The sequence below is a fragment of the Rhamphochromis longiceps genome, linkage group LG9, assembly GCF_057381845.1.
Source record: "Rhamphochromis longiceps isolate RC_006_pf linkage group LG9, R_longiceps_female_GT1.1, whole genome shotgun sequence".
NCBI lineage: Eukaryota > Metazoa > Chordata > Actinopteri > Cichliformes > Cichlidae > Rhamphochromis > Rhamphochromis longiceps.
Window position 1 is genome coordinate 37,023,727 of NC_140565.1, and position 144,179 is coordinate 37,167,905.

Here is a 144,179-nt window from a genome sequence, read left to right on the forward strand (position 1 = left end):
ATAACAAGTAAGACTGGTTTCTGAGTTTTACAGCTGGGGTCGACAAGGCTATGTATCAGGCTTACAAAGAATTAAAAGTCTGTCTGGGTCTTTGGTTGATTGATAACCAAAGACCACTGAGTCCACAGATGTCAAGCTCAGAAGGAGAGAGTTCCAGAGTCTGGGGGCAACTGTGGCAAAAACTCTGGGTCCCAATACAGGATCTTGTGGTACACCATAGCTCTCACGTCTGTGTAAACAAAGTCTTGTAAAAAGGTGAGTGAACTGAGTTTTCTTTTGGATCCTTACCTCGCATGTGTAATGTTCAAACTCTTATTTTGAAATTACCTGAGTACACAGGTACGCCGGCTGTATGTGCGTGTGCTAGCTTAGCAGTTGACAGTTACGTGGATGCGCTGATCCTTATGTACTGAATAAAGTAATCTGTATGACAACTCCGAGGCGATTTCTCCATAAGTATTGAAGCCAAAACAGCATGAACCTCGGGACTCGGGACCTTCACAGAAGGTCCTGAGTCTCTATTTCTGATCGTAGATCATTTTTAAGCAATGAGATGAAGTAATGCTGGGAATTTGTTTGCCTGAAGCTCATCTAATCAGTGTGTCATGAATCTGTCCTCTCACAAACTAACTGCAGATTGTTAAAGTTAACCTAACTTGTGAGTTAAAAGTGTCGCCAATAAACTGCCTTCTTGTGAGTAAATGCTTCGAGCGGCTGGTCTTGAAGAACATCACGAACAGTCTCCCAACAGACCCTTCAGTTCACATACAGAACCAACCGATCTACAGAGGATGCTATCTCCACCATAGTCCACGTTATGCTGCCACACCTGGAGAGGAAAAACACCTATGTCAGAAGTCTTTTCATCAACTTTAGCTCAGCTTTTAACACGATCATTGGTTGAAAAGCTGATGCTATTAGGTGTGGAACCGGCAACCTGCAACTGGGTTTTCAGCTTCTTGACAAAGCGGCAACAGACAGTCAAGGTGGGCAGCCAAACATTAAAGACTGTCTTAGAGAGCACAGGCTCTCCTCAGGGGTGTGTCCTGAGCCCGCTGCTGTTCAGCCTGCTTACACATGACTGTACGGCCACATTCAGCACTAACCACATTGTGAAGTTTGCCAACGACACAACTGTGATTGGTCTCATCACTGACAACGACGAGTCTGCCTATAGAATGGACGTGGCGCAGCTTGGAGTGGGGTGCAGATCCCACAATCTCATCATCAACGTGGACAAAATAAAAGAGATGGTGATCGATTTCAGGAAGGCTGGCAGAGATCACCACCAAGACCTCACCATAGATGATGCTGCTGTGAAGAGGGTCAGCAGTGTTACGTTCCTGGGTGTACACCTTGCTGATGACCTGTCCTTCTCCATTAACACCACAGCAGTTATCAAAAAAGCACAAAAGCGTCTCCACTCCCTCAGGAGACTTAGAAAAACAGGACTCTCCACACTTCACCTCACAAATTTCTACAGAGGCACCATTGAAAACATCCTGACACAAAGTTTTACAGCATGGTTTGGCAGCTGCAAGTCCTACAAGAAGTGTCAACTTAATAGGATTGTTAAGACTGCCAGGAGGATTGCTGGTGCCCCTCTCTCATCACTGGAGGAGATCTACAAACAGCACTGCATACGCAGAGCTATCTCCATCATCAGAGACCCCCACCACCCCTCTCATGACCTGTTCTCACTCCTGCCGTCTTACAGGTGGTACAGGAGCATCAGCTGCAGAACCTCCAGGATGCTGGTTCTTTGTGAGACTGATAAATGGACTGTGCCCCCTCTCCACCTACACAGCCATTCACACAGCTACACTGTATAATCAACAAGCGGACTTTGTTGCCCCTATCTAGACACACACACACACACACACACACACACACACACACACACACACACACACACACACACACACACACACACACACACACATACAATACACTCCACACTACCTAATTTAACCATCCCCTTCCGTGACAGGACTGCTGCTATCTACCCGAATGAATGTGACATGAGTTCGTTTTAGAACTTAAATTTTATGCTATTTATTTATCCATAACTATTGTTGCAATTCATTACTGCCTCTTTTACTGCTCTTTTTAAACCTTTTCTGTTTAAACTTATTCTTTTTAAACTGTATTGCTTTTTGCACTGTAGAGGCTGGTGAGAAACAGTATTTTGTTTCAGGTGGGGTAACACTATACAAAAGCCAAAGACTTCTTGAGTCTAAAGTGTGAGAGTAAAAGCACTGTGTCGCTGTGGTGGCAGCTGTAGCAACCTGTTTAAAATAGAAACTGCTGCACGCACAACGTCTGAACACAAACTGATAAGATGCTATGCTTCTTAGAATTCGAGCATCAGGGCTGTCAGAGATGCAGATGCTGATTATGGAAACCGCATAATAACCAACACATGCGAACATGTTTCCGCTTCACTGGCTCTGCAGCCTCAGCTCTGCTCCTCAGGCCTAAAACTTTCTGTATTTATTTGCTCCTATTAGCTCTCCACAGTCTGGACTCTCTGCTCAGTTCAGCTTTTCTTTTTTTTTTTAGATTAGATGATGTAGGTTTAATTTAACAGTTACATGTAGTAACTGTTAGTAACACATATGTGAGAATGCTGTTTGTGGACTTCAGCCCTGCCTTCAATACAGTCCAACCCCACAAAATGATTACAAAACTAAGCAGTATAGGACTCAGCAGCTCACTGTGCACCTGGATACCGGACTTCCTGAGAGAACCTCAGGATGGGAGAGCACACCTCCTCCACCCTCTTTCTGAACATAGGCGTCCCACAGGGAACAAGGCGATCTGAGCGCTCCACCCTCTGCATTGATGGAGAGGAGGTAGAAAGCTTTAAGTTTCTCAGAGTCGCAACCTCGGCCGACCTTACCTGGTCCACAAACATTTCCCACCAGGTAGGAAAAGCATAAGAGAGGATGTACTTCCTCAGGAAGCTGCTTCAATTACTCCCAGAGACTGCTAATGAACTTCTACCGCTCCACCATCGAGAGCCTTCTGACCTACTGCTGCTACTCTGGTTCAACTGCTGCACTGTGGAGGAGAAGAGGAAACTGCAGTAGGTGGTGAGGGCAGCAGAGCGGTTATTGGCACCTCACTAGCCCCCCTCAGAGACATTTATACTGGCAGACTTCTGCAGAAAGCCAGCATCATCATCAAGGACCCCTCCAACCTGGACACTCACTTTCCCCCTCCCCTCTGGTAAACACTACAGGTCCATCAGGTCAAAGACAAACAGACTCAACAGAAGCTTCTACCTACAGGCTGTCAAACACGCCCCACCTCCACCCTGACTAAAGGTTAACTGTGCTGCTAACACTCATGGGCACTATACTTATCTACAAACAGTTTTCATTACAGTATTTATTTATAAACAGTACTCATTACAATATAATACAAGTAGCGTTCCTGCCTGTTACTCAGTGTGCAATACCACCAATCACACCTTATACTGCACTGATCCTACTCCTTACACTGTTCCTGTGGATATATTTATATATTTTCTTTCTGTATATAACGTGTGCATTACCTCTTAAACTTCTTTTTATCTTTATTGATCTCATTCTCCTTTCCGAAGAATGTTGAATGTAAAAATCTACAGCTACTAACAGAGACATACCAAACTGTGTTTCATTGTTCTGGTAACAGTGACAATAAAGATCTATCTTATCTTATTTGATATGATTTTTAAGTGTTTTCTAGTGTTAAGGAGTGTGTCAGGGTGCTGGGTCTGAGTTTATAGTCTTTTTGCGATTTCTTTGTGTTTGGAATGTTTTAGTTTTCTGTTAGTTTTAAGTTATTCTTTGCTTTGGCTGTACGTTTAGTTATATTTGCTCCCATGTTGTCTGATCCAGGTGTCTCGTGTCCCCTTCCTGTTTACATGTCTCCCCTGTCTGTCACATGTGTCCATGTATGTTTCTTCAGTCCGTCACGTCTCATTCCCTCTCTTTCGTGACCCCTGTGATTAAGTTTCCCTCTCTCTCACCCCCTCTCTCTGTCTCTTGTGTCAAACTCGCACATCCCAGTTTACGTCGCTCCATGTTTCCTGTTTTATTTTGAAGGTCTTGTGTTCCATGTTCAGTGTGTTTAGTTTTGCTTCCCCTGTGGCGTCATGTTCATCTGCATCAGCCCATGTGTTTCCACTTCCCCTGATCAGCTCCTGTCTGTCTGTGAGTTTTCATTCATTCTTTGTCAGGTCATCCGTCATGTTCACGCCATGTTTCAAGGGTGTCACGCTTCCAGGTATTGTGTTGTTGCCAGGTTTCCATGTTTAGGATTTTCATGCTTACTTTCCAGTTTCCCCATTTTAGGTTTATGTTTGGTGTCATTTACCTAGGGCACATTTCCGTTTTTCATGGTTTGTCTGCCAGCGCAGGCCGTGACAAAGGGAACAGAAGGTCCAACAGAAACAGCAAGCATCCTTTAATTACAGATTAAATCAGACGGAGCGAGGGAAAATGAGTAATGGATGCTGGGGATCCAGAACAGGAAATATACACACCAGCAATAACAAGTAACAATGAAAATCAACCAAACTGGTATAAAAACAGAAAAAAGTGGTTAACTTTCCTTTCTTATTTCAACAAGGCAGCTGGATGGCTGGTCAGAACAAATTATAGCATTTATAATAAATGCTATAAATGAATGAATTCATGTTATATGGCACTTTCACATTTTAGATAGCCAGGCTCATCTTGTAACAGTAATTCTGTATCAAAAACATTTTCAACTCTTGAAGTTAAACCCTGTCACAGACTGAGCAAAGACTCATTCTGATTCTCCTAGTTGGTGTCTGACCTTCTTTCCTGTTCATCTTTGCTGATTTGGTGAAGGCTTATTAGGATAACCTCATGTTTAAAGAGCTTTCTGAATGTGTGTGTGTTCCTTTTCTTTCCCTTCTGGCTTAGAGGGAACGTTTTCTGCCCAGTGTTGTAGGGTCCTGATTACTCCACGTCTGTGTGGTGGTGGGAGTCACAGAGGTACTGGTCTGTGTGTGTGAGCTTCCTGTCACAAGGCTGCCATGAGAGATGGTCCCAAATGCAGATACCACATAGAGACAATGATCAGATTCACAGGTTTTATTTAGTCACAGGCTGAGTACTGTGATCTTAACAAGAATAACGTGGGAAGCACAGGGATTAGGGAAACGCTGGAGGCAGGTTACTGGTGAGGGGAAAAAACTACACTGGGCTCAGAACATAGATTCACTGGGGCAACTGCTCTGCAGAGAGATTAGTGGACAGGAAAGGGAACTGAACCTAGGATGGTGGAATATGGGCTGAGTTACAGTTACAGGTTCGAGGTGGGTGAGAGCTGGAAGAATAAGCAGCCGACTGGTGAGCAATGGTCAGTGTTTTTTCAACCTGAGGTGGTGGGACTCCTGAACAGGCGGCGGGCAGGGGGGACAGGCCGGTGGGACAATGGATATTCAGATTCCTTTGGTGAGATGGCGAGGCGAGGACACAGTGGTGAAGAACCCAGCACGAGACTGTAAACTGCTGGTGAGTTGAACGATGAGAAAAAGCATAGGTAGCTGACGAACTGGTGAAAGAGAGATGGCCAAACCGGGCATAAATGTAGCCTTGTTGATTACTGCCAATGACAGACAGGGGAGTGGAAGTGGCCAGGGCTCTGTCATGTTGTGCTGCATGGCAGGAGATTGGAACCAAATACAGGACACAGAGGGATGAACGTAAAACGTCATCAGAAGGAAACTTGGCCAAAACAAAACCTCGAACATGGAACAAGAAAACCCAACTGGACTCAAGAAACTAAAAACTGAGAAACACGAACCAGGAAAACACACCAGGAACTATGAACTAGAATTTTGCCAGGAACACGAAGGGAGAAAACGCAGCACGGAGAGGGTACAACACGACATAAAGCAAGGAAAACACAGGGCTTAAATACACACTGGAGTAATCAGGGAATGGGAGACAGGAGGGAAACAAAGCTGGGAATAATTAGGCATAACAAGACAAGGGGACACAAAACTAGACACACTGACATAACACATGAGACTATCAAAGTAAAACAGGAAATACGACACACACACACATACTTCACACAGGCTAAACACTACGACATAACAGACTCAGTAAAAGAGGCAACACAGAGACAAGGGTCACTAGGCATGAGACATGGGACCAGGACAGGAACAGAGACTGAACACAGGCTAAGAAAAATACAAAGGGAGGAAAAATGAAGATCACTAGGCAACAACAAAACCAGGAATAGCACTTCCTTCCACTTCCTGCATGTAAAGGTTGGCTACAATAGGTAAAATGCAAACTACACAATGGAAGGCCCCAACCAGGTGATGGAGTCAAAGTGAGGACCTGTAAGGCAACCGTCCGAATCACTGCACCGCCATCCTGCATCTTGACAAAACAATGAAACGAGGGGGGGACCCTTCAGGGCGACAATGATCCCCAACACACAGCCAAGGAAACTCGTAGTTCGTTTCCAAGAAAGAAAATAAAGCTGCTAGAGTCAGCCAGTCACCTGAATCCTTATGAAACCCTAAAGGTCAGAGGTCATAGATGGGGTCCACAGAACCTTCAGGGTTTGAAGAAGGGACCAAAATCCCACCTGAGCACTGCATGAGACTCATTTCTCCATACAGGAGGCGTCTTGAAGCTGTCATCACCAACACAGGTTTTTTTACGAAGTATTAAAAACATTAGTAAGTAAGTAAGTAAAGTTTATTTATTAAGCGCTTTTCATAGACAGGTAGTCACAAAGCGCTGCACACAAAGATTAAAATAAACAGTACGATAAATAGCAAAATGCACAATATACACAATATAGAAGTTAAATGTAAATTAAAAATGTAAAAAGCGTTGGTCAACCGAAGGCTTGTTTAAACAGTAAAGTTTTTAACTGCTTTTTAGAGGATTCAACAGAGTCAACCAAACGTAGTTGTAGAGGTAGACTGGTCCACAGCCTTGGTGCCACAGACTGAAAGGCTCCGCCCCCTTTCATCTTCAGTCGCGTTCGGGGAAAAACCAACAAACTCTGAGTCTGTGAGCGGAGACAACGAGCAGCAGAGTATTTTGTGAGAAGCTTGGATAAATAATCTGGGGCCATTTAGTGCTCTATATGTTAAAACAATAATTTTAAAATGAATTCTAAACTCTATTGGGAGCCAATGTAAAGAACATAAAATAGGAGTGATGTGAGCTCGCTTGCTAGAGCGAGTTAGTCTGGCTGCTGCGTTTTGTATAGCTTGGAGGTGAGAGAGAGATGATTTATCCAAGCTGGTAAACAGGGAATTACAATAATCTAAACGTGATGACACAAATGCATGGACAATTTTTTCCAGTTCAGCTGAGGAGACCATATGTCGCAGTTTAGATATTTTCCTTAAATGATAGAAACATGAACGAGACAGAGATTTTACGTGTGAGTCAAGGCCCAAAGATGAGTCAAATATATAAAAAAAAAAAAACCACCCAGCACGCCCCTGCGGGCGGTTTATCCTTCAAGCTCGGGTCCTCTACCAGAGGCCTGGGAGCTTGAGGGTCCTGCGCAGTATCTTAGCTGTTCCCAGGACTGCGCTCTTCTGGACAGAGATCTCCGATGTTATTCCCGGGATCTGCTGGAGCCACTCGCCTAGCTTGGGAGTCACCGCACCTAGTGCTCCGATTACCACGGGGACCACCGTTACCTTCACCTTCCACATCCTCTCGAGCTCTTCTCTGAGCCCTTGGTATTTCTCCAGCTTCTCGTGTTCCTTCTTCCTGATATTGCTGTCATTCGGAACCGCTACATCGATCACTACGGCCGTCTGCTTCTGTTTGTCTACCACCACTATGGTTGGTTAGCCACCACCATTTTGTCCATCTGTATCTGGAAGTCCCACAGGATCTTAGCTCGGTCATTCTCCACCACCCTTGGGGGCATCTCCCATTTTGACCTCGGGACTTCCAGGTTATACTCGGCACAGATGTCCCTGTACATCTTTACACAGCCTATATATATATATATATATATATATATATATATATATATATATATATATATATATATATATATATATATATAGAGAGAGAGAGAGAGAGAGAGAGAGAGAGAGAGAGAGAGAGAGAGAGAGAGAGAGAGAGATCAGGAGGAGCTATGATCATGGTCTCTGTCTTGTTCATGTTTAAAACAAGGTAATTGCTAGAAAGCCAATCAGAAACCTGGGTTAAGAACTGGTCTAGGGTGGACAGCCTATCCAGCTGATGAGGAGAAAAATAAGTAAATGACCCGGGACAACAAGGGGCATCTTCATAAGGGGAGATCTTCTCGAGAGCAGTGATGTTTTGGGGCTGTCGCCGAGCAACACGGACTTTCAACTCCCGCCACAGATTTTCTATGGGGTTGAGGTCTGGAGACTGGCTAGGCCACTCCAGGACTTTCAAATGCTTCTTACGGAGCCACTCCTTTGTTGCCCGGGCGATGTGTTTTGGATCATTGTCATGTTGGAAGACCCAGCCTCGTTTCATCTTCAAAGTTCTCACTGATGGAAGGAGGTTTTGGCTCAAAATCTCACGATACATGGCCCCACGGGGCGATCATGGCTCAAGAGTTGGGAGTTCGCCTTGTAATCGGAAGGTTGCCGGTTCGAGCCCCGGCTCGGACAGTCTCGGTCGTTGTGTCCTTGGGCAAGACACTTCACCCGTTGCCTACTGGTGGTGGTCAGAGGGCCCGGTGGCGCCAGTGTCTGGCAGCCTCGCCTCTGTCAGTGCGCCCCAGGGTGGCTGTGGCTACAATGTAGCTTGCCATCACCAGTGTGTGAATGTGTTTGTGACTGGGTGGATGACTGGATATGTAAAGCGCTTTGGGGTCCTTAGGGACTAGTAAAAGCGCTATATAAATACAGGCCATTTACAGGCCATTACCATTCATTCTGTCCTTAACACGGATCAGTCGTCCTGTCCCCTTGGCAGAAAAACAGCCCCATAGCATGATGTTTCCACCCCCATGCTTCACAGTAGGTATGGTGTTCTTGGGATGCAACTCAGTATTCTTCTTCCTCCAAACACGACGAGTTGAGTTTATACCAAAAAGTTCTACTTTGGTTTCATCTGACCACATGACATTCTCCCAATCCTCTGCTGTATCATCCATGTGCTCTCTGGCAAACTTCAGACGGGCCTGGACATGCACTGGCTTCAGCAGCGGAACACGTCTGGCACTGCGGGATTTGATTCCCTGCCGTTGTAGTGTGTTACTGATGGTGACCTTTGTTACTTTGGTCCCAGCTCTCTGCAGGTCATTCACCAGGTCCCCCCGTGTAGTTCTGGGATCTTTGCTCACCGTTCTCATGATCATTTTGACCCCACGGGATGAGATCTTGCGTGGAGCCCCAGATCGAGGGAGATTATCAGTGGGTCTTGTATGTCTTCCATTTTCTGATGATTGCTCCCACAGTTGATTTTTTCACACCAAGCTGCTTGCCTATTGTAGAGTCACTCTTCCCAGTCTGGTGCAGGTCTACAATACTTTTCCTGGTGTCCTTCGAAAGCTCTTTGGTCTTGGCCATGGCGGAGTTTGGAGTCTGACTGTTTGAGGCTGTGGACAGGTGTCTTTTATACAGATGATGAGTTCAAACAGGTGCCATTCATACAGGTAACGAGTGGGGGACAGAAAAGCTTCTTACAGAAGACGTTACAGGTCTGTGAGAGCCAGAGATTTTCCTTGTTTGAGGTGACCAAATACTTATTTTCCACCCTAATTTACGAATAAATTCTTTACAAATCCTACCATGTGAATTCATGGATTTTCTTTTTCACATTCTGTCTCTCACAGTTGAAGTGTACCTCTGGTGCAAATTACTGACCTCTGTCATCATTTTAAGTGGGGGAACTTGCACAATCGGTGGCTGACTAAATACTTTTTTGCCCCACTGTATACCCAGACGATTTGACGTTCTTTTTGCAATCTTGATATTTAACTCTGGAATCACCACTGCTACACTAGTTGCTTCAGTCTTAGGATCTTTTGACCCACCTGTATACAACCGTAAAAAGTCACTGTATTTGCTCTCCAATCTGTTATAAATTTTTTGACAAGTATCTGTGGTCAATTTCCTCTCCTTAGTATATGTTAATGATCTGTCTACTTTAATGCATTTCAATGTCCATATGGGTCGTAAAGGCCACAACACTGTCTGACTGAAGTCTTTGTCATACACTTTAAAAGCTCTCGCTCTATCATCCCCAATCCTTTTTGTTTTTTTTTTGCCTGTCCCATTTCGTTCTTTAGCCATCAGAATTGTTGTCTGAAGACCAACAACGATACCCAATGGATTTATTTTGCCAAATGGATCATCGTGGCATTGCCGTATTGGTCTATTTGATCGACCTTTGTTTTTATTTTTTATTTTATTTTATTTTCAGTTGTTACAGACGGGACAGACATGAGTGAGGGATAGGAAAGGGAGAAAGAAAGAGGAAGGAAAAGAAAAACAGAAGGGGAGAGGGACAGTGAGAAAGGGGGAAAAAAATAAAATAAAATAAAATAAATCTTCTCGATCACCTGTTTAGCGCGAAAGAATAGAAAACAAGCAAAAAAAAAACAAAGTAACATACTAAACAACACCATCGCATTAATCTAGCTAAGTGTAAACAGCAGTAAATACTAAATATTCAATGTTGTTGTGCAGCACGCAGGACAGACATCGCACAATGTGCTTTGAAGTAGCAGCCAAGAAAGGTGTAATTTAAGTCTACGAGCAGTGAACACGCGTGTGCACACCTGTGTGGATCAGCGCGCTTGTATTCAAATGGTTTCCACATGTAATGGTCTGCAAGAGGATGTAGAGAGCCATAGCCCCGTCCCCCAGGACATGAAGCAGGCATGGAGGAGATCCAGGCCCCAGAGTGCGAGAGCCCAAGGAGGACCACCGGAGGGGCATCCGTGCCACCTTCATGGGAAGGGCTGAGGATCCCCAGACGAGGCGTCACCCAGTAGACACCGAGCAGAAGCTAGAGGGGGCTGCACTGGCGTGCCCGCCGGCTCTGCCGGCAGCCAGCTGTGCCAGAGTGAACCAAGCCGCAGGCCCAGAGGCCGGAGGCCTGAGGGCCCCCCACACCCCGGAGGAGGCCTGACCGAGCAACAGGCGCCAGGCCCCGCCAAGTAGCCACCGGGAGTGAGCTGGTACATACCTGAGCACCCAGCCCCGGACACCAAGAACCACCAATGCACCGACCCCTGAGGGCATCAGTCACCGGCAGGGAGTGTGGTGAGGGGAGATAGGCCTCCACACTTTGGAGAGCCTGGCAGTTCCCAGAGAGGTGGAGTGTAAGACCCGACCTGACATATAGACGCAGACAAACAGGCACACACAGACACAAACATGCATTCCCACCCTCATGCACACATATACAAACACTCAGCACTCACCCAACGTAAGGATTGACATAAATGGACATGTACACACAATCACACTCCCCAAACATACTCTATACCCCGGGTCCAGGTACCCTCGCCCCCAGAGGGGGAAACAGCACCCAGACCCAAGAGATGTTACCCTTCCGATACATGGCCCCATTCATTCTGTCCTTAACACGGATCAGTCGTCCTGTCCCCTTGGCAGAAAAACAGCCCCATAGCATGATGTTTCCACCCCCATGCTTCACAGTAGGTATGGTGTTCTTGGGATGCAACTCAGTATTCTTCTTCCTCCAAACACGACGAGTTGAGTTTATACCACAAAGTTCTACTTTGGTTTCATCTGACCACATGACATTCTCCCAATCCTCTGCTGTATCATCCATGTGCTCTCTGGCAAACTTCAGACGGGCCTGGACATGCACTGGCTTCAGCAGCGGAACACGTCTGGCACTGCGGGATTTGATTCCCTGCCGTTGTAGTGTGTTACTGATGGTGACCTTTGTTACTTTGGCCCCAGCTCTCTGCAGGTCATTCACCAGGTCCCCCCGTGTGGTTCTGGGATCTTTGCTCACCGTTCTCATGATCATTTTGACCCCACGGGATGAGATCTTGCGTGGAGCCCCAGATCGAGGGAGATTATCAGTGGTCTTGTATGTCTTCCATTTTCTGATGATTGCTCCCACAGTTGATTTTTTCACACCAAGCTGCTTGCCTATTGTAGATTCACTCTTCCCAGTCTGGTGCAGGTCTACAATACTTTTCCTGGTGTCCTTCGAAAGCTCTTTGGTCTTGGCCATGGCGGAGTTTGGAGTCTGACTGTTTGAGGCTGTGGACAGGTGTCTTTTATACAGATGAGTTCAAACAGGTGCCATTCATACAGGTAACGAGTGGGGGACAGAAAAGCTTCTTACAGAAGACGTTACAGGTCTGTGAGAGCCAGAGATTTTCCTTGTTTGAGGTGACCAAATACTTATTTTCCACCCTAATTTACGAATAAATTCTTTACAAATCCTACCATGTGAATTCATGGATTTTTTTTTCACATTCTGTCTCTCACAGTTGAAGTGTACCTCTGGTGCAAATTACTGACCTGTGTCATCATTTTAGGTGGGGGAACTTGCACAATCGGTGGCTGACTAAATACTTTTTTGCCCCACTGTATCCCCTCTTGAAGATTCTTGACAAGATGGTCAACATTCATCTCCCTCACCCATAATGCTCCATCGTCAGCAAAAAGTGATTTACCACAACTATCAGACACACCTTTAAAAATGTCATTGATCATAAGTGAGAAAACCGTTGGGCTAACCACACTTCCCTGAGGAGTTCCATTTTCATTTTCCATTTTCTGTTCCACACGGCTCAGAAACATGTGACCCTATTTTAACTTGAATTGTTCTGTCACATAAAAAGTCCAATACCCAATTAAACATACTTCCTCCTATCCCCGCTTCATGTAACTTAATCAGTAGACCCTCTCTCCAAAGCATATCATATGCCTTTTTTAGATCAAAGAAGACAGCAACTACCACCTCTTTATTAACTTGCGCTTTCCTGATATCATCTTCCAAACATAAGACAGGATCCATCATCCCTCTTCCTCTATGAAAACCACTCTGATAGAGTGCTAATATATTTCTTGACTCTAAAAATTGTACCAATCTCTCATTCACCATCCTTTCCATTGGTTTACACATATTGGAAGTCAGAGCAATGGGCCTATAATTTCCAGGATCACTGTGGTCTTTCCCTGGTTTCTTTATTGGTATAATTAGCGCTTCTTTCTATCGATGTGGGAGATGCCCTACTTTCCAGACCTTATTAAACAACATTAGCAATTTAGTCAACGCTTCATCACTTATATGTTTCAACATAACATAACATAGTCAAAGGAGCTTGTAAAGAAAAGCGTCTGGACTTCTTTAAGTTGCTTGAAGACGTTTCACCTCTCATCCGAGAAGCTTCTTCAGTTCTAAGGTCAAATGGTGGAGAGTCCCAGATATAAACCTAGTGGGAGTTTCCCCCCACAGAGGGACAAAAGGACCCCCTGATGATCCTCTAATCGCCTGAGCCAAGGCGTGAAACTGGGTGTGGGTCCCAATCAGCCAGAGTTTCGGGTGAGTTCATTGTGAAACCTGGCCCCACCTTATCATGCGAATTCCTGAGATCAGATGGCCCAGGATCTGAGTGGGCGCTAAAGCGTCTGGGAAGGGAACTCAAAACTGTATTATAGATGGCAGAGAGTTGGTGTCGTAAACCCCCGCCTCTGTTCAAAGATGGTCGCTCACAGTGGACATAGATGGCTTCTTTCACTCCTCTTTCAAACCATCTGTCCTCTCTGTCCAAAATGTGAACATTGGCATCCTCGAAAGAGTGTCCTTTATCCTTAAGATGCAGATGGACAGCTGAGTCTTGTCCTGTGGAGGTGGTTCTTCTTCACTCACTATGTATTAACAGACCTCTCTGCATTGAATCATATCTGTTATTAATCTCTGTCTCTCTTTCACAGCATGTCTTTTATCCTGTCTTGCTTCTCTCACCCCAACCGGTCGCAGCAGATGGCCGCCCCTCCCTGAGCCTGGTTCTGCCGGAGGTTTCTTCCTGTTAAAAAGGAGTTTTTCCTTCCCACTGTTGCCAAAGTGCTTGCTCATAAGGGGTCATATGATTGTTGGGTTTTTCTCTGTATCTATGAAGCGCCTTGAGGCGACTTATGTTGTGATTTGGCGCTATATAAATAAAATTGAATTGAATTGAATTATGTTGTGCCATGCACTTGTGAAGTGGCTGTTTGGTCTCCAATGTAGAGGTCTGAGCATTCCTCGCTGCACTGTACAGCATACACCACATTGTTAAGTCTGTGTTTTGGCGTTTTGTCTTTCGGGTGAACCAGTTTTGTGTCTGAGCGTGTTGCTGGGTCTGAAATGCACCGGGATGTCATGCTTGGAGAAAACTCTCCTGAGTTTTTCTGATACACCGGCTACATAGGGGATGACAATGTTGTTGCGTCTGTCTTTCTTATCCTCCCTCGCTGGTGTCTGGTCTTCTTTTCTGTGCCTCTTTGCTGACTTTAAGAACGCCCATTTAGGATAGCCGCACGTTTTGAGTGCTTCCTTTACACACCCGATCAGATTTGCACACTGTTAGACCTCTGCCTCACCACTACATATTTCAAATACAACAAAGACTTTTACAGACAAAAACATGGCTGTGCCATGGGCTCCCCCGTGTCACCTATTGTAGCCAACCTATACATGGAGGAAGTGGAAAGGAAGGCTCTTGGCTCTCAACATCGAGAATGGCAACCTCAACATCGAAGTTTACTGGAAGCCCACACACACGGACCAGTACCTCCTCTTTGACTCCCATCACCCTCTGGAACACAAACTTGGAGTAATCAGGACCCTACACCACCGGGCAGAACATGTTCCCTCTAAGCCTGAAGGAAAAAAGAAGGAACACACACATGTAAAGGAAGCACTCAAAACGTGCGGCTATCCTAAATGGGCGTTCTTAAAGTCAGCAAAGAGGCACAGAAAAGAAGACCAGACACCAGCGAGGGAGGATAAGAAAGACAGACGCAACAACATTGTCATCCCCTATGTAGCCGGTGTATCAGAAAAACTAAGGAGAGTTTTCTCCAAGCATGACATCCCGGTACATTTCAGACCCAGCAACACGCTCAGACACAAACTGGTTCACCCGAAAGACAAAACGCCAAAACACAGACTTAACAATGTGGTGTATGCTGTACAGTGCAGCGAGGAATGCTCAGACCTCTACATTGGAGAGACCAAACAACCACTTCACAAGCGCATGGCACAACACAGAAGAGCCACCTCCACAGGACAAGACTCAGCAGTCCATCTGCATCTTAAGGATAAAGGTCACTCTTTGAGGATGCCAATGTTCACATTTTGGACAGAGAGGACAGATGGTTTGAAAGAGGAGTGAAAGAAGCCATCTATGTCCACTGTGAGCGACCATCTTTGAACAGAGGCGGGGCTTACGACACCAACTCTCTGCCATCTATAATCCAGTTTTGAGATCCCTTCCCAGACGCCTTAATGCCCACTCACATCCTGGGCCATCTGACCTCAGGAATTCGCATGATAAGGTGGGGCCAGCTTTCACAATGAACTCACCCGAAACTCTGGCTGATTGGGACCCACACCCAGTTTCACACCTTGGCTCAGGCGATTAGAGGATCATCAGGGGGTCCTTTTGTCCCTCTGTGGGGGTTTACTCCCACTAGGTTTATATCTGAGACTCTCCACCATTTGACCTTAGAACTGAAGAAGCTTCTCGGATGAGAGGTGAAACGTCTTCAAGCAACTTAAAGAAGTCCAGACACTTTTCTTTACAAGCTCGTTTGACTACGATGACCTGGATGACTGAGAACCTTCACAGACATATAAATGGTAAATGGTAAATGGCCTGTATTTATATAGCGCTTTACTAGTCCCTAAGAACCCCAAAGCGCTTTACATATCCAGTCATCCACCCATTCACACACACATTCACACACTGGTGATGGCAAGCTACATTGTAGCCACAGCCACCCTGGGGCGCACTGACAGAGGCGAGGCTGCTGGACACTGGCGCCACCGGGCCCTCTGACCACCACCAGTAGGCAACGGGTGAAGTGTCTTGCCCATAGACACAACGACCGAGACTGTTCAAGCCGGGGCTCGAACCGGCAACCTTCCGATTACAAGGCGAACGTACAACATAACATATCTCATCCTTCCCTGGAGCACTATTACTGGTCCTGCCCAGAGCTCTTTTCAGTTCTCCAATAGATAAGGGACAACTCATTACATCTGCAGTACTGTCCTTCCTCCCTAAAGCTTCAAGATTTCTTTCTTTAGTCCTCTCTCTTCCTCGTTTACTTTCATCTGACAAATTTCTCCCACTATGTATATCCACAAAAGTACTTGCCAATAAATCTGCTTTTCCCCATCAGTTACAGCTGCTCGATTATTCTTATCAAGAACTGGATAACTCTCCAAGTCTCTTCTTTCTCCCTGATCATCCCCCACACTTCCCCTTTTTGAGTATTACTACCAATTGTATTACATAAATCTCTCCAGTATGTTCTCTTTGTTCTTCTGATTGTACTCCTGACTTTTGCCTGCGCTTTTTTGTAGTCAATTAAGTGTTGAAAATTATGAGACCATTTAACCAACTTAAATGCTCTAATTTTTTTCTCTAACTACTAACTGACATTCGTCATTCCACCATGGGACTGCTCTCCTCATACCTTTCCCTGTTGTCTTTGGAATAGCCTCATCAGCAGAGCTTAGAATACTTTGACTGATTTCTTGAGTCATACTTTCAACACTCACATTATCTTGAACTTGTAAAAACTTCCCCTCACAAACCCTACTAAGCTTCCCCCATTCCGCCTTCCCAAACACCCACTTCCCTCCTAATGTTTCAGGTACCTGTATTTGACCAACCATTATTTCACTCACAACCAGATAATGATCACTACCAAATGACTTACCAGAGCTAATATCAAACCGTGTCGTCTTCCCAGTATTCAAACATACCAGATTTTCATTGTCAAGAAATTCCTCTAACACTTCCCCATTGTAGTCTGTTTTCTCACTCCCCCATAACAAATGGTGTGCATTAAAATCCCCACACCAGATAATATTTCCTTTCATGTCCATTTCCCCCAGTTTATTCAACTCTAACTTTTTTACAAGGATTATAAAAATTAACAACCATGATCACCTTCCCTCCTATCCAAACCTTAATCACTACATACTCCAAATCCCCTTCCCTCTCACCTATCTTCAATGGAATACCTTCCTTAATCAACGCAAGGCACCCACCACCATTTCCTTCTTCCCTATCATATCTAACAGCAACATATCCATAAACTCTAAAATCCAAAAAAGCTTCAACCATGTTTCCTGAATACAAATTATGTCAGGTTTTTCTGTCTGCTCGTATAGAAACTGTTTAAAATCTTGACCATTTGACAAGAGACTCCTGGCATTCCACTGTAAGATTAATATGGTTATAAGAACTAACCACCACATTATCCCTCTTGACTCGCCTGACTGCTTGTTCCACCTCTTATGTCCTCCCACCTGATATTCTTCATGTCTAAACTATGACATGCTGCCTTCACAATAATCTGGATTCTCTCCGTCTTGGACTTCACATCTGAGGTTGCATTTATTACTCCCGCAATGAATGTCACCATCTTCTTCTTCTCTTCTTCTATTTTCCTTTCAACTATTTCCATAACCTTCACCATTACTTTTTTCTCCTCTACCCGGTGTTTCCCAATCTGTCTGTCTTGCTCCACCATTTTACACGCCTCTGCATATGTCACTCTCTGCAGTACTCTTGTTTTTTGAATAACTGTCTGCTGCCTCAACACTTCACATCCCCAAAAAACAACACTGTGCTCCCCTCCACAATTACAGCACTTAGGTTTTACTCCCACACCACACTTCCCATACTCATGATCCTCAGAACATTGAACATCTTCTCTTCCCTTTACACACTTTGGCAATATGTCCAAATTCTTGGCACCTGAAACACCTCATTGGTTTAGGCACAAACTCCCTCACACTGAATCTTATTAATCCAAAGAAGATCTCTTGTGGTATCTCTTTTGTGTCAAATTCCACCACCACAGTTTCTGTTTCTACTCTCTCTGGACCTCTTGTCATTCTCCTTGCTCCTTTAACTTCTCCAGTTCTTAGTTTTAAATTCTCCACCAGTTCTTTCATATTTACATTTAACGGCAGCCCACAATAACTCCTTTAGTTCCACTAGTGCTCCTTTCCCCTACTCTTGCAGTATTCGTCACTTTGACTTTGCACACCCCCACAAGTTTCCTTGCTTTTTCCACCTGTACCTCTGTGTTACAACCCACCAGTAAATTTCCATCTCTGAGTATCTTAGCATACTTGATTTCCCCAACTTGTGCCTTAAGTGCTCTTGTTAGCTCAAGTGGATCTAGTTTCTTTACACCCTCTTCCTCACACCTGACAATTACATTCATACTCGAACTCGTTCCCTCTTCATTACCTTCACTATCAGTCCCTCCCGTTCCGTCCCCTTTCCAACCTTTTCCCACTCATTCTCTTCACCCTGACCGCCAATCTCTTCATCTTCACTACCATCCATACTATTCCACTCACTCCTTCTGCCCTCCATCAGTGCCAACCCTGGTCTATGAGAAGAAGTCTGCAGGAGACCGTTACCGGACCTGTACAGGCCTTCGGCCGACTCGCCTACTTACCTCACTCACACACCAAACCACCAACCAAACACACCTTATACAAAAATCCACACTAACTATAACAGCAACGCTGCACAATTCCACTCTCACAAACCGGAGCCTGACTCTAGCTCGTAACCCGTTGCCCTCCAAACTTGTCACTTTTCATTGTTACACATCATTTAATTCATAGACATGGTTTGATGTCTTTGCACGCATGCTTGGATGGGTTGTTACCAACGTCTGGTGAGCATTTCACATCAGTAGCACCTTATACTTTTACCTCATCAGTGGTCTTTTCCCCTAAACCTGTGGAGCCCAAACAGAACGAGACTGTACCTTTGTACCAGCAGAACAGTCATATGCAGTACCAAATGCTGCAGTCTTTCCTCGGGAAACTGAAATATATTTACTTTAAAAATTGGTGACGTATTAAAGATTTATTTTACACACTGTGTTTATTTTAATGAATTCTATTCTATTTGTTATTTTCATGGAAAAGGTGGACCTCTTCTGGCTCCCTCCCTGAGCTTTTCCTGGTTTCTGTGTTGTAGGCTCCTCTAAGCATCATCGCTGTTTCAAGCCTGCAGTTTCAGATGATTCGGATTCATTAACCTACACACAGCGCTAAGAACAAAACTGATTATGTGTATAATTCTGTGTGCACTTTAGTTTGCACAGTCTGAGAGCGTTTGGTGTTGGTGAATAAAGGCCTCTGAAAGTGTCAGGAAATATGTGCCTTCCTGTGACTGCAGAGAGGAGGGGCTACACTGCACATAAGAGGTAGCTTTGAAAAGCTTTAGGACTTCCAGATCAGACTCCACTTCACAGCTGACAGAGCAGGAACAGAAAAACAAGGTGAGTGTTGGTCCACATTCTTCGACCTGGTGATATACTTCATGTTCTAACAGTATTTGTATTGAATAGACCTGTTTGTTCAGACTGATAGTAGAGTAAAATATTCAGATAGAACAAATGCCTGACAGATATGTATGGGAGCAGTGGTGACACAGGGGTGAAAGAGTCCTGTGACCACCCACTGTGGCAGCACACGTAACACTTACTGCTGGTCTTTATGCCACAGCTCACGGTGTAAGGCACATATATGCTTGCAAACTTCCATATTTTAAAGCTTGGTGCAAGGGGAAAAAAATCATGAATATAGAAAATTAATTGACAGTAAATTAGTAATATTACTGAAGAAAAGCACCACAATAAGTCTGCAGCTCCTGCAGGACGCCCAGGGAGCCTCCTCTTCCCTTTATTTTGTTCCTTTTTGTGTGGAATGTGATTATATCCTCTTAAAGTGCATAAGTTCAGGGCAGAAGTTTAAAAAGCAATTCCTACAATTGTTGAAGTGCCACAATAGTCCAATCAGTTACTGCCAGCATTCCTCCAACGTAAATGTGATAAGAATAAAGGAGGAAATAAAAGGCATTAAAGAAGGACACATGCAGATCTAAGACAGCACAGCTTCTGTCGTGAATGACAGTAACGATGGGGAGAAAGAGACTGACACTTTTAAATGTGATCAATTAGAACAACCAAAACACGTTTTATGTGGTAACATATATTTGAAGTCTTTGCTTCCATTTCTCATCAATTTAACCTCTTTGGAAACCCAAACATGTACAGTGAGGGAGTTTCAGACCCAGGTTTTAGTCAGGGGTGGGACTGAACTCACATGTACGCCTCAATCATTCACTTTACTGCAGTCTCACATTCACTAGCTGGGACCACATCCTCTGTAACGATGGGTGATGAGGGATGAGGAAGTGTGAACTGGTGCTCCGGTTTGGGGAAGGCAAAAATGACCTCATATTGAACACCTGTAAGTTAAAGGAAATGAGATTTCCAAAGTTTCCGGCCTCCCCTCCAGCCTGTGAACGCTTGTGGGGTGGACATAGGGTTGATATCAAAATCTAAATATCTAGGTTTATAACCAGATAACAAACTAGACTGCCAAATCACCTTTTCTTTTTTGTTAAGGGAACTAAGATCCATTGATATCTGCAGTAAAATGCTGCAGATGTTCTATAAGTCTGTGGCAGCAGGTGTGCTGTTCTGTGCTGCAGTCTGCTGGCAAGGAATCATCAGAAACAAGGATGAAAGGAGACAAACTAGTGAGGAAAGTGTTGAGATTCAGAGATTCTTTTATTGCTACCATATAATCTGCCTTATGAAGAATGTATTAATAACATGTTTTACAGTATCATTTATCAGTAATATTTCCTGCAGGGTTTATATTGCATTGAATATGTCTGTCATCACATTGACCTTTCTATTTTTATAGGTTGAGTTCATTTTATACACAATGCATGAATGTGCTTGGTTAGAGTTGATGTTCCATTCTAGAAGGTTTTAAGCTTCACTGGTGAGAGTGTCCAGATGATACATGCTGAGGGGAGATGAGAACATAGCAGGTTAATTGCATGCACGCTTACGATACACATATTAATCTAGTAGCAGGTCTGAGCAAAGGCCTAAGCATCTTCTGCTTCAGTTTGAGACTGGCTGCAAAGTACTCTACTTAGTGATTAATGACGAGGGTCCATTATTAGCTCTTAGAGATGCTGAGACCTGAAGTTATTACCATAAAAGGCAAGTAATGTAGAAAGGAGAAGTTATATGTCAGTGTAAGGTTATATGTACGTGATGTACCCTTGTCTGCACGGGTTGAACTTTTGCCCGTCTGTCACCATGTATTTTTGAACTGTATTGACGTAGGTGTGATATTTTATCCTATAAAACCAGAACCCAATGTATTCTTGTCAGAGCAAAACAATCCGTATGCTGACGGTTGGTTGTTCTCCTGTGATAATAAAACTCATCGTTTGATTGCACTTTTCCGGAGCCTCCGTAGTTTGTTGTCTGGTCTAAAGTTGATCGATCTCGCAGCAAAAGCTGGCTCTGTAATTAAAGCCAGACTGGACAAGCTGGGAGATGTGATGGAAAGATGCAAACTAAAGATGTTAGAAGCTTGAACAACTTTGATCACCCACTTTATAACATCTTTATGGAACAACATTAGTATTGGTAGACTCCTCTCTCTGTTTTAACGTGTGTGGGGGTTACTTTATGAGATTAAAATAAGGCATATTTGTTTCTTCCAGTCTGCTCTGTGATGTAATTTTCTAATGTGGAGTATGTGATTTTTGCTTTTTTTGTTCCTCCAGTACAAATGTCAGATTAAAGAGTTCTGTGATTTAAATCATTTTTCTGTGGCCATGATTGGAGGACTGAGAAGGAACTGTTACACTGAGGGAGGGGTTTCACTTTGATGGCTGCTATGTGATTCATCCAGCATTTGTGGTCATCTCCTTCTGTCTTAGGCAGCGCTGTGCGCTGAGGGTGAATGACCCTGAGGGCCTAGAAGTAAGAAGTTCACTCTGACCTGCAGAACCATTAGCTTTTTCAAAGAATGAAAGCATTAGAGATGGGTTTAATCCAGCCTTGTTTGTGCTCTGATGTCTTAGAGAAGGCACGGATAACTTTGAAGTTTTAGGGTTCTGTTAATACATAAAAACTAAACTGATGCTAATGGTGTGAATCCTGTAGATATTCTTCTTCTGCTTCACACTCAGTGCTTCTAGTTTCTCAAACGGAGCAAGAAAAGTGCAGAGTAACCCATGTACAGGCTAAAGAGCCTGACACATTTCTGCACTTTTATTAGTGTGTATGTCGAGCAGCCAACATGCTTCTAAGGAACCTTATCAGTTGGTGGTTAGGCCAACTCTGTATAACATCCTGTATTCAAACATCCTGTTGTAACCCTTCATTTCACACTTTTCACTGAAGCATTTTTAAGTGCTTGTTGGCTTAATTTTTCTTTTACAAAAGTATATAATTACAAACATAGTCAATTTAAACAATCTTGAATTAGTTTAGGGGTTAGTCATGGCATTACACTAAATTATCCAGGTATCTGGATTTTTTTCTTTGCATGGAGTTTCTTTCCTTCTGTGCCTTGTAGTTAGTCGTTTTTTAACCGCAAACCTTTTTTTTTCTTTTTTTGCAAGACAGCAAGGCAATGATCCAACACACACCGGCAAGTCCACTTATAAATGGCTCCAAAAACAAAAAGAGAAACAAGTGCTGCATTTGCTATATAAGTCATTTATATTTAGCAATTTCTATCATTTTTAAGGATAAAAAAAAATGTCACGCTGTTGACGTAGAAGTCCCAAAAACACAAAAACATGTATCAAATACGACACGCTTTTCTTTAAAGGGTTAATCACAGCTGGAATTAACTGATAAGACCCCGAAATTCTCACACTCACACAGGTTTCGCCTTTAAATCAGCAAAATCAGCTTTCTTAACTCATGATATCAGCGATACCTAGGAACAGCCCTGGTGTGTTTCTGTGTTTTGTTTCTTTTCAAATTGAGTTGTCTATGAATGAATTAAAACACTTGTAATTACCGTGAGCGTTGATAAACCAGAAAATTGTTGTTTTTACAGTTCTGACACCTGTTGAATCTTCATATGATAAAAGATGGCGACACATAAAGAAGTCCTTCTGCAGACCTTGGAGGACTTGGGAGGTGATGACTTCAAAAAATTCAAGTGGATACTGTGTCAGAAGGGGGCCATGGAAGGTTTCCCATCAATCCCAACAAGTCGGCTGGAGAACGCAGACAGGCTGGACACAGTCGATCAAATGTTCCAGACCTACTCAACCAATACCGTTAAAGTTACTAAAATGGCTTTGGTGAAGATTGACAAAAATGATCTGCTGAAAAATTTGAAAGACATAACCTCAGAACCCACAGGTAAATCAGGGAAGGATTAATAAGTGGGATATTACAAAGTTATTAAGAAAGAAAGCAATAAAAACATTGATTAGGTCACGTGATTCATATGTCATAACCATCCATAGCATTGATAGACACGCTGGTCCAGCCAAACACCAGAAATGAAATTACTGTCATGTTTATTGATGAGTTAGTCATGACCTTGAATCTATTTGTTCTTGTTTTCTATATGAGTTAATGCACAAGTGCAAGTTTGCAAGTTTGAATCACTGCCTTTTTAAACATGATTGTATTCTTTTTAAATATATTAATTAAATATATATTGCTTGATTAGGTTAAACTAATTGGGAGGGTGGTTTAGATGTCATTTAAAACTGTATAAAACCTACTAACAACATATGATTTTAAAATAGAGGATTTCCTAGTCAACAATACCCAGACCTCCCTCTCCCCAGCCATCACCTCCAGCTTAGTGAAGAGATGAAATCTCCACAGCATGTCGTGGGTCTGCTCCAGGCCTCATTCCTGTGGAACATGCCTGAGAGGCAGAGGCCAGTTGTCATGAACCGAAGTTCCATGCGCAAGCTGGACCCAGAAGCAGAACACACACACCAGGGTAGGAGGGAATAAAGAAAGCAAATTTATTATAACTAAAGGTGTCCCGTGAGGGTAGCCGAAAAAACAACGTATGGAACCAGAAGAAACCGAGGGACTGGGGAGGTGAACTGCGCAGGGAATGCCGAGAGCGGGGCTGTGAGAAGCTGCAAAACAAAAGAGAAACAGATTACTGGGGTGCGGAAAAAAGGCAGCATACGAGGGAAGGTGGAGTATGCATCTTATGGAGGTAGCCGGGCTGAGTGAACCAGAGGGGGGGGGGGGGGCTCCAAAAGGGTCGAGACGGCGAGGCTGATAGTGCTTCCGAATCTCAGGCGGACAGGTGGACAGGCAGGAGGCTCGCAAAAACGCCAAGTTGTGATCTGAGTACACAGGGTAAAACAGAGTCAGTTCCAATGGACAATTTGTCATAAGGGTTTTTCCCGCAGGTGTACGTTACCGCTGAGAGGCGACTACGGACTGGCGTGGAGCAGCAGGTAGGGCAGGATTAAATAGTCCACCTGGTGATCGCCTGGGATGGGATGCAGGTGTGGGGTTAGCAGCCACGCCCGTGGGCGTGGGCATCCCAACAGCACCCCGGACGCCAGGCCGCGGACCATGACACCAGTCACCTTTCTGAGAAAGCTTATTTCTCTCTGATGGACTGGTACAATGTCCGCATCAATCACTACTTGTTATTAATCTCTTCAATCTGTCATTGAAGAGAATGGCAACCTCAACATCGAAGTTTACTGGAAGCCCACACACATGGACCAGTACCTCCTCTTTGACTCCCATCACCCTCTGGAACACAAACTTGGAGTAATTAGGACCCTACACCACGGGGCAGAACATGTTCCCTCTAAGCCTGAAGGAAAAAAGAAGGAACACATGCATGTAAAGGAAGCACTCAAAACGACTGCACATGAACACAATGTAACAGTGCTGGTATGTAGGCCATCCCAATACCTTGCACTATTGTACTTACGTTACAGGATGACTCATCACTGACTGGTAAAACATCGGCCAATAGAAATGATTGTGAGCCACCCGTGTCCCTTAGTATTCTCCCGGGCTTCTGATCCCCAGGAAACCCTGTTAAGGAGACAAAACCATCAAAAATGAAGGGTTTAAAACACTTATCAGGTTCACTCGTGGTCATATTAGAGGGGCAGTTTAGCGACTTGACTAGGCCAACCCCTTTAGCTTGTTTTAATTGCTGGGGCACTTGTTTACGTTTAAGAGCCAAACACTCAGAAACTATAAGCTGTACGTTCCCTTGCTTTGGCTTCAAGTTCAAGATGAGCCAAATGTACCTTTAAACGTGCACCAACACTGGAATTACTGGATCCGACAGAGAAGGGCTCAAACCGTGGAAGAGAGGCTGGGGGTTTTCCCCCACCTGGTTTGACCACAATAGGTGTCACTGTCCCCTCCTCAGCACAATCCTCAGGCTGATCAGAGGTTTCAAAGACTGACGCTGCATCCCTAGTGTCCGCGTCCAAAGGGAACACACCTTTCCCAACCAACCCACTGACCACAAGAGACTTTAACTCGCTCTTCTTCATGGTCTTAGCCACAGGGATTTCATAATGCGCGGCAACAGCACATAAATCCTCCTTCCTACATGCATCAAGCTGGTCTAATGCAGGCTTAGCTATAAAATCACCCAGGCTAAACTGTGCCATATTCAAAATTTATCCCGGACGAGCCCCCACTTACTTCAAATACAACGAAGGCTTCTACAGACAAAAACATGGCTGTGCCATGGGCTCCCCTGTGTCACCTATTGTAGCCAACCTTTACATGGAGGAAGTGGAAAGGAAGGCTCTTGGCTCTTTCAAAGGAAGAGTACCCAGCCACTGGTACAGATATGTGGACGACACCTGGGTCAAAATCAAGACACAAGAAGTGGAATCCTTCACTGCGCACATTAACGCTGTGGATAAAATCATCAAGTTCACCAGGGAAGACACAAAGGATAACTGTTTGCCTTTCCTGGACTGTGCTGTGGACATTGAAGAGAATGGCAACCTCAACATCAAAGTTTACCGGAAGCCCACACACACGGACCAGTACCTCCTCTGTGGTCATGAAGTCATTTGAGCGCCTGGTTCTCTCCTACCTCAAGACCCTCATGGCCCCCCTCCTGGACCCCCTGCAGTTTGCATACAGAGCCAACAGGTCTGTAGATGACGCCATCAACATGGCCCTACACTTCATCCTGCAGCATCTGGACTCCCCAGGAACCTACGCCAGGATCCTGTTTGTGGACTTCAGCTCTGCCTTCAACACCATCCTTCCAGACCATCTCCGAGGCAAGCTTTCCCAGATGAATGTGCCCGATCCAATCTGCCGGTGGATCACTGACTTCCTGACGGACAGGAAGCAGCATGTGAGGCTGGGAAAGAATGTCTCGGACTCTCGGACCATCAGCACCGGCTCCCCTCAGGGCTGTGTTCTTTCTCCTCTGCTCTTCTCCCTGTACACCAACTGCTGCACCTCCACCCACCAGTCTGTCAAGCTAATCAAGTTTGCAGATGACACCACCCTTATTGGGCTCATCTCGGACGGGGATGAGTCTGCCTACAGGATGGAGGTTGAACGTCTGGTGTCTTGGTGCAGCCACAACAACCTGGTGCTGAATGCCCAGAAGACAGTGGAGATTATTGTGGACTTCAGGAAGCACACAGCCCCACTCCCCCCCATCATCCTGACTGACACCCCCATCACCTCTGTGGACTCATTCCGCTTCCTGGGTACCACGATCACTCAGGACCTGAAGTGGGAGCCCACCATCATCTCCGTCATCAAGAAAGCCCAGCAGAGGATGTACTTCCTGAGGCAGCTGAAGAAATTCAACCTGCCAACACGGACGATGATGCAATTCTACACCGCAATCATCGAGTCCATCCTCACCTCCTCCATCACCGTGTGGTACGCTGGAGCCACTATCAGGGACAAACAGAGACTGCAGCGTGTTGTGCGCTCTGCTGAGAAGGTGATTGGCTGTAGACTCCCATCTCTGCAGGACCTGTACACCTCCAGGACACTGCGGCGTGCAGCTTGGATCTCAGCTGACCCTTCTCACCCTGGATACAGTCTGTTTGACCTGCTCCCCTCAGGCAGGAGGCTCCGGTCCATTCGCACCAGAACCTCTCGCCATAAGAACAGTTTCTTCCCCTCTGCTGTTGGACACATGAACAATAAACGTACGACTGTTCCCACCACTAACACATGACCCTACGCTGTGTTCACTGCATCATTCCATGTTTTGGCACTGATCACCACCTGCACTCATGTATATATCTTTCTACGTAGCACTTTTAATTCTTATTCTCATGTATATATCTCATGTATATCTCATGCATATATCTTTCTACGTAGCACTTTTAATTCTTATTCTTACTTTTATTTTTTCATGTCTATTTAAGCGCAATTTATGACAGTATGTTTGCACTGAAGCACCGCAGCAATTTCCTAATGTTGTAAACCTGCTCAACATTTGGCAATAAAACCCATTCTGATTCTGATTCTGATTCTGATTGACGCCCATCACCCTCTGGAACACAAACTTGAAGTAATTAGGACCCTACACCACCGGGCAGAACATGTTTCCTCTAAGCCTGAAGGAAAAAAGAAGGAACACACGCATGTAAAGGAAGCACTCAAAACGTGCAGCTATCCTAAATGGGTGTTTATAAAGTCAGCAAAGAGGCACAGAAAAGAAGATCAGACACCAGCGAGGGAGGATAAGAAAGACAGACGCAACAACATTGTCATCCCCTATGTAGCCGGTGTATCAGAAAAACTCAGGAGAGTTTTCTCCAAGCATGACATCCCGGTGCATTTCAGACCCAGCAACACGCTCAGACAAAAACTGGTTCACCCGAAAGACAAAACTCCAAAACACAGACTTAACAATGTGGTGTATGCTGTACAGTGCAGCGAGGAATGCCCAGACCTCTACATTGGAGAGACCAAACAGCCACTTCACAAGCGTATGGCACAACATGGAAGAGCCACCTCCACAGGACAAGACTCAGCAGTCCATCTGCATCTTAAGGATAAAGGACACTCTTTCGAGGATGCCAATGTTCACATTTTGGACAGAGGACAGATGGTTTGAAAGAGGAGTGAAAGAAGCCATCTATGTCCACTGTGAGCAACCATCTTTGAAGAGAGGCGGTGGTTTACGACACCAACTCTCTGCCATCTATAATCCAGTTTTGAGTTCCCTCCCCAGACGCCTTAACGCCCACTCACATCCTGGGCCATCTGACCTCAGGAATTCGCATGATAAGGTGGAGCCAGGTTTCACAATCAGCTCACCCGAAACTCTGGCTGATTGGACCCACACCCAGTTTCACACCCTAGCTCAGGCGATTAGAGGATCATCAGGGGGTCCTTTTGTCCCTCTGTGGGGGGTTACTCCCACTAGGTTTATATCTGGGACTCTCCACCATTTGACCTTAGAACTGAAGAAGCTTCTCGGATGAGAGGTGAAACGTCTTCAAGCAACTTAAAGAAGTCCAGACGCTTTTCTTTGCAAGCTCGTTTGACTACGATGACCTGGATGACTGAGAACCTTCACAGACAATCTCTAGCTCTCTTCGCCAGCATGTCTTTATCCTGTCTTCTTTCTCTCACTCCAACCGGTCACAGCACCCCAACCATACCCAGAGATACCTAAACACCTTCATTTTGGGCAGCAACTTGTCCCTGACCTGGAGTGAGTATTCCACCTTTTTCTGGCTAAAGACCAGGCTGGAAACCACCACCTGATCAAGCCAGCAGAACCACATCGTCTGCAAAACATAGAGATAAGATTCTGAGCCCATCAAAGTCAAAGCCTGCTGCCATCTGGCATGTCTAGAAATTCTGTCAATAAAAACTGGCAACACAGTTTAGCCTAACTCTAACACATTTTCACAAAGAACCTCCAACAGGATACTTCGAGGGACGTCATTGAATGCCTTCTCCAGGTCCACAATACACATGTAGATTGGCTGGGAAAACTCCCAGACACCCTCAAATGTCATTGAGAGGATAAAGAGCTGGTCCAGTGTTCCATGACCAGAAAAAACCCCATATTGTTTCTCCCATATCTGAGGCACTAATGGATGAACTCCTCTTTCCAATCCCATGACATAGACCTTGCCACAGAGTCTGACAAGTGTGATTCCCTTGTAGCTGGAGCACACCCTCTGCTGAAGTCCCACAGGCTAACCAAGCCCAGCAGGACTTCTTCAGCTTGATAGCTGTCTTCACCTTCAGTGTCCACCATCTATTTTGGGGATTACCACACGACAGGCACCAACTACCTTGCAACTGCAGTGTCTTGCAAAACTCCAGGTGTTGATCAGTTGACAACTCAGCTCCTACTCTTCACCTGAATGTCCAGAACATGTGGCCACAGATTCGATGATATGGTTACCAAATCAATCATAAGATAAGATAAGATAAGATAAGATAAGATAAGATAACCTTTATTAGTCCCACATATGGGAAATTTTGTCAAGGGTCATATACCTGTGACCTGTGACCTAGCTAAAACTAACAGTTTTGGCAGTATATCACTCTGGTGTGTCATTCAGGCTTTCTGGCATATCTAGAAGGTAGAGAGGGACAGAGACAGCTCTTTGTCAAGAGGCTAGCAGACATACCACTCTAGGTAGTGAATAAACACTTGATGAATTGTACCAGCATGCCCGACACAACTTTCCTGTTGATAATCTTGGCCATCATAATAAATTGAAATGAAAAGAAAAAGCAGAGTGAAAAAGGCAAGTTAAGTGATACGACACTTGATTCTTGATCATGGATTTTCTGTACAGTATCTACTCATTTGATTTGAGATATTAGGTAGACAGGCATGCTCTTTAGAGGTTTTTAAAACTAAGCTGAAGACATATTTGTTCACCCTATCTTACATGTCTTGATTCTATGCCTTCTAGTTTTTAAATTCTTACTGTTTTTAACTTGTATTGTGTTTTTTACTTGTATTGATATGTATCGCTTTTATTTATTTATCTTTTTAGTTTCAAATAGCTGTACAGCACTTTGTTTGAAAGCGCTGTATAAATAAAGTTAGTATTATTATTTAATATTTTTTTCTTCTTTCAGAGATTCAGAGATTATGTCAGCACAAGTTCAAGTCAAATCTGAAGAAGAGGTTACAGTGTGTGTTTGAGGGGATTGCTAAAGCAGGAAACAAAACAATTCTGAATCAGATCTACACAGAGCTCTACATCATAGAGGGAGGGACTGCAGAGGTCAGTAATAAACATGAAGTCACTCAGATTGAAACAGCATCCAGGAAACTAGACAGACCAGAAGCAACAATTAGACAGGAAGCCATCTTTAGAGCCTCACCTGGAAGAGATGAACCAATCAGAACAGTGCTGACAATGGGAGTGGCTGGCATTGGGAAAACAGTCTTAGCACACAAGTTCACTCTGGACTGGGCTGAAGGAAAAACAAACCAGGACATCCAGTTCATGTTTCCATTCACTTTCAGAGAGTTGAATGTGCTGAAAGAGGAAAAGTTCAGCTTGGTGGAACTTGTTCATCACTTTTTTACTGAAACCAAAGAAGCAGGAATCTGCAGCTTTGAAGACTTCCAGGTTGTGTTCATCTTTGATGGTCTGGATGAGTGTCGACTTCCTCTGGACTTCAACAAAACTAAAATCCTGACTGATGTTACTGAGTCCACCTCAGTGAATGTGCTACTGACCAACCTCATCAGGGGGAAATTGCTTCCCTCTGCTCACCTATGGATAACCACAAGACCTGCAGCAGCCAATCAGATCCCTTCTGACTGTGTTTGTATGGTGACAGAGGTCAGAGGGTTTACTGACCCACAAAAGGAGGAGTACTTCAGGAAGAGATTCAGAGATAGGGAGCAGGCTGGCAGGATCATCTCCCACATTGAGACATCACAAAGCCTCCACACAATGTGCCACATCCCAGTCTTCTGCTGGATCACTGCTGCAGTTCTGGAGAATTTCCTGAAAACCAGTGAGGGTAGAGATTTACCCAAGACTTTAACTGATATGTACAGCCACTTCCTGGTGCTACAAGCCAAAGGGAAGAAGGGCAAGTCTAATGGCGGAGCTGACAGAGATTCATGGTGGAGTCCCGAAATCAAGAAGATGATTGAGTATCTGGGAAAACTTGCCTTTGATCAGCTTCAGAAAGGAAACCTGATCTTCTATGAATCAGACCTGACAGAGTGTGGCATCGATATCAGTGATGCTTCAGTGTACTCAGGAATGTTCTCACACATATTTAAAGAGGAGAGAGGACTGTACCAGGACAAGGTGTTCTTCTTCACCCATCTGAGTGTTCAGGAGTTTCTGGCTGCTCTTTATGTCCATCTGACCTTCATCAACTCTGGAGTCAACCTGCTTAAAGAAAAAACATATCAGTTGTCTAAAGTTTTCAGAAACAAACATACAGTTAAACAGTTTTACAAGAGTGCTGTGAAGAAGGCCTTACAGAGTCCAAATGGACACCTGGACTTGTTCCTCCGTTTCCTCCTGGGTCTTTCAATGCTGAACAATGAGAGTCCCTCACAAGGCCTGCTGACACAGATAGGAAGTATCTCACAGAATAATCAGGAAATAGTCCAGTACATCAAGAAGAAGATCAATGAGAACCTGTCTGCAGAGAAATGCATCAATCTGTTCCACTGTCTGAACGAACTCAGTGATTGTTCTCTAGTGGAGGAGATCCAACAGTCCCTGAGATCAGGAAGTCTCTCCACAAATAAACTGTCTCCTGCTCAGTGGTCAGCTCTGGTCTTCATCTTACTGTCATCAGAAAAAGATCTGAATGAGTTTGACCTGAAAAAATACTCTGACTCAAATTCAGAGGAGGCTCTTCTGAGGCTGCTTCCAGTTGCCAAAGCCTCCAAGAAAGTGCTGTAGGTGGAGTTATTAATAATTTATTTAAGTTTAAGTTAAGTTCCTAAAAAGTAAGAATTATTTCTAAGTCTGTGTATATTATTGCTTTTCTTTCTTAGGCTGAGGGGTTGTAACCTCTCAGAGAGAAGCTGTGAAGCTCTAGCCACAATCCTCAGCTCCCCATCCAGTAATGTAAAAGAGCTTGACCTGAGTGAAACCAGTTTGCCAGATTCAGGGATGAAGCTACTTTCCTCTGGACTGATGAGTACACACTGTACTTTAGGCAGTCTCAGGTAAGATCTTAAACACTGCAGATTTGTGTAATTTCTTTCATGTCATCTTTCTTGCTCAATGTCAAGGACACCATCATGACATCATAAATTTTAGTGTATAGTCCATATATATGTGTCCATACATGGATGTATCATGACAAACATTTGCAACAGATATTTTTTTTACTGCTCATCAGATGAATTTTTAAAATGAATAATTTATATCTAACAAATCATGTAATATTAAGCACACTCACAAAATGTGCACACAATTTAGACATCAGAAATCAGTACTTTTGATTTACCCAACACAGGGAGGGTTCATGTTAATGTCAGTGGAACTAAGTGTACTATTTTTCATTCAGTTTAAGGAGTTGCAATTTGTCAGAAATCAGCTGTAATTCTCTGGGCTCAGCTCTGAAGTCCAACTCCTCATATCTGAAAGAGCTGGAGCTGAGTTCCAATGACCTACGGGATTCAAGAGTGGAGAAACTCTGTGGTTTTCTGGAGAGTCAGAAATGCAGACTGGAGACTCTGAGGTCAGACACCTTGTTTTAGCTGAGCACTGAGATGAATATAATGTAACAATGCTTTACCTGATAGATGTCATCAGCAGTGTTGGTCAAGTTACTTGAAAAAAGTAATCAGTAACTAATTACTGATTACTTCCCCCCCAAAAGTAATCCCATTACTTTACTGATTACTTATTTTCAAAAATAATTAATTACTTAGTTACTTAGTTACTTTTTAAAAACACGATTTACAACCTGAAGAGGTGATAAAGCGATAGATCTTTCAGCCCAATTCTATTTTTTCTGCATAATCCATCATACAAAATGTAATCAAATGGAAAAGTCCCTTTTTAAAACTTGTTTTATCAGTTTTAATCTTTTAACTTTATGCATCAAGCAAAAATTAAATTATATGCAACAGAATTCACATTCTGAACTGGAATACATGTCTACAAATGGCTTTTATTAGAACTTCTACTGAATGTGGGGATGTGAAAATTATATTTTAGCATGATCATGTGTCCAAGTTCTCACCAAGTAAATTGCATGCCAGCAAACACCTACTCTGAGGAAACTCACTCTTTCAATTAGATGCAAGTAAAACACAGCAGAAAATAAATAAAATCAAAGACATAGCGGTCCTTTTGCTCTATTTTCACCTGTAAAGCAGGAGTGGGGTAGGCGGAGGTTTACCCTGGTGCAGGTGTGCCGCAGCGGTCAGTGGAAGAATCCACGAGTTTCTCTGTGAATTTCCCATTACGTCGTAGCGCACTCGGTGCTTGCTTGGACGTTTAGGGTTTTTTTTTCACTGTAAAAATAAGTTTTCTTCCAACGCACAACAGACACTAATGTTTTTGTCACTTTTTATGGAATCAAACTCAAAGTAAGGTCCGTACTTCCACGCTTTAAACGCTGCATGCTCATGCTCTCTCCCGCACTCGATATATTATCCATTGTTGATCTGCACACAGCTGTTGTCACGAACGTCGCACTCGCTTACGTCACTGTCATGAGACATTCTCGCAAAAAATCACGGTTTTAGTAACGCAGTAACGCAGCGTTCCTACGGGAAAGTAACGGTAATCTAATTACCGTTTTTTCAATAGTAATCCCTTACTTTACTTGTTACTTGAAAAAAGTAATCGGATTACAGTAACGCGTTACTGCCCATCTCTGCTTGTCAGTACTCTTGCTGAAGCATTTTGGATTAACTGAAGGCTTTTCAGGGAGTTTCTAGGACATCCTGATAATAATGAATTACAGTACTCGAGCTTAGAAGTGAAAACTCCAAAATACTCCAACACAATATGCTGTGAAATACATTGACTTAATGTGAGTAGTGAGTAGAGTTTCTCAAATACAAGTAAAGTCATCATATTTCCTTTGTTCGAAAACAGCTAGACTTCAGCATTTTTATTTTTTACAGATCGATTATGGAGCACTAAATGATTTCAAACATTAAACGTTGTTTAATAAACTAACATCTTTATTTATATACAGTTTATGGAACTGCTGCTTGTCAGAGATCAGCTGTGCTCTTCTGGGCTCAGCTCTGAAGTCTAATCCTGCACATCTGAGGGAGCTGGACCTGAGTAAAAACAATCTGCATGATCAAGGAGTGAATCAACTGTGTGGTTTTCTGGAGAGTCCACATTGTAGACTGGAGACTCTGAGGTCAGACACTGTGTATTAGCTGTGCTGAGATGAATATGTTTTGTGTGTGTGTGTGTAGACGTTCAATTTACAGGAGAAAAAAATTTTTACAATCTTTTTTGGAAATCAAAAAACTTTGTTAATAGTTTAAGAAGCTGTTATACAATTTGGGTTTTGCAGTATTTTAGTTATTAAATTTATGCGATGCTTCTGTTTTCTAGTCGATATGCAGAAAACAACCCTAGAGACCAACTTTAAAAGAAATGCATAAGTCACCAGTGTGGTATTTACCAAGGAGATGCCCTGTCCCCACTGTTGTCATGCATACAGGGAGTGCAGAATTATTAGGCAAATGAGTATTTTGTCCACATCATCCTCTTCATGCATGTTGTCTTACTCCAAGCTGTATAGGCTCGAACGCCTACTACCAATTAAGCATATTAGGTGATGTGCATCTCTTTAATGAGAAGGGGTGTGGTCTAATGACATCAACACCCTATATCAGGTGTGCATAATTATTAGGCAACGTCCTTTCCTTTGGCAAAATGGGTCAAAAGAAGGACTTGACAGGCTCAGAAAAGTCAAAAATAGTGAGATATCTTGCAGAGGGATGCAGCAGTCTCAAAATTGCAAAGCTTCTGAAGCGTGATCATCAAACAAGCAAGCGTTTCATTCAAAATAGTCAACAGGGTCGCAAGAAGTTTGTGGAAAAACCAAGGCGCAAAATAACTGCCCATGAACTGAGAAAAGTCAAGCGTGCAGCTGCCAAGATGCCACTTGCCACCAGTTTGGCCATATTTCAGAGCTGCAACATCACTGGAGTGCCCAAAAGCACAAGGTGTGCAATACTCAGAGACATGGCCAAGGTAAGAAAGGCTGAAAGACGACCACCACTGAACAAGACACACAAGCTGAAACGTCAAGACTGGGCCAAGAAATATCTCAAGACTGGTTTTTCTAAGGTTTTATGGACTGATGAAATGAGAGTGAGTCTTGATGGGCCAGATGGATGGGCCCGTGGCTGGATTGGTAAAGGGCAGAGAGCTCCAGTCCCACTCAGACGCCAGCAAGGTGGAGGTGGAGTACTGGTTTGGGCTGGTATCATCAAAGATGAGCTTGTGGGGCCTTTTCGGGTTGAGGATGGAGTCAAGCTCAACTCCCAGTCCTACTGCCAGTTTCTGGAAGACACCTTCTTCAAGCAGTGGTACTGGAAGAAGTCTGCATCCTTCAAGAAAAACATTATTTTCATGCAGGACAATGCTCCATCACACGCGTCCAAGTACTCCACAGCGTGGCTGGCAAGAAAGGGTATAAAAGAAGAAAAACTAATGACATGGCCTCCTTGTTCACCTGATCTGAACCCCATTGAGAACCTGTGGTCCATCATCAAATGTGAGATTTACAAGGAGGGAAAACAGTACACCTCTCTGAACAGTGTCTGGGAGGCTGTGGTTGCTGCTGCACGCAATGTTGATGGTGAACAGATCAAAACACTGACAGAATCCATGGATGGCAGGCTTTTGAGTGTCCTTGCAAAGAAAGGTGGCTATATTGGTCGCTGATTTGTTTTTGTTTTGTTTTTGAATGTCAGAAATGTATATTTGTGAATGTGGAGATGTTATATTGGTTTCACTGGTAAAAATAAATACCGTATTTTCACGACCATAAGGCGCACTTAAAAGTCTTAGATTTTCTTCAAAAAGTACGGCGCGCCCTATAGCGCAGTGCGCCCTGTGTGTTGTAAGGAGGACGTAGTAGAGAACACCATGAGAACGCTAAAGGGTGAAGTGTGGGCATTGATCGTATATACCGGACAATCGCACATACCTGTATAAAAGGACAGGTATGTGCATTATGTGGAACATCGTTGTTTTAACAACCCTGAAAATGGCAAAGACACACGCTTATGAAGCACAGTTTAAACTGAAGGCCATCAGCTATGCGGAGGAACATGGAAATCGAGCAGCCGCGAGAGAATTTAAGATTAACGAATCGATGGTTCGCAAATGGAGGAAGCTAGAAAACAAGCTCCGGCAGGTCAAGAAAATGCAGCTGAGTTTCCGCGGACATAAGGCGAGGTGGCCCGAGTTGGAGGAAAGACTCGAGCGGTGGATCATCGAGCAAAGAACGAGTGGGAGAAGCGTTTCGACGGTCACCATTCGGCTAAAAGCAGTTTCTGTCATGGTTGGCTGTGTGGCAGGCAGGCAAGCAGGAGTGGTGGATCCAAAATGCAGGACTCAGACACAGAAGTACAACTTAAAGCGCACCTTTATTGCTGGGAAAACCTCTTACTAAACTAAACTCACCAAAAGACAAACAAAAACACTGGTGGACTAAAGCACTGTAGCAGAAACACTGAACTGGAGCTGGAGACAAAACACTGGCAACACGGAGGCAAAACACACAGCTTGATGAGGGTACGACGCAACACTGACTCAGAGAAACACAGGGTCTAAATACACTGGGAAGTAACGAGGAGAATGAGACACAGAAGGAGAGCACAGCTGGGGGAAATTAGAACTGACGAGACAAGCAAAGCAGGACACATTCACATAAGTCACGGACCTTCAAAGTAAAACAGGAAGGATCACACAGAGACGCAAACTTGACACCGTGGAGACAGCAACTAAGAAACACAGAGACATAAACCATAAGGCAGAAGACTCTAAGAACCGATAGACATGGAGGGGAACTCAAACATGCAGACACAGACTTACAGAACAGAGGGGACACAGAGAAACAAGAAGGGCAAGGGATCGAAACTAGAAACCATAGAATAACTCACACCAAGTAGAATAATACAAAAATCACAAAGAACTAAAACGCTGGGTCAGGAGACCCAGGACCCTGACAAAACTAGAACCCATAGAATAACTCACACCAAGTACAATAATACAAAAATCACAAAGAACTAAAACGCTGGGTCAGGAGACCCAGGACCCTGACAGTTTCACTAGCTGAAGAGATGAACATTGAACATTTCCAAGGAGGTCCGTCTTGGTGCTTTCGTTTTATGAAACGGTGCCATTTTTCCATCCGGACCAGGACTACGGTAGCGCAGCAACTTCCAGCGGATTATAAGGAAAAGCTGGCCATCTTCCGCTCCTACTGCAGCAAACACATCGGCGACAAAAACATCCAGCCCAGCCACATCACAAACATGGACGAGGTGCCGCTCACTTTTGACATCCCGGTGAGTCACACTGTGGAGAAGAAGGGGACCAGCACGGTAGCGATACGCACAACGGGGTATGAAAAGTCTTCTTTCACTGTTGTGCTTGGCTGCCATGCTAATGGACAGAAACTGCCGCCTATGGTGATTTTTAAGCGAAAGACTTTGCCTAAAGAGAAGTTTCCAGCAGGAATCATCATTAAGGCAAATGAAAAGGGCTGGATGGATGAGGAAATGATGAAAGAGTGGCTGAGGGAGGTGTATGTAAGGAGACCAGGTGGTTTTTTCCACGCATCACCATCGCTGTTGATCTGTGACTCTATGCGTGCCCATCTCACAGCCGATGTGAAAAAACTAGTGAAACAAATGAACTGTGAGCTTGCTGTCATTCCGGGAGGCCTGACAAAGGAACTCCAACCGCTGGGCATCGGTGTGAACCGCCCGTTCAAAGTAAGGCTGCGAGCGGTGTGGGAGCGATGGATGACCGATGGAGACCACAGTTTCACCAAGAGTGGAAGGCAGCGCCGGGCGAGTTACGCCACAATTTGCCAATGGATTGTAGATGCTTGGGCTAACATGTCTGCTGGCACTGTTGTTCGAGCTTTCGCAAAAGCTGGCATCATTTCCGAGGAGCCGCACGGCACGGAAAGTGACTCTGACAGTGAAGAAAGTGAACCTGGCATGTTTGATGGAGATTTAGCGCAGCTGTTCAATTCAGACACAGAGGATGAGGACTTCCATGGGTTTGATTGATGATAAAAATGTGAGTACCAAACTTTGTTTTGCTCCTGCTTTATTTTTAAATACGCACACTTGTATGCTTGTGTGTTGTTGATGATGACGATTACTGGTAATAAAAATGTGAGTACCAAACTCAGTTTTGCTCCTGCTTTATTTTTAAATATGCACACTTGTATGCTTGTGTGTTGTTGATGATGACGATTACCGGTAATAGAAATGTGAGTAAGGTACCGAACTCAGGTTTGCTCCCGCTTTATTTTTAAATACGCATACGGTACTTGTATGCGCCCTATAATCCAGTGCGCCTTATGTGTGTGTTAAATACAGTAATGGCACACATAACTGAGACTGCGCCTTTTAGTACAGTGCGTCTTATGGTCGTGAAAATACGGTAATTGAAATGGGTATATATTTGTTTTTTGTTAAGTTGCCTAATAATTATGCACAGTAATAGTCACCTGCACACACAGATATCCCCCTAAAATAGCTAAAACTAAAAACAAACTAAAAACTACTTCCAAAAACATTCAGCTTTGATATTAATGAGTTTTTTGGGTTCATTGAGAACATGGTTGTTGTTTAATAATAAAACTATTCCTCAAAAATACAACTTGCCTAATAATTCTGCACTCCCTGTAGATGTGAACCCCAGATCATTAGTCAGATCATTAACAATAGTGGATACTAACGTCAGAATGGATCAAAAATTCGCCACCTCCTCTACATGGATGGATCTGTAGCAATGATATTGGAATGTCATTTGGACTGGAGAAGTTTAGTCGGATGGTAACCAAGAGAAGAAAGGTAGTCAAAATGGAAGGGACTGCACTACTAGAAGGCAACATAGCAGACACTGAGGACATCTACTTGTACCTTGGAATCCCAAAGGCAAATAGGATCCATGAAGGGGTTGCAAGGAAAACCACGACCACCAAATACCTGCAGAGAGTAAAGCAAATGCTGAGGGGTCAGGAAGATTAACATTCAACACCTACATCCTGCTAGTCATCAGAGACCCCGCAAGGATAATAAGCTGGCCAAAGGAGAAGATAGAAGCTACTGGCATCAAGACAAGCGCCTTACCATGCATCGAGACCTAAGGAGCTTGAAAGGGAGTGACTAGGCTCCTTTAAGTTTCGCAAAGACGTTTCACCTCACGTCCCATATGCTTCTCTTGTAAAACAAAATGGTGGAGTCCCATGTATCTATTTAAACCTCAGTGGGAGCTGTCCCTTAAGTGGTTCATAGACCCTCTCATGCCCCTCATCACATAAGTCAAGGTATAAAAAACAGCATGGGTTATTAGCACTAAAGGTTTTGGGTGAAACCACTGTGAGAGGTTGTCTCCCTATCATATTACCTATTGAGGTCATGTGACACAAGATGTGAGTGGGAATTGAGGCACCTGGGAAGGGATCTGTCGAGGAGCGTGTCAGGCTACATTTCACTGTGTGTTATACTTGTATAACTATGCATGTGACAAATAAAGAACCTTGAACCTTGAACCTTGATCTCAAAACTGCATTGTATGTGGCAGACAGTTTTAAGCCACTCCCTCTGTTCAATGAGTTTTAGACACAGTGCACATAAATCCTGTTTCACTGCTCTTACAAACTCTTTGTCTTCTCTGTCCAAAATGTGAACATTAGCATCCTCAAAAGAGTGACCTTTATCCTTTAGGTTCAAATGTTAAGCTTAGTCTTTTCCTGTCGATGTTGCCCTTCTGTTGTGCTATGTGTTTATGGAGGGGCTGTTTGGTTTCTCCAGTGAAGAGGTCTGAGCACTCCTCACTGCACAGCATACACTACGTTGTTTAGTTTGTGTTTGGGAGTTTTGTCCTTTTGATAAACCAGTTTTTGTCTGAGTGTGTGGCTGGGTCTGAGGTCCACTGGGATATAGTGATTGGAGAAAATTTGTCTGATAAACCTGCTACATAAGAGGTGACAGTGCTGTTCCATTTGTTAGTGTTTCTCTTTAGTTGGTGTCTGACCAGGACAAGGGTCAGTTGTTAAGAGTCAACACCAAAAGGATAATGGTCACTTTTTACTGGATGCCAATTGTTACGGTCATGGGTTGCTAGAAGGTTCTCCCTGTTTGAGAATGCTGTGTTTTTCTTTTCTTCTTTCTCTCCCTCTCTCTCCCCTCTCCCTTTTCCTGTCTTTGAAGTTCCAGGTGCCGCGGCTGAGTAGCGTTATGGCTTGTTAGCCATAGGAGGCTCTGAGCGCCGTGTGTGTATAGCGCTTCTGTTTTCTTTCTACGTTTGGAATACTGTGATAGTGAGAGAGAGCAGTGTAGGCTGGTAGGGGTTCTCCGCCATTTTTGTTTGACCAAAGTTTTCTCCTGTTTTGTGGACAGCCAGAGACGTCAGGTATTGTATTTTTTTTTTTCTTGAGGGAAGTTATACCACGTGTTTTGTTTATAGGAAGGGGGAGTGTTTTTGTTTGTTATTTTGGCCTCAGAGAGCCTGATGCTTTTAGTTTTTCAGCTCAGCTGTTTCAAGTTTATTCATTTTTTGCTTGCCCCTCCAGGATTTGTGCATACAAATGCATACACTATTATATATTGTACATATATTTATTAGTTTCAGGTTGGCCATTCTTGTATTTTGCTCGTTTGTGTTGTTGTGTTTGCACATCTCTGTTGCTTGTGGGGCTCGCACACAAGAATTTCACTCGCATGTGCTGTGCCAGTGTGCCTGCACATGTGATGTGACAATAAAAGTGATTTGATTTGATTTGATTTGATTTGATTTTGATTTGATTTGATGTGGGTAAGAATGAAACAGAATTAGAGGCATATTTTAATGCATTTGAACATATTGCCATAGCCTTGCACTGGCCTAAAGAGGTTTGGCCTCTGCTGAGGCAGTGTAAACTGGTGGGTAAGGCGCAGGGGGTGTGTGCGGCTCTCACCGTTAAGGACAGTTTAGTGTATGATAGGGTACTGAGTGCCATTCTCAAAGCATATGAATTAGTGCCTGAAGCTTACAGAAAGCATTTCCGGTCCCTCCGTAGGCCCCCCACGCAAACCTTTCTTGAGTTTGCAAGGAAAAAGGAATATTGTTTGATAGGTGGAGTCAGGAGAGTGGTGTTGTAGATTTTACGGCATGATCCTGGGTCCTTTTGACCCAGCGTTTTGTGTTTTCTATTATTGTAATTTTGGTTCTGTTCTTCCTCGGTTAGTGTTCTTTTCTTTCTGCCCGTGTATATCTGTGTCTGGTCTGCATTTCTGAGTTTGTGTCATTACGTGTATGTGTTTCCTGTTTTACTTTGAAAGTCTCTGTCTTATGTCAGTGTGTTCTGTTTACGTTTCCCCTACCTCGTCAGCTGTTATGTCCCCCAGGCGTGTTTCCCTCCTGTTTCCCATCCCTGATTACTGGTATGTGTACTTATAGTGTGTGTTCACCCGTCCTAAACTAATTGGTCTGTGTTGTTTCCCTCGGTCTCCCTGTGTCTCTCTGTGTATTTCCCCGGACCTCCCTGCATCTTCGTTTCTGGTTTGTTTTGTTAGTTTTGGCCAGTTTAGGTTTTCCAGTTTCATGTCCACCCGCACCCGGCAGGGGGGGGAAATGATCCTTGGGGAGTCAGTTTTGGGACCAATCCTGGCCGAGAACAGGAGGGTGACTGCTGGTGGGTCGGTCCCTAAGTGTGCCCTGTGAATGCCAAAGTGGCGGCGGTAGTAAACTACCCTGTTCCTACCACCTGGCGGGAACTTAGGCGGTTCCTGGGCCTCGTGGGCTACTATCGGTGTTTCTGCTGGAACTTCTCAACCGTGGTGGCCCCTCTAACCCGCCTCTGTAGCCCAAAGGAACCTTTTTAGTGGACCACTGAGTGCCAACACATCTTTGATGGTGCTAAGTCCCTCCTGTGCAGTGCTGGCCGCCCCAGATTTCATTAGAGCATTCAGCCTGGAGGTGGACGCCAGTGCCATGGGGGCTCCAGAAGGGAACTGATGACATCAATAATCCAATCTCCTACTTCTAGAGATGGGCTCTACTAGTTCAGGAATACAACTTGGACATCAGACATAAAAAAGGGGTAGACAATATATTAGTGGATGCACTGTCCAGTGCACATCAGTTAACCACACAGAGCACTGGTTTTACTAGAGGTGGATTTTTAGGGCGTTACGGTCGGAGATTCTCCCTGTTGGAGAATGCTGTTTTTTCCTTCTCTCTCTCTCTCTCTCTCTCTCTCTCTCTCTCTCTCTCTCTCTCTCTCTCTCTCTCTCTCTCTCTCTCTCTTCCTGCCCTGTTTTTCAGGTTCTAGGTCCCATGGCTGAGAGTCCTTACGGCTTGTTAGCCATGGGATAAAAAAGGCGGGCATTCTGCAAGCTTCAGCCATTTGAAGTTTCACTTTACTGGACTTCTGTAAACTGAATCTGAATTTTCAGCTCCAAGAAAACTATAAAACACTGAAGAATTTCAAGCACATAACTAATTAACTTAAATCTTTCATTTATTATTCAGACTGGAGAATTGCAGGTTATCGGAGATCAGCTGTCTGGGCTTAGCACTGAAGTCCAATCCCTCCAACATGAGAGAGCTGTACCTGAGTCAGAACAACCTGCAGTATTCAGGAGTGAAACAGCTGTGTGGCTTTCTGGAGGGTCGAAACTGTAGACTGGAAACACTGGGGTAAGATGCCCTGTTTATGTTGTGCAGAAATGAAAGTATATAACATAAGTTTGAGTAAGAGAAAGGGTTTTCTACCCCAGCATAGACTTTCCCAGGGAGGCTGAGATGTGTGATCCCCCTATATTTGGAGCATTCCTTCCATGGTATGACAATATCCTCAGTTGAAGTCATCAGTGCTCCACCTGCACTATACACAGTGCAGGTGGAGCACCAGATTCTATCTGAGGCAATCTGAAAGTTTTTTTCCATGGCCTCCACGAACTCCTCCTTGACCCAAGTTTTTGTTACTGTGACTGCCCAAGCTGCGTTCTGCTTGGCCTGTTGGTACCTATTGGCTCCCTCCAAAGTCCCACAGGCTAACCAATCCAAATAGGACTGCTTCTTGAGCCTTATGGCTCCCTTCACCTCTGGTGCCCCCCATCTGATTTAGGGGTTACCACTATGACAGGCACCAACCTCCGTGTGGAGGTTGTAGCAGCTTCAGCAATGGAGCTGAACATGATTTATTGATGATCTATATACCCAGTTTCCCTTGGAATTCTGTTGAATCTCTGTCAGAGGGGGAGTTAATGATCTCGTGGATGGGGGCCTCTGCCAGGTGTTCCCAGTGCACCTTCACTATACATTTACTCCAAGCTGTCCAGCATCCTCCTCCGCTACCTTATCCAACTCATCACAAGCTGTTGATCAGTTGACAGCTCAGCGCCTCTCTTCACCAAAGTATCCAGAACATATGACAGCAGATCTGATGATATGATAACAAAATTGATAACTAACCTGTGGCCTAGGGTATCCATGTGCACTGGACCCTGGTCCAGTGCTTAACCTCTTAAGCCCCAAGCCCACCTGATCTCCTGCCTTTTGCCCACGTATCAGGGGGCGTTGGGGCTTAAGAGGTTAACGCAGGTTTCTGATTGGCTTTCAAGCAACTACCTCGTTCTAAACACGAACAAGACTGAGACCATGATCATAGCTCCTCCTGAGCTACATTCTAAAATTAATCAGGTTCTTGCCTCTTTCAGTTCTTCTGTCAAGTCAAATATTCAGAATCTTGGAGTAATATTTGACTCTTCTCTGGGCCTTGACTTTCATGTAATATCTTTGTCTTGTTCCTGTTTCTTTCACTTAAGAAACATCTCTAAACTGTGACATATGGTCTCTTTAGATGAACTGGAAAAATCTCATCCATGCATTTGTGTCATCACGTTTACTGTAATTCCCTGTTTACCAGCTTGGATAAATCACATTTCTCTCTCCTCCAGGCAATACAAAATGCAGCAGCCAGTCTACCAACTCGTTCTAGGAAGCGTGCTAACATTACTCCCATCTTATATTCTTTACATTGGCTTCCAATAGTGTTTAGAATTTGTTTTAAAATTCTTGTTTTATCATACAGAGCATTACATGGCCAGGCCCCAGATTATTTATCCAAGCTTCATATAAAATACACTGCTGCTCATCGTCTCCGCTCATAGACTCAGAGTCTGTTGGTTGTTCCCCGTACACGACTGAAGACGAAAGGGGACAGAGCCTTTCAGTCTGTTGCACCAAGGCTGTGGAACAGTCTACCACCACAATTACATATGGTTGACTGTGGATTCTTTTAAAAATCAGTTAAAAACTTTACTGTTCAAACAAGCATTTTGTTGATCTACGTATTTTATATTCTTCACATTATTTAACTTACATTTAACCTTTTACATTGTGTATAAGATCGATTGATTGTACTGTTTATTTTAAACTTTCTGCACAGCGCTTTGTGACTGCCTGTCTGTGAGAAGGGCTTAATAAATAAACTTAACTTACTTTCTTATGGACACCATTATGTTCAAACATGGTGTTTGTCATGGACAAACTGTGGTTTGCGCAGAAGTCCAGTAACAGAACACTGCTTGGGTTCAGATCTGTCAGGCCGTTCCTCCCAGTCACACCCCTCCAGGTCTCACTGTCATTGCCTACATGAGCATTGAAGTGTCCCAGAAAGGCAACAGAGTCCCAAGGTTAAGTAGCCTTAAGCACCCCACCCAGGGACTCCAAGAAGGTTGGGCACTCTGAACTGTGGTTTGACACATAAGCGCAGACAGCATTCAGGACCCATTCCCTGACCCTAAGGTGCAGGGGGAAAAAAACTCTCATCCACTGGAAAAAACCAAAGGGGAAACTAGAATAGCCACCCCCAGCCCGATGCCTCTCACCAAGATCTACTCCAGACTGAGTCTAGCCAGGTGTCTGGTTTTGGAGCCCAAGCTGTGCATTGAGGTGAGCACAACTATATCTAGTTGGTACCTCTCAACCTCACGCAGTAGCTCAGGCTCCCTCCCCAGCAGAGAAGTGACATTCCATGTCTCAGTCACTAGTCTCACCAGGACCAATGGGAGACCCTATCAGGAGGGCAAAGCCCTTGACAACACAGACAACTTACCCACTGGGATCCCTGGGACACACAAATCCATGCACCACAATGAGGTAGCGATTCACAAAAGGGTGTATATATACAGTGGGATGCAAAAGTTTGGACAACCTTGTTAATAGTCATTATTTCCGTGTATAAATCGTTGGTTGTTACAATAAAAAATGTCAGTTAAATATATCATATAGGAGACACACAGTGATATTTGAGAAGTGAAATGAAGTTTATTGGATTTACAGAAAGTGTGTAATAATTGTTTAAACAAAATCAGGCAGGTGCATAAATTTGGGCACTGTTGTCATTTTATTGATTTCAAAACTTTTAGAACTAATTATCGGAACTCAAATTGGCTCGGTAAGCTCAGTGACCCCTGACCTACATACACAGGTGAATCCATTAATGAGAAAGAGTATTTAAGGTGGTCAATTGTAAGTTTCCCTCCTCTTTTAATATTCTCTGAAGAGTAGCAACATGAGGGTCTCAAAACAACTGTCAAATGACCTGAAGACAGAGATTGTTCACCATCATGGTTTAGGGGAAGGATACAGAAAGCTGTCTCAGAGATTTAAACTGTCTGTATCCACAGTTAGGAACATACTGAGAAAATGGAAGACCACAGGCTCAGTTCAAGTTACGGCTCAAAGTGGCAGACCAAGAAAAATCTTGGATAGACAGAAGCGACGAATGGTGAGACCAGTCAGAGTCAACCCACAGACCAGCACCAAAGACCTACAACATCATGTTACAGCAGATGGAGTCACTGTGCATCGTTCAACCATTCGGCACACTTTACACAAGGAGATGCTGTATGTGAGAGTGATGCAAAGGAAGCCTTTTCTCCACCCACAGCACAAACAGAGCCGCTTGAGGTATGCTAAAGCAAATTTGGACAAGCCAGCTTCATTCTGGAATAAGGTGCTGTGGACTGATGTAACTAAATTGAGTTATTTGGGCATAACAAGGGGCGTTATGCATGGAGGAAAAAGAACACAGCATTCCAAGAAAAACACCCGCTACCTACAGAAAAATATGGTGGTGGTTCCATCATGCTGTGGGGCTGTGTGGCCAGTGCAGGGACTGGGAATCTTGTAAAAGTTGAGGGACACATGGATTCCACTCAGCATCAGCAGTTTCTGGAGGCCAATGCATCTTTCAACAAGACAATGACCCGAAACACTGCTCTAAATCCACTAAGGCATTCATGCAGAGGAACAGGTACAACGTTCTGGAATGGCCATCTCAGTCCCCAGACCTGAATATTATTGAAAATCTGTGGTGTGAGTTAAAGAGAGCTGTCCATGCTCGGAAGCCATCAAACCTGAATGAACTAGAGATATTTTGTAAAGAGGAATGGTCCAAAATACCTTCAACCACAATCCAGACTCTCATTGGAACCCACAGGAAGCGTTTAGAGGCTGTAATTTCTGTAAAGGTGGATCTACTAAATATTGATTTCATTTCTTTTTTTGTGGTGCCCAAATTTATGCACCTGCCTGATTTTGTTTAAACAATTATTGCACGTTTTCTGTAAATCCAATAAACTTCATTTCACTTCTCAAATATCACTGTGTGTGTCTCCTATATGATATATTTAACTGACATTTTTTATTGTAACAACCAGTGATTTATACAGGAAAATAATGACCATTACAAGGTTGCCCAAACTTTTGCATGTTTAAATCCATGCATAGTTGAAATTTCAACGCCTTTATTTTTATATACACATACTTACATATATATCTCATAGGAACATCATCTTAATATTTCCATATTTAGTGAAACAGAAGTATACAGTCATTAATTTGTTTCACTCATTGTTCTGTTTATATTTTGGTATTTGTTATACTTCATTTAGAATTTTAATTTTCAGCTTCTGTGTTCAACTTCTACATTCTGGATCTTTTTCATCTCTAAACAGATAATACTTCCTATGCTTTATTCAGATTGAGGAGCTGCAGTTTGTCAGAGATCAGCTGCCTGTTTGCAGCTCTGAAGTCTAACCCTTCCCATCTCAAACATCTGGACCTGAGAGGGAACAAGCTGCAGGATTCGGGAATGAAACAGTTGTGTGGTTTTCTGGAGAGTCGGCAATGTAGACTGGAGACTCTGAGGTCAGAAACTGTGTTTTTGTTGTGCTGGCACTAAACTGACAGAAGACTGATATGATACTAAACCATAGTATTTTGACCGTTTCAGTCCAAAAGCTAAACATTTAAAACCCTAATATAAGAGAAGTCTTCGAAGTGATAATTTACTCTGACTTACCTTCTTTTTTTGTCAGGAAGAATTCAGACCAGGGCATTTTTTTTATTGGTTAATCTCTGAAGTATTTCTGATAGTATTATGGCCATTGTAGGTAAAGCCAATAAAAAGAAAAAGAGAAAACCATTATAGGGACAGGAGGTATATTATAAAGTGGTACATTATTTACAAAAACAGGCAGAAAACAAGATCAGGGAAAACGAAAGATGTGTGGTCAGGAATGAAAAAGATCACAGAACAAGAACTATTAAACCGTGGGAAACCTAAATAGAGCCAATGTGTTTAACACCTTAAGTCTAGGACCCATCCAAACTCACCTCAGCTCAGGTACAGATATATGAAGGAAATACAAAAATACAATTAAGTACAATCAATGAAAAAAGTAAGATAATACACTATATACAATGGTAGCATACACAGTATGTGATGGATATAGTTGGAAATATGGAAGACAAACTATATAGCTTGGAAGGTCATGGAAGGTCCATTTTTACAGCACATCTTCAATCTTAGTTTGAGCCAGGAGAAGATACCATTACTCTGGAAAACATCCTGTTTTGTCTCAATATTGATGAACTCTGCCCCATCTGCCCTCTATTGCACACTTGTTACCTTAACATCTTACGTCATTACTTTTTTTTTTTTTTTAAAACTCGGCTTGGCCAGTCTTAGGCTCCAGAGGGCTACCTCTCTTGACCGATGGCAGTTTACTTTCTCAACTTTTAAGTTGAGGAGTTACCAAATTGTGTTTTGTTGAAAATCATGTACTATGATTATGTATTTCATCTGGATACTGCAACTGAGCAGAAAAAAAATATGGTGTCTTTAAAAGTATTGCTTTCTTAAAAAATACGAGTAAGCCATAGTATAATTTAGCTTATTTGAAAGCAAAGAAAGTTATAGATATTTCTATAGTTTGAACACCTTAACACTAATCTGGCTGCCTTGTTCTTGACTAACTGAAGTCTGATCAGATCTGTCTTATTAGCTGCTGACCAAATGATTGAACAGTACTCTAGATGAGATAATACTAGTGCATTAATGACACCTTTCATAATTGAAAAAGTAATATAAAAGGAGCATTTCCTAGCCATAGCTATGCACTGTCCCATTTTCTTAATAACACAGTCAATGTGCTGAGACCATGAAAGGTGGTGGTTTATAGTAACACCAAGTAATTTAATCTGGGTCACCTGTTCTAGTACCATTGGGGTGATTGTGGCTCAAGAGTTGGGGGTTCGCCTTGTAATCGGAAGGTTGCCGGTTCGAGCCCCGGCTTGGGCAGTCTCAGTCGTTGTGTCCTTGGGCACGACACTTCACCTGTTACCTACTGGTGGTGGTCAGAGGGCCCGGTGGCGCCAGTGTCCGGCAGCCTGGCCTCTGTCAGTGCGCCCCAGGGTGGCTGTGGCTACAATGTGGCTTGCCATCACCAGTATGTGAATGTGTGTGTGTGAATGGGTGGATGACTGGATATGTAAAGCGCTTTGGGGTCCTTAGGGACTAGTAAAGCGCTATATAAATACAGGCCATTTACCATTCCAGCTATGGAAAGATTTAGTTGTGGGTTAGTTGTGACTAAGCGTACTCTACTTCCTATTAACATAGATTTTAGATGTTTAAAATCATGTTAATTTTACTTAGCCAGTAAAACACGTTCAGCAAATCTTGTTGCAATACGTTGGTCAATTCAGAGTTGCCACTGGCTGAATAAAACATGGTGGAATCATCAGCATACATTACAAGATGAGATTTATCCAAGACATACGGCAGATCATTTGTGAAAACTGAATAGAGAAGTGGACGCCAAGCCAAGCCAAGAAGAAAAAGACATGGTGAGATATTTTTGGAGGCCCAAGCCTGAGTTGAACACCATTTCTAACCTTGGAGAAATGGTAAATATGGTGGAGGGCTTCATATACCTGGGTGTTCACCTTATTAATAGACTGGACTGGAAGTGTGTCATTGACTCATTGAGGAAAGACTATTGTAGTCTCTGCTTCTGGAGGAAGCGTAATTTAAAAAAAAAGTATAAAAAACATTTACAAATAATTTTTAATGTAGTGCAATCTGTTGCTAGTGAAATTTCCTTTGCAGCTATCTGTTGAGATAACAGCTTCAGAGTCATACCACCTTTCTGGTGGTATGACGTGCAATATACTGCTAACAATATTCAGCCCATCCAAATAATTGAATTCAGGTGTTCCAATCACCTCCAGTTCCCCAGGTGTACAAAATCAAACACCTAGACATGAAGACTGCTTTTGTAAACATTTGTTACAGAATGGGTTGCTTATAGCAAAGTGAAAGTGCTAAAAATTGATTCTGTTTATCTGGACATAGGATTTTCAGTGGAAGAAGCATTTCGTCACTCATCCAAGTGACTTCTTCAGTCTCAGCTGACTGCAGGTTTCCAACCTTACAGGGAGTGCAGAATTATTAGGCAAGTTGTATTTTTGAGGAATAATTTTATTATTGAACAACAACCATGTTCTCAATGAACCCAAAAAACTCATTAATATCAAAGCTGAATGTTTTTGGAAGTAGTTTTTAGTTTGTTTTTAGTTTTAGCTATTTTAGGGGCATATCTGTGTGTGCAGGTGACTATTACTGTGCATAATTATTAGGCAACTTAACAAAAAACAAATATATACCCATTTCAATTATTTCTTTTTACCAGTGAAACCAATATAACAACTCCACATTCACAAATATACATTTCTGACATTCAAAAACAAAACAAAAACAAATCAGCGACCAATATAGCCACCTTTCTTTGCAAGGACACTCAAAAGCCTGCCATCCATGGATTCTGTCAGTGTTTTGATCTGTTCACCATCAACATTGCGTGCAGCAGCAACCACAGCCTCCCAGACACTGTTCAGAGAGGTGTACTGTTTTCCCTCCTTGTAAATCTCACATTTGATGATGGACCACAGGTTCTCAATGGGGTTCAGATCAGGTGAACAAGGTGGCCATGTCATTAGTTTTTCTTCTTTTATACCCTTTCTTGCCAGCCACGCTGTGGAGTACTTGGACACGTGTGATGGAGCATTGTCCTGCATGAAAATAATGTTTTTCTTGAAGGATGCAGACTTCTTCCTGTACCACTGCTTGAAGAAGGTGTCTTCCAGAAACTGGCAGTAGGACTGGGAGTTGAGCTTGACTCCATCCTCAACCCGAAAAGGCCCCACAAGCTCATCTTTGATGATACCAGCCCAAACCAGTACTCCACCTCCACCTTGCTGGCGTCTGAGTGGGACTGGAGCTCTCTGCCCTTTACCAATCCAGCCACGGGCCCATCCATCTGGCCCATCAAGACTCACTCTCATTTCATCAGTCCATAAAACCTTAGAAAAACCAGTCTTGAGATATTTCTTGGCCCAGTCTTGACGTTTCAGCTTGTGTGTCTTGTTCAGTGGTGGTCGTCTTTCAGCCTTTCTTACCTTGGCCATGTCTCTGAGTATTGCACACCTTGTGCTTTTGGGCACTCCAGTGATGTTGCAGCTCTGAAATATGGCCAAACTGGTGGCAAGTGGCATCTTGGCAGCTGCACGCTTGACTTTTCTCAGTTCATGGGCAGTTATTTTGTGCCTTGGTTTTTCCACAAACTTCTTGCGACCCTGTTGACTATTTTGAATGAAACGCTTGATTGTTCGATGATCACGCTTCAGAAGCTTTGCAATTTTGAGACTGCTGCATCCCTCTGCAAGATAACTCACTATTCTTGACTTTTCTGAGCCTCTCAAGTCCTTCATTTTGCCAAAGGAAAGGACGTTGCCTAATAATTATGCACACCTGATATAGGGTGTTGATGTAATTAGACCACACCCCTTCTCATTACAGAGATGCACATCACCTAATATGCTTAATTGGTAGTAGGCTTTCGAGCCTATACAGCTTGGAGTAAGACAACATGCATGAAGAGGATGATGTGGACAAAATTGGCCCAGGACCATGACAGTAACCCCCCCCCCCCCCTCAAAGGCTGGCTCCAGACAGCCCAACAAGAAAAACAGCCAGAAAAAACAGAAAACAACCCGACCAGGGCGGGCGGCGGGGGTCTAGGACGGAGGGCTCGAGGCAAAACAAAACAGGAGCACCAGAAGGCCAAAAGACAAAAAGGAAAAACAAAACACGAGACCCAACCCAAGAAAACCAATGAAACGAAACACACCACAGCCCAAAACAGTCCAAAACAGAAGAGTTCAGGGGGCCAACCGTGCGGACGGCAACGGCGGCGACGTGGATACAGTTCGGGAGGCCGGCTGTGCGGACGGCAACGGCAGCCACTCAGGCGACGGTGGTCCGGGGGCCGGCCGTGCGGAAGGCAGCGGCGACCACTCAGGCGATGGCGGTCCGGGGGCCGGCCGTGCGGAAGGCAGCGGCGGCCACTCAGGCGATGGCGGTCCGGGGACCGGCCGTGCGGAAGGCAGCGGCGGCGACGAAGGAGACCACGGAGCAGTTCAGGTGGCCGACCCCGACGGCGGTGACGTCCAGCAGGTGGCCCGGAAAATGGCCGGCGATATCGAGGTGCAGAACGAGGCTTGGGCGGCGGCATAACAGCCGCAGGACCAGGCGTAGCAGAAGCAGAGGCCGGACCAGGCGTAGCAGAAGCAGAGGCCGCACCAGACGAGGATGAAGACTCTGATGAGGCCGGACCAGACGAGGATGAAGACTCTGACGAGGCCGGACCAGACGAGGATGAAGACTCTGATGAGGCCGGACCAGGCGACGACGAAGACTCGGATGAAGCTGGACCAGGGGACGACGAAGACTCGGATGAAGCAGGACCAGGCGACGACGAAGACTTGGATGAAGCTGGACCAGGCGACGACGAAGACTCGGATGAAGCTGGACCAGGCGACGACGAGGCGGCCGCAGGTGGCGGCTGGACAGGCTCCTCGGGCCCTCCAGCTGATGCGGCGTGAGGCTGAACGGGCCCCTCGGACCCTCCAGCGGAGACAGGAGGCTGAACGGGCCCCTCGGACCCTCCAGCGGAGACAGGAGGCTGAACGGGCCCCTCGGACCCTCCAGCGGAGACAGGAGGCGGAACGGGCCCCTCGGACCCTCCAGCGGAGACAGGAGGCCGAACGGGCCCCTCGGACCCTCCAGCCGACGAGGCATGAGGCTGGTGTGGTTCTCCGGAACCACCAGCTGACGAGGAAGGCTGCTGGACGGGCTCCTCGGGCCCCCCAGCTGAAACAGGAGACAAAGGCCGGAGCGGTCCGTCGGACCCTCCAGCGGAGACACGAGACGAAGGCCGGAGCGGTCCCTCGGACCCTCCAGCGGAGACACGAGACGAAGGCTGGACGGGCCCCTTGGACCCTCCAGCAGAAGCCATCACAAAGCCAGCAGGCATGGAGTCCACTGGCAGACATGAAGGAAATGGGTGCTGTGCTGAGCACTGGCCCTGCTCAGACAACACTGACACAGGGCACTTCCCAGGTGGCTGCTTAAACTCCAGGGGTCCAGAATCAGCTGAGGACTGGGACCTAGCCTCTGGGGAAGCCCTGGAGCGGCAAACAGTGCATATGGCGGCTGAACCATGAAAAGCACCTTGAGTAGGACTTAGGCTTTCTCCCTGCATGGAGTGAACGAGTGGAACCGGTAATGCTGGAGCCAGAGCTACTGGGGCCTGCGCTACAGGCGGCACTGGAGCTACTGGGGCCTGCGCTACAGGCGGCACTGGAGCTACTGGGGCCTGCGCTACAGGCGGCACTGGAGCTACTGGGGCCTGCGCTACAGGCGGCACTGGAGACTGAGCTGAGGGTGGCACTGGAGACTGAGCTGAGGGTGGCACTGGAGACTGAGCTGAGGGTGGCTGCGGGGGAGCTAACTGGGCTGAGAGTGGCTGCGGGGGAGCTAACTGGGCTGAGAGTGGCTGCGGGGGAGCTAACTGGGCTGAGAGTGGCTGCGGGGGAGCTAACTGAGCTGAGAGTGGCTGCGGGGGAGGTGATATGCTGTTCACAAAGTCATCTGCCGCACAGAACACCGCCCCTGAATGAACAGTCATACAGTCCGCAGATGGAAAACAGTCCTCACTCACCACAGCCGGTGAATTAGAAGTCCGAACGTCCAGCTGTGGGGTGGCACGCTTGCGGCGCGATCGGCGTTTCCTCCCCGCAGACGGCTCCGACGGGCCGGGCAAGATCGCATCCGGCGAGTCGGGCAGCGAGGCGGGAGTGGCTGAGAGAAGGTGGGGTGTGTGCCGGAGAAAAGCCTGCATGGTCGGAGGAAGTGAATTTAGTAGCCATGGCAGGCCGGAAAAGAGCCGTTGTAGCCGACCTTCCACGGCGCGGCGAAGCTCGTACGGAGGATTCTCCAGCCACAGCCGGAGGAGGATCTCCACATTGTAGCCGATGTCATCCTGGAGCTCCTCGGACGGATTGACTGCCGCTGGGTCCATGGTGGCTGGTTCGTTCTGTCACGGTTTGCGGGGCAAGCCGTGTGGAGTTGAAATAGGACCCAAAATGCGGCAGCTCTGGTGCAGATGAGTGTTTATTTGACAACCGAAAATACAAACAGCAACGGTGTGGGTACCATGAAACAGGAAAACCTAAACTGGGTAGAACTAATAACACAAACCAGAAACGAGGATGCAGGGAGGTCCGGGGAAATACATACGGGAAGACGCAGGGAGACCGAGGGGAAACAACACAGACGAACCAGCAACTACCATGACAGAAGACACAACTTAAATACACTCAGAGAACACAGGGAGATTACACACAGGTGGGGAACACAGGTGACACTGATAAACATAACGAGACAGGGCAGGAGTGAACACAACATGACGCATACTGACGAGAGACTGTCAAAGTAAAACAGGAAGTACACAGAGGTTCAGACAGGAGGAGAGAGAGCACGGGGAGAACACAGACATAACAGGCTGGGGGAAACATGGACTAAACACAAAGAGAGACGAGAGCTCATAAATACACAGAGGGGCACAAAGGGGGTAAGAGTCACAAAGGGAAAACACTTAGGGAACACCACAACAGGACACCTCAGAAAACATGGCCTAAATAAGGAGTGAAAATACAAGGAACCAAGAATACTGGGCCAACATGGCCCAGGACCATGACAAAAATACTCATTTGCCTAATAATTCTGCACTCCCTGTATAAACAGTACATTTGCATAATGACAAACTAGAACCACTGAATGAACAATGAGCTGTGAGGTCAGTTTCATGATGATTAGCATTTAAATTGTCATGTCCATGGATCACTAGCCATGAGTACCATTCACAGACAGTTAAGAATTGCTGAAGTTACAGCATTGTAAGATGGTGAAATGGTCACTAAAAAGGCTATGCCCAGATGAACAGAATCAATTCTTTGGGATTTCCTTACGTAGATGATTGAGCATGCATCAAGACAAAGTGGAAGTGATTGAACATGGCAGCAAATGAAGTCAGAGTGGGGTTAGTGGTTTTTCAGGAGTTGAGATTGTTCCCCTTGTTTCAGTGAAAGGAACTCTTAATGCTTCAGCATAACAAGACATTGAATTCAATTCAATTCAATTCAGTTTTATTTATATAGCACCAAATAACAACAAAAGTCGCCTCAAGGCACTTCATAAATACAGAGAAAAACCCAACAATCATATGACCCCCTATGAGCAAGCACATTGGCGACAGTGCGAAGGAAAAACTCCCTTTTAACAGGAAGAAACATCCGGCAGAACCAAGCTCGGGGAGGGGTGGCCATCTGCTGCGACCAGTTGGGGAGAGAGAAGGAAGACAGGATAAAGACATGCTGTGGAAGAGAGACAGAGGTTAATAACAGATATGATTCAATGCAGAGAGGTCTATTAATATATAGTGAGTGAGAAAGGTGACTGGAAAGGAAAAACTCAATGCATCATGGGAATCCCCCAGCAGCCTACGTGTATTGCAGCATAAATAAGGGAGGATTCAGGGTCACCTGGTCCAGCCCTAACTATATGCTTTAGCAAAAAGGAAAGTTTGAAGCCTAATCTTAAAAGTAGAGATAGTGTCTGTCTCCTGAATCCAAACTGGAAGCTGGTTCCACAGAAGAGGGGCCTGAAAACTGAAGGCTCTGCCTCCCATTCTACTTTTAAATACTCTAGGAACAACAAGTAGGCCTGCAGAGCGAGAGTGAAGTGCTCTAATAGGGTGATATGGTACTACAAGGTCATTAAGATAAGATGGGGCCTGATTATTTAAGGCCTTGTATGTGAGGAGCATGAATTTGAATTCAATTCTGGATTTAACAGGAAGCCAATGAAGGGAAGCCAAAACAGGAGAAATGTGCTCTCTCTTTCTAGTCCCTGTCAGGACTCTTGTTGAAGCATTTTGGATTAGCTGAAGGCTTTTCAGTGAGTTTTTTGGACATCCTGATAATAATGAATTACAGTCGTCCAGCCTGGAAGTAATAAATGCATGAACTAGTTTTTCAGCGTCACTCTGAGACAGGATATTTCTAATTTTAGAGATGTTGCACAAATGGAAGAAAGCAGTCTTACATATTTGTTTAATATGTGCATTGAAGGACATATCCTGGTCAAAAATGACTCCAAGGTACCTCACAGTGTTACTGGAGGCCAAGGTAATGCCATCCAGAGTAAGAATCTGGTTAGATACCATATTTCTAAGATTTTCAGGGCCGAGTACAATAACCTCAGTTTGATCTGAATTAAGAAGCAATGACAATGTTATGCTCCCAAATTTTTGGGAAAAGTTTGGTGATGGCCCTTTCTGCTCCAACATGACTGCTCACCAGTGCAGAAACGAAGACACATAAAGATATGGATAAGTGAGTTTGGTGTGGAACAATTTGACTGGCCTGTACAGAGTGCTGACCGCCTGAGTTCTTGAAACAGCTTTATTACTACAGTCACAGGCAACTAAAATACAAAGAACTGAAGTAAACATACACTGAGAAATATTAGCAATGAAACTACACTAGACACTAACAGGACACACAGCTGGCGAAATAAGGGAGATCACGACAATGCACAGCTAGAGATACAGACAATATAAACAGGAGAGGAAACAGGGGAAGCAAAAATGATCATGATGCATGCAGGACAAGTGGCTATCAGAATAAAACAGAAAACAGATGATATACACAAGGAAAGGGGAAACAGACACTGATTTTGACTAAACATGGAACCAGAGAGAGACAACAAGGCCAGAAAAAGTATAATTAAACTCAGTACTACAAAACAATAAAACAGAAACTTAACACAAGACACTGACAAAATAAGGCTGAAAGTACAGATTGCAGAGACACAACCTCGACACACAAAAAGAAAGTGAAAAACAGAGACAAAACTGACAACACAAGAAGGGACATGGGGGAAGCATAATAACAGAAACCTAAACCTAGATAACAAACTAACCTGGGGATACACAGAGGGATTACAAAGAATGAAAATGAAATGAATGGAAATGCTTTTGGATGTCCTATATTAGTCCTATATTAAATGTCTTTGTCATTCTGCAATATAATTTCCTTAATTCAGATTGATGGGCTGCTGTTTGTCAGAGATTAGCTGTACTCCTTTGGGCTCAGCTCTGAAGTCCAACCCCTCCTATCTGAGAGAACTGGACCTGAGTCACAACAACGACCTGCAGGATTCAGGAGTGAAGCAGCTCTGTGGTTTTCTGGAGAGTCGGCACTGTAGACTGGAGATTCTGAGGTCAGACAAGTCATTTTTTAAACTTATGATATAAAGACTGTGGTGACACAAAGCTCATGTTATAATAATTCTCTTAGATTATATATTAGAGGTGCAAGGTCGGATGACAGAATGCAAAAATAGCTAAAGAAATAATGGTTTCTGGCTGCTTGAAAGATGTGCAAAAACCAAACATCAGTGTATATAAAAAAAAAAATCTAAATATGAGGAATCACAGAAAAACAGCAAAGGTCAAACCTAAACAGTGCATGGAAGATACAGAGGCCATAACAAAACAACAAAAGGAAAGAAATGAAAAACAATAGAAAAAAAAACAAACAAAAGACTGTATGTACACAAAGAAGGCTGAATAAACAAAATGAAATAGATAGGGAATGTGGCATGGAGAAACACCTCTTGACAGCGCCAAATCACAACTACTGTCACCTCAAGGCGCTTTATATTGTAAGCTAGACCCTACAATAATAGATACAGAGAAAAACCTAATAATCATATGACGTCCTGTGAGCAAGCACTTTGGCAACAGTCGGAAGGAAAAACTCCCTTTTAACAGGAAGAAACCTCCGGCAGAATCAGGCTCAGGGAGGGGCGGGGCCATCTGCTGTGACCGGTTGGGGAGAGAGAAGGAAGACAGGTTAAAGACATGCTGTGAAAGAGAGACAGAGATTAATAACAGATATGATTCAGTGCAGAGAGGTCTATTAACACATAGTGATTGAAGAAGAGACACCCAGTGAATCATGGGAATCCCCCAGCAGCCTACACCTATTGCAGAGAGGTGACATTGATTTCACTAGAACCAGTTTTGGATTAGATTAAAAACCCCAGGGACTTCACCCCTGACCATTGCCTACTTCATTCTGCAGAGGATCCCCATAGCTCCTCTTGTGATTGGTGGGTCCAAAAGAGGGTGGATCCATGTTGCTCTTTCAGATTGAGCCCAGGGAGGTCCCATGGGCCAAAGCTGGGCCAATTAAAAAAAAATAAAAAAAATAAAAGATATTCATTTAAGTTATTTAAGGTAAAAAACATGTATCTCATAGGAAAATAGCAATAGCCTCAAAAGACATAGAGATACACCTTTCAACACTTTTCAAAGCATTTCTTAAAGAATTTTGGCATGTGCTGTTTGGATTTTTCTTTTTCTGAATTTATATATATTCTCTAAACTTTCTTGTGTGCGGAAGAGATATGAAACACTGAGTAATTTAATTTAGAAACTTTGTCTAATGAATTTATGTTCTTTCTTCAGACTGGATAGCTGCAGTTTGTCCGAAATCAGTTGTGCAGCTCTGGCCTCAGCTCTGAAATCCAACCCCTCACATCTAAAAGAGCTAGACTTAACTGACAATAAACTGAAAGATGCAGACATGAGGCAGCTGTGTGATCTGGTGGAGAAACCAAATTGTGGACTGAAGACTCTGAGGTCAGTGGATGGTTTAAGTGTGCCCATGTTGCTTTACATTTATTACTAAATGTATGTATTTTCTTTTAATATTTTCTGTAAACCTATAGCCTATGAGGCTGATTTTCCCCATGTAATTGTGAGATATTTGTATAGCTTTGTAGATAGCTGGATCAAGTCACAGATTTGTAAGTAATGTTTAATTCCTGCCACCTTAAAGGCTTGTAGCGCATAACCTATTGATACAGATAGCTTAATCATATTTAAGATTGAAACATTAATTAACTGTAGAACTTATTTGAGCAGTCTTGTAGCATTACGTCGATGATGGTTTGGGGAAAGTGACTATTGAAGCCAGAATGATCAATCTGAATAAAAGAGTCTAAAGTGGAGGTCGAGCTGTCATACCTTCAGTCAAGCGAAGGCTAGTTTGACTTTGTCTGCTGATGTCTAAATATCCCCCCTCCACTGAAAAAAATTAAGTCGTTTCCCATGTTCACAAATGTCTATGTATATTTGCAGGTGGAAGCTCTGATAAACTTGTGTATGCTGACAGAGAGTGACCTGTGTCCTGATGATATGGAGAGGCTGAAGAAGCAGTAGCTTGTGTGTACAGATCCTGTGAATGGGAAAGATCACAGATTTTTGAAGATAGAAGACCTCAACAAGCACAAAGAATTAGATGGAAAGGTCATGTAAAATGTTAAAAAAAATAATCTGTTGCACTAATTACCATGAAATCCAACTTTTAACTGTAATGTAATAGGATGATGGTGTGATTCAACTTGTGTTATCGTAATGAAAACAAAAAATAAGGATGAAAAGATAAATGAAGGTTGACATTGGTTATAAGCTGATTAAACCTTTGATCTATAACTGTACAATAGGGAAGTGAAAGCGCTGCGGATATCTTATGTGGAGATGGTCAGTGGAGAGGTGCCATCAACATTATTTGTATTTACATGTTCAATTTTATTCTGTTCTTTCTCACAATAAACTTCTGTCTACACCAAAAAGCTGCTGGTGTCCCAGAATTTTAATTTTAACTAACACAGCTTTAGGTCCCTTTAATTGGACCCACAGGCAGATTTGGTTTGCTGCAGGACACTCAGCTATCTTCACGTTTAACAAAATGACACATCTGACAGATTAGCAGAGTATAACAGAGTGGAACGGGAAGCACACTGATCAATGGTAAATTGTTTTCACAGTCACAGTGATGGAAATATGTTGGTCACTGATGCCCCTTCTTCCTTTGGGCCATTCAGACTGCTAACAAACTCACCTCTCCTCACCAATCTGTGCCATGGTCTGAGTGACCCTCATCACTCAGGACACTGACACACTCACACCAAGTCCTTTGCACTACCTCCAAGCACTTTGCTCTCCAGTGTGTGCCTTTGTCTTGTTTTGTATGTGCTCCTGATGTCTTACTATTTATATTTTATTCCTGCAAAGTTGGTGTGGATGTTTCGCTCTTAATTTTATTGCAATATAGGCGCTCTTTGCAGTGAGCTAATTTTATTTTGAAATTCGTTTTAATTTGAAAAACAGTTTCGGGAAGTGACAGGAAGTCAGCCATGTTTTTAGTTCCTAGCGGATCACATGTGGGGATATTTGACCCAGCGACATCTGCCTTTTGTTTGTGCCATCGACACCACCGTCTGTAAGTTTTAATTTGTATTGAATTGTAGGATTGTATTTTATGTATATTTTGTGGAAACAATTGCTGTAGATGAAAACTTTAGTAGTTGTGTGCTAACGCTAATGGATGTGTATTGGAATCTATTTTTGTCGTGCTAATGATGCTAAGTTAATTTTAGCTATGTTATTTGTATTTCAGTTTCACTCCATGAGGAAATACTTACTAATTAAAAGGAGTTGGACGCTACATCCTGACTTCGCGCGTTATTTCAAGTGGAGTTAGGCTACTGCTGAATTGTGTAGCGTACACACACAAGGAGAGCAGGACAGTAAAAAGACGGTTAGCAGCTGGCAAAACAACTCTATGACAGCAAGCTATGTCAACAAACATGGACGAAGAACACCCCGAAGGTGCAAGACCTAAGGGATTAAAACTAAACAAAAGAATCAAATATTTGATATGATACGACATAGAACAACAAGAGCCATTGCTGCCCTCCAGGTGGACTGAAAGGAACACAATTGGAATGAGGTTTTTGCAAATGAAGATTCAAATAGTGCATATGATGCATTCTTATCAACAGTAATTTCACTATATGAAAAACATTGTCCTTTAATGAAGATCACTACAAAGCATCACAGATCAAATAAGCCATGGATCACAAAGGGGATACATGGGGCAAAAAAGTATTTAGTCAGCCACCGATTGTGCAAGTTCCCCCACTTAAAATGATGACAGAGGTCAGTAATTTGCACCAGAGGTACACTTCAACTGTGAGAGACAGAATGTGAAAAAAAAAAATCCATGAATCCACATGGTAGGATTTGTAAAGAATTTATTTGTAAATTAGGGTGGAAAATAAGTATTTGGTCAATAACAAAAATACAACTCAATACTTTGTAACATAACCTTTGTTGGCAATAACAGAGGTCAAACGTTTACTATAGGTCTTTACCAGGTTTGCACACACAGTAGCTGGTATTTTTGGCCCATTCCTCCATGCAGATCTTCTCGAGAGCAGTGATGTTTTGGGGCTGTCGCCGAGCAACACGGACTTTCAACTCCGACCACAGATTTTCTATGGGGTTGAGGTCTGGAGACTGGCTAGGCCACTCCAGGACTTTCAAATGCTTCTTACGGAGCCACTCCTTTGTTGCCCGGGCGGTGTGTTTTGGATCATTGTCATGTTGGAAGACCCAGCCTCGTTTCATCTTCAAAGTTCTCACTGATGGAAGGAGGTTTTGGCTCAAAATCTCACGATACATGGCCCCATTCATTCTGTCCTTAACACGGATCAGTCGTCCTGTCCCCTTGGCAGAAAAACAGCCCCATAGCATGATGTTTCCACCCCCATGCTTCACAGTAGGTATGGTGTTCTTGGGATGCAACTCAGTATTCTTCTTCCTCCAAACACGACGAGTTGAGTTTATACCAGAAAGTTCTACTTTGGTTTCATCTGACCACATGACATTCTCCCAATCCTCTGCTGTATCATCCATGTGCTCTCTGGCAAACTTCAGACGGGCCTGGACATGCACTGGCTTCAGCAGCGGAACACGTCTGGCACTGCGGGATTTGATTCCCTGCCGTTGTAGTGTGTTACTGATGGTGACCTTTGTTACTTTGGTCCCAGCTCTCTGCAGGTCATTCACCAGGTCCCCCCGTGTGGTTCTGGGATCTTTGCTCACCGTTCTCATGATCATTTTGACCCCACGGGATGAGATCTTGCGTGGAGCCCTAGATCGAGGGAGATTATCAGTGGTCTTGTATGTCTTCCATTTTCTGATGATTGCTCCCACAGTTGATTTTTTTCACACCAAGCTGCTTGCCTATTGTAGATTCACTCTTCCCAGTCTGGTGCAGGTCTACAATACTTTTCCTGGTGTCCTTCGAAAGCTCTTTGGTCTTGGCCATGGCGGCGTTTGGAGTCTGACTGTTTGAGGCTGTGGACAGGTGTCTTTTATACAGATGATGAGTTCAAACAGGTGCCATTCATACAGGTAACGAGTGGGGGACAGAAAAGTTTCTTACAGAAGACGTTACAGGTCTGTGAGGGCCAGAGATTTTCCTTGTTTGAGGTGACCAAATACTTATTTTCCACCCTAATTTACGAATAAATTCTTTACAAATCCTACCATGTGAATTCATGGATTTTTTTTTCACATTCTGTCTCTCACAGTTGAAGTGTACCTCTGGTGCAAATTACTGACCTCTGTCATCATTTTAAGTGGGGGAACTTCCATAATCGGTGGCTGACTAAATACTTTTTTGCCCCACTGTAGAAGATGCATGTAAAAAGAAAAATAATCTATATAAGAGATTCATAAAACAGAGGACAAAAGATGCTGAAATAAAGTACAAGTTATATAAAAATAGATTAATAAATATTATAAGAACAAGTAAGAAAGAATATTACCACAAATTATTGGAGCAAAGTAGAAGTAACACACAAGAAACATGGAGGATATTAAATAGTATAATCAAAAAGGGCTCAAAAAATAAGAATTATCCAGATTATTTTAAAAAAGATAAAGATATTGTGCTTGATAAAACTAAAGACATTGCAAATGAATTTAATGATTTCTTTGTAAATGTTGGCTTTAATTTAGCAAAAGAAATTCCAGAGTCAAGAAATAATAACGACCTAAATAAACATATTACTCAGAATGTGTTCTCCATGTTTATTGGTGCTGCAACTCATAGAGAAATAATTAACATTGTGAAGACATTTAAAAATAAAAAGTCCACTGACTGTTTTGGTATTGACATGATATTAGTTAAAAGTATTATAGAATATATAGTGCAACCTTTCACATACATTTGTAATCTGTCCTTTCAAACTGGTGTGTTTCCCTCACAAATGAAAATAGCAAAAGTTATTCCAATCCATAAAAACGGAGAGAGATGTCAGTTTACCAATTATAGGCCAATGTCACTACTCCCACAGTTCTCAAAAATTTTAGAAAAGTTATTTGTTAATAGACTTGATAAATATATTGAGAAGCATAATCTCCTAAGTGATAACCAATATGGCTTTAGAGTGAAAAGGTCCACTTTGATGGCAGTGATGGAACTTGTTGAAGGGATATCTAATGCAATAGATAATAAGGAATATACTGTTGGTGTTTTTATAGACTTAAAAAAGGCGTTTGATACAATTGATCATTCTATATTAATGAATAAACTCGAGAGATATGGCATAAGAGGGATAGCATACAAGTGGATGAAAAGTTACCTGGATGAAAGATATCAATATGTCGAATTCAATAATGTAAAATCTAAGCAGTTGAAGGTAACTTGTGGTGTTCCTCAGGGCTCTGTGCTGGGCCCTAAATTATTTATATTATATATAAATGACATATGTAATGTTTCCAAACTGTTAAAATGTGTATTGTTTGCTGATGATACCACTCTGTACTGCTCAGGTAAAAACCTAGAACAGCTTCTGTCAGGGCTCTGTGTGCGGGCAGGCAGAGATGAGGATCCAAATGCAGGACTCGAACACAGAATTGAAACTCAAAAAACCTCAGCTTTATTGCTGGCAGAAAAACAAACATGGAGTGAGGATGGAACACTGAGACCAAGGACACACAGGCATAATTCTGAGGGTACGACGCGACACTGAGCATGGGAAAACACAGGGCTTATATACACAGGGTAGTAACGGGGGAATCGGCAACAGGAGGGAGACACAGCTGGGAGAGATCAGGGCTAACGAGACGGGGGAGCTAAGCTGCACACACTAACATAAGACAAAGACTTTCACAATAAAACAGGAAACATGAATTACTAAACAAGCATGCAGACTTTACACTGAGAGACAGACAGAATGACACATGGAATCTGAACTAAACTAAACGTGAGATATAACTGAGAACAAATCCTTAAGCACGGATAAACAGAAACAAGAAATAATAATCATCATCACTACGAGAAGAAAACAATCCATGAAGCAGAAATAAACCAAAACATAATAAACTCAAAATACTGGGTCCAACGGACCCAGAACCGTGACAGCTTCTGACTACAGCGGAAAAGGAGTTAAATATATTAAAAAACTGGTTTGATGTAAATAAGTTATCATTAAATATAAAGAAAACAAAATTGATTATTTTTGGCACTAGACAAATGAAAAATGTATCTAAAATCAGGGTTAATGGAATTGAAATTGAAAGAGTGTACGAAAATAAATTTCTTGGAGTGATAATTGATGATAAGCTGAGTTGGAAGTCTCATATACACCATGTGAAAACAAAAATGTCAAAAACCATTGCTATTCTCTATAAAACAAAGCATGTACTGAACAAAAAATCATTATACAGACTTTATTGTTCTCTGTTGCTTCCATATATGACTTACTGTCTGGAGATATGGGGTAATGCATATAAAACGAACACTCTTCCTATTTTCAAGTTACAAAAAAAGAGCTATAAGAATTATAAACCAATCAAACTATATAGAACCAACTAACATTTTGTTTATTAATCTGAATACCCTGAAATTTTATGATTTAGTTGAATATAAAATGGCACAGATAATGTATAAAGCACAAAATAACTTGCTTTGCCCCAGTACTCAGAAGCTGTTCAAAGTCAGAGGGAGTCAATATGACTTAAGGGGAACAGATTTCTTTAAAAAAAACAAGATGAGGACAAATATAAAGCAGAGATGTGTTTCTGTTAGAGGAGTTAACCTGTGGAATAGTTATGACAGTGATTTAAAAAGGTGTAGTTCATTTTCCTTGTTTAAAAATATGTTTAAAAATAGAGTATTAGAAAAATATATAAATCAAGAATGAAAAGAGCAAAAAAAACCAAAACAAAAAAAAACCTCTTGATTCTTTTGCTTTGATGTAGTTACTTATCTAAGGTGGAAAGTTTTTTTTGTTTTTCTTGTTTGTTTGTTTGTTTGGTTGGTTTTTGCTTTGTTTTATTATTTGCTTCGAGCTGCATGCAAAAAGATATTTTGTGAAAAGGGTTGGCGTAATAAGCAAATGCTTCAGCCAATACCTTTTGATTAGCCTTGTCTCATGCTTTCTTGCTTTGTGGTAGATCTTTGTTCTGTTTTTACTGAGATATTTGAATGCTAATCAATAAAAAAACAAAAAAAAAAACAAAAAAACAAAACAAACCAAAGCCTCCTCAAGACAGAGCATCAGTTAAAAGCACTGGTTCAGTTTCCAGATATTCAAGTAGATCAAATGTCAGTGCAGCAGCAGCACACGCGAGAGCCAAGGAAGAAGCTGCTCGTGCACGTGTTGCCTTCGCACAGAGAGAGATCAGCATTAAAGTCAACAAAGCAAGATTAGAAGCTTATCTCAAAGCCTTAAATCTGGAAAAGGGAGCTGCAGCCACAATTGCACAAGCAGAAGTTTTGGAAGCAGCAGCAGAGATAGAGGTTGAAGCACATCCTAGTTGGAAAAGTCTCCCAGTTATGGTGCAGAGTAGGCCTACACATGAACGTGTAAGCGACTATATGAGAGACCAAACTATGCAGCTTAACCAACGTAATGAACCAGTCAATCTCTCAATATCAGAGCATCCTATCAAGAAGAGCCCTCCACCATCGGCTAAGTACATCATTAAAGATGAGTATATCGTGAAAGACTCATGGCCCACATCTTTCCAGCCACAACCAAGTTCCAAGGTTGTTGTACAACTTGCATAGTTCCCATTTCTGTATAGCTGTGTATCTCATATTTCTGTATAGTTCTTTATTTCATATTCTGTATAGTTTTTTTTCATATTTATATCCTGTTCATAGTCTGTACATAGCTTGTACTCACTACAGCCTGTACATACTTATAGTTATAGCATATTCATAACATACTTCATACCGTGTACATATTACATACCATAATAAACCCATTTCTGTAATATACTTACATATCTATATTATTGCTAATATATATTGTAATATATCTATATCATGGCTAAAGCAATTCTGGATGGATACAAACTGCAGTTCGTTGCCCTGTACCTGTGACATGTGCAATGACAATAAAGTTGAATTCTATTCTATTCTATTCTATTCTAACGCATGCATACCAAACTGCTCACACCTCTACCCAATCAGCTCAGCCAGACATAAATGGTCACCTCCAAGTTAACAGTGTGGAACTCCTGCAAGAAAAAAAGAGCAATAGGCCCTACCCTAAACCAGAGCTAACTTTTCCTTAGTATCCCAACACTTCTCATACACACCCTCCAGACTCTTCAGTAATGATGGACATGGCGAAGTACCTGGCACGAAAAGAGCTCGTGTGCACTGGCTTAACCCACTTTGACGATCATCCAGAGTCATACAGAGCATGGATATCTGCCTTCTCCAATACCATTAAGATATGAGATGAGATAGCCTTTATTTGTCAGTTGCAGGTCTTTTGCCCAAAACCGAGATGACAGACCTTGCCGACCGTAAATACAATACAAACATCACATTGGGGAGACAGGTCAGGCCAGGTAACGAGGAAAAAAGCATCGAAATGTGCAACACAAAAGGATAATACAGGAATGCACAGGTATCAACACACCATAACACAATAAACACAGACAAGCAACATGGGAAAGGGTTCCAGTGTGTACATCTGATCTGGGACTGCTGTAATCTTCGACTGTGCCTCCAGCTGACCCGATGTCCACATCATGGGGGAGGTAAGCGTTGGAGGTGGCGTTGGATAGGGAGGGTGATGTGTCGGTGAGTGCTTATCAGTATCAGTATATGTATACTGCGTGTCCATAGTTCAGCTGAAACAGTCTTCCAGCCAACCCAGGTGGCCTTGTAGGGAATGGGAAGGAACAGACTCAACACAGTCATTTCTGGATTCAGTTTCCACAGAAATTATACCCATCAAAATGTTTCGTTGTTTAAACATGATTTTTATGTATTTTAATCCAACCAGATTTTTTAGAACACTTTTTCTTTTTCTGACATTGTAATTTCAAGATGATTAAAGAGCCCAGAAAGATGAAAACAGCTTAAGGGTTTGGACCTTACTGCAAGTGAACAGCTGGATTTACTTTCAAAGTGGCTTGGGAAGGAATCTTCTGCATATGTCAAGCGCCTAACAGCAGTTCATATTGACAACTCAAAATGGTCTGGGACAGGCTCGATGAATGCTACGGTGCTCCAGAAGTCATCGAAAGTGCTCTCTTTAGGAAGTTGGACAGCTTTCCTAAAACAACAAACAAGGACAATTACAGGTTAAGGGATCCTGGAGATCTATTGATGGAATTACTTTCAGCAAAAGAGGATGGCTACTTGCCCGGCTTAGCTTACCTGGATACCGCCCGTGGCATCAAACCCATCGTGCAACAGTGACAAGCACATCACAGCTCTTCATCCTGGTCCACCACAACTGTCCACCAAGGCCTCAAGTCCCCCAACAGGTGACGGCGGGGAGCCGGAAAAAGAGGACACCATCCCAGAACCAGTTGCAAGCCCTCTGTGCACTGAAGTTTGTGGCGATTTCGCCAGGTCAAAATGTTGTTCCAAGATATGTCTTGTTAAGGTTTACCCTGAAGAGTTCCCACAACAAGCCATCAAAATGTATGCTCGATGACCAGAGCAACAAGTCTCTAGCCAGGTCAGAGTTCTTCAACTTATTCGGAATCGAAGTTGGCTCATACCCCTACATCCTGAAAACTTGTGCTGGCTTAGCCGCAACCTCCGGCAGGAGCGCAAATGGCTATCAAATCGAAGCAGTAAAATGGTAAATGGCCTGTATTTATATAGCGCTTTACTAGTTCCTAAGGACCCCAAAGCGCTTTACATATCCAGTCATCCACCCATTCACACACTGGTGATGGCAAGCTACATTGTAGCCACAGCCACCCTGGGGTGCACTGACAGAGGTGAGGCTGCCGGACACTGGCGCCACCAGGCCCTCTGACCACCACCAGTAGGCAATGGGTGAAGTGTCTTGCCCAAGGACACAACGACTGAGACTGTCCAAGCCGGGGCTCGAACCGGCAACCTTCCAATTACAAGGCGAACTCCCAACTCTTGAGCCACGATCGCCCTTGATCGAAGGAGTAAATGGTGAAGTTAGCCTTGCGCTACCAACACTGATCGAATGTGACGACTTACCAGTAAATCGTGATGCAATACCGACACCTGAAGCTGCCCTCCATCACCTGCACCTCAAGAACCTTGCTAGCAAAATCCTGCCTCTTGATAATGATGCCAAGATCCTGCTTTTGCTTGGAAGAGAAATTCTCCAGGTTCACAAGGTGAGGCAGCAGATCAACGGTCCTGGTGATGCACCCTTCGCTCAAAGGCTTGACCTTGGATGGGTCTTAGTAGGTGATGTGTGTTTGGGAAAGGTTCATAAGCCCATTGTCCACTGTTATAAAATGAACATACTGGAAGACGGAAGACCATCATTGTTCAGACCTTGTACGAGCCACATCCATCTCAAGCAAATGGTCAACTCCAGTCAAGTCAAGGGACTCTCACACAGTTGCCGTAGCACTGCAATGGACGATGACTCACTCGGCAACACAGTCTTTGCAAGAACAGCGGATGATGACAAGCGGGCCTTCTCCATAGAGGACGAACAGTTTCTGCAGATAATGGGTGATGAGGTTTTTCAGGACGAGTCAAATAGTTGGGTGGCTCCTCTTCCCTTCAGGCCCCCCAGACCACCTTTGCCCAACAATCGTGAGCAAGCACGACTCAAGCGCACAATGCAATGGCATCTCGCTGAACAACGTGCTACTCAACGGACCAGACTTGAATAACAGTCTAATGGAAGTCCTTATTCGTTTCAGGAGAGAGTGAGTAGCAATCATGGCTGACATCGAACAGATGTTTCATTGTTTTGTCGTGAGAGAAGACCACCAAGACTACTTACGCTTTCTGTGGTATAGAGATAATGATCCCAGCAAAGACATTGTTGAATACAGGATGAGGGTTCATGTATTCGGCAACATACCTTCTCCAGCTGTGGCAATATACTGTCTCAGAAGAGCTGCAAAGGAAGGAGAACAGCAGTACGGGTCAGACACCAGACATTTTGTGGAATGCGAGTTCTATGTAGACGATGGTCTTGTTCCCACATCCACAGAGGAGGAGGCAATTTCTCTGCTACAGAGAACCCAAGCATCTCTCTCTGAGTCAAACCTGAGACTGCACAAGATCACCTCCAACAGCGTTGACGTCTTGAAAGCCTTCCCTGCAGGAGATCATGCTAAGGGCATTAAAGATCTTTACTTGGATGGAAGCGCAGTACCCACACAGCGAAGCCTTGGATTGAGTTGAGATGTTAAAAGGGACACATTCACCTTCCAAGTGTCAGTCAGTGACAAGCCATTCACATGACGTGGGATTCTCTCCACCATAAACAGTCTTTTTGACCCTCTCGGCTTCGTCACTCCTGTGGCTGTTCAAGGCAAGTCGTTGCTGAGAGAGTTGAGCTTAGATGGAACCAATGCCAGTCGTAGAGAGATATGCATCTTTTCAGACGCTTCAACCAAAGTGATTGGTGCGGTGGCGTACCTCAAGACAACAGATGCAAATGACCAGGTTCATGTGGGTTTGAACCTGGGCGACCGTGGCTCAGGGGGTTGGGAAGTGCATCTGTAACCGGAAGGTCGCCGGTTCGATCCCCAGGCTCTCTGTCCTGGTCGTTGTGTTCTTGGACAAGCCTACTGGTGTTGGCCAGAGGGGCTGATGGTGCAATATGGCAGCCTCGTGTCTGTCAATCTGCCCCAGCTGTGGCTACAACCGTAGCTTTCCTCCACCAGTGTGTGAATGCGAGAGTGAATGAACAGTGCCATTGTAAAGCACTTTGGATGACTTGAAAAGCGCTATATATATCCAATCCATTATTATTATTACCATACCAAGACTGGAGCTGTGTGCGACAGTGCTAGCCATAGAAATTGCTGAGTTTATCGTTCAAGAGATCGATATCCAAATTGATGCGATCACCTTCTGCTGTGACAGTAAAGTGGTGCTGGGCTACATTCATAATCAGTCCAAATGTTTCTATGTGTACGTCCACAACAGGGTTCAGAGAATCCACCAGTCCACACAACCGAATCAGTGTAGGTATTGTTGAAATCTCCCAATTCTTTGAATCTTTGGGCTGGAGGAAGGACAATACTCGGTGTATTTATGCTCAATCAACAATCATTTATTTCCATACAATTCAACACTTAAGAGCATGCCCGTCTATCTCTATGTGGCTCCAAATTCCCTCTTTATTTAATTTCACACTCGTCAGGGGACAGGCACACAAAAATTTCAAACCACTGAAACGAGGAATTCAACCTTTTTTTATATTTCTTTACTAATCTAGACTCAACCTTTGTTCGCAAAATGTGTCTTGTTCTAGTCCGGAATAAATGTGAACCCGTGGTTACACGGTCGTTCCAGTGTTTTTCCGTAGCTAAGCGGGAGTCCTCAGTTCCCAAGTCGCCACCTCGGCACTTAACCTGCCTGCACGTCTACAGACAGGGGGGTTGCCAAACCATGAACAAAATTAGTTTCCACAGGTACACTAGGCATCAACCTTTGATCCTAAAATGTGTCTTTGCTCTAATGTCCTCCTATTCAAACACATCAACCGTCACTGTCACTGTGTTCACGCTTCACACTCACAAAAAACACACTCAGAGCGCGCCTCACTCACACTCAAAACAACACCTAGAGCGCGCTTTACACACAAGACAGCACCCAGAGCGCGCTTCGCAGCTTCGCACACACTCACTCAGAGCGCGCCTTCACACACACACACACACACACACACACACACACACACACACACACACACAACACTTTTCCTCAGCGGGAATTTTACACAGAAACCTCTGAGCTCAACTGTTAGATCTTCTTAAAGCACACTGCACCATAGACCAAAATACCCCTTTCTCTGCACTTATGACCACCACAACGGGGCAAAGTCGCATCATAAAAGTGATGCTTGCATCCCCGAAGTTATACCTGACATCATAAACCAGGTTTTGCTCTATGTACTTCTTGGCAAGTAAAATTTTACTTTGTTTTATGACCGCAGCCCTTAAAACTCGACTGACGCCACAAACCACCGTCAAACCTCTATCCAATGTACTAAAACTAGCACCAACCACTACTGCACTTCACGGCCGCACCACCGGAACACGGCCGTATCATAAACCAAACCTACGGACGTGTTTCGCTCTCGCGTTGCCAGCGTTCAACTGCACCGTGAGCCAGCATCTGCTTTTCCTTAAATCAACTTCTATTTCATAGCCGGCAAGAGCCAGGACGTAACCGACACCATAAACAAACTTCAAACCTCGACTTCAATGTACTGAACTAATGGCCGCGTCTTCAGAAGAAATTCTAATGTATTATTGCTACAGAAGCCAGTATTAGACAAAATTAAATGTGGAAGGTAAAGTGGCTGCAACTAGTCCAACGTAGTATGTTATTAGTATCTCGGTAGAAGCAGTTTACTGCAACTAGTCCAATGTAGTATGTTATTAGTATCTCGGTAGAAGCAGTTTACTGCAACTAGTCCAACGTAGTATGTTATTAGTATCTCGGTAGAAGAAGTTTATTTAACACACTGGAATTCAGCCTCAACTTATGTTGTTAGTATCTTGCGCCAAAAACCAGACACCGACAAATTTACTGTGAAAATACGTGTAACTCAGTGAACAGATTAATTTGGAAAGCCCAATATGCACATTTGGTATTTATAATACAACAGGCTGTGCTTACCTTTCTGTTTTAGGCCGGCCTTCTGTTCACCTTGCCCCACGATCTCACCAAAGGCCAAATCTACACCTCCTCAGCACACCAAGTATCCGGGTCACACTGCACCAAGTTGTTGAAATCTCCCAATTCTTTGAATCTTTGGGCTGGAGGAAGGACAATACTCGGTGTATCAATGCTCAATCAACAATCATTTATTTCCATACAATTCAACACTTAAGAGCATAAGGACCATCATGATGGGGAGACATGCCTGAAGAGGGTCACAGCAAGTCTCAAAATGGTGACGGGTTACACAGCCTTTTATAGCTCCTAGCGGCCCCCATCTAGTCGTAAAAGCCAAAACATCACATTCTTTCTCTGTTACAGCGCCTAAGTTATGACCTCGGCAGTTGTTTCTCTGCTTTCTGTAAGGTGGGGGTATGGAATGTGGTCTGTCTATCTCCCCTGTCTTAGACACAGAGTCTCCTTCTCTTCATGATTCAACAATAGAACATGTCAAGAAAACAGTGTAACACATTCCCAGCAGATCAAGGATACAGAGTGATGCACCTTTATCTAATGAACTAATATGTGAATATGTTCTGTTAACTCAAAAGTATAATGAGAACTAAACTACATACAGATCACACACTCTATGTTAAAGGGTATAATATGATCTACAGCAGTATCATACTTCAACTACTTTGATTACATATATAAGGTAACATATGATAACAGAATAATATCACAGTATGTACCTACGGAGCATAATCCAGCTGACCATGCTTCTAGGTCCATTCAAGCCTCACAGCTCACCACAACCAACTGGTTCACGGGTCCAACATTTCTATACAAATCACAGCCAAGCAGCGAGCAACATGAGACCTTTGAGCTTATCAACCCAGACGCAGATGTTGAGATACGACCACAAGTTACCACCTGTGTTACAAGTCAAAAGGACAAGTCCCTGGGTTGTGAGAGATTCACGAAATTCTCTTTCTGGAAGTCTATACGGAGAGGAGTTGCAACACTCATCCATGTGGTTTGTTCTTTTAAGGCAAGCAGCCAAGGAACCAACGGGTGTAATGGTTGGCATTGGTGCCGTAAACCTCTCACAGCTGACGAGTTGTCCAAGGCAACTACAGTGATTCTTGTTGCTGTGCAACAACTTAACAACTTACTGTGAAATACTTACTAATTAAAAGGAGTTGGACGCTACATCCTGACTTCGCGCGTTATTTCAAGTGGAGTTAGGCTACTGCTGAATTGTGTAGCGTACACACACAAGGAGAGCAGGACAGTGGAGCACCCATATTAAATTAGGTTCTTTTGGATTCTTTAGGGCCAAGAAAGACACGGCTCAAAAGTGGTCCTTTTACTTTAAAAAATGATCTTTATTTTACATATCCAGATATGTAGACCTTAAGACAAAACACACAACCCCAGCACTGAAGCACAAACGAAAGCCTAGTTATTTATATACTTGCTCTCTACGTCATACCACACTTTAAGTTTCGATCAAAGCCTAGTTGGTTTCACTTTCTAGCTGCAAAAGCACGCTTCTGCAAAAGCATGCAGTTTCCTGTCAGCACTTTTTGGCACAGAGTGTACTCAGAGTTAGGCCTTTCTTATATATAGCAATATAATCAGCATATAAACATTTAGGATGATAAATTTAAACCTCAACATTTTGTTGTACACGTACAATGACAAGAAAGGGCTATTCTATTCTATCTCTTAGATAATGTTTATATTTAATAAAGGGGATGCTAAAATGACTTTTACACTCTAGAAATGAACTAAATGCATTTTAAGTTACTTTTTAAATGTGGTTGCAGACAGATCACAGATTCAGAGTAGACCGTAAAAAAAGAAATCCTAAAAAAACAGTAATATTCCGGCAGCTGGGGCGCCAAAATAATACCATAAAATAACTTTCTCATAGAAATACGGTTTGTTGCCCTAATTTTACATGGGATTTTGCCTTTTTCAAGTGCTTTTAAACATTAAATTAGGAACATTTTAATGTGATTAAACAATGAAATTACCTATAAACAAGGTCAATGAATGCGGCAATATGAATAATAATACTTGTACAGAAATATGCAGTTAACAGTTGGTTTAAATAATAATGGTGTCAGGGTTGGCTGAGGAGAACCCAAATGCTAGACTTTTAGAATGGAGAAAATGAGTTTATTTAACAGAACAGTGCCAACAGTCCACAGTGTGTGCTTTCCCAATTCCCCCTGTACCGTGATTCCTTTCCGTGATGCGTGGTTGTGCTTCGTCCTCCTTGGTGCCAGTGTTCAACTGTTTACTGCTCCCTCCACACGTTTCCGTAATCACCCTGGAAACAAGAGATGCCACAATGAGTACTGCCCCATCCACTGGCCGACTAAACACGTTAACTAGTGATGGCCCGCTTGAAGCTGACGCTCCGGAGCGTGTGTCGAAAAAAACAACACACTGGTTCAGAAGCACTGTGTCGAGGCTTGCTTTGTTTGGCAAAAGTCACGTGACCAGTGACGTCCGAAGCTTCATTACGCACGTAACTGCTTCGGTACCTGATTCAAACGGATATAAGGAAGTGAATTATCCAAGGGATTCGTGGAGTGTGTTGATGGTGACAGATAGCGACGAGGTGATCATTCCACTGACAGATATGGAGCCAGTGAGGAAGAGAGGACGTTCTGGCGTGTGGGAATATTTTGAGTTGATTTTGCTCAATTCATTTTATTTGCCGAAGTGAAAAACTTGAAATGTCCAAAATCATGTTTTCATAATGTAAATATCATTACAGCATATGACTTTAGGAACACTTCCATGTGAATTAAAGCTGATGAAGACTACAAAAATGTATTTGACACTACATTACATTGCTACAGTTTAGAAAATCATTTTGTTTATTGTTTTTAGGTGATAGTCTGCAGGACCCAGGAATACCTGCATATCTACCAGCTTGCAGTGTGGTTCCTGCACTCCACAGCCTCTTCTGTTCCATGCAAGTGGATTTTCTCCAGGGCAGGAGAAACTATTTCTAAGAAAAGAAACAGACTCAGCCAGCGCACAGTAACACTAATCCTCTTTTTAACTGTAAATAACAAAAGGGCTACCTTACATAGATCATGTTTTTACTTTGCAAGTTCTTGATTAGGGGTGGGTTTTGATTATCGCCTTTCTGATTACAATCCATGCTAAATTGAATAAAGTGATATTGATTCATTAAAATCCCGTGTCGATTTGTAAATTAACGTTATTATGCCTGAAACGCCAGCATCTCAGGTTAAACCTCACAACATGTCGTCAAACACCATGCAGCTAAAACAGTAACTGGGAGCAGGTTTACGGATTCTGCATACAAACGTAAACACAGAGCGCGGACCCGACGCGTCAGAATCAGATTTTGGTGTGTCGTCGGGTCCGCGCTGTGTTTGCCTCTTTTTTTTTCGCTGGCTTCTGCAGCTGCAGGTTTCATAACTCTCTGTTTACATCTCTAATTAAGTCTCACGTGTGTCAGCTTCCTTTTAATAGATACGAAATTATGGATATATACTGTTAAATGATCAGAATTGTAATATTTCTGACTGAGGCAAAACTTTCCAGATTCCAATCAAATTGAATCGGATCCTGTATCGAATCAAAAATGATTCTACAAATCAGTGACGATGCAGCCGTACTCAGCTTCCTAAGCATTTTCCCTTTCCAGTTCACAATCAATCCCACCCCTAGGTCAAAAATATGTATAGGACAATTGGCCTCATCTAATATTTTGTATGAACCTGTCCAGCTGTCCAGTGATTAAATGACAAGTAGATGGAGGCAGGACTTCACAGCAGGGGCATACTCCATAATGTGCTGTGCATTATCATATGTATATTATATATATTGCTCACTTATTGTATTTACCAACATCAAGGAGTTATGAGCAAAGAAAGGCCACACCATAGTGCATGTTTAAATAGGGAAAGTTTATTGATCAAAATGTATTACGCAAATACGCATTACATTTTTTTCAGCCCCCCAATCGAGAAAACAAAACCAATTACATGTTCAAAGCAACGGAACGGTGGCCCAATATCAGAGAGAACTCCACTCTTGACTGAGCAGTGATGATTGAGCAGTCCGTTTCATTTTGCAGATTCAAGCTGCTCTTCAAAATTTTCACCACCAGATGTCACCGGAGAGGACTGTGTTGAAAAGCTTCGAGTAATGAACCGTTTTTCAATACAAGCTTCAGTGCTTCGGAAAGCTTCATTTGGCCATCACTAACGTTAACCATTCCAACAAGAAAGTATTGAAAACACGAGCTCCGCACTAACTGTATTTCTAGTTTAACAATCCCACGCCGACTGCTGCTCCACTGCTCTCTTAAGTAGAGCCCCTTGATTAGGCAGATCAGCAACAGGTGAGTTATTATCACAGGTGTGGCTGGCTCCAAGGCAGGGACTCTCCAGACCTGGTGGGGCAGCAAAACTGACACAACAACACACAGGGAAACGAGGAACGAGGAGCAGATCACACCACAACCATAAACAATTAAGAAAGACAAATAAAACTCATAATATTCTCAAAAAAATACTCAAAAAAGAACACATGATCCCTGGGTCACAGAGCCAGGCCCATGACAAATGGATTGCATTCATATAGCGCTTTATGAGACCCTCAAAGTGCTTTAAAATTCCACTTTATAATTCTCCTCTGGCCATCACCAGTAGGTGTTAGGTGAAGTGTCTTGCCCAAGGACACAACGACCGAGAGTGTCCCAGCCGTGAATGTATTTTAACATACAAATAATATGCATATGTACAGACAAATACATTTAAAAAACAAGAAAGTTATGTTTTATTACATTTACAGTGATTTTACGTTAATTTACATTTGAAATTTAAAATCACAGTCTATTTATGTGAATTTGATGATATTCTGGAAGAACAGTACAAAACTGTAAAATACACAGTTAAATACTTTTATATTACAATTTTCTTTTACAGTGTAGTTAAGGCCTGGATCCAACTATTGATATGTGCTAGTTAGAATTATTACGCTCTTGATTTTCTCTGGCTGTCTCTTTTCTGCTCTGTCCTCCTAACACATCATCCTTCGTGGAACATTAAGATTCATATGTGGGTCACAGCCAGGAGGACAGAGGTGATGTAGAGACAAGGTAGAGGACTCTCTTACTTTTGTTAACAATAAATTAACATTTAACTCATTTGTAGGAATGCAATCACATTCAGCTGTTACATGTAGGTGGAACTAGACTCTTTGCATTTAGTTTCACATGGTTGTTTTGGAAATGACCTGATTATGGAGTTTGGTGTCAGAGAGTGTGCAGCAGACTGACAGGAGCAGCTGTGTGTGTGTGTGTGCGCATTCTTCCTTAAATAGACTTCCTTCCTTTTCTCAAGCTTGATGTCCGTCTCTCTGTCAGTGCCAGATAAACAGCCGCTTGTTTATGCCATGATTTTGCCAATAGGCATTGATCCTTCTGCTCTGCGTTGCTGAAACATGTCCAGATGTGAGGTAGGATATCAAAGTGTCTGTAATGGGTTTTTTCTTCAAGTATTGTGTCATTTCTCATTATTACACATAATCTATGGACATCTGTGGTTTGATTTCTTTGCATGTGAGGATTGGATGGGTTGTTACCAACATCAGGTGATAATTTCATGTCAGCAGCACCTTCAGAAATATATTTACTTAGAAAATTGGTGACACGTGCAATGCGATCTTGCCCACTGTGTGTGGATTTTAAATCTGTTTCTAACCTACAGGAGGCAAGAAATGCAACTGACTGGTCCCAGAGATGAGAGTGGACATTTAAGAAACTTCTGAACAGCAGAAAAACATCTGGACAGACACTGGAAAAACAGCTGTCTTCAACCTTGATCACATCTGTTGATCTGAGGCCTGTTAGGAAAAAAAGATACCTGAACATCACATCACAACATCTGTATTGTAGAAATTAATTTGAAACATTAGAACAACACCTAGACAAGAGGTTCTGGCCTCTGAACACAATCACATGTAATATCTGTCCCACAGCAGAGAAACATGTGGTTTCATCACCACACAGCTGGTTGAGTTTTTGAAAACTAATCAGCTGTGTTCTCTGAACTCTGTGAACAAGGAACGTGGGAGATGGGAGGAATAGTGTGTACAGAAGAGATGAAGGAGGAGAAGAGGAGGAGCGAAGGGAGGGAAGACAGTTTGACATCAGCAGACAGAATACGAAGATTCACCGTCAAACAGTTTGGATACAATGTTCTGAGCCTGGCTCGCCGAGGTCTGAAGGTATGACAGCAACACCTGCTTTTAGGTACAAATGGCCACTGCTGCCATCTCTGTGGTTTCAATTAATAATGTACAAGCACACATCCTGGTGTCTACACTTGTACATTCAGAGTTTAGCCCTATGAGATCCAAGATCCAAGTGTTATCTCAGATGCAGGTTGAAGCTCCATCATCAGCCTGCACTGTGATCAACACCTCTTTCATCCTTCTGGGAACGCAGTCAATTATTCAGATATGATCTGATCAGATATGACAGCATCTGGTTCCTCATGCCAGCCTTAATCAATCTTCACTTATTTAAACTCCTTTGTTTGCTTTCCAACTCTTGCTGCCTATGAGCAAGTGCAAATCCACTTAGGATTGTTTTCTTTGAATCACTGCAGAGATTTTAGTTTCAAATATGAAGCGCCTTGAGGTAACTTTTGCTGTGATTTGGCACTATATAAATAAAACTGAATTGAATTGAACTGAATACCACTGGTAACACAGAACCAATTGAAACCTCACCCACTAACTATAGTTTTGAATACTGCGCAACACGTGATGAGATCCCTGTTATATACACTCAGGTCAAAAGGTTTAGAAGTTTTTTTTTATTAGAAATTATACATTTTAATATCTCTTTGCACTCTGAAATGAAAGCATAGTACAAACAAGCAGTTGCAGTTAAAAAAGAAATCATGAACTTGTTACACCCCCACCTGGGGGGAACCCAGAGGCAACCAAAAAAAACCCTCAAAACGAATAACGGCCCCACTCCCTGCTCCCAAGGAAAGATCAACGCTGCCAAGGGTTTGTGGTTTTACAACAATCAAATATTTTATTAAAGGTAGCAAGCGTCAGGTTGGTCCCAATATATAGCCATCCCCATTCAGTCTTCAACCAACGGTCGCCTCCACCTTGAGCTTCCATTAGCACAAACAGCAGAGAGATGAGGGTATGGTACCACAGTGTGGTCCAACACTGCTTTTATGCAGACAGAGGGGGCTGTAAGTAATCCAGAACCACCTGTAGGAGTTAGTAGCACCAGCTTTCATCGCCTGATCAACCTCCATTACTGCAGAACAGCTTTAAACTGTTAACCCATGTTGTGTTCCCTGAAAAAGGCCTTTTTTTTGGATAATTCTGAAATGCACGTTATTTTTCAGTTTTGGGTAATCTTACCTTTGTTTAACCTCTGAGAGTTCACCACTTACCTTTGTACAATTTCAGCTTTTCATTGGATTGAATGACTTGAACTGGACAAAAGTTCGGCTGTTCTAAAACTTTTGACTGGCAGTGTGTAAACATATTTTAACTGTAGATTTGTTTCATAAGACACTGACCCAAGTTTAAATATTTAACTTCTTTTTAACTTCTTCATCTGTCAAAATGAACACTGGCACATTTGTGAACAAGCATTAGATCAGTGCCAGCGTGACATTTATCAGTGACTTTTCACACAGTAATCACACCATGTGATGAAACGATGGGCATTTTCTCCTCACACAGTACAGCACAGTATGTTTTGGGCTCGTGTTAATAAATACTGATGACTTTAAAACAATGAAAATATGAGCTGGCTTCAACAGGAGAGGACATTTTTTTACGGTATGGAGGAGGACTCAAGCGCAGGACTCCGGTTCTGATGCTCACAAGAAGGGTTTATTTACAAGTCACCAGGTGTATATGCAAGAATGTGCGGGGGGGGGGGGTGTTATATTGTTATATACAGCGGAGTGGGGGGAGAAGGGGTCTCCAGGGAAGTCCAAGGGAAAGGACGCGTTCTTCAGAATATCCACTCACACGATCACAGGCTCACACTCCGACACTGCCACACGGGAATCACACGGGGGAAAAATCCAGGAAGCTCTGTGGACAGGGAGACAGGGTTAAGAACGACGCACAGAGGGAAACACTCTTAACTAAACTTGCTGTAGCTTGACTTCACTAACGCGTGGTAGACATCGATCCAGCGACGAACAGCAGTTACCTCCTGGCTTAAATGCTGCTCCCCTTAATGAGACCCAGGTGTCTCATCTCCCGAGGGCGTGAAACCACAGTGAGTTCCGCCCCGGCGAGAGAGAAGAGGAAGAGAGGGAGAGAAACAGAGAGGGCTGATCAGCGTGCAGCTGATTCGCCTGGCCGTGACAGTACCCCCCCCCCCCGACGGGAGCCTCCCGGCGACCCCCAGGCTTGTCAGGGTGAGCCGCATGGAACGCCCGCACCATACCCCGATCCAAGAGGGCCGCCCGCGGGATCCAAGAACGCTCCTCCATCCCGTAGCCCTCCCAATCCACGAGATACTGCAGACCGCGCCCCCGGCGCCGGACATCCATGATCCTCGAAACGGTGAAAGCCGGGTGGCCATCAATGACCCGGGCGGGTGGAGGGGATCCGGAAGGAGGGCACAGAGGACTAGAGAGACACGGCTTCACCTGCGACACGTGGAAGGCGTTATGGATCTTCATATTCCGGGGCAGTTTAAGGCGGACAGAGACAGGGTCAATCACAGAGTCGACTTCAAAGGGACCGATGAAAGTGGGAGACAGTTTCTTGGATTCAGACCTGAGTGGGATGAATCTGGTAGACAGCCAAACCTTTTGTCCAGGTGTGTAGGTGGGAGCAGGGGTCCGGTGGCGATCCGCCAGGCGCTTATTGCGTTCCACCGTGCGGAGAAGGGAGGCCCGAGTCGCTCTCCAGGCGCGCCGACACCTCCGAAGATGCTGTTGGACAGAGGGAACAAAGTGCTCACCCTCGACGGCTGGGAAGAGTGGCGGTTGATAGCCCAAGGACGCCTCGAAAGGGGACACACTGGTGGCAGAGGAGGTAAGGCTGTTATGAGCATACTCAATCCATGACAGTTGCTCGCTCCAAGTTGACTGGTTAGTGGAGACCAGGCACCGGAGAGCTGCTTCGAGCGCCTGGTTAGCACGCTCCGTTTGGCCATTTGTCTGTGGGTGGAAACCAGAGGAGAGACTGACCTGAGCTCCGAGGGCACTGCAGAACTCCTTCCAGACACGTGACGTGAACTGCGGTCCTCTGTCTGACACAATGTCCGTGGGGATTCCATGGAGGCGAAACACGTGGTCAGCTAGCAGCCGGGCGGTCTCTAGAGCAGTGGGGAGCTTAGGGAGGGCGACAAAATGAGCAGCTTTGGAGAAGCGGTCCACAATGGTGAGAATAACAGAGTTACCTGACGAGACGGGCAGACCAGTGATAAAGTCAACAGCGATGTGCGACCAAGGGCGACTCGGAGTCAGCAGAGGGTGAAGGAGGCCAGAGGGTGGTTGATGGACGCTCTTGTTTTGAGCGCAGGTCGAGCATGCGGAAATGTACTCGCGGACGTCTTTGGCAAGGGAAGGCCACCAGGCGAAATGTTGGAGGAAGGTAATAGTGCGGTGGACCCCCGGGTGGCAGGTGAATCTGGCAGTATGAGCCCAATGTAACACTCGTGACCTTACTGAGGAGGGGACAAAGAGCAACCCTGGAGGTCCCGTTCCAGGGTCTGGTTCTGTCCGCTGAGCCTCTCGAATAGCCGACTCGATCTCCCAGGTCAGGGCCCCGATTACACAGGTGGGCGGTAGAATGGGAGAGTCCCGAGTTGCGTCTTCGGAGGCGACGAATTGGCGTGAGAGGGCGTCTGGCTTGACATTACGGGAACCGGGTCTGTAAGTGATTGTAAACTGGAATCTAGTAAAAAACAGGGCCCACCTGGCTTGCGTGGCGTTGAGGCGTTTTGCCGATCGAATGTACTCCAGGTTCTTGTGATCGGTCCAGACCACAAATGGCTGGGCAGCGCCCTCTAGCCAATGGCGCCACTCCTCCAGGGCTAGCTTGATGGCTAGTAGCTCTCGATCTCCCACATCATAGTTGCTCTCTGCAGAGGTGAGACGGCGTGAAAAGTAGGCACAGGGATGCAGCTTACCTCCTTGCTGCTGGGAAAGCACCGCCCCCACTCCAGCGTCCGAGGCGTCCACCTCCACAATGAACTGCCGGTCGAGATCGGGTTGGACGAGAATGGGCGCCGAGGCAAAGTGGTCCTTCAGATGGGCAAATGCTCGTTGAGCCAGCTCATCCCAGCAGAAGGGAACCTTGGGAGAAGTAAGACGGGTCAGAGGCAGGGCCAGTTTACTGTAGTTGCGAACGAAGCGCCGATACATGTTCGCGAACCCCAGAAAGCTTTGAAGCTGTCTACGGTTGGAAGGGGTTGGCCAGGCGACAACGGCTTGAACCTTTGCGGGATCAGTCTTGAGGTTACCCCGATCGATGACATGGCCCAGGAAGGAAACAGTTGAGACATGAAACTCACACTTCTCCCCTTTAACAAAGAGACGATTTTCGAGGAGACGCTGAAGGACTTGCCTGACATGGCGTTTGTGGTCGGCGACAGATCGGCAGTGTTGGGAAGGTTACTTTTAAAATGTATTCCATTACAGAATACAGAATACATGCCCCAAAATGTATTCTGTAACGTATTCCATTACATTACTCAATGACAGTAACGTATTCTGAATACTTTGGATTACTTAATATATTATCATGCTTTTTACAACAACGTGAATGTACTATTGCTGTGTGATTTATTACTATTACTGAAGGTCCGCGGCTCCGAACTGTAGTAAAGGGACCTCTGACTAATACGGCGGGGTCCCTGTCAGCTCGTAGCCGAAAAATAGCTTTACTTTGTTGTCTGGGTCAACTTTTCTCGCGAGAGACAGAGAGAGGCGTTGAAAGGCTGCTCCAACGGAACTTATTGTTTTCGGAGGAAAACACGAACACGGTGTACAGTCGAGTCTTAATAGCTTACTTACAGCTGGGCTCGTCAGGCACTCTTCTTGGCTGCAGTGGTTATTATTATATTTACATGCTTCCAGCTCCCGTTTTTGCTCGGTGACAGCTCGTACTTTTCCACTCCCCTTTTTCTCCCTCCTCGCGCTCACAGACCCATAACGTGTATGGCAGTCCATTCTCCCTGCAACACGGACTACACTGCCCATGAAATTCATAAAATTCCATAAAATCCATAAAATCCATAAAATTCTTTAGAGCTATGCTTGTAGCATTCTGCCTGTTAGCTTAGCACAGCAACAACAACAACGAAAAGGCGCTCTCTCACCCAGGAAACACACAGTCGCAGAGAGAGAGAGAGAGCGTCGCCCTGTAACCATGGCAACCGTAACGCTGCCGCCTGGAACAACAGAGCGTAGCTGTCAAACAAAACCCAAACAGTCCTGACCCGCGACAATATGAAACAGGAAAGTACCGCAGTGTAATCCATTTAATTCAACAAAGTAACTGTATTCTGAATACCACCTTTTTAAACGGTAACTGTAACGGAATACAGTTACTCATAGTTTGTATTTTAAATACGTAACGGCGGTACATGTATTCCGTTACTCCCCAACACTGCAGATCGGGAGAAGATGAGGATGTCATCCAAGTAAATGAAAACGAAATGGTCGATGAAATCTCGGAGCACATCATTCACGAGAGCCTGAAACACAGCTGGAGCATTGGTGAGACCGAAAGGCATCACAAGATATTCGAAATGGCCCAGGTGAGTATTGAAAGCAGTCTTCCACTCGTCTCCCTCCCTAATCCTCACCAGATGGTAGGCGTTGCGCAGGTCCAACTTTGTGAAGATGGTGGCACCCTGGAGAAGCTCGAACGCGGAACTCAGCAGAGGGAGGGGATACTTGTTTTTAACTGTGATGGCGTTGAGGCCGCGATAGTCAATAGAGGGCCGTAAACTTTTATCTTTCTTGGTGACAAAAAAGAAACCAGCGGCAACAGGTGAGGACGAGGGGCGAATGAGACCAGGGGCAAATGACTCATTGATGTAGTTTTCCATGCTTTCCCGCTCCGGTCGAGACAGGCTATACAACCTACTGGTCGGGAGCGGCGCGCCTGGGAGGAAGTCAATCCCACAATCGTACGGCCGGTGAGGGGGAAGGGAGCGTGCCTTATCTTTACCAAACACTTGCGCCAGGTCGTGATAAACAGACGGTATGGAGGACAGATCAGGCGGTTTTGAAATAGTTTTATTGGGTGGTAGGCTCATGGCGGGGGTGGCGGCTTTTAAACAGGACATGTGACACTCCTCCCCCCACCCCGAAATACTTTCTTTCCTCCAATCAATCACAGGGTTATGTTGACATAGCCAGGGATAGCCCAAGACTAGTGGTGTGAATGGGGCTTTAAAGACGTACAACTGTATGGTTTCAACATGATTGCCAGAAAGAGACAGGGAAATCGGTTCTGTGACATGAGTAATGTCTGGAAGACGCTGGCCACTAAGGGCTGTGACTTTGAGTGAATGAGACAGAGGCTCCGTGCTAAAACCTAATTTTAGCGCCAGCGAGGAATCAATAAAATTCTGTTCTGCCCAGGAATCGATCAGAGCGTCGAGAGAATGAGTCTTGAGACGAACCGTTTGCTTAGCCGCAATCATGAGACGAGGAGGAGACTGAGAACAGGTGACCTCGCCCACCCGTACACTCCTCGCTACTGGCGGGCGCTGTCTTTTGGCCGCGCCTGGCAATCCATGGCAATATGGCCCTTGCGGCCACAATAAAAGCACTCACCAGCTCTCCAGCGACGATACCGCTCCTCGGACGACAGTCTGGAGTGGCCCAGTTGCATGGGCTGTTCACTTTCTTCCATGCTGTCCGATGAGTGACTGCCGCTAGGCGTGCCCCCACCTGACGTCTCCATGCGCCCCGGGGGCCTCTGGGAAATGTAGTTTCCGGTTCCCCGACGCGCCCGTAGGTGCTCATCCAGCTTCACACATAGTGTAATCACATCAGACAGGGTCTTAGGAACATCTCTCATCAACAACTCTCTCTTTAACTCATTACAAATATTATTCAAGAGAGTACTTACAGTGGGGCAAAAAAGTATTTAGTCAGCCACCGATTGTGCAAGTTCCCCCACCTAAAATGATGACAGAGGTCAGTAATTTGCACCAGAGGTACACTTCAACTGTGAGAAACAGAATGTGAAAAAAAATCCATGAATTCACATGGTAGGATTTGTAAAGAATTTATTCGTAAATCAGGGTGGAAAATAAGTATTTGGTCAATAACAAAAATACAACTCAATACTTTGTAACATAACCTTTGTTGGCAATAACAGAGGTCAAACGTTTACTATAGGTCTTTACCAGGTTTGCACACACAGTAGCTGGTATTTTGGCCCATTCCTCCATGCAGATCTTCTCGAGAGCAGTGATGTTTTGGGGCTGTCGCCGAGCAACACGGACTTTCAACTCCCGCCACAGATTTTCTATGGGGTTGAGGTCTGGAGACTGGCTAGGCCACTCCAGGACTTTCAAATGCTTCTTACGGAGCCACTCCTTTGTTGCCCGGGCGGTGTGTTTTGGATCATTGTCATGTTGGAAGACCCAGCCTCGTTTCATCTTCAAAGTTCTCACTGATGGAAGGAGGTTTTGGCTCAAAATCTCACGATACATGGCCCCATTCATTCTGTCCTTAACACGGATCAGTCGTCCTGTCCCCTTGGCAGAAAAACAGCCCCATAGCATGATGTTTCCACCCCCATGCTTCACAGTAGGTATGGTGTTCTTGGGATGCAACTCAGTATTCTTCTTCCTCCAAACACGACGAGTTGAGTTTATACCAGAAAGTTCTACTTTGGTTTCATCTGACCACATGACATTCTCCCAATCCTCTGCTGTATCATCCATGTGCTCTCTGGCAAACTTCAGACGGGCCTGGACATGCACTGGCTTCAGCAGCGGAACACGTCTGGCACTGCGGGATTTGAGTCCCTGCCGTTGTAGTGTGTTACTGATGGTGACCTTTGTTACTTTGGTCCCAGCTCTCTGCAGGTCATTCACCAGGTCCCCCCGTGTGGTTCTGGGATCTTTGCTCACCGTTCTCATGATCATTTTGACCCCACGGGATGAGATCTTGCGTGGAGCCCCAGATCGAGGGAGATTATCAGTGGTCTTGTATGTCTTCCATTTTCTGATGATTGCTCCCACAGTTGATTTTTTCACACCAAGCTGCTTGCCTATTGTAGATTCACTCTTCCCAGTCTGGTGCAGGTCTACAATACTTTTCCTGGTGTCCTTCGAAAGCTCTTTGGTCTTGGCCATGGCGGAGTTTGGAGTCTGACTGTTTGAGGCTGTGGACAGGTGTCTTTTATACAGATGATGAGTTCAAACAGGTGCCATTCATACAGGTAACGAGTGGGGGACAGAAAAGCGTCTTACAGAAGACGTTACAGGTCTGTGAGAGCCAGAGATTTTCCATGTTTGAGGTGACCAAATACTTATTTTCCACCCTGATTTACGAATAAATTCTTTACAAATCCTACCATGTGAATTCATGGATTTTTTTTTCACATTCTGTCTCTCACAGTTGAAGTGTACCTCTGGTGCAAATTACTGACCTCTGTCATCATTTTAAGTGGGGGAACTTGCACAATTGGTGGCTGACTAAATACTTTTTTGCCCCACTGTATCAATGCCGACTGCCCCCAGCCAGTTTCTTCAGCCAAGATCCAGAATTCGACCGAAAAATCCGCCATACACCGCCTCTCCTGCTTCAAATTTAACAGTCTGTGGGCAGCCGCCTCCGCTCCGGTGCCTCTTTCAAAAACACTTTTAAATTTGGTGAGGAAGTCCTCGTAAGAAATGTCTGGGGCTGTTCTTACAACAGCTTGCGCCCAGTTTAATGCCGGCCCACGTAACAATTGAACCATAAAGGCGATTTTGGCCCCATCTGTCTCATATGTTCTTCGTAACTGACGGAATTGTAGGGTGATCTGAGTCAAAAATCCACCACATTTATTGAACTCACCCGAGAAAGGCTCCGGCGCTGGTAACGATCTCTCTGGAGGTTCTGTGGAAGCCGGCGTGGGGGAAACAGGCGGAGCGGCTGCAGATGGATTTGGAGCCGATAGCTCAGGAGAAACAGACGGAGGGGGTGAGGGTGGGCTTACCGACGGTAGACGTTGAGCGAGGGCTTGAGTGATTGCGGCCAGTTGTTGATTTATGTGCCGAAGCATGTGCTCGTGGCGTTCCAGAATGGCCTCCGGGGTGAGGACGGGTTGCTGGGTGGGATTTGAGTCCGCTGAGTCCATGATGGCTGGATCGTTATTGTTACGGTTTGGAGGAGGACTCAAGCGCAGGACTCCGGTTCTGATGCTCACAAGAAGGGTTTATTTACAAGTCACCAGGTGTATATACAAGAATGTGCGGGGGGGGGGGGGGGGGGGGGGGAAGGGCGGGGGGTGTTATATACAGCGGAGTGGGGGGAGAAGGGGTCTCCAGGGAAGTCCAAGGGAAAGGACGCGTTCTTCAGAATATCCACTCACACGATCACAGGCTCACACTCCGACACTGCCACACGGGAATCACACGGGGGAAAAATCCAGGAAGCTCTGTGGACAGGGAGACAGGGTTAAGAACGACGCACAGAGGGAAACACTCTTAACTAAACTTGCTGTAGCTTGACTTCACTAACGCGTGGTAGACATCGATCCAGCGACGAACAGCAGTTACCTCCTGGCTTAAATGCTGCTCCCCTTAATGAGACCCAGGTGTCTCATCTCCCGAGGGCGTGAACCCACAGTGAGTTCCGCCCCGGCGAGAGAGAAGAGGAAGAGAGGGAGAGAAACAGAGAGGGCTGATCAGCGTGCAGCTGATCCGCCTGGCCGTGACACATTTAGGCCATATTATTGGTAACTGGTTGAAATATTAATTATTATTTTAAATGATTAAGCTGTTTTATCGAGCAACATTTAGGAGCATTCAAACATCAGGCTTTCCACATGTCAGCTGCATTTTCTGTCTTTTGTGATGTAAAAAAATTAAATATGTACACTAAAGAACAGTGCTGTGAGAACTTTTCCAGCTGTGTGGTGAATTCTGAGTGGAAAGCAGCAGCTTCCTTTTCTGTTTCACTCTACAGGAGGTTCCAGATGAACTGTGGGAGTTGTTGGAGTTGGACAAGCTGAATTTGTCTCTCAACAGCCTGACTGTTCTTCCTTCTCAGCTGGCTCTGCTGTCTAACCTGGTGGTCCTCAATCTGTGGGGTAACCAGGTAAACACACCTGATACCTGACATTCCTCCTCCACTGAACCATTTTAGTTTTAACATATGACATCGCAGGAGTTTGTCAGGATTCATTCAAAGACTGACTCCCACATGGTTACAGAATAATTCAAACGTTTGATGCTAAAATTTTTATAAACCAGATGTTTATTTTATGGTAGAACATATGAGGATGGAAATGAAAGCAAATACAAAGTTACACAAGAAAACACTCATGTAACACGACACACACATAGATATTTATCCCTCATGTTGATCAACAGTAACCCTTTATTGTACAAAAAAACTAAGGAAACACTCATGAACCCTGTTAAACCGTTTAATGCGGTGATTTTAAAAACAGCTCTTCCATGAAATTATATCATCTTATTAGAGAACAGGTGTTGCAGGGGAGAGGACAGACATACTATTCCACAAACACTAGATCCTACATTTCCCATGATGGACCATGAGAGTCTCTTGCTGAAGCCTGATAAACATCCAAGTCTTTTATTCAGTAATAGGAGGTGTTATCCAGGTGTTTTCACGAGCTCACCAGTGAGAGCATATTGATGTTCATGTGTTTAATTTAAAGTAAAAGTCATGTAATGTACCTATGAGTGAGGTACTGACCTCCTTCAATCCCTCCTTCTGCCTCCTCCTCCTGTGCAGCTGCTCAGTGTCCTGGATAAATAAAAGTTCTAATCCCCACTGAAATCTACCAGGATCCAGTTTCTGCCTCCACCCTCCTTCAACCTTCAGCAGCATAATGAGCCCTGAGTAGTGCCAGCATGCATGGCAGGCTGTTTCTGTCATATGCTGTTAGCCTTGCTTAACCTGTGAGCTAAACCTGTTTGTGAAATGTTTTGTAAACAGGAAATTTTCAGCCCTCAACACTTGATAAAGTCTCTTATTCAGAGTTTTATTTTCCCTGTGTCACGGTCTGCGAGGGCAGACCGTGAGGAGGGTGTTTGGAGGACCCAGGTGCGGACACAGACGAAGGAGGCAAAACGTTTACTGAACTTAAAGTGAGCCTTTATTAGGGCCGGTAAACAGTAAAGCAAAAAGAACCAAACATAAACTATGGCAATGACCTAAACAAAGGGCCTAAACTGGGAAACAACTAAAGACTAAGAAAAACTAAGACTGACTTGGACTGTAACTAAGAGGTACGCACATGACATGAAAAAGCAAAAGACAGTCTTCTGGACTGGTACATGAAAGGCTATGAGAACATGACAGGAGCAGATTACTATGAACATGACCAGAACAGAGACTGAAAAACTATGACTCATGACGTGTAGCTAGAATGACAGGAATGTTAACAGACAACACGACACTGACACGAAGACACACTGGGCTTAAAAACACTGAGGAAGTCATCAAGGAATTAGAGACAGAAGGGGAACACAGCTGGGAGGAATAAGACCTAATGAGACAGGGGGAACAAAGCTAGAAACACTGACATAAGACAGGAACATGAACCTTCAGAGTAAAACAGGAAACAAGACACCACTAAACAAAGACGCAGACACGACACTGAGAGACAGACTAGACACTGAACTAAACCTGCAATAAGCATGAGAACACAAAACCTACGGACTAATCCCTAAACAAGAATAACTGAAACATAGAGTCATAATCATCATTATCATCATAATAAGAAAAGAATCCAAAATGCAAAAACACACCAAAACATAACAACTCAAAATACTGGGTCAAACTGACCCAGAACCGTGACACCCTGTGTCTATAATTATTCTATATTTCAATCTGGATTTCAGGGCACTTTGTGAAGAGTTTAATTCTAACATCTTTCACTTTATTTCCTGGAATGGCTTCTCTTATATCTGTTTCCTTATATTTATGGTAAGATGCTTGTTCCTGGTGTTATTTGTGTGTTGTGTGTGTGCAGCTGAGCAATTTGCCACCAGAGATCGGTCAGCTGAGGAAACTCCGAGTTTTATTTGCCTACAGAAACAGACTTAAAGAGGTTCCTGAAGAGCTGGGCGCCTGCACACAGCTGGAGGTACTGCTGAAAATTCTTCAGCTTCTCACTTTAGTGCTACTGACATTGCTACTGTGATCACTGCTCCTGAAAACAGCTCTTTAAAATGTTGTGCAGGTTTTATTTTAGCAGGTAAATATGCTTGACGTTTTCATGCATGCTCATTCATCCAGGTAAATAAATCTCCAAAAGTTGATTCTGTTCATCTGGACGAAGCGTTTTCAGTGGGAGAAACGTTTCGTCACTTGATGCACTTTATGCACTAAGATGCACTAAATAGTTTGGGTTCAGATGGTGTTTGTGGGGTGTGGTTTCTGTTCAGCAACTGGAGGAAAGGTTGGCCACATTTATAGTGTGGCTGATACAAAAAGCTCCTCATGTTTTGCTCTGGTTGCTACAGTTGTCTGTAGTTTTCTTTGTTGCCTGCAAATACTCAGTAGTGCATAATTTTCAACCAGAAATGGGGAACGTTTGCCTTCAAAATAAAAGTTGTTTGTCAGAACTGCAGCCACTATATTTAAAAAAGGGGTAACTTTTACTTAGAAGGGGACCCTATTTTCTATTTTGTGTCTGTTCCACGATTGGTTGAAGAATACCTGGACAGTATTTGCGGACAAGTCTCTCATTTCCATTTAAATTGTGGGTATTATGCAGATATTTTTGCCAAACATGTGGGGAATACTCATTTTCCCTCACAACAGATGATTGCCATAGAATAGTTTCTAGGTCTGTGTGACTTGGGTCTCATTCACTTGATCCTGGATTGTCACACATCCAAAATGACGGAGAAGCGGTTTGTAGATGCATACACAGGGGACACATCATCAGTGATGTTTCCTGAGGTCATGAAGTGAGGACCCATCCTTTTGATCCAAATCTACCTGCAGGCTCTTTCTGCGGCTTCAGTGGCAGAAGTGATGGCCTACCACTTTGTTTGTTCTCAAGCTGCTCCACTGGCACTGATTTACATGTTCTTGGTACTTTAGAGAGGTCTATAGTGTCTTGCTAGGGTCTTGCTAATGACCTACCAATTTTATTGAGGTGCGTTGCAGCAGGGACACGTGGAAAAGTTTCAGGATACTGGCTCTCGAGGACTGGAGTTCATCCCCTATGGTCAAGAGTTTAACTGAGGCTTCTCTCCAGCCCTAACAAAGGAGATTTTCCTTTGGCTGCAGATCTGCACTGAAAATGCATTTACCACACACTTCAGCAACTGGTCCTGGCATTGGCCGGAGGCAGTGGCCCTCCTAAAAGGCTTTTTAGGATATTCTCCTTTGGGCATAGAAGACATGTTGGTGCTCACTCTTGTCACAGATGTGCAGATTTGCTGGACTGGGTAGCACATCATATGCAGCATGGCACATGAAATGAATGTACTGAAGTGCCAGCTATCATCTCAGCTTCTTGCTCTTTCTCATTTTGTCCATGCCACTCTGCTCCTGCATGCTTACCATCCTGCTGGTCCTGAACTCCTCCTGACCTAGATGGTTTCGTCCTTAATAAGGAAGAAAGGAAATTAAAAACAAAACAAACCCAATATGTCCGAAACCATGGCATAAACAGAAACAATGCCACTGAATACAAAAGAATAAAGAGACCTTTAGGAAACAACAGAACAGATGATTGTCAGTTAAAGGTCCTTAACTATCATACACTATACACTATATTTTCCAGCAAGTCTTTTCCCTTAAAATAGCACAAAGTTTGCTTTGCTTTTGGTTTGGAGCTAAACAGTGCAACACAAGATTTTGGATACACCTAAAAATAAGACAACGGTATTTTTGATCCACTTATTCTGAGGTTTACTGGATTTGCAGTGGAAAACAGGAGTAATATATGTGGTTATCTAAACCACCTGTTCTAGGTGCTGAGTTTAGCCAACAACCAGCTGTCATCGCTGCCGGCTTCTCTCTCTAATCTGACCCAATTGAGGAAGCTCAACCTCAGTCACAACCTCATCACTCACATCCCGGGCTGTGTCTACAACATGAAGGCTCTGGTATGTTCATGTGGGGCTAATATCACAAATTCGAAATACTGTGTATGTTTACGTGTGCTAAACTCTGGAATGAGTAGTCTGGTTATTCAGTACAACTACCTGTAGAAGATTCAGAGAGGATTAGCTAATATGTTTAAAATCCCCAGGTGTTCCTTCACTTGGCCTTTAACCGTCTAGAGAACCTGGCAGAGAACATTCAGGCTCTGGTGGAGCTCAGAATTCTCATTGTGGAGGGAAACAGCATCCACTCATTGCCCAAGGCCCTCTGCTGCCTCACCAGGTAACCACATCACCAGGTAACCAAATCCACGTAACTCCGCCCCACTGGAGTGGCGTGTGTGTATCACATTTGTATTTGATTTGATTTCAGGTTGGAGTTACTGAATCTCGACTTTAACGACATCAAGGATGTTCCACAGGTAAACAGCTCCACTGGTGAAGGATGATGATGATGATGACACTAATCATTTTGATAGTAATGGTCATCGATATCTTCAGAGATGATGGTGATTATGATATTGATGACAACTGGTGCCCTGGCATCTCCAGTACAGGGCTCCAATCCAGGCTTCACATTAAAGCTTTGTGATCAGCCTGCCTGTCTTTAAACCTGCTAACAGATGCTAACAGAAATTATCAATGAAAATTAGTTCAACACTTTCACCATTAATTTATTCTAACTCTAGTTTATTTCACCCTGCCCTGTGCGCATTACCCTAGAACTGTATGAAGCATGGCTACGTGAAAGGTGAGCTCACAGGCAGTCTTTCTCAGAAAAAGGAAAAAGACTCTCTGCATGTTGTGTCAACTTTTTGGTCCACTCTACTTCAACAGCAAAAGCTTTCAAGCGTGTCTCTATTAGAGATGGGCCGGTCCGATATTACGTATTGGTATCGGTCCGATACTGACCTAAATTACTGGATCGGATATTGGAGAGAAACAAAAAATGTAATCTGAACCATTAAATATCAAAAAAGCACCTCACAAAACTTGCGACATGCCGTAACTCAGCTCATAACCATAGCACGTCGGAGCAGTATGCGTAACGTGATAGAGCAGCTGTGGCGTGTGAGACCTGTCAGTGGTCTGGTTGAGTATTTGGAGTCTCGCTACCAAACATGTAAACAAACATGTAAAGCATTCCCACCTTAAGCTTATCAACCGATATATGGAGCGACTGCCTCTCATTCTCTCTCGCTCTCCTGCTGCTACTTCAATCATGAAACTGATCAATGATCAGCTGATCGGCTTTTCTGTCGAGTCCGTCTCTCTTCTTTGTTTTTGGCCCACTTTGCACCAGAAAGAGGAAACCAGCATTTGAACAACAGCAGCACGTTTAAGCTTGATAAGCTGTTGATAGAATTTATTTAATATTACTTTCTCCACCAGGATCTTTTTCTACGTAGATGACAGCTGGTAACTGTGCAGGGGCGGGTCTAGCAAGGTTTAGCCAGATGGATAGGTAGGGCATTAACAGGGAAAGGGGGGCACAAAGACATACTTTTCTTTCTTATTCTCATTTAAAATGTCTAGCTTTTATTAAATAATTATCTGACTCTTACACCCAAAGTTTTAATCTGATGTAAAATGAATAGAAGTCCATTACTGTATATAGTAACTGTTAAGTCTAATATACCCTATTAAGCTATAGTACTTTTTCCTTTGGGAAGGTACCATCTGTGCAGTCTGCAATTCTGTTGAAGAAAGATGTTGAATCTATTTAATTATTGTAGAAAAATAATTGATTTCTGTGCATTTTTTTTTTTACACGTGCATTAAATTAAAGTTGATTACATCAATTAAGCATCACGAGGCTGAGGGTGGGGGGTAGTTCCCTATATTTTTTTGCTAGGAGTTTGCAACCCTATTAGTTAGGTTTGTTTAATATTTCTGCTAAGTACTCTTTAAAATACCAGAATAGGGAGGATGGTGCAGGTTTAAGTTTATTGAGTTGATCAGTGTTGCTGGACTATGAAATATTTTGGGTGCAGTGTATTTTTTGCATACAGGTATAACAGAATGGCTTTAGTGTTTTGTTTTTTAAACTTGAGTATTGTCAGGGTTTCTGGGTCGTTGACTCAGTATTTTCAGTTCATGCCCACTGTTTATCCTCTGTACGTTCCACTTCCTGTTTTGTGTTACGTTACTCTGTGTGCATTATGTTCTAGTTCTTATTCCATGCATCGTTAGTTCAGTTGTGTTCAGCTGCTCACTCACCTGTCACCTATCAGTCATTGTTCAGCCAGTGTATTTAAGTCCTCAGTTCTCTCCGGGTCGGCGTTGTATCATTAATGTTGTCACTGCTGTCTATGCACCTTGTTTGCCTTCCAAGTCCAGATCAGCCAGCCAGCCAGCCATCTCCTGTTTTCGTCATTCCTCCCTCACAATAAACACCCTGCATCTTCACCGTGACTCCTGCATTTGAGTCCTTCTCTCCACATCCACTCAGCAACCCCTAACAAGTATGAACTTATACAAAATGCAGCAAGATATTAAAAAAACAGTTTTATTGATTAAAAAAAACACTATATTGGATTCATATCAGTATCGGAAGATATCCAAATTTATGATATCGGTATCGGACATAAAAAAGTGGTATCATGCCATCTCTAGTCTGTATACATATCCGCATTCACACAACAGCATTTCTCACGCTAACGCTTAATTCTCACATGTATTTCAAGTTCAATGCCATGAAAAACGTATTTGCTCCGTTCTTTATTTCCCCACCTTTTTAAGGACACACTGACGTGTTTATTTAAACAAATGTTAATATTAGACAAAGGTAACCTGAATAAATGCAAGATGCAGATTTTTAAATGGACGTATTCATGGCACTGCTAACACTGCGCAGCTATTTCTTTCCAATATTAAACCTGGACCCTAACACCATGTAAAGGGTTAGGTATAATGAAGCATAAGATGTATGTCTATCTGTCTCTCCATAACCTTCAGTCTCTTTCACAATTCTGTGATAATATTACTAATAATGGTGATAGTGGTGCTGGAAGCATGGTGATGACTTCGATGATACTGATGATGATAATGATAATAGTGATGACTTTATTGGTGATAAACACAATGGTTACTTTCAGGAGATGCACCAGCTGTCCCGGCTGGAGAAGCTTGCTTGCCATCCTCTGGATAAAGGACTTCACATTGTCCACAACCCGCTGCTAAAACCAGTGAAGGAGGTGCTGGAGGGCGGGCTCGGTGCACTTTTTAACTACCTGAGAGCAGGGTAGCTTGTAACAACATAAGAAATGGATTTAGAACTTTTTCAATACATTTTAACTACTTAAAGTGTTGAATAGGGAGCAGGAGTTTTTAAACTACATTAGAGCTGCAGAATGGACTTATAGCCACCCCAGTGATTTGTGCGAGGCGGGGCTTTTGTTGTTCTTAAACAACCTGTGGGCTTGGAACAGGGGCAGGTGACTGAGATGACTGAGCATGTGTCCAAATGGATGTATGTAGACTAGTAAAATTTTTCTTAAAGAGAAGTAACTTTGAATCCCTGAAGAGGTTCACACATGACTGCCAGCACTGATAAGTGGACTGGACAGTATGGTCCAGCACCTATTAACCCTCCGACCAGTTTCCCCAGGAAACAGGCTCAGCCCAGTCAGTCCTCATGTTCTGATCTTACATCATCAAACAAGATCCAGATGAATACGATCAGCTAGTGGTTCTTATCCCTGTGCTTAGGACTCATTCACTGACACTTCCTGTCATATTTCTGCTCATCTGAATTTATTGAACTGGATATTTCTTTTAACTGTATTGATTATGCAGAACTTGGCACTGCATTTACCCCTTTTATAGCTCTTCCAAAGACCTTTAGATAATACTGACATCATATGTTAACCCTCTGCTCAGGTTCTAACTAGTCTCCTTACTCAGTGAGATAGAGTTCAACTGTCACAGTTGACCAATATATGGACTGGTTATATTTAAGTAAATCTATACCTGCATAACCACATATGCATGTGACATTTCTACAAGTTCAGAAAAACAAAGTAGAAGATTGTTTTAGTTTCTTGTTATCTCACATTTCTACTATGGAGGACCACAAGAGCCGCGCGCATCGAAATAAAGAATTCTGTGCTTAAATAATGAATTGTAGAACAAAATCTGCATTTGTAAATTCATTTTTGAATTCCAATTTAATAAACTGATTTTTAAAATGCTTTTTAAGTCTTCATTTCAAAAACATTTTCAAGTTCCACTTTGATAAACTTCATTTCAAAAATCTTTTTCGAATTGCACTTTAATAAACTGCATTTCAAAATCCATTTCCCTGTTCGCTCAGGGATTAACATGTGGATTAGCAATTGGATTAACAACTTCATTTTAAAAATCCTGCTGCTATTCAAATTAGCCACACTGTGGGATGTAAGGAACTCTCTGATTGGTTGGACAGATGTTGGCTGCCTGCCAGCCTGGATTTTTCTAGCTCATAGCTTTGCCCTGCTGAGAAGCCTGTGTGCTTGTACAAAGGCCAGAGGTGGGACCAAGTCATTGTTTTGCAAGTCTCAAGTAAGTCTCAAGTCTTTATCCTCAAGTCTCAAGTCAAGTCTCAAGTAATGTCAGGCAAGTCAGAGTCGAGTCTCAAGTCACTGGTGTAAAAGTCCGAGTCAAGTCTCAAGTCTGAAACTTTGAATTTCAAGTCCTTTCGAGTCTTTAAAAAAAAAAAAAAAAAGCATGTTGCAGTTATATGCTAAATGTAAATATTAGACCATGTAATTTTAAAATCTGTGTTTTTCTCAACACATGACAAAATAGTGAACTTAGAAAATATACACAAATTGTAAAATTGCACCTCTTTAAAATGCAGCTCAATTAAACCTAGCTCCAAGAATAATTTTCACCGACGGTTCTGAGATAAGCTGCATGTTATTCTTGGATGCGGTTGTAGGACCAGCTTTAAAATCGCATGACAAAAATATCATACATATTAAAAAAAACTGCATCACCAACGTAGCCTGGACAACATTTGCTAGTTAGATGAAGTCAGCTATCTCATCGTAGCATATTTATATGCATATTTATAATCATACGGTTCTTGGAGTGAGTGCATACACTCATGAAGTTTAGTAACTTCAGGTCACTGCAACAAGCCCAGGTACAGTTTACCGACGGATGGGTGCAGGACCTTGAAATGCACCGTGTAGAACGAAAGACCATCGTACATATCATAAGTTTACCAGTCTCACAAATCGTCGTCATAAATACACATTCCTTAACCGTTTATTAATAGGACCTTTGAGCTCAACGGTAATTAATTAGCAGTGGAAATAATTTCTGGTACCCATCACAGAAATGTAGCAGTGACAATAATATTGTATGCTGTAATCGTACTGGGCAATTAGTGATACAAAACAACTGTTTTATCCTGTGAATAAAAGTATATGTTTTTGTCAATGTACCATAATAACAGAAGCGAAACGCAATATTGTGTCAGGACAATTCACTATTTATGCACAATAAATAAAGGAGCATAGCGCGACAATTTCTGTTCAGCGCCAGACTTGCTTGTAACCTATATCACCAATTATGTTAAGAAAAATTACGCATTAACTACAACAGCAGACTGACCTTCGTGTAAATGCTTGGAGCAGACTAACCTGTGAGCTGGAGTGCTCTGGGACGTTATATTTGACCTTTGAATGGCTGCAATCCAGGACACCCGTCGCCTCTTTGTTACTTCGGAAACATGGCTCGAACAATTTCTCTTCAACGACGTAATCCGATAACAACCGATCTCTTTACCCGTCGGCTTCCCGTGGCTGTCATGCGACCGGCTATTGCAGTTAATAATACAACAGCTTCTTGACATTTTTGTGTTTCTTTTTATCGCTGTATAACTGATTTTAATTGAAAGCCTAGTACCGCTTGCCACGAGTTCCCAGAATCCTTTGCGGTTCTACCCGTGAATGACGTCACATTTTCAATCTCTATATAATATGCATGTTAAATTTTATATTTGGGGTAAAATATCAAGTCTTTTCAAGTAAACCGGTTCAAGTCCAATTCAAGTCCCAAGTCATTGGTGTAAAAGTCCAAGTCAAGTCACAAGTCTTAGAACATTTTTTCAAGTCAAGTCTAAAGTCATAAAATTAATGACTCGAGTCTGACTCGAGTCCAAGTCATGTGACTCGAGTCCACACCTCTGACAAAGGCCGTTCAGCCTCGGGATTTACATTCGGCTCGACATGGATATGTGAAGGATGAAGGGACCCTGCAGCGAAACAGAGAGCCCAACCTCTGACTGAGTGCCTGTTTAGGCAGTCTGACCACCTGTGAAGGTAACGTGCTAACATGGCTAACGCTAGCATCACCGCATGTAGCCCCGTTATTTTAAGGTCATTTTAGCTTATGAAAATTTTACGTCGCAGCTGTACGAGCTAGCTACGTGTTTTGTAAGCTGCTGTGCTCTTCACAAATAAAGCTGGAAGCAGGTCAGACTATTAGAACCAGCACTGAGCCCTGTTACATTCATACAGTGTTAGAGCAACGGCTGCAGCCTACAGCCTTTAAACTAGGATTAAAATGCTGACAGTAAACTCGTCAGTCCAGATGTTACCACATTATTTTGTGATACTTAAGAGTTAAAACAACTGAGACAGGCTGATTAAAATAACAGCTGTCAGTTCTCTCATTCAATATATCAAGACTGGAGATCACACTACTGATTTCAGTTCATTTAATATGTGAGTGCACAGATTAATTCTCAACTGGACATAAATGATGATCAAAGGTTGTATATATGATGAGTTCATCCAATCCCAGCCTCTAAACACAGTGCGCTGAATCTTAGCTTTGAATGTCCAGTATATTCTAATCAGTGAAATGTAAGCATTCACTGAACCTACAGTATCTCAAATCACTTTTATTGTCACATCACATGTGCAGGAACATTGGTACAGCACATGCGAGTGAAATTCTTGTGTGCGAGCTTCACAAGCAACAGAGTTGTGCAAAATACAATAACATTAACAGGCAAAATATACGAATGGCTAAATCTGAAACTAATAAATATATGTACAATATATAATAGTATATGCAAAAAAAAATTTCTGGATGTGTATACTAAATGTTTTTCTACGTGTGTGTGTGTGTGTGTGTGTGTGTGTGTATACACATATTTTACAAATTAAATAGAGTCAACAATAAATAAAATAAAATAAAATATACAGAGTGAGACATGTGCAAAACAGTGGCATTACTGTACAGTATGGAGTGCATAATGTTGAAGTTCCAGTAGTGAAGCTGAGGTGTCTATGACGTGTTCAGCAGTCTGATGGCCTGGTGGAAGAAGCTGTCTCTCAGTCTGCTGGTACGGGACCGGATGCTGCAGAACCTCCTTCCTGATGGAAGCAGTCTGAACAGTTTATGGCTGGGGTGACTGGAGTCCTTGATGATCCTCCCCGCTTTCCTCAGGCACCGCTTCCTGTAGATGTCTTGGAGGGAGGGAAGCTCACCTCCAATTATCCGTTCAGAGCACTGCACTACTCGCTGGAGAGCTTTGCGGTTGTAGGCGGTGCTGTTGCCGTACCAGGTGGTGATGCATCCAGTGAGGATGCTCTCAATGGCACAGTGATAGAAGGTCCTGAGGATGCGGGGGTTCATGCCGAATCTTTTCAGTCTCCTGAGAAAGAAGAGGCGCTGCTGCGCCTTCTTCACTGTTTTGTTTGTGTGTACTGACCACGTAAGATCCTCAGCCAGATGTACACCAAGGAACCGGAAGCTGCTCACTCTCTCCACAGCAGCGCCGTTGATGGTGATGGGGGTGTGTACTTCTCTGCACCTCCGGAAGTCCACTATCAACTCCTTTGTCTTTGCGACGTTGAGGGTGAGATGGTTGTCTTGACACCAGTGGGTCAGGGCGCTGACCTCCTCCCTGTAAGCTGTCTCATCACCGTTGGTGATAAGACCCACCACTGTAGTGTCGTCCGCAAACTTCACAATGATGTTGGAGCTGTTAGTGGCTGTGCAGTCGTAGGTGTAGAGTGAGTACAGGAGAGGGCTCAGTACACACCCCTGTGGAGCACCAGTGTTCAGTGTGATGGGGGATGAGGTGATGCTGCCCAGTCTGACCACCTGGCGTCTGTCAGACAGGAAGCTAAGGATCCAGCTGCAGAGGGAGCTGCTCAGTCCTAGATCCTGCAGTTTCCTGTCCAGCTTTGAGGGAACGATGGTATTGAATGCTGAGCTGTAATCTACAAACAGCATTCTCACATACGTGTCTCTCTTCTCCAGGTGTGACAGGGCAGTATGTAGTGTCAGGGCTATGGCATCATCAGTGGACCTGTTGTGGCGGTATGCGAACTGTAGAGGGCCCAGTGAGTCGGGTAGTGCAGAGCAGATGAAGTCCCTGACCAGCTTCTCGAAGCATTTGCTAACGATGGGGGTCAGGGCTACAGGTCGCCAGTCGTTCAATGAGGAGATGGTGGAAGATTTGGGTACAGGGACGACGGTGGCCATTTTGAAGCAGGCTGGGACTACAGACAGAGAGAGGGAAAGGTTGAAGATGTGTGTGAACACTCCAGCCAGCTGAGCCTGAGGACTTGAGGACGTGGCCGGGAATCCCGTCCGGACCAGTAGCTTTGCGTGCGTTCACCTTCCTGGAGCACTTCCGCACATCCTCCTCAGACACAGTGTGCGCACTGACGTCATCCGCGGTGCGCACACTGTCCGGTCTCATGGTGTTCGCTGTGTCGAATCTAACGTAGAATACGTTTAGATCCTCACACAGAGAGGCCGTGGTCTGCGGTGTGCTGGTTTTCCCTCTAAAGTCTGCGATCGTGTTTAGTCCCTGCCACATACTCCGAGGGTTGTCAAACTGTTGCTCCACCCTGTCCCTGTACTCACGTTTGGCTGCTTTGATCGTCTTCCGGAGTTGGTAATGTGCGTGTTTGTAGTCCGATGTGTGGCACATGTGTGGTAAAGATACAGATAATGAAATTTAATTATTGATGCAATATACATCATGAGAAACAAAAGCTGAAATTGATTCAGTTTAGTACTTTTCTCTGTATGCTCTGTGATTATAAAGGCCTTAAATTCTGTGATATATACTGTAAATGATTTTCACACAGGTCTTAAAGTACTTAAATCACTGCTGATAGTCTGGTTGTTTATATTTTCACGTTTTTGTGTCTGTAGAGCTGTTTGATGACGGTTTGGACTCCTCCACTCTCTTGAAGGCTTTCCTTACTTCATGCTCGGAGATGACGAGCACGTTTCCGGTGTTGGCAGTATCTTCCTGTCTGCAGCCGTTAGCGCCGCTAGCACTAGCATCGTTGGAGTCCTTAGCTGCAGCCTCGAAGCGAACATAGAAAGTGTTCAGCTCGTCTGCCAGAGTCACGGCCGCGTTCGTCATACCGGTTGTTGGTGCTTTATAGTCCGTTATTGTCCTTAGTCCCCGCCACAGGCTCCTAGAGTCACTCTGTTGGAGTTGTGACTCTAGTTTCCTCCCGTAGCGCTGCTTCGCCTCTTTCACCGCCTTCCGCACATCATATGACGCTGTTTTTTTTTTTTTTTTTTGCCTGTCCCGTTTGGCTCTTTTGCCATCAGAATTGTTGTCTAAAGGCAAAGAAAGATGCCCAACAGATTTACTTTACCAAACTGACCATCCCAGCCTTGCCGTAATGGTCCATTTGATTCACCTTTTATTGTTTATTTTATTTTCACTTACTGAATACGGGACAGACTTGACTGGGGGAAAGAAGGGGAGAAAGAAAGAGGGAAAGAGAAACAGCTGAGAAGAGGGACAGGGGAGAAGGGCAAAAGACAAAAACCAACAGAACGGGCAGAAAAAAAAATGCATATATCGATCACCTGGATCACCTGCTGAGAAAGGAAAAAGAAAACAAGCAGAAGAGAACAAGAGTAATAGAATAAACAGCATCACAATGATATATGGGAATATGACAGTAAATACTAAATATTAAACATTATTGTGCAGCACATAAGATCAACAGAACACAGTGTGCTTTGAGGTAGGAGCCAAAAAGGGTGTAGTTTGTGGGTGTGATCACCCGTGTGTACACCTGTGAGCATGGACGCGCTTGTTTTTTTTTTTTGTTTTTTTTAAAAGGTTCCTTCATGTAATGATCTGCTAGAGGGTGTGGGGGGGGCATGATGCGGTTTTGTACGGGTCCATGTCCCCCGTCGTGAGTCCCGTGTTGTAAGCAGCGGTGCGGGTTCTCAGAGCGTCGCGGATGGTTTTATCCACCCACGGCTTCTGGTTGGGAAACGTTGTGATAGTCTTTGTCTCCACGGTATCATCCGCTAGTTTCCCGATGAATCCCACAACCGCTTCCGTAAACACGTTGACGTCATCATCGGAGCTGTTCCTGAACATGCCCCAGTCTGCGTCGTCGAGTGCGTCCTGTAACGCGGCAAGCAGGATGCTAGGCAGAGGTGTGCGGTGTGCACGAGTTCTCAGCCTGTTCCTGACGCCGGCTCGTTTCCCTCGCGGCCGCCACTTCGCGTCTTGTCCTTTGTTCTCCCTCAAGATCTCACTCGGCCAGCTCGGATCCAGAGTTAAAAACTTCGAATTGTAAGTACATTGTATACCAATAGAAACAAGAGTGTCACTGTCATACCTAATGTACCCAATGGTGATGATTTTGCCGATTTAAAAACTCTGAAAACTAACTTGAAAAACAAAAACAAAGAAAAGGTGGTCGGAGCAGTCGTGACGGCAGCCGACCTCACCGGCGCCATCTTTTCACAATACAGTCACAAACAAATACAGAAAAACAATTCACATATTTCAGTCACATTTTTCCAAACTCTCAGTCGCACACATATTTAGGAATGGAAGGGAGTGAGATCCTGAGGTAAGTGACGGACAAGGTAAGCGACTCATGTTGTAACTGACGTCAGACGCCGGAGGTTTTGGCGGAAAATTAAAGCGAATGGTAGTTTAGAATTGAACAAATTCCTTTAAGCCTCAGTATTACCAAATACACTTATCAATTGTCTTATAACTTACAATACTTGTCTAAATCATCTCCAACACCCTGGAGAACAGCGGGGAGAGTTTAGAGGCTCTCCAAGATGACATCAATCAGTGCTTCCAGGATCTCGTAATGAAGAAGGCTCAGAGTGCATCTTCCCTGGCCAAATCTGAGACGCCGTCGTCGAAAAAATGTCGCCCGGCAGATTCCCCCGGCACAACATCGCCAGCAGACAAAGATATTGCCAACATACTGGAGTAAATCGACAAGCGATTGTCCAGTTTTGATGCAAGCCTGTCCTTGGTGGAGATTCTTCACCAGGAATTTAAATCCTTGTGAGAATCCCTGGGGTTCAGCCAGCAGCAGGTGGAAACCCTCGCTGCTGAAAATGCCACGCTAAGGGAGTCAGTGAAATGTCTCACAGACAATGTTACCCAGCTAAACAGAAAAAATAAATAAATAAAAGAGACAGCTATTGATCTACCAGCTTGTGGCATGCATGATAATCTTGTATTTTCTGGTATTCCAGAAGCCGCTGGAGAAGACACGGAGACCACGGTGAAAAGCTTCATCAAAACCCACCTAAAGCTGCCGGAGGACATGGTGAAGAACATCGCCTTCGATAGGGTACATCGCATCGGCCCCATGCGGGCTGCGACCGGGAGACCACGTCCTATTGTGGCCAAATTCAGCCACTTCAAACAAAAGGAACAGGTGAAAAGTCGTGGCAGGGAATTAAAAGGAACGGACTTCAGCGAAAACAACTAGTTCCCAAAAGAGATCCTGGAGCGACGCAGGGTCCTCTTCCCAATCCGACGCGGCTTCATCCAGAAGGGCTCCCGCGCTGTCATCGCTGTACATGGACGGACAGCTCCACCGAGACCCCAACATCACTCCGTGGCTGTATTAACCTCACACCAGATAAGAATCCGCTACACCCTTTCCCTATCCACTCACACTAACTTGCATTAACATCTGTTTAACTTACCGGTATCAAATCGCATCTTAAGTGTGATATCATAGCAGAATTTACACCGTCACTCTAGTCAGACTCATAGTCAGACTCAGGGAGCATCTCGCCACACATTTTTTTCTCTCTCTCCTTCTCTTTATTTATGAACAAGTGATGTATTCTTTCCACCTGTCTAAGCGACACACACAGCGTACATCCCTAGTTATACACACACATCTATGGGTGCACTGAGGTTCATTACATGGAATATAAATGGAGCTGGCTCCAGAGAAAAGAGGTTAAAAATATTTAACCAACTCAAAAAACTACAGGCAGATGTTGTCCTTTTACAAGAGACCCACAGACCTCTTAGAGGTTCGAATGAACTTAAAACACCTGAGTTTCCCAACGTGTTCTCAGCTTGTTATAATTCTAGACAAAGGGGAGTAGCAATTTTAATACATAAAAATATTAATTTCATGGTACTCGATACAGTTATAGATCCAGAGGGCAGATTCTTAATCATTAAACTATCTATACTTGATAAAAAAAGCTATGTATTGCAAGTGTATATGGTCCAGATGTTGATGGTCCCTCATTCTTTCACGTTTTTTTTCAGTGCACTCTCTGAACACTTAGATGGCACACTTGTTCTTGGAGGCGACCTCAACCTTCGACTAATGAAGAAATGGATAGGCTCAATACAGCGGGAACTCAGCGTAATTGGCAGTCCACAAATATAATCAAACAGTATATGAGCGACTTTGGTCTTTGCGATGCATGGCGCTCCCTTCCCCCCAACAGTAAGGAATATACTTTTTTCTCACATCTGTGCATCTAGCCACCTGGGGGACTCTTCAACTGGTGGGGGAGGCTGTTACATGTTGCAGGAGGTCTCCTCTCTTCGGGAGATATAGGAGAGGTGGAGGAAGATCTCAGCCCGGGCATCTATTGTCCTGTGTAGTCTGGAAGATGAGTGGATGATGGGGTGGGTGCAGGTTTTCTGTGGTGGGGTCGGGTGGGCTGTCCCGGGCTCTGTGCCCCTCCCTTCCCTCCCCATCTCCAGCTGCCTCCCTCTTCCCGCTCCACCACAATCACCCACACATGCAGGGCCTTGGGGTAAAGGTGTGTCACCAGGGTGCAGGAGAGGCATCCCCCCCCTCTGTCCCCTTTTGGCTTTCTCTGCCTCAATTTTATCTCACAACTTAGACATTCACATTACTCACACTCTCATAACACATACATATAGGATCTTGGGGGTGGGCACACTGCAGGGTATCCAAAAGACCATCAGGGTTTACAACCTGACCCCTGGCGTCATTGCCCACCTCTCAATTTTAAATACATGTAGACATCGAGGGCTATCAGGAGGGGCTATGCGCTTACCTGCTGCTCTCTGGCAGGTGGCTCCATGCCCTCCTAGGTTTTAAATGCACCTTACGAACACACATGCATCAACACTACATTTGAGCGGGCTGAGGGAGGTTTGGAGTCTTCACACACCCCCGTTCTCTGCGGCCTGCTGGAGCGGGGGGCTAGGAGGAGGAGATGGCCGCCCGATCGGGGTCTGCTTCTCTCCACCCCAGGAAAAAGGGTAACACCACCTGGGTCTAGGTGCAGTTCCCCCCCCCGGGGGGCAAGGGTACGTAGACCTGGGGCTTAGAGTACACTTGCGGAGTGTGATTGTGTGTACAGTGTCTCTTTATGTCTGTCTCCATGTTGGGTGAGTGTTGAGTAATTGCATATGAGAGCATGAGGGTGGGAATGGATGTTTGTATCTGTGTGTGCCTATATGTCTGTGTCTATATGTCAGGTTGGGTATCAGACGCCACCTCTCTAGGGACATCTCAGGCCCTCCAAGTGAGCCCTCATCTGGGACTCTCCTCAGCTCTTTCTGGGATAGTGGCGCGGCTGCCCCTCTGTTGGTCTTCCTTGGTGTCTTGTGTTCTGAGGGTCTGAGGTGTTCTGGATGTCTGGAGTCTTGATCTCCTCCATACCGGCTTCATGCCCTGGAGGACGGGGCTGTGGTGCCCCACACCCCCTAGCAGATCATTACATGAAGGAACCTTTTAAATACAAGCGCATCCATGCTCACAGGTGTACACACGGGGACTCTCACACACAAACTACACCCTTTTTGGCTCCTACCTCAAAGCACACTGTGCGCTGTCGATCTTACGTGCTGCACAATAATCTTTAATATTTAATATTTACTGTTACATTCCCAGAGATCATCGTGATGTTGTTTATTATGTTGCTCTTTTTTTTTTTCTTCTGCTTGCTTTCTCTTTTTTCTTTCTCAACAGGTGATCCAGGTGATTGATATATGTATTTTATGTCTGCTTATTTTGTTGTTTTTTGTTATTTGCACTTTATCCCCGTCCCTCTTACCTGCTGTTTTTCTTTCCCTTTCTTTCTTCCCTTTCTTTTCACCAGTCAAGTCTGCATTTAACAAGTGAAAATAAAATAAAATAAACAATAAAAGGTGAATCAAATAGACCATTACAGCAAGGCTGGGACGGTCCATTTGGTAAAGTAAATCCGTTGGGCAGCTTTCTTCGCCTTTAGACAATAATTCTGATGCAAAAGAGCCAAACGGAACAGGCAAGAAAAAAAAAAAGACTATATAAATACTTTTTTTTAATACACTTTTGTGGTTTTTCCAACAGTTTCATGGCAGATTTTGAAATACTTACAAAGTATAATGTCTCGATAAGTGTTCTTACACACATGATATATACTTTTTCACATGTTAGGATTTTATAGCTTCAGTTTAATGTTATGTCCTCTAATCTTCATCCCAAACATCTTTCACCAACACTAAAGGACATGTTCTACAGTTGAACCATGAAAATGAACATCTATTCAGCTAGATTATGAAAACAAGTTCAATGTAAATGAACATTTGTCTTTTCAAATGTTAACTGTGACTGTTAGCATAAAACTCTCTGATGACAATGAAAAAAACTCTTCTTTACATACCTGATCTTGATGACTCCTCAAAAAGCAACAGGCGCTCTGTTCGACTAACCTGAAGTACAGGAAACTGTAGGAGGCGGAGCTTCATTGATATCCAAGGTTTTTTCACAATCCCACTGTCACATCTGAAAAATTAATCTGAAATTTCATCAGAGCAGAGTTGGCAAAGGTACAGACACTCTGTACAAACTTTTTAATATCTGTAGAAAAGATGGAAAATACAAAGACATATGTTCTTTCTATTGCCTACTTTGTAGAGGGTGACTGCCTCTAAACAGATGAACAGGTAAAGTATTTTGGATGAACAGTACTGCTGTGTTTGTTGCGTGAAGTGTATATATTTTATAAACGTTGAGGTACGTTTTGTTATGTGTCTCTATCATCTCTGCCCTGCTCGGTGCTGTTTGTTGGAGACGTTGAGGGAAGATTGGGAATTATGGGAAAAATTACTGCTAAACAGATTTATGGATGAATGGTCACCATTGACAAAAACAATGGTAGTACAGGGCGTGTACATCTTTTTTGTGTACTTTCTATTATTTTTTTTCTTCTTTAATGCCTTTCCATTCTTCTTCTCCTGTGGTGATGGTACTCATGAAACAAATATGCATTCATTGTGCAAATGATCACAAATTGTTTATACTAATTTATATAAAGATGAGGTTTAATGTGTTTATTCCCATGTTTTGTACTTTGTTGGTGTTTGGTTATACGAGTGGGTGAATAAAAGTAAGTAAAATAAGTCTGCATTTTATTGATAACCGTCAGCCTTTGAAGGAATGCTCGAGTGTGTCTGTGCCACTAATACAAACACTGCCTGGTTACCTCCGCCTCCTGCTGTTGATGGCCCCTCCCCCATGCTCTAACTGTTTGAACACATGTTTGAATCACTTCCTGGAAATAAAGGGAGCTGCCACATGAGCTTAGAGGACGCAGGTTAGTGTTTTCTCAGCTTTCTTTTTATTTCACTCACACACACACACACACACACACACACACCCCGTCGATATCACACCCCTCCTTCGCTCATGTTTAACAGCAGATTTTTATCAGTGATGTCGTCAGCTCCTGGCACCAACATCAAACTTGACTGTGAGTCTCTGTGGATCTGTTCTTCTCCTGTTTTCTGTTCATATCAAACATGTCCAGAGCTTCTAATAAGGAGCTCAGTGTTATACGTAATCAGTAAGAAAACCCAGGATTGCCTGTGAGCTCAAAGATCAGACTGCTTTACAGACTCACAGTCTTTCATATGTTTAGTGTCACGCAGAGGCGACAGACGTATATCGTCAGTGCACTTTGTGTTTAACCCCTCTGTGAGATCAGCCAATTAGAAGAAAGCTTTCTAAAAAAGGGGAGGGGCTAAAACTTGTTTAGTGAAACAGATGACAGTTTCTGTATTCACAAAGATCTCAGTGGGCTGAGGAATCCTGCATCAGTGATTGGACAGGAGACAGGCAGCTGTTGGGTGAAGATAAACAAACCCTGCTCTTTATTCATTGGTTCAGTCACTTCAAGTGGACCAATCACAGAGCCCCACCTGTTAGCATCAGAGACTTTCTGTTTGGCACTCACAGCCGGTTTCCCTCTCAGGCTGACTCAGGGAAGATGAAAATAAATGATGTGAAGAAAGAGGAGGGACCAGCAGAGTTTCCAGGATGCAGCTATGTTGCAGTGAAGAGTGATTGTTCCAAAGAAGAACCTCCATACTTCAGTGCTGAACCAAAGTAAGTGTTTTTGACACACACACACACACACACACACACACACACACACACACTCACCCTCTCTCTCTCTCTCTCTCTCTGCGTACACAGTGTTCGGAAGGTTACTTTAAAAATGTATTCCACTACAGATTACATGCCCCAAAATGTCTTTTGTAACGTATTCTGAATACTTTGGATTATTTCATATATTATCATGCTTTTTACAACTACATGAATGTCCTATTGCTGTGTGATTTATTACTATTACTGAAGGTTAGTCGCCATACCAATACCAACTAGATGTTTAAATCTTAATATAAATGAGTAACAGTAGGGTGGACATTAGGTAAGGCTGCACTTCACAGAAAGTATAGAAAACTATTCCGTGCGTATATAAAACAGGTCCGCAGCTCCGAACCATAGTAAAGGGACCTCTGGCTAATATGTCGGGTTCTTGTCGGGCTCGTAGCTGAAAACTAGCTTTGCTTTGTTGTCTGGGTCAACTTTGCTAGCGAGAGACAGAGAGAGGCGTTGAAAGGCTGCTCCAACAGAGCTTATTGTTTCAGAGGAAAAACAAGATTTTTCTCCCCCTCGCTCACAGACACATAACGGGTATGGCAGTCCATTCTCCCTGCAGCACGGACTACACTGCCCATCAGGCTACATTCTTTAGGACGATGCTTGTAACACTCTGCTATTGCCTTCATATTAAATCATTTTTTGAATAATAATTAAAAAAAAAATATTTCTTCACATCATTATGTGGCCGCAATTAGAGGTGACATGGGCTGTTAGATTGAGACACGGGCATTAGAGCCTCTTAATGTGTGTTTTGTTTGGGTTTCCACTGGTGTGGAATTACCAAAACTAGAGAGGGTATAGCCTAACATATGAAACAGGAAAAGACCGCTGTGTAATCCATTTATTTCAACAAAGGAACTGTATTCTGAATAGCACCTTTTAAAATGGTAACTGTAATGGAATACAGTTACTCATATTTTGCATTCTAAATACGTAACGCCGGTTGATGCATTCCGTTACTCCCAAACACTGTGCATACATCATCTTTTGTCGTTTTGTGAAAAAAAAAAAGAAAAAAAAAAAAAGGTTCAATGACTGATTCTGTGGGGTCAAAGGTATTTTCTGGCTGCAGCTGCTATTAGCAGTGATGGAAATTTGAAACCCTTTTTGTCATGGCTGCAGAAGCACTTATGTATTCACACGAGCGTTAGGGTTGCAAACGCCTGTCCTAAGAAAGTAGAATTTAGTCAAACAGAAAAGCAAAGTGGCTTCCAAAAACAGAACATATGAATTTCATACTGTAAATTACAATATGAACATATTAATCAAAATTTAACTGCAGCGAAAAAAGTTCAACCTAAAGCATTTACTTTCTTCTGGCACTGCTTAGAGAAAAGGCATTGATCCTGCTGTTCAAGTCCAAATCAGAAAGTTCAGACTGAATTTGACAAGTGGATTTCATCATAAGCCTCTCTGTATTATCCTGTATTAATTGTCAACATCCTGAACATTTGTAAAAACCCGAGTCTGTCAGGGCTCTGTGTGCGGGCAGGTGGAGATGTGGATCCAAGTGCAGGACTCTCAGACGGAAATATAACTGAAAACCACAGCTTTATTGCTGGCACCAACAAATCAGAAACCAAACATGAAAACACTAACTGGAACACACAGGCAGGATCTGAGGGTACGACGCGACACTGAGCACAGGAAAACACAGGGCTAATATACACAGGGTGGTAATCAGCGAATGGGCAACAGGAGGGAGACACAGCTGGGAGAGATCAGGGTTAACGAGACGGGGGGAACCAAGCTGCACACACTAACATAAGACAAAGACTTTCACAATAAACCAGGAAACATGAATTACTAAACAAGCATGCAGACTTTACACTGAGAGACAGACAGACAGAATGACACATGGAACCTGAACTAAACTAAACGTGAGATATAACTGAGAACAAATCCTTAAGCACGGATAAACAGAAACAAGAAACTAATAATAATCATCATCACTACGAGAATAAGAAAACAATCCATGAAGCAGAATTAAACCGAAATATAATAAACTCAAAATACTGGGTCCAACGGACCCAGAACCGTGACAGAGTCGGTAACTATGGAAAATGTTGAAAATAATATGCAATCAGCAACTAATTACACCCATGCGGTGTGCGTAAACCAGAAAGACTATCATGAGAAAACGTTGTCACTGCTCAGAGACAAAAATACTTAAGAGCCCCTGAAACGAGACCCAGGAAGTGGTTACAGGAAGAGGGTGATAGACTGTCTGAAGCAGTTAGAACAAGACAATCCTATTGATTGATCTCATACCACAGGTTATACGCAGGGGAAGCTACACCAAGTTTGTATGGTTTACCGACGATACATATATATCTACATATATACATATACCTTTAAGCCCGATTGTCTGTATGATCAACTTAGTCACCTATAACATCTCTAAAAGGAAACAATGGCTTTCTGGCTTCGATCCTCAACCCGTGGGTGGGCAGCTCTGAGCACCACATCCAGAACACTTTGGATTTTGTTGAGAAGGTGAGAGATGTCATGGAGGCACATGAAACCATGGTCTCGTACGACGTTACATCTCTCTTCACTTCCGCGTTGGAGGGAGTTAGTAAGAGATTACTGGATGACCCCAATCTCAGCAACAGGACCACTCTCAGCATCGACCAAGTGTGTTTGCTTTTGGAACTGTGTCTTAATTCCACATATTCCATATACAAGGGCATAACGTTGGGGCCAACTTGTACATGGAAGAAGTGGAAAAGAGGGCTTTGCTATCCCACCCTGGAACACCACCAAGCCATTGGTTCAGATTTGTGGATGACACCTGGCTGAAAATCAAATCTCAGGACGTACCACATTTCAGGGTTGACCGACACATCAAATTCACCAGGGAGGATATGAAAAGTGTCAGGTTAGCCTTCTTAGACTGTGAGATTTCCATCAGTAATGGGGGACATCTAAAAGCTGATATGTACCGTAAACCTACACATACGGATCAGTATTTAAGTTTGTTTTTTTTTACTTTCTATTTATTTATTTACAGTATGAGAATACAGTCATTTATAATTATTCCGTACAAAGGGTATACACAATCCATTTTTCCCAGAGCTTCTTGAATTTCTCCAGCTCCAGTCTAAGGACAAACGTAAGCCTCTCCATTCCAAAAATTTCTTTCACTATCCCATGCCACTGGGCCAGAGTTGGAAGATTGGCCTTTAGCCATCTTCGGGTTATGGCCTTTCTGCTGCTAGCCAAAAGTATTTTCAATAAATAATTATCTTTATGTGAAAGTGTCTTAGGTATCTTGCCAAGATACAAGGTAACAAATGAATAGTCCATTTTTATCCTGATTATTTTGTTTATCTCAATGGCCACCTCCCCCCAATATGGCTGGATTCTTGGGCAGGCCCCTAAGACATGGAAATGGTTTGCCATGGGCGAGCCACAGCCTCTCCAACATAGGCATTTAATGAAGCCATCTCTTGCTAGTACCCTAAATAGATATTCCCAACCCACCAAGTCAAAAGCCTTTTCGGCATCTAAGCTAATCAACATTGCACTAATATTTCCTATGTTATGTGGTTCATCACTTGTAATGTTCTCCTTAAGTTATCTTGAGTCTGTCTATTTGAAACAAAGCCTGTCTGATCTAAGTCTATCAGCTCCGGAATAATTGATTCCAGTCTCTTAGATAATATTGAAGCAAATAATTTATAGTCCACATTAAGGACGGATATTGGCCTATATCATGGCTATTCAACTACGAAGTTAGTTGGGCCAAATTTTCAAACCGAGGAATTTATCTGGGCCAGATTTTTTTTTTTGAAGCCAGTAAGCAGCAGATCATGATCAATTTCAAACCCACACAACTGTACTGAAAAACAAGTAATTTTTTTATTCTTTTTCCCCTGTAAATCACAAATGCACACCAAAAGGTCCATTTAAAAAAAGGGAGCTATAACTGAACTATTTTTTGCACATTTGAAATAATAATAATAATAACAAAAAAACATTTTGATAATTCCCTTTCAAATTAAAATAAATATTTCGCTGACCACTCACTTTTCCTGCCATGGATGAAGCCTCCTCCGTCACAAGTATACAGACACGCTTCATATCCAGACCATTTTCCTCAAAAAGAGCTGAAATCTTCTCAAACATTATTTCGCCAGCTGTGTGTCCCTCTAACGGTAGTAAGCCGAGCAATTTCCCATCCAAAAAATGGAGATATACGCACAAATTCCTGTTGGATTTGTGTTAGTACTGATTTCTCATTCAAAATACTGGTGTTGAGTCTCCAAAGTGTATTTTTCCGTTGTTTAGTCCGAGTACGGTGCAGGGTTAGGTACACACGTGAATGATCAGATAAATCTCTGACCACTATTTTACAATCTTCAACCTTATGCCAGTATGATTTATACATAAAAAAGTAGTCAATTCTTTTTTTTTTCTTTTTTTTTTTTTGCCTGTCCCGTTTGGCTCTTTTGCCATCAGAATTGTTGTCTAAAGGTAAAGAAAGATGCCCAACGGATTTACTTTACCAAATTGACCATCCCAGCCTTGCCGTAATGGTCCATTTGATTCACCTTTTATTGTTTATTTTATTTTTACTTACTGAATACGGGACAGACTTGACTGGGGGAAAGAAGGGGAGAAAGAAAGAGGGAAAGAGAAACAGCTGAGAAGAGGGACGGGGGAGAAGGGCAAAAAACAAAAACCAACAGAACGGGCAGAGAAAAAAAAATGCATCTATCAATCACCTGGGTCACCTGCTGAGAAAGAAAAAAGAAAACAAGCAGAAGAGAACAAGAGTAATAGAATAAACAACATCACAATGATATATGGGAATATGACAGTAAATACTAAATATTAAACATTATTGTGCAGCACATAAGATCAACAGAACACAGTGTGCTTTGAGGTAGGAGCCAAAAAGGGTGTAGTTTGTGGGTGTGATCACCCGTGTGTACACCTGTGAGCATGGACGCGCTTGTTTTTAAAAGGTTCCTTCATGTAATGATCTGCTAGAGGGTGTGGGGGGGCCACAGCCCCGTCCTCCAGGGCATGAAGCAGGTATGGAGGAGATCAAAACTCCAGACATCCAGAGGCCCCCAGAACACAAGAGACCAAGGAAGACCAACAGAGGGGCAGCCGCGCCACTGTCCCAGAAAGAGCTGAGGAGAGTCCCAGATGAGGGGTCACTCAGCAGCCGCGGAGCAGAAGCCAGGGGGGGTTGCAGTGACGGGCCCGTGAGCTCCGCCGGCAGCCAGCCGTGCCTGAGTGACCGAGCGCCAGGCCGAGAGGCCGGGGGCACCCCACCTCCGAAGTGGCCCGAGCGAGCCCCAGGCTCCAGGCCCCGATAAGCGGCCGCCAAGGAGTGAGCCGGTGTGTACCTGGACGCCCATCCCCGGACACAAAGAACCACCAACGCACCGATGTCTGAGGGAGTCCGCCACTGGCAGGGGAAGTGGTGGTAGGGGGAGATAGGCCTCCAAACCTTGGAGGGCCTGAGATGTCCCCAGAGAGGTAAAAGTAGTCAATTCGAGTATATACAGAACAGTGAGCAAAATAATAGGTACCGTATTTCCCGGACTACAAAGCGCACCTGAATATTAGCCGCACAAGCTAAAATCAGGGGAAAATCCTGTTTTGTACATACATTAGCCGCACCTGACTAAAAGCCGCAGGTGTTTCAATGTTGACTTATCATATGTAAGAGAATATGCACAAAGGGAATTGTCAGGAAAGAGATGGCTGTTTGGAGACACACCCCTTTTATTAATATTTTGAAAAACAAGTTATGGGTACATATTTGCACAACTTTTTAGGTATATGTAAAAGTAGCGGTAATTACAAGTACGAAACATGTACTGTGCTTCATAAATGAGTAACAAATGTAGTACATAACAATAACCTACAGCACACCGGAAAAATAGATTCGGACTACCTTTTAGGCTCAAGAAAAGTCAGTCATTCACCACCATCTTCCTGCGCACTAAAACCACCAAAGTCCTCTTCTCCAGTGTCAGATACGAACAGGCTCAGGATGGCTTCGTCATCCACTCTCAGCTTCTTTCCTTCGTTGTCACTTTCAAAACCAAACAAATCCTCGTTGTCAGTGTCAGAGTCGAACACCCTCAGAAGGGCCGTGGCGGTGTCCTCTCCATCATGCAGCAGTCCAGCCCTTCGAAATCCGTTGGTGATCATGAATGTTTTCACACTTTTCCACGCTGTCAGATTCCACCGGTGGAGTTGAGCATAACTTGCTTTTCGCAAGTTTATTGCCGCTCGTCATCCACGCCTCCCGCTGAACGCGTGGCGCTACTTTGAAGTTTGTTTTCCGCGCTACTTGTACGGCACTATGTTGCCTGGCGGATGGACATGTGACCAACATACCACTCTTGAACCCCGATACTGTGTGTCTGATCACATGCCCTTCCGCCAGGCAACGTAGTGCCGTACAACAGCGGAACAAACAAAACAAATCGTCTTACGATATGACAAAAATCATGGATAATCCATAGAAAAGCCGCACCTGACTAAAAGCCGCAGGGTTCAAAGCTTGTGCAAAAAGTAGCGGCTTATAGCCCGACAATTACGGTAAATTGTTTTTCACCTGGATGAGAGGCTCTCCACAAATCAATCAAACCCAGTTCTGTAAGCATGTTGGACCCTAATGGCATTCGAACTTTTCTTTTGCCGGTGGTTGGATGCATCCAGTTTTGGTTGGAGTTGAACATTAAGGTCGCCACCAAAAATAAGAACTCCTCGTGTTTTCAAGACCACTAAATCGAATAACTTCTCATAAAAAGATTTGGAGCTTCCTGGCGGGGCATATACATTGAATAATGTTACTTCCTCCTCTTCTAATTTACCCTTTTCCAAAATGAACCTCCCTTCTTTGTCCTTTACCTCTAAATAGAATTCAAAGTTAACAGCATTGGGGATCAGTATGGCTACTCCTCTTTTGTGGCCTGATTTATGAGACAAGTAATAGGTAGTTTGGAAACCAAATTTTTTAATTTTTCATGTTCTAAAGAAGATAGATGTGTCTCCTGCCAAAAGATTACCTGCAGCTTCTCACGTTTCATTTTAGCTATTATTTTACTCCTTTTAATCGGATTATGTAGCCCTTTTACATTTAGCGTCATTATTTTATTTTCCTGATGATGCATATAACTTTTTCAGTCTGTGTACCTTTGTGCAACATCACCCATGCTAACCAGAAAATGAACAAGAACAATGAACAAGTAAACCGAAAAAACAAAACCAAAGACTTCCAAATCCGAAGTTCAGGTGAAACCTCAAGTTGAGAGGAAATCCTCGTGCCAGTCGAGGGCCTCTCATCAGTGTCAGGGAAAATACCCAGCACCAGTATCCTTCTTTGAAGCCAGGGTTACCCAACCGGTATAAAGTTCCTTCTTTAACAAGCTCAGGGAGTAATTGCAAAAAGACTCTTCACAGAATACATGGAGAGCAGAGGAACACATGTCATTTGAGAAGTAAAAAGCCTAAGTGTATTCCTTCTCAGGTAAAAATAAAAGTAAAATAATCACTTTAGGCAGGCTCATAATTGGAGTGCTTGATGAACTGGTTGAAATAGTAACAATAAAATATTTAATTCTTAAATATAGAATTCAGCTTATACAATCCTGAGCAAAACAGTTTTCAAATTCTTGGTAGATTTACTAAGGAGTAATATGAAGTCCTCCTCTCTGCATGAGAGCAGGATGCCTCACTTTAAAGCTCCAGTGGAGACGTAATGACCCTCTTGATTTCAGTCACAAGAGTCGGATGCTCCCCGGTGGGGCCCGATGGAAGCTCCGTAGCTTCTCTCTTATCCGCCGCTGGTCCACTCCCTGTCTGCGGCGATCTGCGCCGGCCCTCTCCCACATTGCTAGTCTCTGCTGTTTTGGCGCCGTGGAGCCTGGTTCCTTGATATCATCCAGGCAGAATCCTCCGGCCCTGTCTGCTCCAGGAGAAACTAAACAGGATGCAGGTGGACCCCATCATCTGGGATGACCAGGAAGAGGAGTACAGGAGCCTGGTGAGGAACTTTGTCACATGGAGTCACACAAACCACCTGCAACTCAACACTTCAAAGACCAAGGAACTGGTTGTGGATTTCGGGAGGTCCAGACCAGGTCCACTTAGGGCTGCTCAATTAATCGAATTTTAATCACGATTACGATCTGGGCTTTCAACGATCATTAAAAATGACTGAGCCGATTATTAGCCCCTCCCTCATGCTTTACTCTCGCGCTGCTCCGTGTGGCAAATCAAGCGCACTGCTCTGCATTTCGAACACGCGTCACAACAATTAAGAGGACCCGAGGGAAGCTCGGAAAGCTAAGCAGAAGTTATTTGGAGAGGAGAGTGACTGCCGTTGGTTGAAAAGAGAGGTAAAAAAAAAAAAAAACTTCAGTGGTGTGGAAACATTATGGGTTCGCGGAGTCAGACGTGGATCAAGTAGACACAGTGTGTAAACTTTGCTATGGTGTCGTAGCTGCACCACAGAGCAACACTGCAAAGTTTACATTTTTCATTTCAGAATCATCAGAATCAGAATCAGAATACTTTATTGATCCCTGGGGGAAATTATTTTTTGTTACAGTGCTCCATTTTAAACCAACATTAAGACAAGACAGACAATACGCTAACTAAGAATAGTACAATATTTATTTATTTCTTTCTTTCTTTTATTGCAAACATTTGCACTGTTATCAGTATTTGCACACTATTTTATATTATTTTTTAAAGTAATTATTCAATACATTGTTATTGTTAACCCTTTAAAGCCGGTCAGAGCAGCATGCTCGTTTTGTATAACTATTTTTAAATCCCTGTAGAACCTGAACCGCTAAGCTAGCACAATAAATTTTTTTCCATATGAAACCAGAGGAGTTGTACTTACATCTTATGCCATCAGCTTATCCTAGGTCACGGTTTCCTTCCACATATAGCTTTGCAAAAATTGCATAAAAAGCGCTTGCAGGAACAAAAACATAATATTCCAGAAACACGCTTTGCCGATCCGATCAGCTGTTCTTAACACTTCCCACATTGAAAAAGACGTCAACGCGAACTATCGCAACTGACGTCATTTTCGCGGAAAATGTAGTTTTTTACTTGTAGGCCTTAGAACTCGAATTGCACTGCTGGAAATAGTTTATTTTGATGCACATGCACATTCTTTGCAAATTTGCATCATAGGATTGTTTTTTTGTTTTTCCTGCAGTATATAAAAATTGCTGTATCTCCAAAAATAAAACTATGAAGACACTCAAAATAAATTTCCTGTTGTTGTAAACTATTTTTTGCAACTTTTTTGTATTTAAAGTTTTGAGGGATAAGCCTCTTAAATTTCTCCAAGTAGAAATATATGTAAAAAAAACAAAAACGATTTTCAATTTTTTTGTAGTTTATTGCACTTTTTTGCAATTAATGTAGTTACTATGGACTTAATACATACACATTTTTAAAATATGGGCTATAACAGTTGTATTGATGTATAGCAACTTGAAATGCTCCCACAAATGGCACTACAGCATGTAAAAAAAATATTATAAGCTCTGGCGGACTTGGTTCTATGGTAGATCTTAAAGGGTTAAATAAATATCGTCAAATAATCGTGATCTCAATTTCAGTGAAAATAATCGTGATTATCATTTTTGCCATAATCGAGCAGCCCTAGGTCCACTGCCAGTTCAGATAGAGGGAGAGGAGGTGGAGGTGGTCAACACATACAAGTACCTCGGGCTGTGGGTGGACAATAAACTGGACTGGTCATGCAACACGCAGCACCTGTATAAAAAAGGCCAAAGCCAACTGTACTTCCTCAGGAGGCCGAGGTCTTTCAACATCTGCAGGAAGCTCCTGAGGATGTTTTACCAGTCAGTGGTTGCTGGAGTACTTTTCTATGCTGTGGTGTGCTGGGGGAGCAGCACAGCAAAGAAGGACTCATGCAGGCTGGAGAGACTGATCAGGAAGGCTGGCTCTGTGGTCGGCATGAAGCTGGACACTCTGGTGACAGTGGCAGAGAAGAGGACCTTAAAGAAACTGATGGACATTAATCAAATCAAATCAAATCAAATCACTTTTATTGTCACATCACATGTGCAGGCACACTGGCACAGCACATGCGAGTGAAATTCTTGTGTGCGAGCCCCACAAGCAACAGAGATGTGCAAACACAACAACACAAACGAGCAAAATACAAGAATGGCCAACCTGAAACTAATAAATATATGTACAATATATAATAGTGTATGCATTTCTGGATGTGTATACTAAATATTTTCCTACGTGTGTGTGTGTGTGTGTGTGTGTGTGTGTGTGTGTGTGTGTGTGTGTGTGTGTATACACATTTTTACAAATTAAATAGTAAAAAAGAAAATTAAAATAAATAATAATAATAATAATAATAAAATATATAAAATATACAGTGTTGAATATGTGCAAAACAAGTGGCATTTATATACAGTGTGGAGTGCATAATGTTGAAGTTCCAGTAGTGAAGCTGAGGTGTCTATGACGTGTTCAGCAGTCTGATGGCCTGATGGAAAAAGCTGTCTCTCAGTCTGCTGGTACGGGACCGGATGCTGCAGAACCTCCTTCCTGATGGAAGCAGTCTGAACAGTTTATGGCTGGGGTGACTGGAGTCCTTGATGATCCTCCCCGCTTTCCTCAGGCAGCGCTTCCTGTAGATGTCTTGGAGGGAGGGAAGCTCACCTCCAATTATCCGTTCAGAGCACCGCACTACTCGCTGGAGAGCTTTGCAGTTGTAGGCGGTGCTGTTGCCATACCAGGTGGTGATGCATCCAGTGAGGATGCTCTCAATGGCACAGTGATAGAAGGTCCTGAGGATGCGGGGGTTCATGCCGAATCTTTTCAGTCTCCTGAGAAAGAAGAGGCGCTGCTGCGCCTTCTTCACTGTTTTGTTTGTGTGTACTGACCACGTAAGATCCTCAGCCAGATGTACACCAAGGAACCGGAAGCTGCTCACTCTCTCCACAGCAGCGCCGTTGATGGTGATGGGGGTGTGTACTTCTCTGCACCTCCGGAAGTCCACTATCAACTCCTTTGTCTTTGCGACGTTGAGGGTGAGATGGTTGTCTTGACACCAGTGGGTCAGGGCGCTGACCTCCTCCCTGTAAGCCGTCTCATCACCGTTGGTGATAAGACCCACCACTGTAGTGTCGTCCGCAAACTTCACAATGATGTTGGAGTTGTTAGTGGCTGTGCAGTCGTAGGTGTAGAGTGAGTACAGGAGAGGGCTCAGTACACACCCCTGTGGAGCACCAGTGTTCAGTGTGATGGGGGATGAGGTGATGCTGCCCAGTCTGACCACTTGGCGTCTGTCAGACAGGAAGCTAAGGATCCAGCTGCAGAGGGAGCTGCTCAGTCCTAGATCCTGCAGTTTCCTGTCCAGCTTCGAGGGAACGATGGTATTGAATGCTGAGCTGTAATCTACAAACAGCATCCTCACATACGTGTCTCTCTTCTCCAGGTGTGACAGGGCAGTGTGTAGTGTCAGGGCTATGGCATCATCAGTGGACCTGTTGTGGCGGTATGCAAACTGTAGAGGGTCCAGTGAGTCGGGTAGTGCAGAGCAGATGAAGTCCCTGACCAGCTTCTCGAAGCATTTGCTAACGATGGGGGTCAGGGCTACAGGTCGCCAGTCGTTCAATGAGGAGATGGTGGAGGATTTGGGTACAGGGACGATGGTGGCCATTTTGAAGCAGGCTGGGACTACAGACAGAGAGAGGGAAAGGTTGAAGATGTGCGTGAACACTCCAGCCAGCTGAGCCGCGCATGACCTGAGGACGCGGCCGGGAATCCCGTCCGGACCAGTAGCTTTGCGTGCGTTCGCCTTCCTGAAGCACTTCCGCACATCCTCCTCAGACACAGTGTGCGCACTGACGTCATCCGCGGTGCGCACACTGTCCGGTCTCATGGTGTTCGCTGTGTCGAATCTAGCGTAGAATACGTTTAGATCCTCACACAGAGAGGCCGTGGTCTGCGGTGTGCTGGTTTTCCCTCTAAAGTCTGTGATCGTGTTTAGTCCCTGCCACATACTCCGAGGGTTGTCAAACTGTTGCTCCACCCTGTCCCTGTACTCACGTTTGGCTGCTTTGATCGTCTTCCGGAGTTGGTAATGTGCGTGTTTGTAGTCCGATGTGTTCGCGGAGGCAAAGGCGGTGTTCCGTGCCGCGCGAACATCTCCGTTAATCCAGGGTTTTTGATTTGGGAAGGATTTGACATTATGAACAATGCCGGGCATCCTCTGCACACGGTCGTAAACAATCAGAGGAGCCTATTCAGCGACAGGCTGCTTCTCCCAAAGTCAAAAACCAACAGACTTAAAAACTCCTTTGTCCCACACGCCATCAGACTGTTTAACTCCTCACTGGAGGGGAGAGGGAGGGGAGACAGGGGGACAAGGGAGGGCGGGAACAACTGAGCTGTAGGTGCTTCTCTACACTGTGCAATATTTGCAATATTTGTTTTTTGTTTTTGTTTTGTCTTTTTTCTTATATTTGACTGTCCAATAATCACTGTGCAATATACTCACTCAAATGAGCAATCCTATTTATCCATATTGTATATTCTGTATCTATATATGTGTATATGTGTATATATGGTGTATTTATACTTATATCCTTACTCTCATTCCCCTTAATGTATCTGTAACATGCAACTTCTTTCGGTGCTTTGCTACTGGAAACTGAATTTCCCGGAGGAACCCACCCGAGGGACTAATAAAGTTTCATCTAATCTAATCTAATCTAATCTAATCTAATAATCCACATTTCACTGTTTTACTCTTTGGTTCAGATGTGGATACTGTATTGTTCTTTCTTTGTGATTTTTTTTTTTTTCATGTTCAATCAAATGGTGGGTTTAATAAATTTGTCCATATTTCTAGAAATGAGAGCTGCTCCATCCAAAGTGGGATGGATGCCGTCTCTCCTAACAAGAGCAGGTTTCATCCAGAAGGTTTGCCAATTATCTATGGAGCCCACATCCAGGTGTCATTACTGCCGCCGTGAATCATAATTTTACTGAATTTACGTTTACCCTTAGCCAGCAGTTTTAAATTTTCCTCAATGTTGCCTGCTCTGGCCCCTGGAAGACAATTGTCTATGGTTGCTGGTGTCTCTAGCTTCACATGTCTGAGAACAGAATCGGCAATTACAAGAGTTTGACCCCAGTGGGTGGAACAGGAAGTGACACTCTACTGCAGAGAGCGAACCCCAAGTGACAGTGCCACCAAGAGCTTCCAGTCAGCCCTGGACTGATTGAAGAATAGTAACTATTGTGAGAATCACTTAAATACATCAGAGCTTATGTGTGCTATCTTAGATTAAATAAAAGTGCATTATTACATTTGGCAATACTATATAAAACATACTGATGCATGCTCATCATCCAGGTAAGCCAATCCCTAAAATTTGATTCTGTTCATCTGGACATAGTTTTTATTTTTCCTGAATTTTCACAGAGACAATAACAGGAGTCCTGATGGTGGGGGTCAGCAGCTGCCTATGTGTGCTTTGTGTCAGGATGTCCTGAAACATCCCGTTTCTACTAGCTGTGGACACACAGAAGATGACTCCTGTCCCCATAATGGAGAAAGATCGAGCAATGGACTGCAGTCAACTGGACAGAGGAGCTGTATACATAGTAAGATTGAACATCTGTCTACTAATAGATTTTTCAAACATTGAAGTTTTCTTCCTTTTTGGTCTTAAATATTATCATGTCTTTCAGCAGATGTTGATCTGCAGGAGGCTTTAGATAAACATAAGATCAGTCTGAGGAGGAGATGTGAATGTGTGACTGAAGGAAGTGATGAAACAGAAAGTAGAACCCTCCTCAACAGGATCTACACTGAGCTTTACATCACAGAGGGACAGACTGAAGAGGTTCATACCCAACATGAGGTGAGGCAGCTGGAGACAGCTTCCAAGATGGACGCCCTCCATGACGCTCCAATCAGGTGCCAGGACATCTTTAAAGCCTTACCTGACCAACAGAGACCCATCAGAGTGGTTCTGACCAACGGCGTGGCTGGTGTTGGAAAAACCTTTGCAGTGCAGAAGTTCACTCTGGACTGGGCAGAGGGCTTGGAGAACCAACATGTCAGTGTGGTGGTTCTGCTTTCATTCAGGGAGCTGAACCTGATCAGAGATGAGCAGTACAGTCTTCTGGAGCTGCTCCATGTTTTCCATCCAACATTACAGAAGGTCACAGCAGAGAAGCTGGCTGTCTCTCAGCTTTTGTTCATCTTTGACGGCCTGGATGAAAGCAGACTTTCATTGGATTTCACCAACAGGAAGCTGCTGTCTGATGTCACACAGAAGTCATCAGTCAGCCAGCTGCTGACAAACCTCATCCAGGGGAATCTGCTTCCCTCGGCTCTCGTCTGGATAACTTCCCGACCTGCAGCAGCCAATCAGATCCCTCCTACATGTGTTGACAGGCTAACAGAAGTACGAGGCTTCACTGACGCCCAGAAGGAGGAGTACTTCAGGAGGAGATTCAGTGATGAAGAGCTGTCCAGCAGAATCATCTCCCACATGAAGACATCCAGGAGCCTCCACATCATGTGTAGAATCCCAGTCTTCTGCTGGATCACTGCTACAGTTCTGGAGCACATGTTGACTACAGAGCAGAGAGGAGAGCTGCCCAAGACCCTGACTGACATGTACTCACACTTCCTGCTGGTTCAGACAAAGAGGAAGAAGAACAAGTACCCCGAGGGACATGAGACGAGTCCACAGGAGCTGACGGAGGCTGACAGGGAAGTTCTTCTGAAGCTGGGGAGGCTGGCGTTTGAACATCTGGAGAAAGGAAACATCATGTTCTACCAAGAAGACCTGGAGCAGTGTGGTCTGGATGTGACAGAGGCCTCGGTGTACTCAGGAGTTTGTACAGAGATCTTCAAAAGAGAGTGTGTGATCTTCCAGAAACCAGTCTACTGCTTTGTTCATCTGAGCATTCAGGAGTTTCTGGCTGCTGTCTACATGTTCCACTGTTTCACTAACAGGAAGACGGAGGTGCTGGAGGACTTCCTGGAAGATGAAATGAATGAAGAGGAGGAAGATGATGATGAGGATTATGATGAAGACTTGTATTACACATCTGTAGCTGACTTTTTGCACATGGGCCTAAACAAATCTCTTCAGAGTAAAAATGGCCACCTGGACCTGTTTGTCCGCTTCCTGTATGGCCTATGTCTGGAGTCCAACCAAATAATATTATGTGGTCTGCTGGGTCAGACAGAGAACAGTCCAGAAGTTATTGAGAGAATCATTAACAACTTGAAGGAGATGAAAGCTAAGTTTATTTCTCCTGACAGAATCATCAACATCTTCCACTGTCTGATGGAGATGAATGACCTCTCAGTACATCAGGAAATCTTGGATTTCCTAAAGTCAGAGAACAGATCAGAGAAGAAACTCTCTGAGATCCACTGCTCAGCTCTGGCCTACATGCTACAGATGACAGAGGAGGTTCTGGATGAGTTTGACCTGGATGAATACAACACATCATGGGAGGGTAGACTAAGGCTTATTCCGGCTGTGAGAAACTGCAGGAAGGCTCGGTGAGTCCAGATGTTAATATCATCCTAAAAACTGTAAAGATGCCATCAGCTGTCTGATATATACTCTAAGGTCTAGAAGTATGTGAATGGTGACACAACTTTATAGTTTGTTCTCTTCACACTAAATTTATTTAAAATGAAAATAGTGTGATAATTTCAGATTCTGAGCTTTAATTTGAAGTTTCAACAAAAACGTTGAAAAGGTTTTTTTTGGTCATTTTCATACAAAATCTTCTTTTCTTAATGGTAAATAAGGAATTTTGTTAAAGCTCTTTGGAATAATTGAAATCTGAACCTGTGGAGTATAGAATGGATTTCCTCCTGCCTTTGGTTTGCTCTTCAGCCGTGACATGCAGCTGCATAGGCTTCACATAAACGGGTTTTATATTCCTCCTGGGTCTGTTGAGTTTACACAATATTTTAGATCACTGTCTATGTGTCTTGTGAAGCTTTGGTACATGTTAGTGACTGGGAGAGTAATATTTTCCTGTACATCTGACAGTAGGGCTGGGCCATATTGTACCGTTCACGGTAATACCGATACAATGTTAGGCAACGATAAGAAAATGAAATATCGCGATAGAATATGGGTAAAACGCGCCTTTGTTTTCATACGCACATGGCCGATTGAGTGAAACGGATGAACCAGAATTGGTTTGTAAAAATGGTGAAACTTCAGTGATGTGGAAGTGATTTGGTGTTTGTCCATCAGATACCCACCAAAGCACATTTTTCTTTGTAGAACACGCAAGCGGGCCGTCGTTATTGCCGTATTTGTCGGACTAAGGTGCTCGTAAATCTGGGAGTGATCTGGGTCCTAAACTCCTTTCCCTTCAGGTTCCAAAGTCAAACGAACACTGCAGCATCACTGAGAGTTAAAATCAGAATCAGAATCAGAATCAGAATACTTTATTCATCCCGAGGGAAATTAGGGGTTACAGCAGGCAGCACGCTAATGGCGCATGCGCACTCACAAAGGAACCTTCTGACCAACTTTACACAAACATCACATTGGGCAGACATGTCAGAAAGGTAGGCTGATAGGAAAAAACAACGAAAATACACTACATGAGGTAAGAGGAGGAGAAAAAAAAACTCCACTCAGACTGAGCTCCTGGTGGGAGAATAGTTTGATAACAGAAAAAACACCTCAGCACAAAAGCACATGACTATCAATACACCATAGAAACACGAGACAAGCAACAGGGGCGGGTAAAGGGTAAGAGAGAGCCGGCGTAGACAGCGCATCCGGTCCTGCAGCATCTGCGCTGGTCCAGTTGACTGCTATCTTCCCCGGTAGGGCACAAGCATCGAAGGCGTTGGAAAGGGAGGGGGATGAGTGAGTGCTTGTCAGTGTAAGTGTGTGTGTGTGTGTGTCCAGAGTTCAGCGGAGACAGTGTCCTTCGCACTATCAGGCTAAGTAAACAGTCTGCCAGCCAACCCAGGTGGCCTTCATGGGACGGGAAGAATAGTCATCACACAGTCGTTATCAGGGAGTTGTTTTGGTGGGCTCCAGCCTTGGGCCTGCAGCTGGCGCCGTGGTGTCCGAATGTTGAATATTGTTGATTTCTGTTTTGTGAGCAGCTCGAATTTTAGCACTCTGAGACTGGTCCCTCAACTTCGCGTTGGAGAGCCGCGAGCCTCCCCATGATGGTATCAAACTTCAGTTCCAAGGTGTTGTCAGTCTTTTGATTCTGAGACTTCACAACTGCAGTGATCCGTTCCGCGATGTTTTCCAACTGTCGCTCAAGGGTGTCATTTTGAGCAGGCCTCTCTCTGATGTTTCCCCTCATACGCTCAATGGTGTTGTTTTGAGCCTTCACAGCAGCAGTAAGCGTCTCCAAGGTGTTGACCATATTACGTTCGTTGTGAGAGGTCGCACCTCGTCCCGGCGCTTCGAATCCAGCGGGCAGCCATGTGGGGGTTTGAACAGCCGGTTCCGCTCTCTTATTTCTCTGATAAAGCAGGGCTAGGCCAACGCCGATCAGCATGAACCCTGTTATCATGGTTCCGAATAGGTAGATATCTTCAGCGTCCTCGATCGACAGTCCCGCCAGGCACACGGTCCTCCAGTTCTGCCACCCGTCCATCGTGTAACCGGCAGGGAAAGTCCCTCCAGGGCACTCAGGCTCTCCCGAGCCCCGACTTCTCGTTGAGAAAAGGGTGTCAATAGCACTCAGAGACCAGTTGATCAAATCCATAATTGTCTTTTAGGTTTAGAGAACGACAGTGAGAGACTGTTCCAGGGAAAGTAATGCACGCAAGACAAGACGAGGACATAGAGGCAAGCAGGGAAGATAAGGGTGAGGAGGAGAGGAGAAGTGCGACCGCCTTCGCTGAGAGCTGAGAGAGCTAAAAACTGTCTAAATTCTTTCGTCTTTAATAAAACGATCAGCATTGCTGCTTTACCAGGTGTAACTATGAAGTTTGACATCCAGGTAGAGCTGGGCGATATGAGATTTTTTCATATCACGATATGTTTTTTTCATTTCAGTCGATAACGATATCTATCACGATATAAGCCAAATAACTATATTTGTAAGATTTAAATGTGCCGTTGCTCACAAGTAAAATGTGAAATAATCAGCAGCTTGTTTTGATTTAAATATTTATTTCTCATAATAAGTTCAACAGGGTAGATGTACTTAAGGAACATGAGACTTTTTCAGATAAATAAAGGCAAATATTGCAAACTACACAAAAGGCAGCTGCTAAAGCGTTTAAGTTTCAAAATAGAACAAACGAAACAGACTAAATTGTCAAATCCACTTAGAAACAAAATATTAATTCTAAAAATAAATCTTAGTTTGTTTTACAGAAGAACAGACAAAACTGACTAACTTTTGTCAATATCAAATAAACTGAGAACTAAAAGGAAATTCTCAATCTCTCCTTGTTGTATAGCTTATCTTTTCAAACAGTTTTAACAGTTACTTTAGTCTGACAAAAGCCGAATGACGAATCAGCGCTTCCAGTCAGAGACTGAGGCTACGTCCACACGTACACGGGTATTTTTGAAAACTGAGATTTTCCGTTTTCGTTTTAAAAAATAATCCCGTCCACACATAAAGGCAGAAATGAAGGAAAACGCTGCTATGAACATGCCAAAGCAGCAGGTGGCGCTAGATTCCTAACCGTGCAGAAATGTTGGCCAATCAGAAGTCTAGAAGCCTCGGTGGGAAAAAGTAAACAAAGCTGGGGCATAGAAGCAGAACCGAGTCGTATGTGTGGAGGGACAGTAACTGTGTGTATATGTAAGCATTTAAAACACTGCAGAGAGTAGAATTAACAGTAACAGTATTGTAGAAATTCATTTCACCGAAACAATAACGTGGCGCACAGTGTGACGCATGCACCAGTTTATTGTATTTCCAGACTTGTTTTCGGCACAATTTACAGTGCACGCTACTCTATTTTTTGTCAGACTTGAAATAGCCAAAATACCTTCACACTACGGAGCTTCTATGGCTCTTCCGTTCGACAATCTCTCCGGCATTGGAACCATCATCTGTTTTCTCTTAAGGTCACGCTCGGTTGATTTTTCTAGTCGGCACACTCATTTCCTCCATTACGCGCTGGCTCCATTACCCGCTGGCTGCTTCCCAAACAAACACACGTGCGGCTTGGCACTTGTGCTGTACGTAACAAGTCACGCGACGTGACGCTGCGGCTGTGATTGGTTCGGCTCTGCGCTACTTAATTTGGATTGGCTGACCTTTTTTTTTTTTAAGAGGACAAGCGCGGCGAGGTCTATCGCGATAGCTTAATTTCTCTATCGAGTAAAAGTTATATCGCGATACATATCGTTATCGTTCTATCGCCCAGCTCTACATCCAGGCATCCATGAAAAAAGAATTTATTACATTTAACGAAGTTAGAAGTTAGCAGGAAGCTAGCGGAAGTTAGCTCGCTAGTTTCGCTAGTTACCTAAGCATGATAAAGCATGTTCTGACTGAGAGATTTCTGAAAAAATTCAAACGTACTGCTCTGCTATCACTTCCAACATACATGAAGACAGGAAACTAAACAGCAGTGACGTTTGTAGGGTTACTGAAGTTGGGCTAGCTGGTATATAATGATGTGCTACGTGATCGCTAGCGACACAGCTATGTTAGCATAACATAAACAGTGAAGCTGGAGGAATCAACGCTAACACTTTTCCCCTCGATAAAAGTTAACGTGAGGGTTCCTGGTGGTTAGGGACAAATGCAATTGCACGGCAGGATGCTGTAAACGGACCAAACTTCAGTCAGGAGAACAACTGAGATAATCCATCCACATTACGAAGTTAGCCATTAATATACTGCAACATGGGAATAGAGCAGCTGTGATAGAATACAGCATTAATGAATCAATAGTACAGAAGTGGAGGAAGCAAGAAGAATGAGTTCAATAAAGTTTGATTTATCTGACTGCTTTGTTTCGCTTAATGTGTCTTATAATCCCGTGCACCCTATGGTCCGAAAAATACATATTTGACCTTTTTTATTTGGCACACTGCAGTTTAATGTAGCAAAGCACCTCTTTTTAACTTCAGTGGACATTATATATGGTTATGCTCAGGATATGTCAGCCCATTTCTACTGGAAATGCCTTTTGGTTAAACTTTCAGCAAGGAATATGCATTTTCACTGTTAAATTTTTATATAGCTTTAATGCACATAAAAAAAACAGCTGCTTGTTTAAGTGAAAATAAATGGATGGGGTTTTTTTTGCGCTAGTAAAGTTGTGGAGTTGTATTTTGTCTCGCATCAATTATATTGTCAGTTATATCATTATCGCAAATTGTCAAATATATATCGTGATAAATATTTTTGGCCATATCGCCCTGCTCTATCTGACAGTTCTGTTGTGGTGTCATTTTTGACATTTAGAGGTGTCCGCTCCATCTTTTGTTCTTCCATCCATTATCTTGGAGGTTGATCTGACTTTCATGTGTTCAAAGAATGTTGTTTTAGAATTGATCAGCCTTTCCATTAATTTGTTTTTGTAAATTACTTGTTATGTTTTTTGTTTTTGTCTTGAGGCTAACGAGTAGTTGAATGTTGTGCTTTGCTCTGTGAAGTTTTCTTTAGTAGTGTTGTTTACAGTCCGAATGGGCCAGGGGAAGAAGCTGTTTGTGAGTCTGGAAGCGCTGACCAAAGGCCAGTGGGTCAAACAGGTGATGGGCGGGATGTAAGGGGACATATGTGATGGCCCTGGTTTTCCTGAGACAGGACGATCTGGCGATGGGTTCCAGTCTAACTATATCCCTGAAGGAGTTTCTCAGTGTTGTTCTCTAAAATCTAAATAATTATGGATTTGATCAACTGGTCCCGTAACAGAATTGACACTCTCCTGGGCTTGGGAGAGTCCGATTGTCCTGCAGACACGTTTGCTGCCGGATACTCAATGGTCGGTTGCGTCGTGTGTCTGGTGACACTTTCGATGGAGGACATCTACCAATGCGGAACCACAATAACAGATTTCTGGCTGACTGGAGCTGGCTCGGACCTGGCTTATTGAAGAACAAGAAGCGGCTACAGCTGTTCAAAATCCCATAAGGCTGGCCAACATGATAGACGATTGGCAGGGCTGTGAGTACTCAGACTGTGTTTTGAATGCAATATGGATAAGATCTTGGAGAAGAACAATGGGAATTGAGAGAATTGGGGACCAGTGATGGACATTAGACCAACTGTAAAAAATTGGATGCAGTTGTTCGCACTAAACCCAAACATTCACCATCTTCGCTCATGCAACTATCCCAGTGGCGCCAGCTGAAGGCTTGCCATGGTCGAAGCTGACTAGAACAACAAAATTCTCCATGATAACAGGATTGTTGTCAGAACTCTTTGTACCTCCTTCAAGGCCACCTGGGTCCACTGGAGACTGTTGACCTTCGCTTAACCGGGCGTGGTGACACTTTCTCTCAGCTGAGCATGGGATACACGCACACGCACAAAACATGTACACTGATACTGATACACCCTCACTATCACCCCCACTCCCCCGAATCTAACGCCTCCTCCCATGCTTTGGTTCCCTCCCGGGGCAGATGGCGGGTCAACTGGACCAGTGCAGACATGCTGCAGGACCGGATGCACTGTCTACACTGGCTGTCTCTTACCCTTACCCACCCCTGTTGCCCGTCTTGTGTTTCTATGGTGTATTGACAGTTAGGTGCTTTTTGTGCTGGGGTGTTTTTTTTCTGTTCTCTTTTTTTTTTTTTTTTTTTGTGTCCCGTTTGGATCTTTAGCCATCAGAATTGTTGTCTTAAGGCCAAGAAAGATGCCAAGCGGATTTATTTTACCAAGTGGATCATCATGGCCTTGCCATATTGGTCCATTTGATTGACCTTTATTATAATTATGAATTTATTTTATTTTCAGTTGCTACAAACGGGACAGACATGACTGTGGGATAGGACAGGGGGAAAGAATGAAAGAAAGAGAGGGAGAGAAAGAAAACCAAAGGGGAGAAGAGACGGTGAGAAGGGGGGGAAGAAAGAAAAAAACAAAACAAACAAACAAACAAACAAACAAAGAAAACAAAACACCTGGGTCACCTGTATGGAGAAAAAAAACAGAAGAGAAAGCAAACAACAAAGAGCAACATACTAAAAAAAAAAATGGCAGCATCACAATAAACTAGCTAGCAGTAGATATCAGTAGATACTAAATAATAAACGATATTGTGCAGCACGCAAGATAGACAGCGCACAATGTGCTTTGAGGCAGCAGCCAAGAAAGCTGTAGTCCGCGTCTGTGAATACCCGTTGGTACACCTGTGTGCATACCTGTGTGGATCAGCATGCTTGCATTCCAAAGGTTTCTCCATGTAACGATCTGCTAGGGAGTGTGGGGAGCCACAGCCCCGTCCTCCAGGGTATGAAGCAGGTATGGAGGAGATCAAAACTCCAGACATCCAGAGGCCCCCAGAACACAAGAGACCAAGGAAGACCAACAGAGGGGCAGCCGCGCCACTGTCCCAGTAAGAGCTGAGGAGAGTCCCAGATGAGGGCTCACTCAGCAGCCGCGGAGCAGAAGCCAGGGGGAGTTGCAGTGACGCACCCGTGAGCTCCGCCGGCAGCCAGCTGCGCCTGAGTGACCGAGCCCCAGGCCGAGAGGCCGGGGGCACCCCACCTCCGAAGTGGCCCGAGCGAGCCCCAGGCTCCAGGCCCCGATAAGCGGCCGCCAAGGAGTGAGCCGGTGTGTACCCGGACGCCCACCCCCAGACACAAAGAACCACCAACGCACCGTTTCTGTTCTCAAACTGTTCTCCCATTAGGAGCTCAGTCTTAGTGGAGTTTTTTTTTCTTCTCTTCTGACCTCATGTTATGTATTTTTGTTGTTTTTTTCCTATTAGCCTACCTCTCTGACATGTCTTCCCAATGTGATGTTTGAGTAAAGCTTGGTCAGAAGGTTCCTTTGTAAGTGTGCATGCGCCATTAGCGAGCTGCCTGCTGTAACCTTTAAAATCCTTTGGGATAAATAAAGTATTCTTTTTCTGATTCTGATTAAGAAAAATAATTAAATAAAGCAGTGGGGGTCGCACTCTTGACTAGAGCATATGTATCCAGTAAGGGTCCCCAGGCTAGGCCCCTCTAATTCCCATGCCTATCTCGGATATGTGTGAGATATATATAACTGAAGCCAGGCTTGGATATTGTCTGGGTTAACAAGTTACATGTCAGGTGTCCTGGTGTCCTGGCTACTGGAACAAGTAAGCATAAAGGGGTCAAGGAATGAGAATAGGAAGATATAACATGAAGAGTATGTGGGACCCATGGAATCTTTAACACCTGGCAAGGGGGAGCCAGGATGTCAAGTAAGCGGGGCGATGTCATTATCCCCACCCTCTGAGATTGGGTACCAAGTCCCAAGAACATCTGGGCATTGAAGGTGTTGAGTGTGAGAGCAGGATTATAACTAAGCTGGAAACCTGGGCCCTCCATGGCTGATTACCAAGACTGTAGGAAGTGTCCTTTGAAGGTCTACTAAAAAATCCTACAGCGACCATCACCAAAACCAACCAATTAATCTACACCACGGCAGCAGTGATCACTGAGATGCTTGGCTACAAGATCAACAGCCACAACGAGCGGTACCCTCCATGGAGTAAGAGACTAGAGGCCAAGATAAAGGCAACACAAAGGGAAGTTAGCCAACTACTAGTGCTGCAGAAAGGTGTGATGAAGACAGGGATGCCTAAGAAGTATAGCAAGCTTCCCATACCTGAGGCCTTAGTCTTTACTTGGTCTTTGAAGTCTTTGCTTGGCAAGTTCTGAGTTCAAAATGGGATACATCCCCAAAGGTGGTTGAGAATGACGACCAGAGATCCTGTGGCTAACCAGCTGGACATGGTGTCTGTCTGTGTGAATAGTTAGATTGCTTTATTTTCACTGAAAGGGACAGCATATAATACTTATTGTATTTTTAGCATATGACAGTAAAAAGATTCTCTCAGCCTCATGTGTCCCAAGACAAATCCTTCACAATGTCTGCTTTCCTTTGACTGATTTTTAACAAACTTCGTTATTTCATAACTTATTTACTCTTCTTTGTTTTTCATCACGATTTCATAGTTGCTGTGCATGCTATTAATTGCACATAAATGCACTGAAATTTCGTTCTAACCTGCAGTAACCGGTGTATGCACTAAATGATAATAAGTTGGCTATTCTATTCTATTCTATTCTATTCTATTGTAGTATAAGGCCCTTACCAGCCTTATACCAGCCCTTACCAGCCTTAAGGGCCTCAATTACCTTTATGATGTTCCATCCATTCATTCTCTTCCACTTATCCTTTATAATGTGTATTTTTTATTATTAATGTACTAACAAACATGACCGTGAGAGGCCACAGTGGGTAGGTAGGTGTCCGTTGACATCCACTCACTTTGGTCTTCCATGAGATAAATATGACTCAACAGCTATGAGTGCTCCACAGTGCACTTTTTTAACTTTCCATTTACAGTGATTGCCATTTTTGTTTTCTGTCCTTAGTATTTAGGATAAATCCCTGACTTCCATTGTTTCTTCAATCTCAGACTTTCTGAATGTTGGCTGTCAGAGACTCACTACAAAGTTGTGGCCTCTGCCCTGAAGTCTGACCCCTCCCACCTGACGGAGCTTGACCTGACAGGAAGTAAACTGCAGGATTCAAGACTGAAGCAGCTGTCTACTGGACTGGAGAGTCCAAACTGTCGACTTAAAACACTGGTGTTAGTTTAATTTTTGCCTTTTGAACCTCATAAATCACAACTTTTAGTCACAAATAACTTTTTAGTGGTGATTTGGGGCTGTGTGGAAACCTGTGTTTACGACTTTCAAGTTTAAAACATAGTGTATCCAGAAAGTATTCACAGTGCTTCACTTGCACATTTTGTCATCTTACATTCCAAAAGTGATTAAATTCATTTTTTCACCTCAAAATTCTATATACTTTGTTGAAGCACCTTTGGCAGCAATTACAGCCTCAGGCCCTCTTGGGTATAATGTTACAAGCTTGGTGTAGCAGATTTCAAATGGTTGACTGCGTTGTGACGACAGACACAGACTGGCTGGAAACTGGATTTATTTCTAAAAGACAAAGTGCAGCAGCAAAATCAGTGTCACTCAGCAACAGCAGGCCTCTCCTCATCCCAGTGTGGAGTCCATGCAGCTCTGCTTACAATATATAAAAGAAAATACAATCTATCAAAACAACGGTGTGGATTCTCCCAACAGCCACTTTAAAATCAAATGTTATAGTGGGGTAAAACAGAGACAAATATGAAGCCACTAATAATAACTTGTAATATTTAAATCCCCACTAAGATGGATCAATTACACAATACATATTCAAACAACTTTAACTTTTCTCAACATGGCTGAAAATACTATTCAGTGTGCAGCCTCAGGTCATGAACTCATTATACACATAAAACAAAACCTATACATTTACTATACAAGACAAAGTGCAGCAGCAAAATCAGTGTCACACAGCAACAGCAGGCCTCTCCTCATCCCTGTTTAGCACAAGTAAGGACCACATAAACGGATGGTGTAACTGATAAAATGAAGTTCCAATTACTATTTGTCTCGTTCAAAGCAATCAAAAACACTTTGGGAGCTTTTAGCCATAAGAACTAATACTTAGCAAAGAAAAATACAACAAATTTAAATGTACAATTTAGTACAGGGAGAGGAGCTACAGAAAGTGTGCCTCACCAGTGTGGAGTCCATGCAGCTCTGGCTGGGAAACCCCACACATGCAACATGTTTACAAGTGGCATCACACTGATTAATGCCCCACTTCAACAGTGACACATGGAACCTTAGTTTTACAAAAATTTAATTTACACAATAAAAAATAAATAAACTGTATACAGTTTATTTATTTTTTATTGTGTAAATTAAATAAAATAAAATAAATAAACTGTATACAGGGCAGCACGGTGGCACGGTGGTTAGCACTGTTGCCGCACAGCAAGAAGGTCCTGAGTTCAATTCCACCATCAGGCCGGGGTCTTTCTGTGTGGAGTTTGCATGTTCTCCCCGTGTTTGCGTGGGTTCTCTCCGGGTACTCCGGCTTCCTCCCACCGTCCAAAGACATGCAGCTTGTGGGGATAGGTTAATTGATTATAATCCAGCAGCAATGTAGCCATTGCTGCAGAAAAACCACAGAAATGTCGAAAACATGATGTTTCCACAACCGGCACGTTGTTGTTGCTGTCATTGCTGCTGCTGCTCGTCTCCTCCCACACTCTACTTCTGAGTCTTGGCGTGCTGCTTAAACAGGGAAGGCATGATTGAACAATGGTTACTAGCTCTTGACCTCCCTTGATCATCCTTGCTCAGTACACTTACTCAAAGGATATCCTCAGTGTCACAGGGAAGCTGAGAGCTGCTACCTGGGCCCACTCCCACCGGCAAGGGCAACAGCCGCAGCAACCACTGTGTGGGTGGCTGCCAGGTGATGTTGCCACCACCAGCACATTGTTGCTGTCATTGCTGCTGCTGGTTCTCTCCTCCAACTCTCCACTCATTTGAGTCCCGACGTACTGCTTAAATAGGGCAGGCATGATTAAACCAAGGTTACCAGCTGTCTACCATCCTCTCCTGGCAATTCCCCCAAAACCGACTGCACTGCTGGAAAAAGTAAAGCCCTGTGAATATTTTCTGGATGCACTTCAAATTACTTTTAATAGTTTCTAGTTTTGGTTTGAAAGTACATTACTTTTTGTGCTGTGAGTAGTATTCTTCTTGAAATTGTGCAGGCAAATATACAAAAAAAGTCCTCAATTTATTTGTTGTACATTTGTTACAATATATAGATCAACTTCTATTACTGATCAGTGAAGCATATTTGAGTAATTTTACATGATAATAATGTTAACCTTTTCTGCTTGGTATTATTCTGTAACAACAGACTTGCTAACTGTGGACTAACAGAGATCAGTTGTGATTCTCTGGTCTCAGCGCTGAAGTCTAACCCCTCCCACCTGAGAGAACTGGACCTGAGCAGAAACAACCTGCATGATGTAGGAGTGGCAGGACTTTCTGCTGGATTACAGAGTCCTGACTGGAGACTAGAGACTTTGAGGTCTGAAACAATATTTAGATATTTTTTTTAATGATATGCATGAAATAATTTTATTTGATTTCTAAAATGGTAACTAAGAGGTACTGTATACCCAAAACCAAAAGCCTGGAATTTGATGCACATGCTGGCAAAAGTTTGTGTCTTTTTGGAAGACTCTATCATATGAATGTATTAGTTGACAATAGCTGGCTGGCTTTAAAATGTAAAGTATTATTCACAGTTTCTTCAAATTGCCCAAAAGCATCAAACAAGAAGAAAGGCGGAAAAAAGCAAGATTTAACCTTAACATAAATAAATAAACAAACAAATAATAATAAACACATGCAATTCAATTCAATGCACTTTTATTTACACAGCACCAAATCAAAACAAGAGTTTTATATTGTAAGCTAGAAGCTACAATAATACATGCAGAGGGGAAAAAACCCCAACGATCATATAACCCCCTAAACAAACACGTTGGTGACAGTATAAACGAAAAAGTCCCTTTCAACAGCAAAAGAATCATCTTCTGCAACTGGTTGGGGAAAGGGAAGAAAGACTTTACAGACATGCTGTGGAAGAGAGACAGAAATTTATAAAAACTAATTATTCAATGCCGATAGGTCTATTAACACATATTGGGAGAGAGAAGGGTGAGTCCAGAAGAAACACCCAGTGCAGCATGGAAATCCTCCAACAGCCTACACCTATTGCAGCATAACTAATGGAGGATTCAGGGTCACCTGATCCAGCTCTAACTATATGCTTTAGCAAAAGGAAAACAAAGGAAATTTTGAAGCCTAATCTTAAAAGTAGAGATAGTGTCTGTCTCCTGAATCCAAACTGGAAGCTGGTTCCACAGAAGAGGGGCCTGAAAACTGAAGGCTCTGCCTCCCATTCTACTTTTAAATACTCTATGAACAACAAGTAAGCCTGCAGTGTGAGAGCGGAGTGCTCTAATAGGTTGATATGGTAATATAAGGTCATTAAGATAAAATAAGGGGCCTGTTAAGAAAGCAGTCCTAAATATTTGTTTAGTATGTGCGTTGAAGGACATATCCTGGTCAAAAATGAATCCAAGGTTCCTCATAGCATTACTGGAGGCACAGGTAATGCCATCCAGAGTAAGACTCTAGTTAGATACCATATTTCTAAGATTTTCAGTTTTGGTATCTTTTCATGTGTGAATTGGATGCGTTGTTATCGATATCTGGTGAGATTTCATGTCAAAAGAACCTTTTTGAAAAATATTTACTTAGAAAAATTTGTTGTTGTGTTTTTGATATTTTTTCCTTTTTTTTCTTTTATAAACTCAGACTAAGGTCCTGCAGTTTGTCAGAGATCAGCTGTGTTCATTTAGGTTCAGCTCTGAAGTACAATTTGTGCTATCTGAAAGAGTTGGACCTGAGTCAAAACGAGCTACAGGAATCAGGAGTGGAGCAGCTTTCAGCTGGACTAGAAAGTCCAAAATGTAGACTGGAAACCTTGAGGTCTGTGTTTGACAGTGTCACATATCTATAATCTCATCCAAAGTAATCTAGGTTTACTATAAAGGTCTCCTTTATAGTAACCTTTATTCAATAATTCTAAATGTAAAGAATTAATAATAATTCTTCAAATTGTTCTGCAGTGACTTGTCTATTCTCAGACTCACCAGACAATTAAAAAAGTCAGGACTACTGCCAGTAACATTACATGACGAGCAAAATTTTGTGACTGAATTGTAAATAAATGTACTGTAATTTCAGACTTACTCACTGTGAACTACCAGGAAGCTGCTGTACATTTCTGGGCTCAGTTCTGAAGTCAGTCTCTTCCTGTCTGACAGAGCTAGACTTGAGCCACAACAAATTGCATGACTCAGGAGTAAAACTTCTGTCTGCTGGGCTGGAGAATCGAAATTGTAGCCTGATGACTTTAAGGTAAAAAATCAAATTTCTCCTTTTGCAGAGTCTGAAACCCAGGAATAATTATTTTGCATATATATATACATATATATACATACATACACACACACATATACACACACACACACACACTCACACACACACACACACACACACACACACACACACACACATATATATATATATATATATATATATATATATATATATATATATATATATATATATATATATATATATATCACTTACTGCTGCGCAATCCATTACAATGGTCCCTCATTTATCCCGGGAGTTACATTCTAAAAATAGCCTGCAAAGTAGTCAGCTTTATTTCTTACAATTATTATAGATGCTGTAATGCTGTAAAATCCCTACACATTTCTCAGACAGGCATGACCATTTTCACACTTTTCTCTCTTGTTTAAACATTCTCAAAGTTCAAACCTTCGTAGAAGAATAGGTCCAGTATTATAGAATTAAACAAAAGCTCAATCCCTGTTTTCATTTCCAGAACATGGGAAGAGTGTAGCTGAGAGAGAATTCAATATTAATGAATCAATGGTAGGGAAGTAGAGGAAGCAAGAAGAATGAATTGAGTAAAGTTTGACTTCTCTGACTGTTTTTGTTTCGTCTTATACTCCAGTGTGCCTTATAGTCTGAAAAATACGGTAACTTCTACCTTCCCTTAACATTTCCAGAAGTCCTACTTTTTGTTCGATGGTTATCATCTTCCTCTGCCTTTTGGGTGCTACCACAGGTGCCTTTGATGGTGCAAAATGTTTCGTCGACATTGTTGTGTTTGTTGGAGAGAAAACCTACAAATATATAGTACGGTACTTCAGTAGCGATCAAAGATTTATGTAACTTTGACAAGCATAACGCATTCTGTATTGTACAGGAGACGCGGAATGAGATTGATTGACAGTGATCTATAGCCTATCACGTCGCAGAACACAATGCGCTGTTTAAAAAAAAAAAGTATGCAAAAATGCACAAAAAATCCGCGAAAGAGTGAGGGCATGAAAGGTGAACTGCGCTTTATTGTATTTTTTTTTTTTATATTTCCATCGGCTGAAGGACTGTCTGATTATGGAAAATGGCTGTGCTTCTTTGGCTTCAGCTCTAAAGTCGAATCCCACCTATCTGAGAGAGCTAGACCTGAGTCACAACAAACTACAAGATTCAGGAGTAAAGCTTCTGTCGATTGGATTGTCGACTCAAAACTTTAGACTTAAGACTCTAAGGTATAATATCTATTTTCCCTATGTGGAGACTATAAAAAACAGCAGTCACTGTTAAATAAAAATCTTTCCTTCTACAGGATAAAGGACTGTCAGATTACAGATAAAGGCTGCGATTATCTGTCCTTAGCTCTTAACTCGACCCAATGTCCCCTAAGAGTGCTTGACCTGAGTTTGAACAAGTTAAAGAAAACTGATGAAGAACTGAAGCTGATGTTTTGGTCTCTGAAGGCACTTCATTAAAGACTCTGGTCAGGTCAGTAAAGTAATAGACTTGCCTATTTTGGACAGATTTCAAAACTAGCCACCAACAGAAAGTCGTTTGTCAAATGTTTATTTTGAATAATTTCTGAGTTGACCCAAAAGTAATTTGTTGTTTTGATCCATGCAGGTTTACATGAACCTGGAGTATGGAGGAGGAGACATCCTTCATTAAGCTGCCTATCACCACCCTGAGTTCATATTCAAACATCCTAGAATTACTTATTATTTTATTTTGTCTTCCTTCCCTTAGATAGTCATTTGATGTCTTTATTTAAATTTATATAAAGGCTTTCATTTGATTCAGTGAACTACAGTCGTAAGGTCTATAAGAAGATGTGAATGCACCATTATGGGAAATCCCTACCGTGACCAACTACACCCTACACCTTGTTGGCAGGGATCACTACTATGCTTGGCTACAAGATAAAAAGCAGTACTTTTAATGGAGAATGAAACTAGAGGCCAAGATCAATGTAGCATGGAGGGCAGTTAGCCAACTATCAGAGCTGCACAAAGATGTGATGTAAAAAGGAATGCTAGGTACAGCAAGCTGCCAATACCTGAGGCCTTAGAAACTGCCAAGCAAAGACTCATTCACTTGAAATGGTAAACCAGAGAGATAGAAGCCATTATAACAAACAAGATGTTCTCCACTGAACCATCCAAGGTGTACTCTCAGTGTCAGATGAACAATATGAGAAAAGCCCCACCAAGGCTGGAGACAGAACAATACTGGAAGACCTAATGGGAGAAGGATGCAACCTGTGGCTAGCAGAGCTGGGAGAAGATTACAGCAAGGTCCCTGAACAGGATCCAGTAACATCACAGTTGTAGACATCCAACACAGAGTAGCTGCTAATGGTTAAACGCAACCATAAAAGCTAATCGAACAGTGGGCAGTCCTGATCCCCAAGGGTCCTCAGAAGGGATCTGTCCAATCCAACTACCAGCCAATAACCTGCCTCAGATTTTCAGTACCACATGGAAGCTCCTGTCGGGCATCATAGTGGCTAAGATGAACAGGCATATGGCTCAATAAAGGCAGAGATAGAAATTAGCAGAAACACCAGAGTGGAAAACTCAACACCATGCAGATCGATAGTGGAATGCGTAGAACTATACAACATCAACAGGACCCTAAGAGCTTTCATCAGGAATTCAGTGGTAATGTTGTTAACAACAATGCAGAACAACTTCAAGCCGATTACACAGGTCACCATCAAGTGCATGATTTACCAAGGCAATTTAAATGTTATCTGGAAATTACTAGACAAGAGAGGGTTTTCAAGAAAAATTCTTAAATGTTCATTTTCTATGCCATATGTTAAAACAAGATCTGGAATGTGTCATTTTTAGCATCTACATGGATGTTAAAAGTATTCGGCCACCTTGAACTTTTCCACATTTTGTCACATTACAGCCACAAAGATGAATCAATTTTATTGGAATTCAATGTGAAAGACCAATACAAAGTGGTGTACAGGTGAGAAGTGGAATGAAAATCATACATGATTCCAAACATTTTTTTATAAATAAATAACTACAAAGTGGGGTGTGCGTAATTATTCAGCCCCCTGAGTCAATACTTTGTAGAACGACCTTTAGGTCCAACATTTAGAAAAAAGGAATTGAATTCATTTACTACTTCAGTCTTGTCTTCGACAACTTGATTATTCTTAATAAAATAATTAGGCCGATCTAAGGGTGTGTTCTTGTTACCCAATACCTCCTTAAAAATATTCCAAATGCCCTTAATATTATTCTTGTTTTCCTGAAAAAGTTTATTATAGTAGTCTTTCTTGGCTTTCCTCAATATTAATACCAACTTATTTTTATAAACTTTATATTTCATTTCCGCATTCTTAGTTCTCTGTGTTATATAATTCCTATATAAATTATTTTTCTTTTTACATGCATTTGCAAGACCCTTAGTTATCCAAGGTTTCATATTCTTATTCTTTTTCTTATACTTAAATGATACCAATGGACAATGTTTATCATACAAGGCCAAATATGTATTTAAAAATGCACCCAGGTGTCATCCACATGCCTGAACCAATGGCTTGGTGTTGTTTCAGGGTAGGATAACAAAGCCCTCTTTCCCACTTCTTCCATGTACAAATTGGCCACAATGGGTGAAACTAGGGAGCCCATGGCACACCCATGTTTCTGCCTGTAGTACTGACCCTTGTATGTGAAGTAGGTGGAATGAAGACACAGTTCCAAAAGCAAACACACCTGGTCGATGCTGAGAGTGGTCCTGTTGCTCTCATGAGAATTTGCATAATTCTGATGAAGGAACTGACCTCCCAGCCCATTGTTCCTTCACTGGGCTGGTTTCAGTCATTATGCAAATGTACTGTTTATAAGATTGGTTAAGCTTGCAGTCAGCTGAGACTGAAGAGGTCACTTGGATGAGTGACAAAATGTTTCTCCCACTGAAAACGCTACATCCAGATAAGCAGAATCAACCTTTGGAGATTTACTTACCTGGATGCTTGAGGATGAATTGTCAGTGGGTACTGTGTGGGTGAGGAAAGGAGGACCCAAACGCTGGACTCACAGGTAGGTGAAGGCTGGTGTTTATTATCACGAGCAGCTGAACCGAACATAGGATGACTGGCTGAACTGAAATGACTGGCTGAACCGAACACAAGTACAGAGTAGACCACATTAACATCAACATCAATTCAATTCAATTCAATTTTATTTATATAGCGCCAAATCACAACATAAGTTGCCTCAAGGTGCTTCATAGATACAGAGAAAAACCCAACAATCATATGACCCCCTATGAGCAGTGTTGGGAAGGTTACTTTTAAAATGTATTCCATTACAGAATACAGAATACATGCCCCAAAATGTATTCTGTAACCTATTCCGTTACGTTACTCAATGACAGTAACGTATTCTGAATACTTTGGATTACTTAATATATTGTGGCGAGTTCAGACAAGGAGGAGACGGAGGTATCGTTTGGTCTTGCTTCCCGTGAGCTAGCCAGGGAGCACAGCCGTTTATTACATTTGCAGAAGAACACACTGCCACTAGCTAACTGCTCAGCGCGGCAACCACAACACACATAGGGCGCCCTCTGACCCCGGAAGGACACACCGTCGCAGCGAGAGGGCGTCACCCGTCACCATGGCAACATACACAAAACATAACTGTACAAGCAGAACCCCGAACAGCCCTGACCCGCTACAATATTATCATGCTTTTTACAACAACGTGAATGTACTGTTGCTGTGTGATTTATTACTATTACTGAAGGTCCGCGACTCCGAACTGTAGTAAAGGGACCTCTGACTAATGCTGGGCTCACACTGTGCGATTTTTGGCCCATTTTGAGCCGATTTTTGAGTCGTGCGATCGTTTTGGCGATCGGCCCGATTTTGGCCTTCATCGTGCGTCGTGCATCGTGTAGTATACGTGGGGTAACGAGAAGCGATTGACACCTCACGACCAGCTCCCGATCATCAATCGCTTGGTCGTGAGGGTGTCACCGCAGTTTGCCACACTGCGCACGCGCAAACACAAATGTCAGCGAAAAAGACGGCGTAGCACGGCAGTGCAGCGTGTGATCTGGACACAAGCGATGGAGGCACAACCTGTAGAACCATCCGAGCCCTTTCGATGTGGCCTCACAAAATTATCACGACCACAACAACCGTGAAAATAGTTGGATCGACACTGCTGCTCAATCACAGCTGCCTGACCAATGTTTTTCATTAGCAATTTAGCAAAGTTGATGGTGGTGGTGTGTCTGTGTGAGTGAAAGACGGAGAGGGAGAGCGAGCGACAGAATTTCTGTTATAACCTTCATTTTATGGACGCACAGTGTGAGCACTCAGGTCGCATCAGAGCATCAGGCCGTATAGTGTGAGACCCTGCATCGTGACCTATGAACTTCTAACCCCTGCGAGTCAATCGTACAGTTTGAGCAGGAGCTGAATCGCGCGACTGAAAAAATCGCACAGTGTAAGCCCAGCATAATACGGCGGGGTCCCTGTCGGCTGGTAGCCGAAAAATAGCTTTACTTTGTTGTGTGGGTCAACTTTTCTTGCGACAGACAGAGAGAGGCGTTGAAAGGCTGCTCCAACGGAACTTGTTGTTTTCGGAGGAAAACACGAACACAGTGTACAGTCGAGTCTTAATAGCTTACTTACAACTGGGCTCGTCAGGCACTCTTCTTGGCTGCAGTGGTTATTATTATATTTACATGCTTCCAGCTCCCGTTTTTGCTCGATGACTGCTCGTTCCTTTCCACTCCCCTTTTTCTCCCTCCTAGCGCTCACAGACACATAACGTGTATGGCAGTCCATTCTCCCAGCAGCACAGACTACACTGAACATGATGCTACATTCTTTAGAGCTATGCTTGTAGCATTCTGCCTGTTAGCTTAGCACAACAACAACAACAACGAAAAGGCGCTCTCTCACCCAGGAAACACACAGTCGCAGAGAGAGAGAGCGTCGCCCTGTAACCATGGCAACCGTAACGCTGCCGCCTGGAACAAAAGAACGTAGCTGTCAAACAAAACCCAAACAGTCCTGACCCGCGACAATATGAAACAGGAAAGTACCGCAGTGTAATCCATTTATTTCAACAAAGTAACTGTATT

The 144,179-nt window shown here is 43.5% G+C and overlaps 3 protein-coding genes and 1 long non-coding RNA gene across 7 annotated transcripts; 3 read left to right on the forward strand and 1 right to left on the reverse strand.

The window, feature by feature from the left end:
* The first annotated feature begins 19,463 nt into the window (after positions 1 to 19,463).
* On the forward strand, positions 19,464 to 61,083 carry LOC146662834 (NACHT, LRR and PYD domains-containing protein 3-like). The gene is made up of 11 exons (XM_085417620.1): positions 19,464 to 19,516; positions 23,124 to 23,434; positions 30,137 to 31,937; positions 32,037 to 32,210; positions 32,555 to 32,728; positions 34,202 to 34,375; positions 42,736 to 42,903; positions 47,257 to 47,424; positions 57,068 to 57,244; positions 58,497 to 58,670; positions 59,172 to 61,083. Exons 2-11 carry the CDS (start codon positions 23,158 to 23,160, stop codon positions 59,182 to 59,184), a joined length of 3,300 nt encoding a protein of 1,099 aa, XP_085273746.1. The 5' UTR covers positions 19,464 to 19,516; positions 23,124 to 23,157; the 3' UTR covers positions 59,185 to 61,083.
* Positions 61,084 to 64,033: 2,950 nt separating this feature from the next.
* Positions 64,034 to 72,479, reverse strand: LOC146662835 (uncharacterized). Its single transcript, XR_014913172.1, has 3 exons — positions 71,050 to 72,479; positions 67,573 to 71,019; positions 64,034 to 67,468 (listed from the first exon to the last, which is right to left on the reverse strand). It is a non-coding gene; the product is annotated as an uncharacterized LOC146662835 (long non-coding RNA).
* Positions 72,480 to 77,386: 4,907 nt separating this feature from the next.
* On the forward strand, positions 77,387 to 104,106 carry LOC146662836 (uncharacterized). Of its 3 annotated transcripts, none has more exons than XM_085417688.1 (8): positions 77,387 to 77,502; positions 77,754 to 78,273; positions 88,194 to 88,325; positions 90,232 to 90,345; positions 92,189 to 92,323; positions 92,470 to 92,603; positions 92,694 to 92,742; positions 103,823 to 104,106. In XM_085417688.1, exons 2-8 carry the CDS (start codon positions 78,121 to 78,123, stop codon positions 103,853 to 103,855), a joined length of 750 nt encoding a protein of 249 aa, XP_085273814.1. In that variant the 5' UTR covers positions 77,387 to 77,502; positions 77,754 to 78,120; the 3' UTR covers positions 103,856 to 104,106. The 3 variants fall into 3 exon arrangements, with proteins under 3 accessions (XP_085273814.1, XP_085273811.1, XP_085273813.1); XM_085417685.1 differs by lacking the exon at positions 103,823 to 104,106 and adding an exon at positions 95,419 to 96,425; XM_085417687.1 differs by lacking the exons at positions 77,387 to 77,502; positions 103,823 to 104,106 and adding exons at positions 83,668 to 83,812; positions 95,419 to 96,425 and having other exon boundaries at positions 78,132 to 78,273.
* A 4,013-nt stretch (positions 104,107 to 108,119) lies between these two features.
* Positions 108,120 to 141,259, forward strand: LOC146662837 (protein NLRC3-like). Of its 2 annotated transcripts, XM_085417641.1 has the most exons (11): positions 108,120 to 108,160; positions 108,818 to 108,951; positions 122,486 to 122,667; positions 122,755 to 124,591; positions 133,625 to 133,798; positions 135,988 to 136,161; positions 137,460 to 137,633; positions 137,892 to 138,063; positions 139,119 to 139,294; positions 139,372 to 139,547; positions 139,683 to 141,259. In XM_085417641.1, exons 2-10 carry the CDS (start codon positions 108,833 to 108,835, stop codon positions 139,532 to 139,534), a joined length of 3,171 nt encoding a protein of 1,056 aa, XP_085273767.1. In that variant the 5' UTR covers positions 108,120 to 108,160; positions 108,818 to 108,832; the 3' UTR covers positions 139,535 to 139,547; positions 139,683 to 141,259. The 2 variants fall into 2 exon arrangements, with proteins under 2 accessions (XP_085273767.1, XP_085273766.1); XM_085417640.1 differs by lacking the exons at positions 139,119 to 139,294; positions 139,372 to 139,547; positions 139,683 to 141,259 and having other exon boundaries at positions 137,972 to 138,085.
* The last annotated feature ends 2,920 nt before the right edge of the window (positions 141,260 to 144,179 follow it).

Bases quoted from the DNA above. Each gene is read 5' to 3' on its own strand.
- LOC146662834 (XM_085417620.1), top strand. From the start codon at position 23,158: ATGGCGACACATAAAGAAGTCCTTCTGCAGACCTTGGAGGACTTGGGA. The intron at 42,904-47,256 runs GTAAGATGCCCT...TGCTTTATTCAG, and splicing joins TGTAGACTGGAAACACTGGG to ATTGAGGAGCTGCAGTTTGT. The intron at 47,425-57,067 runs GTCAGAAACTGT...TCCTTAATTCAG, and splicing joins TGTAGACTGGAGACTCTGAG to ATTGATGGGCTGCTGTTTGT.
- LOC146662837 (XM_085417641.1), top strand. From the start codon at position 108,833: ATGAAAATAAATGATGTGAAGAAAGAGGAGGGACCAGCAGAGTTTCCA. The intron at 133,799-135,987 runs GTTAGTTTAATT...CTGTAACAACAG, and splicing joins TGTCGACTTAAAACACTGGT to ACTTGCTAACTGTGGACTAA. The intron at 139,295-139,371 runs GTATAATATCTA...TTCCTTCTACAG, and splicing joins TTTAGACTTAAGACTCTAAG to GATAAAGGACTGTCAGATTA.
- LOC146662836 (XM_085417685.1), top strand. From the start codon at position 78,121: ATGGGAGGAATAGTGTGTACAGAAGAGATGAAGGAGGAGAAGAGGAGG. The intron at 92,324-92,469 runs GTATGTTCATGT...TAAAATCCCCAG, and splicing joins TCTACAACATGAAGGCTCTG to GTGTTCCTTCACTTGGCCTT. The intron at 92,743-95,418 runs GTAAACAGCTCC...GGTTACTTTCAG, and splicing joins ACATCAAGGATGTTCCACAG to GAGATGCACCAGCTGTCCCG.